We start from the raw sequence: 144,179 nt of genomic DNA on the forward strand, positions 1-144,179 counted from the left end.
TTCCAATTAATCTCTAATTGTAAAAGCTTTATTTGAACATTAAATAAATACTTTTCATTCCACTTAGATCTACAGTCCTGAACTTCTTACAGCAGTGATAGAAGCCCCTTCCCCAAACTGCCTTTTTCTTTATGGACCATTAAGCCCACAGAAAACACTAATTAAATGTTCATTAGCTTGAGGATGAATAATTATACTTAGATTTACATGTTGCCTTTTATGTTCAAATAGCTGCTTAGGCATCAGCTAATTAATCTGTGAATGAAGAATACTTCCAGTATTACTCTATAATTAAGACAATCTCAGGGGGACAAGAGGATTGCCAACTGGGGAGTTGAACAGTCCTGCAAGCCTCTGTAGCATTTGTTTTTTCATTGCTCAGGTAGAATGGCCAGACCCGAGTTCAACTGCCAACTCTTCACTCTCATTTACAAATAAACTTGCTTTTGAAAGCCCAAGGTTTTCTAACTGACAAGGAACTGGAAATAAAAACAAACAAATAACGGAAAGTATTGCCTTTAATCTGAACCTTTTGGGTTACTTTTAAAATTTTTATTCCCCGTGAACAGTGAACTTGAGTCTGTTTCATGACATGTGGTAGACTGTATGTTCACTCTTTTTCTTGACTAGCGTAGTCTTTTGTGGAAGCTATTGCAATGTGTGTGCTTGTGTGTGCCTGTGTGTGTGTGTATATGGTTAGGTGGTACAAAGTAATACTTTTTTCAGGACTTGATTTTCTGAGTGTTAAGGATTTGATCCTAAATATAAATTGAGAAACTGACAAACAATTTTACAAGTGTTTTGGGGAAGCCAGTGTTTGTAATCCAAAAAAATTATTTTGTTCATTTATTGGATGTTGGAAATCTCTTTGGAGTAATGATGGATACAATAAAGTGAAATGTGTCTTTATAAACTCATGGCCAAATTGTAACAGAATGAGGATCATTAGCTGAAACAGAAGATAGTCCTTAGTGTTTTCATCTGTATGTAGGGTTGTAGGTTATGCTGTATTAAAATGTTCAACTCCTGTGACCAAATGGCTATGTACTTTCCCTGAAATACAGTTTTCTCAGCTTCAAGGAATAGATGTAATAATAAGTGAATTCAAGTTTCTGGATTTGGTTGGTTTCAAATGAGCTTGCGTTGAATGCTAACTTTTCTCCAATTCAGTAAGTAGCTTGTATATAAAAATTAAACATTTGGGGAAAACTTTTCTCTGTTAATTTTGGAACTTGTAGCTTAGCACTCATCTGTATTAACTTCTCTTCCCAGCCCTACCCCCCAACCCTTTATCTACTTGCAGTAAATTAAAGTGATGATATGCTTTTAATTATAGTTTTGTAACTGGGTGTCTTTGGGAGTAGTAACTTAATTTTCTCACTATGAACATGCAGTTTCCAACCTGTCAAGACAAGCATAGAAGTACCAAGCCACACAGGCATTCTGATACGAAATTTGGAAAGCTGAGGTTGTTAGAAGAACTAGAAAGCACAGATTGCACTCAGTTTGGACAAAGATAAACAGAAAACATGCTTTTTTTACGAAATCAGAGATTAAATGAGTTGATGGAATCAAGCCTAGACATTCGCATAAGCCAGAGTGGAAAATTATAGACTAAAATACATCTGATATCAAAGAGAGTGACTCTCTCCAAAAGCCTTCACTTTTTATTGGAACCAAGGATTTTTTTTTTTTTTATAAGCTCAGCAGCTCCTAGGATTTTAAAAAGAAAAATAAAATCCTCCAAACAGTGTGGCTTTTATCCAACACTTTTGTGATTTTTTCAAATGACCAGATTTGAAACTTTAATCACCTCACACCTAGGGATTTTTTTATGTGTGTTTTAATTTGCGAGGCATATCCACAGACAAAATGACTCATGAAAAACAGAATCAGCCTAATCTCTCAGTTGGCCCTATTCCTCCATCAAACCAAGAAAGTCAGTTTTGCCTTGGGATTTCAGAGTGTCCCCAAGTAGCCTTTAAATTTATGCAGTGTTCATCTCACAGCCATGATCACTGGTTTCTTTTGAAATGCACTTAAGCTCTCGCTTAAGTAAATTCATTCATGAACAATTATTTGGGAAATTGGAAAATCCTTTTCTATGTGGAACCTTTTTTCCTGGGCTGCCTCCTAACTTGAGATGATGATTCTTGGTTCACACAGCCCTCAGATCCTACTCTTGTTTTATAGAGGCAGGAGAGCTGGTGGTAATGTAACCTTGAAATACACTTGGCAAGTGTATAGGAGCTAAGATAATGCCTTTGGAGGGTTACTCATGGCCACTGAAATGGTAATCCACAGAAAGTCACTGCCGGCTAAGATATCCCTTGGTGGGGAAATAGATGGATTCTAATGCACTTTTTTTTTAGGAAATCAAGTGTAGATTCTCTTGGAGCTGGTAATGCTAATGTCACTTTTCTTTTTCCTCAGAGGTAGAATGAAGTTGGTTGAGAAACAGAAGTCTATTCATTAACAATTCAGATTGTGCCCCAAATACCTTGGAAGTCTAATAATAGAAGAAGAATATCAGCATCAACAGTTGAGAAACACAGTCTAGGAGAATTTTGTGCTGTGCTCAGTCACATCAGACTCTTTGTGACTGCGTGGGCTGTAGCCCACCAAGCTCCTCTGTCCATGGGATTCTCCAGGCAAGAATACTGGAGTGGGTTGCCATTTCCTTCTCCAGGGGATCTTCCTGACCCAGGGATCGAACCCACGTCTCCTTTGGCAGGCAGATTCTTTACCATTGAGGACCAGGGAAGCCCTCTAATAAGGGGAGCAGTAGCTCATTTCACACCTTTGCTGACATGCTATAGCTTCATCCCACATAGGAAGAGGCTCTTTCTAACTACTGTCTTACAATGGTTTAAAAATCCCAGCTAGGCTAGTTAGCTGGTCTAGCAGTGACCTTGGGCATCCTTAGACTTTAGTTCCCTTACCTGCAAAATGGGATGGATAGAGTCCTTGCTTTGTGTCAGGTGTCCAGCTGTCTGTCTTGCCTAGGCCTCTTCCCGTTTTAGTTCTGAAAACCTCAGGGGTTAGATAATGCCTCATTCCTGCGCACACCAGTACAGTTGTCACCCTGTTCATGAGAAACAAATCAGAAAATGTGTGCAACATAAAGGACATGGTACCTGGCACCCAAAGATTTATTTTAGCCAATGGACTGGAAGGGATCAAACTTTTACTGTTTTTCTCCCATATATTTTTGGATGTGTTTTTGTAAAATGAGGGAGATACAACTTTCCTTAACCAACTGTCAGATTTGATCAGTCTCCCTGGGGAGTGTGAGGCAGCCGTGTCCTGTCTGAGGACGCTGCAGGGTGGGATGTGGGGACAGAACCATGATGAAGCCGTGTCCTGTCTGAAGACGCTGCAGGGTGGGATGTGGGCACAGAACCGTGAGGAAGCTGTGTCCTGTCTGAGGATGCTGCAGGGTGGGATGTGGGGACAGAGCCGTGATGAAGCCGTGTCCTCTCTGAGGACGCTGCAGGGTGGGATGTGGGGACAGAGCCGTGATGAAGCCGTGTCCTCTCTGAGGACGCTGCAGGGTGGGATGTGGGCACAGAACCATGATGAAGCCGTGTCCTCTCTGAGGATGCTGCAGGGTGGGATGTGGGCACAGAACCGTGAGGAAGCCGTGTCCTGTCTGAGGACGCTGCAGGGTGGGCTGTGGGGACAGAGCTGTGAGGAAGCTGTGTCCTGTCTGAGGACGCTGCAGGGTGGGATGTGGGGACAGAGCCGTGAGGAAGCCGTGTCCTGTCTGAGGACGCTGCAGGGTGGGATGTGGGCACAGAGCCGTGAGGAAGCCGTGTCCTGTCTGAGGACGCTGCAGGGTGGGATGTGGGCACAGAGCCGTGATATGAGTGAGGGCATCTTGTTGGTTTGTTTCCTCTGTGCTGTAATGATGGAGCTTTCATCTCAGGTCAAGGCTTATCTTCGTGGACATTTTCAGCCCTCAGCCTCTTGTGTCCCCAAATTTTCAACTTTAGACCTCTCCTTATCATCACAGCGGCCAGCACACACTCAGCACTTTACACGTCACGCATGACCATTAAGCTCTTTGACATCTATTGACTCACTGAACCTAACAGCAACTCAAGAAATAGCAACAGGAGCACCAGGACACATGTCTCCTCAAGCAACAAAATACAAAGAAACCGTATGGGAACAAAAATAACTGCGTGCATGCACAAATTCTAGACAAAAGATATAAAGAGATCAAAAAAACACAAGTGCCACTTTGGAGAAACCTGGAGCAAAAACAGGGTACCATGCTTGCCTCCTGCACACAGCACCACCTTAGGGGGTGAGTAAACCACCTAAGCCACCCCTACCCTCACCCCATATAAGGAACCAGTTCTCCCCACTTTGGGGAGCAGCAAGGGAACCTGTTGCTTGTTCTCCCTTTCCTGCTGCCACAGGGACCCCGATAAATAAAGCCTTGCCTGAAAGAAAAAGTAGTGACTGTCTTTTGCCCCCATTTCACATGTGAAGACACACAGAAGTGGAGCAATGGAGAAACTGACCTGGAGTGTGAAAGTTAGTTGGGTGGAGCTGTGATGCCAACCAAAGTGATTGTCCTCCTTCCATCCTCCTCTCCTCACCTAAAAGCGGCTGATAGTAACTGCCCACCTAACTTGCGGGGCTGTGGACAGAATCTGATGAGTTGGGACATGTTGAAAACACACCGGCTTCCAGGACTTCCCTGATGGTCTGGTGGCGAAGTCTCCATGCTCCCAATGCAGTGGTGTAGGTTTGAGCTCTGTTGGGGAACTAAGATCCTCCATGGAGAGTGGCATGGCCAAAAAATAAAAATGTTAAAATAATTTTTAAAAATGCATCTACTTCCAAATATTAGATAAATGTGCCTTCATTGTTCTTTCATCACTTTTATCTGCTCACCTGTACTGCACGCTCTGAAACTGCAAACATTTTGGGAGGTAACAGGACTACCCTGATTAAGTAGGTCCCCTCTGTAATCAAGGACATGAAGCCTTATTTCCCTGGAGTCATCCCCTTGGGGATGAGATATAGAGCAGAGAATTGTCCCGACTCCTCAGGTCAGTGCTGTGTCTGCCTCTACCCCTCTCGCCAATGACATTGTTGCCATGAGTCACAGAACACAAAGTGAGGTCGCGGGCATCACTGTCCCACAGGACAAAAGCAAAGCGAGTCGCTTTGAAGACGGGAAACATGATAAAATTTAGGTGAGGATCAAGTTACCATTTTGCAGCCTCTAACTGCAAGCTAATTCAGGCTTGTTTCTAAGAAGTTGAACAAACAACAGTGTCCTTAAAACAGAAAATAAAAGGAGCACCACACTGGAGCTTGGGTTTGCTTTGGATGAGAAGGCTCAGCAGAGGTGGTGCGGAGCACACTTTGAAAATTATTCATGAGTCCCTGGACCCTGTTTAGCACACACACAGACACACACTCGCTCTGATTAATGGAGGGTATGTATGCACAGTGACATCACCTTTGGAGCTCAGAGCATTAGGAGCCTCACCAGGTGTGGCTAATTTATGTTCAGGTGTGGACAGGATGGTCATTAACCACAGAGCCTGGTTCGGTCTCCTACCTAAACTCAGCACCTCTGCTGCCCCGCCCCTGGCACCCTGCCACGCCTGCAGAGCCTGCCTTTTCCTTGTTGGGCATGCGAGCCTTTCACTTGTCAGAGGCCCAGAGCACTTTGGAAGCTTCAGATGTGTCAGTGTCAGTCAACTAATGGAAGCCATGTGTTTGCAGAATGGGAAAGAAAAAACCTGGCATCTTAAGCATCTAGACAAGTCTCACTGTGAATGGGTCTAAAGCAGAGACTTTTTTGAGGCCTTCTCTTGTTAGATCTTTGGCCACCCTGCTGTTTAACAATTGATAATGCTATTCAAATAACCCTGCTCCAAAACAGGAATGGCCCTTTCTCCAAGGGCCAAGGAAGCAGCCAAGATTTACTAAGTACCTGTTTTGTTGTTCAGTCGCTAAGTTGTGTCTGATTCTTTGCAACCCCATGGATTGCAGCACTCCAGGCTTCCCTGTCCTTCACTATATTGAGTTTGCTCAAACTCATATCCAGTGGGGTTGGTGATGCCATCCAACAGTCTCATCCTCTGTTATCCCCTTCTCCTGCCTTCAGTCTTTGCAGCATCATGGTCTTTTCCATGAGTCAGTTTTTCGCATCAGGTGGCCAACGTATTGGAGCTTCAGCTTCAACCTCAGTCCTTCCAATGAATGAATATTCAGTGATTTCCTTTAGGATTGACTGATTTGATCTCCTTGCTGTTCAAGTAATCTCTGTGATCGTCATTATAGTAAGAAATTGCAGAGGAGTACATATTAGGTTCCATGCAGTTTCTCACTATAATGGTGATCACACAGATTACATCCACTGCTACGAATTCAGTGCATATACCTAATGAGAGCTCTGTCTTCACTGATTTATTTAATCCTGACCCTAGGTGGGGAGGTAGGTGTTACCATCTTCATTTATGGAAAGGAAACACTCTCAGGAGAATTGAGTAGCATTTCTGCTGGTGGAGAGGAAGTGAAGGGGAAGAATCAGTACAATTTGTATACACTCCCTCGTGGGACAGCAGATTGGAAAGATGGAGATCACAATGCTAGATTTCCCTGGTGGTCCAGTGGTGAAGAATCTGCCAGCCACCGCAGGGGACATGGGTTCGATCCCTGGTCTGGGAAGATCCCACATGCCCGGGGCAGCTATGCCTGCGCCCCATAGCTACTGAAGCCCTCTCGCCTTAGAGCCTGTGCTCCACGATAGCCCCCGCAGTGAGACGGCCATGCTCTTGAGGAAGCCCTCTCGCAGCAAGGAAGACCCAGCACAGCCAAAAACAAGTAAATATATACAAAAATAAAATTTTTCAGAGAAATTATGATGCTAATATTATAGCTAAGAGAGCTGAGATTTGGAGAATTGGAGTGAATTTTCCAAGGACATGTGACTGGTTGAATGACAGTGGAGGGATCTTAGCACGGCTTTAAAATAGTCCTGTTAGTCTTCTGTGCTTTCCCAGGATGAGGAGGATTTGATGTCCCTAGAGACATCAGACACTTCAAGTGTGATGAGACTAGCTAGACACTTCATGAACCGCTGTAACAGCGTAGACGTAAAGGGAAGGAAGGGCTTCCCGGGTGGTGTAGAGGGGAAAGAACTGCCTGCCGATTCAGGAGATGTGGATTTGATCCCTGGGTCGGGAAGACCCCCCTGGAGAAGGAAATGGCAACCCACTCCAGTATTCTTGCCTGGAAACTTCCAAGGACAGAGGAGCCTGGCAGGCCATACAGTCTGTGGGGTCACAAAGAGTTGATTGCAAATGAGCACAAACACTCGAAGAAAGGGAAGCAGTTTGGAAAGAATTCAGTTATTTCATGGAAATGTCAAATTATCCAAGCAGTCATTAGGGAAATAATCAGAAATCTTTTGGACTTACTATTATTTTACTTTTTTATTTTTTTTTTTGTATCTTTAGCTGAAAAACAATGTCAAAGTTTCAGTGGCTGAAAATAACAGAGGCGTATGGTTTATTTGTACTACACAGTCATCATGGGTCAGCCAGCAGGAACAGGGGTACCTGGGTGGAGCTGGGGGGGCCTGGACCACTCTCTTCACTCAGGGATACAGGCATGAGGCAGGAAGCAGGGCTACTGTCTGTTGGCTCTTAAAATTTACCTTCCGCTTGAAGGTCTTTCTCCTTTGCTCACATGGTATTGGCCAAAGCAAATCTCATGACTGCAAGGAGGTAAACATTGGCAATTCCACCTTGTGTATGGAAGGAGAAAACCCAGGGTACTGGAAAACAAGTAGCTTGGCAATCACAATTTTATAGACAGGGAGACAGGGATGTGGAAGATAGTAATCTTTTCAGGGACTGGGAACGCAGAAGTCTTAATCCTTCCCAGAAGGGAAGGAGGAAAGGCTGGTAGCTCTTTCCTCAATTTGGATAAATATAATAATAGTAAGATTCCACAATCCCCTTTTCTTTTTCTGGGATTCCTGCCCTTTTTTTTTTTTTTAAAGTAATTTTTTTGTTGTTGTCAAAGTATAGATGATGTACAGTGTTGTGTTAATTTCTTCTGCACAGCAAAGTGATTCATTATACTTTTTTTTTTTTTTGCTTACTCAGTTGTGTCCAACTCTTTGTGACCCCATGGACTGTAGCCCGCCAGGCTCTTCTGTCCATGGGGATTCTCCAGGCAAGAGTACTGGAATGGGTAGCCTTTCCCTTCTCCAGGAGGTCTTCCCAACCCAGGGATCAAACCCGTGTCTCCCGCATTTGCAAACAGGTTCTGCTGAGCCACAAGGGAAGCCCAAGCATCCTCAATTATATAATCAGTTTTACTACAGATATTCTTTTTCATATTGTTTTCTGTTACAGTTTATCAAAATAAACTGTATATTTACAATATATGAATATATAATGCCACAGAATATTGAATGTAGTTCCTGTGCCCTACAGTAGGACCTTGTTGTTTATCCATCCTGTATCTTACACGGGTTGCCGTTTCCTTCTCCAGGGGATCTTCCTGTCCCAGAGATCAAACCCGGGTCTCCCGCATTGTAGGCAGGCTCTTTCCTGTTGAGCCGCCGGGGAAGCCCGGATACTGAAGCCTGCCTCTGCCGCGCCCAGCCTCCCTGCGCCGCTGCTGCTTCTCTGCCTCCACCTCGGTGCCGGCTGCTGAGACTCCGTCTTCTCTCTGGAGAAGCCGGGCTGATGACTTCTTCCAGCGATCTTCTCCAAGCTGCTTTCTTGGGCAGTTTTGTAAGCTGTCTTGACATCTGAACTATCTCCATGTCAAATGGAGCTAAACGGTCTTGCATATGGCTGCAAGCAAGGCCTGCTGCTTTGCAGGGAGACTACGCTGGTGCTTGGCTTCCCTTTATCAAATCTCTTTCCCAGCCCTTCCTGTTGACCATCTCTTTCACATGAGTGTCTGAGTTCTGGACAGGGAGATGAAGGTGACCACCTTTGGGACCAAGGGGTTCGAGCACATCCAGTTAAAAAGGCCGGTGAGCCTTGGGAGTCATCTAGCCTGTGGGACTTCTTTCATATAAATAATTTTAAAAGTAAATGCCACCCCGAGGAGCAGCCCCCAGGCCCCCGTAAATCCACCCAGCGCAGTCACCCCACAGTGCAGTCTGGCTCCCAGGACCTAAGGCCCCTCCGTCCCTTCGCTACACGTCACTGGCTCTTACCACCTTCATCCTTTTTGGAGATGAAAGGCTGTGTCTGAAAGGTCAGTTCTGATGATGCTGGCTGTTTAACTAAAGTCACCTGAATTGCTCACGTCTTTATTGCAGTCATCCGTACGCCTGGTTTAGTTCTTATACACAGGTCCCAAAGGAATGACTTTGACGTTTCTTCAAAAATTGGTTGCAAACTGAGCTGCTTTCAAAAGTAAGGTCTCATTTAAAAAAATACTTCCTTCTTTTTCTTTTGTGGTTCATTAGCATCTTCTAAAAAATTTTTTTTTTCTCCCTCTTTCTACTGGGAACTAAAGGTATTTCACCCTGGCTTGCCAAATGATTTCTATCTCAGTAGAAAAAAGGACTTGCTATTTCCTGAAAATCTACCACCACTACCCTCCCCCTTCCTCTTTTTTTTTTTTTAATATGTTTGTGTTGGGAATCAAAGTCAAGTAACTTGATAACGAGTTAATGGAAACAAATTAATTCTGTCTGCATTTAAGAGAGAGACAGCTTGGCCTCACAAAGTTATCTTACATACTTCTCCGGACTTGACACTCTGGGTGTAACACTGTTAGAAAGTTTAGGTATTTAGGGGACATAAACAAGGGTACACTTCCCACTGGAGTAAGGTGATTATGTACGTGTAAATTATTCAGATAATTTTAGGGGAGTGGGTGGGAGAAATGTCATTCCAACACATCTGGCTAATTGCATCTAAATTATCATTTTGACCCTCCTGTTCTGTGGACAATTTGCATTAAATCCTAGGATACAGAAGAGGAATTTTAAAGAGCGTTTGTGTGACAGCTGCAAAAACAGTATTTTAATCATCCTAGGTCTCTCCTCTGGGATGGGATTGTGTGGCAGTTGGAGAGGCGTCCTGACCTTCACCTCCCCCTCCCCTGTGCTAAGCCCCTGTGCTTCCAAGGACAGAGCACACTCACTCGATAACCTTTCTGGACTTGGAGGAAGACTCCCAGCTTGCGTAAATATGCATCTCAAAACTGGCAGGTTTCTGAACTCTTGTGGAGCTACTGGAAAACGTCGCTCCTAAAGTGGATTGGAAGAAAGTCGTTTAGGACCCAGAGGCCGCGCTTTGTGTTTCCAGGCGTGTCGAGCCTCTGAGATGGGAAGAGTGGTGGTGATGCACTGGGGCTGGTCACTGGCTGGCGGGTGGCGGGGCATGGGGCCGGAGGTCTAGGCCTGCCAGTGTCACGGCTGGAGGGTTTGCCCTTACCCTTGCTTTCCAGAGAAGATCAGCTCAGGACACAGAGTGGACTAGAGGGGAATAAATGGTATCCGCCCTGTAGTCTTGTGTGACTTCCTCTTGTTGACTAGCTTCACAGGAGCCACACAAAATGATGTGAGTCACAGTCACTTTTCTTGTTTCCCAGTGCATATAACAGTGATGTTGACGCTTATGTTTTTTGTTCTTTTGTTGTTTGGTCGCTAAGTCATGTCCAACTCTTTTGTGAACCCACGGACTGTAGCCCGCCAGGCTCCTCTGCCCAGGTAAGGATACTGGAGTGGGCTGCCATTACCTGCTCTGGACAAAAATAAATATCAAGACATCTTTTTTTTTTTTTTCTCCTCCTCCCCCTCCATTATCAGCTCTTCCTTTTTTTTTAAAATCAGTTATAATTGTGATAACCACACAGTTCACTTGCTTTACTTGTACAATTCAGTGATTTGGGGTATATTTACAGAATTGTGTAACTATCACTGCTGACATAGAGTTCTTGTTTTTGTCTTGTCTTTGTTACTTGGTGTATGAGATTTTAGTTCCCTGGCCAGGAGTCGAATCCATGCCCCCTGCATTAGAAGCAGAGTCTGCTGCAGACTGCCAGCAGCTCTTCTAACCAACAGAGTGGATGATGTTCAAAATAACGGTGTAGGGGGAAGTTGGAGATGTATCTGGATCTACTCCTCTTTATCTAAGACTCTTCTTTCTCTTTCCTATAAAAATCTCCAACGGGGCTATACTTTTTTCCTTCATCAGTTTAAGGATTTGTCTTAAGCTTAGCTAGAGATTTAAGACTCTTACAGACCGAGATGCAGTTCTTAAGCTAAAGCTTCATTATTTACAGAAATGCTCAAGTTGGACGTTTCACATCCATTTTATTTGAAGGATGTTTTCCAGATCATTTTGCTGCTTTAGGGATCTCATTCCAAAAAGTGCAGGGAGGGGCATTCCACTTTACAGTCTCAGCCAAGACATTGCATAAACCTTTACGCCCACCTCTTTTTAGGGTTCTCTCCATGCACTTGATTGCTTTTAGCCGGGAGGTTCATAAGCAGCTCCAGCTGAAACCACCCGAGTCTCTGAATCTCCCTCCAGTCTGGAAGTTTTGATGAGGTGACTTGGAAAAGGGATGGGTCTGTGGCTGAGTTCTGAAACCCAGCAGACTACCGGAGTTATTTGCCTCAGGATTCTGGGGTTTGAGGTGTTTGGCTGTTGGTCTAGAAATGACAGAAAGGGAGAAATCTGGTAGACCAAAGTGAGGATGCTAGAATGCCAGAGGCATTCAAATGGGTGGGGAGGGGTGAGGGCCAACCTCCAAATAATGCTCCCTTCAAACTCCTGGGCCTTTGCGTCCTCTGTCTCCAGATTCCACTCAGCATGCATGCCGAGTCATTCTGTTTTCTTCCTAAGGCTTTTCAGTTGGCCTTCCAGGGTAACAAGTGGATATCATCTGCTAGAGGCAAGCTCAGGCTTCTTAGTGCCAGGGCTATTCAGTGTTGAGGGAGTGGCCATGAGATCTTGGGGACATGCAACAGAGAATCATTGGAACATCCATGTAGGTTATTTAAACCAAATCCTCCTCTTGCCGAGTATCTGGATATCTTTGGTTAATTTTTTTTTTTTTTTTTGGTTTAAGTTATCCATGAGTCAGATGAGCAGAATTGCATTTTGATGACGTAACTTGAACTGCAAATGATCCAGGTAAATGCCTATATTCATTCTCTCTACATGTACGAACACAACATACTTTCTCGTGGTCTATTAATATTAAATGTGTTCCTTCTAAATTTCAGCCAGTTTTCATAATAAAGTAGGGAAGCAGGGAAATGATACAGGAAACTTAGGATAAGACATTAGAAACCTTGAACTCAAGTTTCCTATCAGCTATATAATCTTAGGACAGGAAACCCCTACATACAATTGAGTTCCATACTGAGAGCATATTTGTGAGTCCAGTTTGTTCAAAAGTCCAACAAAGTCGGCCTAGCTACCCAACTAACACAATTGGCTACATAGGACTGTACTATAATAGGTTTGTAATACTTCTCACACAAATAGTATATAAAAAAACAAACACAGAAGGTAAACGTTTTTAATCTTATAGTACAGTAGAATAGCTGGCATATGCCAGGGCCGGCATCAAGTGAACAGCCAAAAAGAGGAGGAGGAAGGGAAGCTGGGAGACGGCAGAGCTGACGGAGGGTCAGCAGTAGGCGTCGGCGGGCAAGGTGGGATGTCACTCAGGCAGCTTGTGGCTTGCTGCTGCCGGCACAGGTTCCGGTTCCCAGTTGCAGTCAACAGTCTCCCCTCCTGCTTCCAGACACCCTAGGCTTGAAATAAAGATAAACTGAGTCCCACTGTGCTCTGTATGATACTGTACAGTAAAGCACACACAAGCACAGCAACTAGTAGAGGATGCACACACGTGACAGTGTACACTAGACGTGAGAACCAGCTCATGCAGCTGGGCCTGCAAGCACACGTTGGTGTCTTTGAATGTTTGAAAGTTCACTTGTAGGGGACTTACTGTATAGCTATTGAACTTCTCTGAGCATCAGAGATCTTCAGTTAGAAATGGACTAAGATGCTGTGGCCAGATACGTAGAAACACCAATGAGGGGGGCACCACCGATTTCTTTTACCTCCATGTCACGCTTGCTTACTTCTCTTTTTGGCATTATAGAAGAGTTAACCGTACTCTAGCCAGGATATTGAGGTGAGAAGCAACAGTTTCTTTTTTCTTAAATTGAAGTATAGTTGGTTTACAATACTGTGTTAGCTTCAGTAGAGTTACTTAAAAGCAATTTGAAAAACATGTAAAGTTAGAGATGGGATTTAGGAATGCCCTTCCTATTGTTTTTTGTTCTTTATTTGCTAAGTTGTGTCTGACTCTTGCAGCCCCATGGACTGTAGCCCGCCAGACTTCTGTCTGTGCTATTTCCCAGGTAAGAATACCTGAGTGGGTTGTCATTTCCTTCTCCAACACTTCCTAGAGTTAAATTTTTCTCCTCCAGCACTCATTCCCTTCCCAGGCTTTGCTGAAACTCACTTGAGACTTCTTAATAAAGTTTTTTCTCAAGAATCTTTGGCAGTTACCTGAATTAGTTTCCTAATTCTGCCATAACGGGCTTCCCTGGTGGATCAGACTGTAAAGAATCTGCCTGCAGTGTGGGAAACGTGGGTTCCATTTCTGGGTCCAGAAGATCCCCTGGAGGAGGGCGTGGCAACCCCCTCCAGTATTCTTGGTTGGAGAATTCCATGGACAGAGGAGCCTAGCAGGCTACAGTCCATTGAATCACAAAGAGATGGATACAACTGAGTGATTAATACTTTCAACACACTTTCTGCCATAAAAAAATGACCATAAATTTAGTGGTTTAAGGCAACACAAATTTATTATCTCATAGTTTCTATAGATCAAAATTCAACACGGGTCTCACCAGGCTAAATCCAAGGTATGGGCAGGGCTGCGTTCCTTCCCTGAGGCTGGTGGGGAGGAAGCCCTTTCGGGTTCAAGCGACCAGTCTAATTCAGTCCCTTGGAGTTGAAGGACAGAGACCCCTATCTCTCACTGGTGGTCAGCACAGGGCCATTGGCATTCCTTGGTTCATGGCTCCCGTCTGCCTTCCTCCAAGCCAGCAACGGTGAGACAGGTCAGAGTTCAAGTTCTGACCTCTCCTTTGGTCTCCTTTGTGGGGCTTACTTCTTCCATTCCATCCTTTCTGTTTGACTGGTCTGCTTCATCTTTCAGGGCTCATGTGATTACACTGGGCCCATCTAGATAATGGGCTTCTCAGGTGGTACTGGTGGTACCTAACTGCCAACAGAGCAGACGCAAGGGCTAGGGTTCAATCCCTGGGTGAGGAAGATCCCTGGAGAAGGAAATGGCAGCCCACTCCAGTATTCTTGCCTGGGAAATGCCATGGACAGAGGAGCCTGGCAGGCTAGTCTGCGGGGTCACAAAGAGTTGTACAGGACTGAGCGACTGAACACACAGCATTTTGGGGTAATCCGGCCTCTTTTCCCTATATTAAGTTCAGCTGATTAGCAGCCTTACTTTTCTCTTCAAAGACACTTGGTAGTACCTAATTTAGGGTGTGATTGAATAACTAGGGTATAGAGATCACGCGGGGGGCAAGAAAGCTTCTTTAGAATTTCTGCCTAAGAAACTGTCCTTTGTGTTAGTCACTCAGTCGTGTCTGACTCTCTGCGACCCCATGGACTGTAGCCTGCCAGGCTCCTCTGTCCCTGGGATTCTCCAGGCAAGGATACTGGAGTGGGTTGTAGGGCCCTTCTCCAGGGGATCTTCCCGACCCAGGGATCGAACCTGAGTCTCTTATATCTCCTGCATTGGCAGGCAGATTCTTCACCACAAGCACCACTTGGGAATCCAAGAAACTGTCCCATAAGATGACATAAAGCTATTATCAGCCATAGCACCCACTCCAGTATTCTTGTCTGGAAAATCCCATGGACAGAGGAGCCTGGTGGGCTACAGTCCATAGGGTCGCAAAGAGACAGACATCACAGAAAAAAACTGTCCTATAGGATGATACAAAGCTATTATCAGTCATCAGCAGCTTTGTGGAATTAGTCACAAGGGTGGAGTTCTAGTGTCACTACCAGCTGAAAGGGAGTAGAATACTTTTTAAGTGCTCAATGGATATTATGCAGATTACTTCTGCATTTGAGATCAAGGATTAAAATTTTTTGGCAAAAAGCATATGAGGGTAGCAGAAATCTGAGCTCAGTGGTGTAGACAAAAAAAGGGTCACCTGTTGGAAAAATAAATGAGAGCGATCACCTAGGGGGAAAATAATTTACTTAATGCTGTTCTGATATGTTTGAGGTTGAGAGGTATCTACTGACTTATAAATGCAATGTCATAGAAATTTACACTGCCTTCATTTGAAGCATTGCTTTGAAAGTAAATGAAAAAAAATTTGAATATTTGGAAATATATTTTAAAATATTTGCAGATCTGCATGAGCCAGGTATGGGAGAAATTCTCCTTTTCATTCTCCCTAAATCTTTAAATTGAGTCCAATTACTGCTTAAGTCTAGCACATAAAATACATTCTTTATAGCACTATATACAGTTTCATAGGCTTCCCAGGGGGCTCAGGGGTAAAGAATACCACTGCCAGTGCAGGAGGCCCGGGTTCGATCCCTGGGTCGGGAAGATCTCCTGGAAAAGGAAATGACAGCCCACTCCAGTGTTCTTGCCTGGAAAAATCCCATGGACAGAGGAGCCTGGTGGGCTACAGTCCATGGGGTGGCAGAGTCACATAAGATTTAGTGACTAAACAACAACAACATATAGTTTTATAGACATATAATGTTTAAATAAAATATGTTGTTTCAAAATATCTTCAAAAGATAAGAATTCATTGCCTTCTTTGGTGACATAACACATTCTACATATGTATTTCTGTTTGTTTTTATATGGAGATATGGGTTGATACAGATATGGATAGATAAGTTTAAATGTAGAAATTGATAGAAATATGCTATGTTATCATTAACAAGCCATAAACCCAAGGCTTTGCAGCTTCAAACAAAAGTAAATGCAATATTGCCTAAGACGAAAGGACTATTATAGGTTTTGCATTCACCCAGATTCCATTATTACATGATTCTTTCTTTTTATAATCCTTCTTGGGGTCGATGTAGATCTCATTCAAATATTCAGACTGAGTTGTTCCCCAATTGCAAATCCTTTTCAAGGCAATAGGAAATGTATTCCTTTTACATGTTCATTTTTGTGGTCATCAAGGTTTCCTGTCCACAGTCTTTCTTTGAATTCCCTTTGGGCTACATTTGGCCTGGGTTTGCAGGAGTGACTGGAAGACAGCCTTGCTTTTGATAAAAGGCATATCATTTCATCAGGTCCCACACATTCACAGAGCCTGGCCTACCCACAGTACCTGGGGTTTTCAAATCATACATTAGTCCAGGTCAACTTGACTATTGTCTGGTGTTCTGTCCTTGACTGGAAGTAACAGGACTAAGGAAGAAAAGAAATCACATCCTGTCAATAAGCGCTGCAAATATTTAGTGTGGCAAGCTCCGTGTTTTCCTTCTTATGAAAAGCTGATTAATATTCAGTGGTTGAAGGTTAATACCCCATTCATTTCATTCACTTTACATCCTGCACACAGCAGTGACTGTTCCAGTTTCAGCTCCTAATTCACACAAACCTGGTTCCAATCAGGAGATTAGTAACTTACTGCCTAAGCAGAAACAAATCACACAATTGCTAAGCTTATCTTTCTACCCACGCACAGACACATACGTGTGCTTGAAACAGACTCATTTATGGACAGAGGCAAATGTGTACATACCAGCAAAGTCCTGTCAATGTGGATATACCTAGGAAGTTTTATTTGCTTACACGAGCATATGATAGGCATAGATGAAACTGATACCAAGAAAGCATCATCTAAATATACTTACATGTGCAGAGGTCTTTAACCTGAAGTTTTCTGTATTACAAGTATTTCTATATTGAATCATATTTTAAAGATATTAGAATGCGTGATCATTTAAAAAATCCCTATACTGTGTTCTTTTGTAGAATATGATATTATTTGGGTGTTGTCTACCGTATCTCAGTCTACTTTTCTGCTGATTGATTTTTATGTTTGAGAGGTTGTCTTGAAGTTGAAAATACCATGGTTTAAGAAGGTGAAACTGTAGCAGGATGAACTTGAGAGTAGTGATCATAAAGATTTTTCTGATCATGGGAATAGAGCTTCAAAACAGGTCACCAAAGAGGGAGGGGATTTGCATTTCCTGAAGATCTTTTGAAATTGTATCTCGTTTGTCTGGAAATGATTAAGGACAGTCCTACAGGGGTCTGTTTTAGCCTCCTTGCAGCTTAGTGAGTCTGTGACTTGGGGAGATTCGTCTGTGGTCACTCTATAGGAGAGATAAGTTTATGTGGACATCTGCATTCCGGACAGGAAGGAGGAGAGGGGAAGGACATTGCATTTGCATTTTCCAGATGATGGCATGCAGTGGTAGAACTGAAGAATTAGGCATCACGGGGATTGGCCATCTGATGGTGGGCATAATGGAGGCTCAAGTTTTTTTTTTTAACTTATATTTATTTCTACTCAATATGACATAACAATTAGGCTGCTGAAAGTTGACACATTGGGAGTAAGAAGAACTTTCAATACCATGAGTACTTTATTTGGGAACCTTGATTTTGGTTGTGATTTTTTTTTTTTCTTTTTTGACTAGACGGACATTGACCAGAGCCTTGAAGAGACAGGAGTCAGTGAGTTGATATTTCAGTTTATTTGAAGACTAGAATCCATCTGTCACCCAGAAAGATTTATGAATTTATCTTTCTTTCCTTTCCTCTTTGACACTTACATTAGGGGAAAAAGCAAAGTACAGAATTTGGGGCTAAAAAACAACTGCTCCCACAAGGAGAGGGCTCCCCTGGTGGCTCAGTGGTAAAGAACCCACCTGCCAGTGCAGGAGACTTGTGTTGGATCCCTCTGTCAGGAAGATCCCCTGGAAAAGGGAATGGCAACCCCCTCCAGTATTCTTGCCTGGGAAATCCCATGGACCGAGGAGCCTGGCGGGCTACAATGTGTGGGGTCGCAAAAAAGCCGGCCACAGGTTAGCGACTAAACAGCAACTACAACAACCACAAGCAAGTAAACAATCCTGTCTTAGAAGCACGTCTCTTCCTCTTACTAGGCTTCATGATCTTGATCTCTCTTCATTTAGACTGAAGATGAAATAATAGAATAGATGAAGATGACAGTTGGTACCTTACAGGCCTTCATGGTGGCAATTGGTCATGTGTTTGTTGTGACGACTGTGTGATTTCTGTTTGTGAAAATATTTGGAAATCTGTACATTGATAAACAACACATCATTATTTCTTGGTGCAGTTATATCTCACATGGTCTGATGTTTTTCTTTGCCTGTGTCTGTCTGCTTATCCACCAGACTCCAGCTCCAGTCAGTTACCAGCTGTGTTCTCTGAACTTTTCAGCAAAGTTATGCACTTCTAGTTTGCTGCTGAAGGCCTGTGTTGGCAATATTCTTAGAAGCTGGAGGAATTTCTATCAGTAAGATCCATACTTCTAACAAAAGTTACAACTTCCCTGTCAAGATGCTTAGGATATGAAGGCCTCGATCTCAGATGAATATCCCTGAAAACTACAGTTCATTCATTCACTCAGGCTTATCTGGGGAAGAACTGGAAATCTTCACTGGGACTTTTCTAACCACTTTCTGACCTGCATTGTTTCTTGTAAATCGTGGTGAAATACACTTGACATAGAATTTACCATCTTGGGACTTCCCTGGTAGTCGAGTGGCTAAGACTCCAAGCTCCCAGTCCAGTGAGTGTGGGTTCAAGCCCTGGGTGAGAACTAGATCCCACATGCCACAACTAAGAGTTTGCATGCCCCAACTAGAGATCCTGAGTGTTGCAACTGAGGGAAAAAAAACAGATCCTGAGTTCTACAGTGAAGATTGACGATCCTGCATGCTGCAACTAAGACCTGGTGCAGCCAAATAAATATTTTTAAAAATTTACGATCTTCACCATTTTAAAGTGTATGGTTTAAATGTACAGCCATCACCCCCATACAACTCCAAAACTCTTTTCATCTTGCAAAACTGCAGCCGTTTCCCCAATGAACAGTAATAACCATTCACCCCCACCCACCCCCCCACCAAACCCCTGGCAATCACCATTCTACCGTCCTTCTCTCTGAATTTGACTGTAGTGAGGGACGTCCTATGAGTGGAATCGTACATGTTTGTCCTTTGGTGATTGGCTTATTTCACTAAACGTCATGGCTTCCTGGTGGCTCAGTGGTAAAGAACCTGCCTGCCAGTGCAGGAGACTTAAGAGACGCAGGTTCCATCCCTGGGTCAGGAATTCCCCCTGGAAAAGGAAATAGCAACCCACTCCAGTATCCTTACCTGGGAAATTCCATGGACAGAGGAGCCTGGTGGGCTATAGTGCGTGGGGTCCCAGAGTCAGACAAAACTTAGTGACTAAAGAACAATAACAAGCACATCCTCAAGGCTCATCCATGTGGTATGTGTCCTCCCTTTTTGGGTGAGGCTGGAGTGGTAGTGATGACCCTCACAGGTATTTGGGGGCAGATACCAAGATCCCCCTGTTTGGAATCTCTATGATGTCACTGGGTACTGACAGGGCATGATAGCAACATTAGCCTCAGTCCTAACTGGTGATGATAAACCACGATCAACAGCTGCAGACTTCTGGGGTTTCTGAAGAGAATTCTAGGAGAGAAGGACGGTGGGCAGAGAAGCACACGCCTTCCACGAACTGGAGGTGGAGGAGACAGCCCCCTGTGAACTGGAAGGCTGGATGTGCTGGGGTTTCTCCTCGCAGAGGGGGAGTTCCATTTTCTCGCTTTCTTTTAATTTCACAGATGGCATCAGAAGGGACTCTGGCTGGTGGAAATACTATGTTCTCTTCCTGCCTTCAGTTAACTGTACAAACTTGTGAAAAAAAAAACAAAAAAACTCAAGCTCCAGCACGGCTCCACACAGGGTGTCTAGCCAAAATGCAAAGTGTTACCACAGCGCACAAGCAGACAGTGTTTTTCAAGTGTTCAAGCGGGAACAGAGTGAGTGCCTTTCAGCACCTTTTCCAGCACTTCTTTAAAAATGATTTAAATTGGAGGCAATAGCATCGAATGCTGAGCATCTGACACTCAGACAAGACTTAATGAATCATGCACTTTAACAGCGTCACTCCTCAGTAGCCGCTTCACTTTGCATCCGTGGCGGTGGCTCCCCCTACCCCCCACCCCCCACAAAAGCATTTGTTCTGCAGAGCGTCTGCTTGTTGGAGTCTGCTGGGCAATTCTTGATTCATGGCAGGGAGAACTGGCCTGCGGGAGGCTGCTGAGCCCTGTTCCTCCTGCGTCCAGTCTCTCTGGGTCTGAATTTCAGAGCAGAAAGACAACAGTGTTCCTTAGGAACCAGACTCAGAACCAGCGTTGGTCTTTCCCCAGTTCGAAATCTCTTGCAAAAAATATAAGCTACACAATCCAGTGTTGATCTTAACCCCACAACATACAGCATGGTCGTTTAACTGACTTGAATCAAAACAACAAAAAAGTGATTTTGTGGGTAGGAACATTCCAGTGCTGGGAAAAAGACAGTCGGTCTGCATCTTTGAGTTAGAGCAAGTCATCATCTTCGTTGTCAGAAATGAAACCTCTGCCGGTGGAGTCTGGCATCGAGCTTAGAGCTTGTCCGGCAGTTGTTAAGGACACAGGCCGAGTGGAGAGGGCCTGCTGGGCTTCCCCAAGGACTGCGCCTCAGTGGCTCACCCACCTTCCAGAGGGTCCCCGTCCGCTGCAGCGCCCATGGCAGGCGGAGTGGAGGGGCAGTTCCCTCTGCGGCTGCAATGTATAGAAACAATTTCATCTTTCAGTCCAATCTTTAATGAAATGTTTAATACAAACCTGCTGTTAGCATGATGTACATGAATTTACTGGCAGGCGAAGCTGGGATTTGCATCGTTCTGAAAATCAGACGTTCTTTGTATCAGGAAGAACCTTTAAAGGTGGAAAGGCTTTCCTTCTGAATGGCAGGTGCGTCCTTGCAGTGCGCACACCCGGTGCACCGTTGGGGGTCAGCCTCTCTCAGATGCCAGATTCCAGAGTGTGATCATTTCTTTGCAGGCTGCTCGTGGAACAGGAGTTAGATTCTAAACCAGTGGCCAGCACACCAAAGTCTGTGGGCCAAACTGGGCCCACTGACTTTGTTTCTTTTTAACAGCTTTAGTGCAGGGCTATAACTGATATGGGCTTCCCTGGTAGCTCAGCTGGTAAAGAATCTGCCTGCAATGCAGGAGACCCCGGTTCAATTCCTGGGTGAGAAGATGCCCTGGAGAAGGGCTAGGCTCCCCACTCCAGTATTCTTGGGCTGCCCTGGAGGCTCAGATAGTAAAGAATCTGCCTGCAGTGCAGGAGGCCTGGATTTGATCCCTGGGTTGGGAAGATGGCCTGGAGAAGGGAACATATATCTACTCCAGTGTTCTTGTCTGGAAACTTCCATGGACAGAGGAGCCTGGCAGGCTACAGTCTATAGGGTTGCAAAAGGTTGGACATGACTGAGTGACTTTCACTTATAACTGATATACCAGTTATCAAAAAATACCACAAAAAAAATACCACATTTTTCAGCTCATTTTACTGAGCTTTGCTTTATACTGCTTCACTGATATTTCATTTTTTTTTCCCTCTTACAAATTGTAGAACTATAGCAGACTTCCCTCTTGGTCTAGTGGTTAAGAGTCCATGTTTCCAATGCAGAGGGTGCAGGTTCAATCCCTGGTCAGGAAACTAAGATCATGCATGCCTCATGGTGTGGCCAGGAAAAGTAAAAGCCACCTTATAAAAAAATGAGCTTTTTATATTTAAAAACAAATATTTGTAGCCACCCCAAGTCAAGCAAGTCTATTGGTGCCATTTGTCGAACAGCATTGGCTAACTTCGTGTCTCTGGGTGTCCCATTTTGTTAATTTTTATATTGCAAACACACCACCAGCAAAGACAACTCCCTTGAAGGCTCAGATAATGGTTAGCATATTTTAACAATAAAGTATCTTTTAAGGAAGGCATATGTATTGTTTTTATAAATATAATGTGATTGCACACTTAATATAAGGCTACAGTGTATGCTAAAGAAGCCACCTGCCAGTGCAGGAAGCACAGGTTCGATCCCTCGGTTGGGAAGATCCCCTGGGGAAGGGAATGGCACCCCAGTCCAGTATTCTTGCAGGAGAATCCCATGGACAGAGGAGCCTGGTGAGCTATAGTTGATGGGATTACAAAAGAGTCGGACACAACTTAGCCACTAAACAACAACAAAACAGCAGAAAACGTAGTGTTAACACGTCTCTTATATGCACTGGGAAACAAAAAAATGCCTCTGACTCACATTACTTTGGAATTTTCCTTACTGCAGCGTCCTGGAGCCGAACTTGCAGTGTCTTCAAGATCTGCCTGTGCACAGTAAGAAGGGTTTGGACCTTTGCAAACGGTTTCATGAAATCACCACCACGATCAAGGTAACAGATACATGAATCCCTTCCAAATGCTCCCTTCTGTCCCCCCCTTTTTGTGGGGGGCGGGTGTTGCTGTTTTTAGTGTTTTATTTTTGTGTTTGTATTTTGGCAGTAAGAACAACTAATATGAATTCTGTCCTTTTAATAGATATTTAAACAGAGTGATTCAGTTGATGCAGAATTTTGAATATACAAGATAAATACGTTATAGAGATCTTTTGTACGACAGAGAGTCTTTAGGTAACAATATCCTATTTTCCACAGCCATTTTTTTGTTTTTCTTTTGGTAAGGCCCACAAGCTAAGGATAATTTTTACATTTTACGTGGGTGAAAAGAAAAATGATATTTTATGACATGTGAAAATTATATATAGAATTAAAATTACAGTTGCTGTGAATAAAGTTTTATTGGAACACAGTCACCAATGCTCATTCATTTATGTGCCGTCTGTGGCTGCTTTTGTGATCGAATAGCAGAGCTGAATAGTTATGATTGACATTAAGACTCACAGAGCCTAAAATATTTACTGTTTGGCTCTTTACAGAAAAGTCTTGGCTTACCTTGCCCTAGAAAGTTCATAAACAATGATACTGATGATAATGATGATGATAATAGTGACTAGTGATCATTGATGGCTTCTTTGCAGCAGGTATATATGCATATTGACTGCCTTTTTATTAATAGCATGTGGCATGTAGTATATTAATTTTCACTTAAAATTATATTTGCTAAGCATTTATGGGATTATCACCCATGTGGACTCTGTCTACACCTCTAAATTTGGGCTTTTTACATGTCAATGATTACCTGAAAGGATTTTTTTTTTTAATCTTTCAGATTTTATTATATCCCCAGATGTTCAATGTTTTATAAATTAGGTAAACATTTCACAAAGCTGGTCAGTCATCAGTATTATCAGGGAAACCTAAAAGATGTCTGGGGTTAACGAAGCAGGGTCTGGGAATGGGGATGGAACCCAGAATGTCTGCTTGTTGATTTTCATTTTTAAATTCTACGGGCGAAGGTAAGAATCAGCCTGATTTGGGCCAAGATGAATATTTTTATACTTTTCAAAGAGATTTTGTAGGTACTACCTGACCTGGAACTCTCTGACAATGAAACTGAGTTCCCTATTTTAATCTTTTATCTTCCAGCCCCCCCCACCCCCAATCTCCACTGTTGTCATGGTAACAGGACTTTGTACCTAGGGAAATTCCCAAACCTAGTTGCTTGACTGTCTACAGGGCACAGTTCCCGATAACACGTATTGACTTCCTTCTGCTCCTTAGGAAAGAATTTCCCTATGAAAATAAACTTGCAGCCACGGAGCATTGAATTCTTCTTCTTTTCTTATTTTTTTAATTGGAGTGAAGTTGCCTTCATTCTCATGTTAGTTTCTGCTGTGCGGCAGCGTGAATCAGTCACACTTGTACACATATCCCCTCTTCCCTGGACTTTCTTCCCAGTTAGGTCACCACAGACTACTGACTAGAGTTCCCTGTGCTATACAGTCGGTTCTTATTAGTTATCTATTTTTTATGAACATTGAATTCTTATATGAAACCGTTTAGAGAAGTCTGGGGCTGGCCCCAGTTAAAGCAAGCCTTTTGTTTCTGGCCAAATTTTCACAAAAGAGTTAGATTGACCTTCATTGGAACCAAAAATTTCCACCTGGCCTAAATGTAACCTCCCAGATAGATGAGGAGACATTATCAGCAGATTTAATGTCTGTACTTTTATGTTGGTGTTCTAATTTTTTTTTTCCTTCAAGCTTTTAGGATTAATTTCCCTAGTTTATAGGCTGAATGGAAATGTCCCAAGGTCCCTTCGGCTCCAGTGGATGAAATAATTAGCTGCACATGCTATCCAACAACTTCTGTACCTGGGCCCCTCATTAGTTTCAAATCTCAATTTAATTTCCAGGAGAAATAGTTCAGGGTTTCCTGAGACTTAGCAATTGAATCTGACCAACTGCAGGGGGTCTCATACTCAGACTGCCTTTTTCCTGGCCCCCAGTCCACCTCTCACCCCACGCCCCCCAGTCTGATCTCTGTAAGATTCAATTTTGCTGCCTCTGTGTTTGTAAATGGGACAGACCAGAAATTGTTTCCTGAAAACCAAAGGCTTTCATTTGTTCTCTTCCTAATTTACTCCCAAATTTGATTTGAAACTAGTAAGCCAAATTTGAGGATTGTAACCCTGGAAGAGCATCTCAGAAAGCTCTTGTGTGTGTATGTGTAACCTCTGAAACTAACATTGCATCGTAAGTCAAGTATTGCTGCTGCTCAGTCGCTAAGCTGTCTCTGCCTCTGCTGCTCCATGGACTGCAGCAGGCCAGGTTCCTCTTCTCCTCCCCCGTCTCCTGGAGTTTGCTCAAATTCACGTCCACTGAGTCAGTGATGCTCCTCACCATCTCACCCTCTGTCGCCATCTTCTTCTCCTGTCCTCAGTCTTTCCCAGCATCAGGGTCTTTTCCACTGAGTTGGCTTTTTGCATCAGGGGGCCAAACTGTTGGAGCTTCAGCTTCAGCATCAGTCCTTCCAATGAACATTCAGGGTTGATTTCCTTTAGGAGTGGCTGGTTTGATCTTCTTGCAGTCCAAGGGACCCTCAAGAGTCTTCTCCAACACCACAATTTGAAAATCAACTATACTCCAATGAAGTTAAAGTGATAATTAATTTAAAAAACAAATGTAGTGTATAGATTATACAATAAATTTTTTTTGTACCAACAATAAAAACATGAAAAAAGCTTATTTAGAAGAATACATCTTATTTTATGCCATACATACTAAAATATTATATTGGCATATAGTCTATTAAACATGTGATATTTTACATTAGTTTCTTCATTTAAAGTGTCCAAAATTCACTACACTCTAAATTTTTATCAGACTTGCTGTAGTAGTGTGCATTTATTTATTTATTTGGGGCTTCCCTTGTGCCTCAGTGGTAAGAATCTGCCTGAAAAAAATGATGTCTTTCAAATAGATGGCTAACAAACACATGAAAAGATGCTCAGTATCACTCATTATTAGAGAAATGCAAATCAGAAATACAATGAGATATCATCTCATACCTGTCAGAATGGCCCTCATCAAAAAGTCTACAAACAATAAATTCTGGAGAGGGTGTGGAGAAAAGGGAACCTTCTTGCACTGTTGGTGGGAATGTAAATTGATACAGCCACTATGGAAGATAGTATGGAAGATGGTATGGAGATTCCTTAAAAAACTAGGAATAAAACCACCATATGACCCAGCAATCCCACTCCTAGGCATATACCCCAAGGAAAGCAAAATTGAAAAAGACACATGCATCACATTGTTCATTGCAGCACTATTTACAATAGCTAGAACATGAAAGCAACCTAGACGTCCATTGACAGATGAATGGATAAAGAAGTTGTGGTATATACACACAATGGAATATTACTCAGCCATAAAAAGGAATGCACTTGAGTCAGTTCTAATGAGGTGGATGAATTTAGAGTCTATTATACAGAGTGAAGTAAGTCAGAGAAAGATAAATATCATATACTAACGCATACATATGGACTCTAGAAAATCGTACTGAAGAATTTGTTTTCAGGGCAGCAATGGAGAAATGGACATAGAGAACAGACTTATGGACATGGGGAGAGGGGAGGAGAGGGTGAGATGTGTGAGAGAGTAACATGGAAACTTACATTATCATATAGTAAAATACATAGCCAATGGGAATTAGCTGTACGTCTCAGGGAACTCAAACAGGGTCTTTGTATCAGTGAGAGGGAGGTTCAAGATGGAGGTGATATGTGTATACCTATGGCTGATTTCATATTACAGTTTGACAGAAAACAACAAAATTCGGTAAAGCAACTATCCTTCAATTAAAAAATAAATAAATTTAAAAAAATGATGTCTTTGAGCCCTCATCTCCCACATCTAATCCAGCAGCAACAGGACTGTATAAATTTACTGTTAAAACAGTCCCTATGCTTAAGTCATGGGCTTCCCTCGTGGCTCAGATGGTAAAGAATCCGTCTGCAATGCAGAAGACCTGTGTTCCACCCTTGGGTCAGGAAGATCCCCTGGGGGAGGAAATGGCGACCCACTTCAGTATTCTAGCCTGGGAAGTCCTATGGACAGAGGAGCCTGGCATGCTGCAGTCCATGGGGTCACAAAGAGTTGGACACGGCTTAGCGACAAAATGACGACATAATCACCTGTTGGTCTTGTTCTTCTATTGCTTGTTTCACAACTAACTTTTTGGCTTACTTTAGATTATATTAGCTGAGAATAAATGATTCTGATTTTTAAAATGCCATTGTTTTACATTAAGGTCAGCAAGGTGATTATTTCTCAAGTATCAGGCTTATTTTTGAACTGGAGCTTGGCTTTTTGCATATGAGAGTGACATCTGGATACTCCAGAAGTTTGAACCTACTCCTGGCCCACTGATTTGAAAAAAATAAGATGAAATGGCTTTAGGATTAAAGCCTGTTCTTGCCTAATAACCTGTGGGTTATGATGCAAATTGGGGCATGTTGATCTTGGTGGAATATCCCCAAATAAACAAAATATTTCAAGGGTGATATCACACCTGGATTTTAATTCACATGGCAACACAGATTCTTTTCCCTACACATATTACTCCCCAGTGTCTGTCTTCATCTCCGTCTCCTGCAATCGTGAATCAATGATCACCTTAGAAATGGAAAAAAAAAAAAACTCTCAAAAAACAGAGACTTGTGTTGGGGTCTCTGGGTTCAGGAAAAAGAAAGTTATGACACAACTGTCTTAATAAGAAAGCTTTATAAAGTCATGTAATGAAATGTCCTGTGATAGAGAAATGCAGGTTTGATCATTCTTCTGCCCAGGGATGGTCTTCAAGGGTTTGGGTTCTTTCTGACTGCTTTATCGTCATTAGTTTATTATCTTTGTTGCATCTGAAAGATGGATGTGATAGTGTCAGCGGTCACAGATGGATGTATCACCAAGCTGCAGAAAGGGCCGACCTTTGCAGAATGGTGACAAGTAAACCTCCCCTTGAAACCCTCCCCTCTGTCCACTTCTCCTCCGTCTCGTCAGTAAGAACTGGGCTGTGTGCGCTTTGAGTGCCTGCTCGGGCGCTCAGTCATGTCTGAGTCTCTCTGACCCCGTGGACTGTACTCCACCAGGCTCCTCTGTCCGTGGGATTTCCCAGGCAAGAATACTGGAGTAGGTTGCCTTTTCCTCGTCCAGGGAATTTTCCTGACCCAAGGATCAAACCCAAGTCTCCTGAGGCTCCTGCATTGGCAAGGGGATTCTTTACCACTGGAAGAACTGGGTTACCTGTCCTTTTTCAAAGCAATCACTCTTAAAGAGAAAAAGGATTACCATGACTGAGTAGGAATGATCAGTATTCATCCCCTTTGAGTCACAGGTTGGAGGAATGAATAGTTGAATAACTTAGGGCTGTGGATGGGTAGGTTTGTGGGTAAGAGAATAAGGACAGTACTTGTCCTGCAAATCACTGAACCACGTAAGGGGCTTATAGAATGTTTTCTTTGCGACAAGGCATGAACAGTTCTGCTGAGAGATGACAAAGTCGTCTTGACATTTTGAAGTCAGTTAATTGATCCTTCCTGAAATACTCAAGATTGTGTGTTCAGATGAGTGAAGTTCATTATTATTTGATTGCCTTGGTCTCTCTCTTAGAAGACTATGGCGTTGGCTCCCTGGACCGTGTTACAGGATGTGACGTTGGATTCTTGCTCTTTAGTCACTGCCAGAGCCCATTATGGCAAATCCACTTTCTTTCATGTGTTTTCTGGATGTCTGCGCTAGTGCAAGGGACTTCCCTGGTGCTTCAGTGGAAGAGAATTTGTCTGCCTATATAGGAGACTAGGCTTGATCGCTGGGTCAGGAAGATCCCCTGGAGAAGGAAATGGCAACCTACTCCAGTATTCTTGCCTGGAGAATCCCATGGACAGAGGAACCTGGTGGGGGTCCCAAAGAGGGGGACATAACCTAGGACTCCACAGCAACAGCAGCACTAACATGAACAACAGTAGCAGTAGTATCTAAGGCCTGCTTTAAGACTTGAGTTTGATTTAATGCCAAATACATCAAAAAAGAAAGGAAAAACCTAGAATTAGGGGAAACAAAGATAATCAGAAGTTCAGACCTCATATTGAGTTGTTTTTATTGGCTGGCATAAGACATGGATTATTTTCCTCTTCATGGAACAAAACATGATACCACATTTCTTTACAATTAAATTAAGGCTCAAGAACAACAAAGACATTATAGTTCCTATGATGTATTGGAAAGATATTGTCTGTGCTCCACTTGAACAGAGGATAGAATGCTTTACTTTGTTGCTTTATGAAATGCCGGGTTTTCAGGGCAAATCCTATTAAGGGGTTTTAGTTCCTGCCTGACATTTTGCTTTCTTCTCTGCCAGCTGCCCCTGCAAGGAGATGCCTCAGGATTGTTCAGACTGGGGTCAGACTTGATTTAGAAATTGCAGCTCCCAAATTGGGGAAATGTGTTCATTGATTCATTCTCTCATCTATTTATCCATCTGGTATCCATCAGATCTATAAGAAACTTATTATTATTGTTGTTCAGTCGCTAAGTTGATTTCCTTTAGGACTGACTGGCTTGATCTCCTTGCTCTCCAAGGGGCTCTCAAGAGTCTTCTCCAGCACCACAGTTCAAAAGCATCAATTCCTCAGTGCTCAGCCTTCTTTATGGTCCAACTCTCAGATCCATACATGACTACTGGAAAGACCATAGCTTTGACTGGAGGGACCTTTGTCAGCATAGTGATGTCTCTGTTTCTTTAAATGTGAAAATAATGACAGATTTTATTTTCTCGGGCTCCAAAATCACTCTGCAGCCACGAAATTAAAAAGATGCTTGCTCCTTGGAAGAAAAGCTATGACAAACCTAGACAGCATATTAAAAAAGAAACTTATTATAATAATTGTCTGCTTGCTTGTCATTTCCCTCCACTAGTCTGTAAGCATCTGGTGAAACTGGTTCCTAGGTATATCTTCAATGCCTGATGTATTTACTGAGTGAACAGTAAACATTTATTCAGTGCTTGAACTCTCAGAGAGCTTTTAGTCTAGAAAAGAAGATAAGATGGAAACTTGAAGAGAATATGTTGGGTGGTTATTGGGGGCAAGGGGAGATGTTGCCACAAGAGTTTTTTTTGAATGTCAAATTTCAATCTTCTATTTCTCCATTTTTTTTTAAAATGTAGTTCTTGAATTTTCAATTTGTTCTTTTTCTTTTGCTATAGCTATTTGCTATATTTTCCTGGGACTTCCCTGGTGGTCCAGTGGTTAAGACCTCATACTTCCCCTGCAGGGGCCTGAACTGGCTCCCTGGTCTCAGAGCCAAGATCCCAAAGCCATGTAGCATGGCCAGAAAAAAAAAAAAAAAAAAGACTCTATTTTTCTTTAAATTCTTGAACAGATATTTCATATCTCTTTGAAAGTTCTTGTCTGCTGTTTCCAACATCTGAGTCATCTTGAGATCTTTGCTATTGTTTGCTTTTATTTCTTTTTCCTGATTTTGGGTCATGTTTTTCTATTTTGCATAAAAATTTCATAATCATCTGATGAATATTATAGACAATACATTGTAAGGACCCTAGATTATATTGTCTTTCTCCAAAGCATGTTAGATTATATTCTGGCAGGCAGATAAAATACTAGAGGTTCTCCTTGATCCCGTTGGAGCTTAGATTTAGGCTTTGATGGGGCCGTCTAGTGTAGTCCTTACTCTGCTGCAGGGCTTTGCAGAGTTTTCCTGGAAAGTCAGATGATGCCTATTTTAGGCACATGATTTATAGTACCTCTGTTGAAACTGTTCAACTCTGCCATTGTAGCAAGAAGTTAGCCATAAAAATATGTAACGAATCGGCATGACTGTGTTTCAGTAAAATTTTCTTTACAAAAGTATAGGTTCTGGGGTGGGGAGGTGCTTCCCAGGTGGCAAAGCGGTAAAGAATCCACCTGCCAGTGCAGGAGATGAAAGAGACATGGGTTCGATCCCTGGGTTGGGAAGATCCCCGGGAGGAGGAAATGACAACCCACTCCAGTTTCCATGCCTGGGAAATCCCATGGACAGAGAAGCCTGGTGGGCTATAGTCATGGGGTCACGAAGACTCAGATACGACTGAGCACATACACAGGTGAACACGTATGATCAGGAGACTTCCCTGGGGGAGTCCAGTGGTTAAAATGCTGCTCTTCCACCGCAGTGGGGTGTGGGTTAAAATACCTGGGTGGGGAACTAAGATCTTGCATGCCGCTCCATGCGGCTAAATAAATAAATTAAATTTAAAAAGGGACTTTCCTGGTGGTCCAGTGGCTAAGACTCCATGCTCCCAATGCAGAGGGCCGGGGTTTGATCCCTGGTTGGGAAGCTGGATCCCACATGCCACACCTAAGTCCCAGCACAGCCAAATTAATTTTTTAAAAGTAACTATATATATATATATATATATATAAAATCAGTCCATGGGCCATAGTTTGTTGATCCTTCTCTAGATCATGGGCCTTACTCCTCAGGAACGGACTCAGTGGTGTCTAGTTGCATGCCTGAGATGAGATAAGAATCCAGTGTCTCTGCATACCATGTGACCTCTAGAGTCTCCATTGTCATCCCTAAAGCAGCTTCTCTGTAGAAGCTTCATGGAGTCTTATCACTCATCACACACATTGGCAGCCCAGCCCTTGGCTAAGGTCTTGCAGAGAGCCCTGCACAGACCTCTCCCACTGTAAGGAGCGGGTCCTCATGGGGCCCTGGGGTGGGGACAGGCCTTCCCCCATATCCTCTGCTTTAGCTTCTCTAAAGTACCTAGATAATAGCATTTGATGCACATTTCTTGAGTTTGGCAGATATTAAAAAAACCCTCCTTCTTCAACAAGGAGAAGATGTTAATTACTTGATGGCCATGAACACATGGCCCCAGGCCTCCTGGAGCCTCAGAACTGATGGGCGGAACCCCTGTGACACCCCCTGCTCCCTCATCAGCCAGTCAGAGGACTGTGCACAAGCTAATCGTACACCCTGTGACCACCCCCCACCGCCCACCCTCACATCCTTCACCTGGTTATTAAACGTGCTTTGCCACACTCTTCCGAGGGTTTGAGGCTTTTTAGAGCATGAGCCACCTCATCTCCTTGCATTGCCCTGTTTCTCTGCTTCAGACTCCCATGGTTCCCTTTCTCTGCTCCCAACTCTGACGGTTCAGTTTGCTTGGGCTCACTGTGCATCGAACACATGAACTTCTGTTAACAGTACCACCACTCATTCCCTGCAGACCCTTACTCCCACCTTTTCCGGTTCCCTGCCCTGGGATTGGCCCTTGTGTTAGCTTTGCTGATGTCTGATCCCTGCCTCCTCAGCTCAGCAGGACGGTCATACTCTCTGGATTCTACCTGCTTGTGCTATGCTTGGGAAAGGTACTCTGGCAGAAAGAGCATTGGAGTATCTCCAATACTAGCTACTCCATCAGGGCTTGAGGCAGAAGTTGCCTCTCATTGTTGAAAAGCAAGACGTGCATGAATGGCTATGTTGTGTAAGAAACTAGAAAAAGGCATCCCATTCAAATGTTATTTCATGATAGTTAATGTGAGGAAGGCTCAGATCCAGCGGGCTTGGGTGTGGCCCCGTTTATCACATTCTGCAGTGATTACTGGAGCCCTCTGCACATTCCCAGCCTCAAACAGATGCTCTTCTGGGAGTTGTCATCTTTTCAGCGTTCAGTAATGGCTCCTCATCAGAAGCCATATGTCAACAAGAAATTCCAGAGGATTAGAGTTGATTAAAACTCACCACAAAAATTTATTCCCATGGGGATTCTCCAGGCAAGAGTATTGGAGTGAGTTGCCATTCCCTTTTACCGGGGATCTTCCAAAACCAAGGATCGAACCTGGGTCTCCTGCACTGCAGGTAGATTCTTTACCATTTGAGCCACCAGGGAAGTGAAAACTCTATAATGCAGGTGTTCCCAACCTCTAGAAGCACTGGACAATAAATGTAATGTGCTTGAATCATCTTGAACCACCCCGCTCCCCACCCCATGACACACACCCTGGTCCAAGAAAACATCGTTGTCCAAGAAACTTGTCTCTAGTGCCCAAAGGCTGAGGACTGCTGCAGACGGATGTGAGGTTAAATGCGGTGCACCTTGGTGTGTCCAGACACGTTGGAAAATGCTTGAGCTAGGCTTTTGCTACTTAGGGTCCACTTGTCACACAGGAAGTCCATGCATGTGTTGTGGGCCATTTTAGGCAAATCAGAGCAGCTGTTGACAGCAACCAGGTGTTGGAGGGAGGAGGTGTGCTCTATGCTTCACATTAACAAGCAAGAGATGATAGGAAAAGAGGTTGGCCTGGCCCACAGAACCCAGTGTATGAAGTATCTTCCAGAACATAATAGGGAATTCACATCTTATTCCTAAAAAATGAGAAGTCATTGGAGGATTGAGAAGGGAAGTGATATGATCAAAATTAGGTTCTAGAGCAGTCTGGGGGCTGAATTGACTTCCAGGGTGGCTCAGTGGTAAAGAATCTGTCTGCCAATGCAGGAGATTTAGGTTTGATCCCTGAGTTGGAAAGATCCCCTGGAGAAGGAAATGGCAACCCACTCCAGCCTGGGAAATCCTATGGACAGAGGAGCCTGGTGGGCTACAGTCTATGGGGCTGCAAAGAGTCAGACATGACTTTGTGACTCAACAATAGGACTGACAACAAGGGGTAAACTGGAAAGATTCCCTTGGGGAGGGGGATTCAGTTAGAGGGTAATAGTTGTGAACAAAGAGAAACCCTCTGCTCCATCAGTGACCTGGAGGCAGTGAGGAGGGGCTAGGCCTGAGAAATATTTCAGAAGGTAATTTATTTTGGCAATTTTAAAATGAGATTTAGAAGGAGGGAAGGTTCTAGGATGATCCTGTCTGGTCTGAGTAATTAGGTGAAAGGCAGTGATGTTTGTAAGGAAGAGAAAAAGATGAAAAGAACAGGTCTTGGGGATGATGATTCATGCTGTCAGTTATTCAGCAAGTATTTAGAGAATTCCTACTATGTGTTGGATGCTGTTCCAGGGAGGTCATGACCCAGACAGGCGGAGTTCCTGCTCACGTGGTGAACAGAATAAAAAATGTGAAGAAGGAATAAGAAGTTTCAATATTAAAGACCAAAATGAAGGATCCAGGGGAGTGATAGAGAATGAAAGTGAGAAAAACAGAACCTTTTAGGTCAGAAAAGTCCTCTTGGAGGAAATGCTATTTGAACTGAGATATGCATGGTTATCAGCTCTTCTGTGCCCAGTCGTGTCTGACTCTGTGTGACCCCATGGACTGTAGCCCGCCAGACTCCCCTGCCCATGGGCTATCCCAGGCAAAAATACTGGAGTGGGTTGCCATTTCCCTCTCCAGGGGGTCTACCTGATCAGGGATTGAACCCAAGTCTCCCTCTTGCATCTCCTGCATTGGCAGATGGATTCTTTACCACTAGCGCCACCAGGGAAGCCCTTATCAGATTTTAGATGTGCAGAAATTAGAGAAGTATCTAGAAAGAGTGCACTGCAAGTGAGAAGCCCTTGTTGTTGAAGTCAGCAGCAGAAAGGCCCATGTAGCCCAGAGTGTAAAGAGCAGGGGATGAAAACAGACCTAATGCAGCACGATCGGAGAGGCAGAGATTTGGACGTTTTTCAAACGGCAGACTTTTCCTTAATATATACGTCATGGGACCCTCATTTCTCTTGTTGTGAAGCAGCTTTCATTTTGGCTTTAAAGATAATGATTCAGAGATGCTTGTCAGACACCTAAATGGAGATGTGTACCAGACGGTCAGGTGTGGTCCTGGAACTCTGCAGAGAAACAGACGGGAAAAGTAGACTTGAGAGTTTAAAAAAAGGCGATGAGAGATTGAAGTATCATTCTTAGTTGCAACGTAAGCAACCAGGAGCCTTTTTTTACACCTGGCTTGCTCTACACATTTCAAAACAGTATCATCTGTAGGTTCTCATTTTCTTTTCTAGCACCGTGTGGCATGTGTGCTCAGTTGTGTCTGACTCTTTGCGACCCCATGGACTCTAGCCCGCCAGGCTCCTCTGTCCATGGGATTCTCCAGGCAAGAGTACTCGAGTGGGTTGCCATTTCCTTCTCCAGGGGATCTTCCCCACCCAGGGATCGAACCAGCGTCTCTTACGTCTCCTGATTGGCAGGCAGGTTCTTTACCACTAGTGCCACCTGGGAAGTATCTCTATTGTCTTTTAAGACTTTAGTCAAGTTGATAAAGTTCTGTAAAGCCATCTCTTATTTATCTTCAATGTCTCATCTCTCTGGAGTACTAGTTACTGGCATCATTATATAAATCTCCTTTATTGTGTAAAAATTTATCAGAATACCCCCAGATCAGATATTTTGGATTTTGGAATTATAAAAAAATTGCAGATTATTAAAGAAAAAAAGAATTTCTATTTAGAGTTATCTCTTCATGTCTTTCTGCCAGTGTGGCAATGACTTACTCTGAGCTAAAACAGCAAAGCCAATCTATGAGGCCACTCACTTGGGAGGACCTGGAAGGCTGGCTGGTTCCTTCCTCAACTCTCTGATTTTTTTCTGCAATTCATTCCATGCTTCTTATCCATTAAATTGATGTGACACACCAAATTAAATCAAGCTTTTCCTTGTTTTCAAAGTTGCCTAGAATTTTGCAACACTGATATTTTGGTTTTCATGCACTTGTGTGAAGACTGGATATCAAGAAAAAGTAAATAGAGACAGTAGAATCTCAACAAGTAAACACCGTTAACTGGTTTCCCTGGTGGCTCAGTTGGTAACGAATCTGGCTGCAATGTGGGAGACCTGAGTTCCAGACTGGGGAGATGGGATCCTCAGTCTTACAGTAACAAGGGAGAGAATTAACGGAAGCATCGTGCCGTTGGGGCGGCAGCTTTGGGCTGATGGCAGAAGACTATCTCCAGGGTCCTTTGTGGCGATCCACAGCATCTTTCTTCAAGGAGCAGGCTGAGAGAACAGTCTGTAGGAAACCCTGAGTTTCCCACTGGGAGCTCTGTTATGATTGGTCCAGGCCCTTCGGCAAATTCCAGTGGCCTCTCTGGGTCCCCGTGTTTGAAAACAGCATTCCTGTATGAACTCTTAACTGCCCGAGGCTGTGACACACCCTTTGGCAGAGGTCCTCCGCAGTTTCAGTATGGAAATGTGACGGGTCATCCCCAGAACATTGGCTGGTTGGGGTGGGGTGAGGGAGGGGACTCTGACAAGAGCGTTCCCGGCAACTTGGAAAAGCAAGAGTGGGGGCTTCCTGGTGGCTCAATGGTGAAGAATCCGTCTGCCAATTCAGGAGAAACAGGTTCGATCCCTGGTCTGGGGAGATCCCACAGGCCTCAGGGCAACTAAACTTGTGCTCCACAACCGCTGACCCTGCACTCTGGCGTCCAGGGGCCAAGACCCCCGAGCCCGCGCTCTGGCGCCCTGGCGCCCAGGGGCCGAGACCACTGAACCCATGTGCCCTCGAGCCCGAGCTTTGCAACAAGCCGCTGGGAAGAGAAGCCCGCGCACCGCGACTGGAGAGTAGCCCCTGCTCGCCGCAGCCAGAGAAAAGCCTGTGCAGCGACGAAGACCCAGCACAGCCAAAAGGAAGTGTATTTTTAAAATTATTTTAAAAAACAACAATAAAGACCCAGGGTGGGCTTGGAGAGAGAGGAAGGTTGCCTTAGGTTTTGTGGAGACAGGAGACAGGAATTACTAATGTACTGTGGGGAAAATGTTAGACAGAGTCTGGCTTTGAGCACAATAGGTATTCAGCATGTGTTATTTGTGATATGAAGATTTGAGCATGGGTGGGAATCACTCTGCCAGTCCAAGACCACTTTCCCCTCTAAAACCCGTGCCTTAGCAGATAGATTCAATATGTCTATATAGAAATGCCTTCTCTTAGCACACGATGTTGTCGGTCATGGGGGCTCCACCTGTAAAACCAGCTGGCAGGAAGTACAGGGAGGAAACATGATTGGAGTCCATAGTGACTCCTGGACAATAGAGGTGGGCAGTAGGAAAGCCATGTTGGATCAGTGGAAGCTGGGACATTTAAATGACTTCTGTGAAGGATAGAAATCTGTTTTAGGAGTTCAACCTGAGATGGAATCAACAAGGAAGACTCAAGTAGGCGAGTCAGTGAGAAACGTCAGATGGCTGATCGCTGCCTTGTGACCTACAGGTATAGGTGATCCTAACATCATTTAAAGCCAGGGTTGCCGAGTTCTGGAACAAGAGAAATTAGAGCCCGTCTGTTGTGGGGACAGTGTCGTTCAGTTGCTATGTCGTGTCGACTGTTTGCAACCCCATGGACTGGCACACACCAGTCTCCTCTGCGCTCCACTATTCCCTGGAGTTTGCTGAAATTCATATCCATTGTGTTGGTGATGCTATCTTGTCCTCTGTCATCCTCTTCTCCTCTTGTTCTCAGTCTTTCCCAGCATCAAGGTATTTTCCAGTGTCAGCTCTTCGCATCAGGTGACCAGTGTGTTGGAGCTTCAACTTTAGCATCAGTCCTTCCAATAAATATTCAGGGTTGATTTCCTTTAGGATTGACTGGTTTGATCCCCTTGCTATCTAAGGGACTCTCAAGAGTCTTCTCCAGCACCGCAGTTCTTCAGCACTCAGCCTTCATTATGGTCCATCTCTCATATCTGTACATGACTACTGGAAAAACCACAGCTTTGTGGACCTTTGTCAGCAGAGTGATGTCTCTGCTTTTTGATATGCTATCTAGGTTACAGTAGAGGATGCTAAATATATCCCCATCATTCCCACCACTTCACAGGCCTGCTGATGGGAGTTTGGGCCTATGAGGCTTGGGCAAGAAGACACCTCATGGGTGGAGTGATACTCACCCAGCCACACCTCTGGAATGCTGAGACACCCCAAGGAGAATGTGTGTGGAGAAGGTGCCACACCCTGAGTTGGCTACCCTCCCTGCTGTGAGAAAATCAGAGCCTCTAGACAGCAGTCTTGCTTTCCCAGAGGTTGCCAGGACCGTCCTGGGACATAATGAAGAGGAAGATGAATGACATGTGGGTATATCATCCTGGGGAGTTCAAGCCTTTGTTCTCTTGAGATATTTAGCTTTAAAAAGACCAAGTGGCTCAGACCTCATGGAACCTTGAATACATTGGCGTGTGGAGCTTGGGCAATAAAGTGTTGGTGGTTTGCATGAGGAGCTCCTGAACTGCTCTGAAAATGAAATGTTTGCAGTGTTCTCTCCCTCCCTCCCTCTCTCTGTCCTTCTCTTCTCAAATGTGAAGTTCCTTGCTTTGACAGAAGAACATTCATATTACTTTCTGTCCCACAGAGAATCTAATAAGGCTAAGGACTAACATTTGTGAGCCACTTGTTAATATCTAAGACACATTGGTTAGCACTTTACAAACCGTAAAAGTATCTTAATCTCTTTGCTAAGGCAGATGCTGCAATTTTCTCTACTTGATATCTAAGGAATTTGGTAGACCATCAGAGATTTGGGCTTCCCCAAATGGCTCAGTGGGTAAAGAATCTGCCTGCCAATGCAAGAGACTCAGGAGAGGCGGGTTCGATCCCTTGGCCTGGAAGATTCCCTGGAGGAGGAAAATAGCAACCCACTCCAGTATTTTTGCCTGAAAAATCTCATGGACATTGGAGTCTGGAGAGCTACTGTCCATGGGGTCACAAAGAGCCAGAAATGACTTGAGTGGCTAAGCATGAAAAGAGGTTCAGAGAGTTGCTCATGATCACTCAGTTACCAATAGAACATATTTGTCAAAAAATCAAGTTTGTGTCATGTTTATCAAAAGCTTCAAAGTCCACCAAATAGCTTAAATTTCATGGCTTAAAGCAGGAAATGTTTATTCCTCATGTGTACTCTAGCTGCTTATGATCACTCAAGAGACCTAGACTGGAGGAGGGGTCACCATCTTGAAACATCGTCATCTGGGACATTGCCTCCCAGTTGCCCCGGCAGCCAAGAGGATGCTGAAGGGTCTCTCAACAGCAGTTCTATTCTGGAAAAGATACACATCCCTTCTGCCCTCAGCCCATTGGCCAGCACTAGTCCGGTGACCCTGCCTAGTGAGAAGCTGGTGAGCTGGTCCTCCTCCCGAGTCCTTGAGGAAGAGGTGAACAAAGATGGCTGAATGCTAGAACCTACCGCATGGGAGGCAGACTGAGTTCTCTCCTGCAGCGGGATCCTGCCCTTCAGAGGAGTGATTTAACACAAGAGAAGGGGATCAAGGAGGTCAAACCAGTCCCTCCTAAAGGAAGTCAGTCTTGAATATTCATTGGAAGGACTGATGCTGAAGCTGAAATTCCAATACTTCGGTCACCTGATGTGAAGAACTGACTCCTTGGAAAAGACCCTAATGGTGGGAAGGATTGAAGGCAGGAGGAGAAGGGGACAACAGGATGAGATGGTTCAATAGCATCACTGACTCGATGGACATGAGTTTGAGCAAGCTCCAGTAGACAGTGGAGGACAGAGACGAACAGTGTGCGGCAGTCCATGGGGTCTCAGAGAGTCAGGCACAGTGTAGCAGCTGACCAACGACACAAGAGGATCCCAGTGGTGCTGCTTCATTCATTCTCCCCAGTCCGTCTCAGCCTTCCTGCGCCTGTCACTGGATTCTGAAGAGCCACGTCAAGACCTCCTCTCAGGGGTCCTCTGGCTTCTCCCCAGCACCTGCGCTGTTCAGACCAGTCCAGTGTCCTGTGGCCTGTGCCTAACCTTGAGATTCACGTGATCATCACCCACACAGCTGGGAATCACTGAGTCACAGGCTGAGTCGCTGCTTGCATTGTTTGTGCTTGGAAACAAGATTTGTGGGGCAGAGAGTATCTGCCTCCCACAGTTCTGGCAGGCTCCTGTTGCTGTGAGAGTTCCTGCTGCAAAGCCTTGTGGAACTTCCCTTTGACATCTCAGCGATGTGCTTAACAAACACCACCATCCCCATCTAAGACATGAAGGGCTCAGCTATGAATATCCCGGCGGGACTCACCATCGTGTTTCAGGATATCATGGGGTTTGAGAAATGCATTCATTGGACTTCTCGTTTAGAATTCATTGAATTATGGATTCATTTACTTTTTCAGCTTATCCTCTGGGTAAAATATAGTTTCAATCAGCAGAAAGTAAATAGCAGGAGAGGCTAAGAAGAGTCCAAATGTACAAGCTGTTTACACACATTCCTTTTGGATAAAAGTCTCCTTCCAGGACAAGTAGAGAGAAATCAACCTCTTACCCATGAGAGAGAAAAAAAAATCAACTCAAAGAAAGCAGAACTTTATTCTGAAAGCTAAAAGGAAAGCATGCCTCTGAAAATCACCTTCTGTAGGAAGAGGAATTAAAGAAGCAAAGGAAACCAGCATTTTTTTCTTCTGTCATTTCACCTAACCCCTCTTCTCCTCCTGGCTCTTCCCCCTTTCTGTCTTATTGCATCCAAGGCATTTTGCACCCTTTGAATAAAACAGAGTCAATGAACAGAAAATATAAAGGGTATTGAAGAGAAATAAAATTACGACAAAGAAACAGAACTTGTAATGTTTAAAAAACGTCTATGCTAGAGATGGTAGGAAGCTGACTTGATGCTGTCAGAAATAAGATCAATGATGTGGAACAAAACGTTAGAAACTCTCAGAATGAAGAGAAAGTAAAGAGAGCGAGAAAAGCCAGAAAGGAAGATGACTGATATGGAGGAGAGAAAACAAAGACTTATTAAGGAATTGTACTTTTTATAGAAGAAAATTAACAAATGATTATTGATGTAAAAACCATACATGAAAATGCTAGTAAACTGCTGATAGAACATCAATTCTTTGATGAAAAATATTTTCAAAATTCTCAATTCGAATAAGACATTAAGAATTTTTTTGACCCTAAGTAGGGTAAATACTGAACACTTCCTAACAAGGTACAAAATAATGTTTGAATAGCTATTCCTGGTCAGAAGATCAGATAGTATAAATATACACATTCTTCTGATACTATATTATGATTTAAATGATTTAAATAAAAACCCTAATAATATGGGCTAAAAGACCTCTGAAAAAGTGAATCTCACATTCATCTGGAAGCAGAAATGGTGCAAGTAGCCAAGACATTTTTTTTTAAAGAGCTGTTATAATAGATTGTAATCAAAACAGCATGGTGGTTGTAGAAGAAATGATAGACAGAGAATGCACAGAGAAAGATGTCCCAGATTTATTTCATGATTCTTTTCTCCTATAATTTTGAATGCCAAATTTAATCATAAGCTCACTCTTCTATATATACCAAAGTCTATTTTGGGGTAAGTGGTTAACTATTTGAAATAAAGTTGGCATCATTTCTTAGTGCGCACACCACAATCCAAAGACCAAAAGGATGAAATCGTCACATGAACAAAAAGAAGCCAAAATAAAACAGAGATGGATAGATCTCTGATCTTGAGCTTGGTTTCATTTGTCTGAGTATAATGAGATGGGGAAAATTGTATTCACCACAATTCCACTTAGGAGTGGAACTCGGTTGTTGGAGAAAGTTCAGGAAGCACAAAAGGAGGCAGGAAAGGAGATTGAGTAAGAAACACTGCTCCATGGGAGACAAAAGAATTTCCCTGATTCCCCAGCACGCAGTGGAAAAGGCAGACCCAGAGAGAAGCTAAAGGAAGTAAAACAAAGGAAGACACCCCAGTGCGTGTGGAGAGAAGAGGAAGAGGAATGTCTAGAGCAGCGAGATTTTGAACCACTACCAACTTCCAAAACGGGGTGGGTTTTCAGCAGTCTCCATGGGGCTTCCCTGGTGGCTCATAAGGTAAAGAATCCGCCTGCAATGCAGGAGACCCAGTGATCCCTGGGTTGGGAAGATGCTGTGGAGAAGGGAATGGCTACCCACTCCAGTATTCTTGCTGGGAGAATCCCATGGACTGAGGAGTCTGGGGGGCTACCATCCGTGAGATCACAAAGAGTCAGGCAGGAATGAATGACTAACACTTTAACTTTCATTAAAACAGTATAAAAGGAGCAAAGGTTATACTTTTGACCCAGAATTTCCACTTCTGAGAAGCTATCTTGTGAAACTATTTGCAGATACAAACACACAAAGGTGAGAACATTCTGTGAATAAGTAAGATCCCATGGAAAAATCCAAACAAACATTTTGGCCAACCCAGTAGTATTTCTGGCTGTACTTCTTACTAGCTGGGATATTTTTTGTGCAGGACATCAAACCTCACTAAGCCTCAGTTTCTTCATCTGTGAAACAAAATAAACATAGTGCCCAACTAATTGTTACGGCTTTTGTGAAGATTCAACCTGAGGGTAAGGTGGCAGTGTTTATAAAGACTGTTAACATAATAATAACATGTACCAAAGCTGAGCTACTTTTAAAAAGTGAAATAATAGGGACATAGTTAATTAATACTGGTAGGACCTTACAAAGGAATATTATCAGTCATTAAATTAATAAGTTTAAGGCATATTCATACAGAAGTTCATAGTGAAAAGAATATGCTGTATTAGTCCAATGATGAATGCAAAACACATAAACATATGCATATGCACATAAAAGGACTAGAAATAAATATATTAAGATTAGTCTCCAGCTGGCAGGAGTAAAGCTGGTTTTGTTATTTTTAAAAATTATTCTAGGTATTATTTTTCATAATCAACCAACAAACTAAATATTTTCTAATGTAAATTAGAATCAGTAGGGAATGACTAGAAAATGCATAAGTAGAGGCAAAACAAATATAAACATATATTGACTTTTTAAAAAGTATTTATTTGGCTGCATTGAGTGTTAGTTGTGGCATGTGGTATCTTCCAACTTAGCTGTGGCATGTGGGATGCCACATGGGCTTCTCTAGTTCCCTGACCAGGGATCAAACCTGGGCCCCCTGCATTGAGAGCATGGAGTCTTAGCCACTGAATCAGCAGGGAAATCCCTTGATTCTTTTAACTAGGAAAGAATTGACGAGAAACACAGGGTTTGGGGAAGTCTGTGTCTTGTCTAATTTCGAGCCACTCTCCTATGTGTAAGGTCTGGTTGAGGAGTGAAGAAGATGGGCGGTGGGGTCCGTGTTGACCCTAATTCTCTCCTGTTACAAACTTCCTATTCTCTATTTCAGAACCCAGGGCCCCAGCCTACTCCCTTCTGTTAACCTCCACCAGCGTCCTCTCATCTGCCTGGTGTCCTCCCAGGTGCATTTCCCTGTCTCCTGTGCCCCTTATTCCATTCTTTCTCCTGGGCACACCTTGAGCCTGGTGCGCCCTCCACTCTGGCTCACCAGCCTCCTCGTCTCTCATCAGTGGGACACGTCCTCCAGTCTCAGCCTTCCCAGGCCGATTCACCAAGTCAGTAACTTGGGCTGAGGTTTCTGTCTACTAAGCAGCCAGCACACCCTTCCTCTGGGTCACCACTGAGCTGCGGTGATGGATGATCTCCGTTTAGGCCTGCGTGCACTCTGCTGGAGCCCTGCAGCTCAGCGCCCGTCACTGAGGTCTGCAAAACCCAAATTCGAAGTAATCCCCTAACCCTCACCTACGAGGACTTTGTGATCTCCGGCCCTTGCTAATCCGGACTCCTCCTGGCCTTTCAGAGGCATCAAGCCTCAGTAGTTTTATCCCTTCTGCTTGGAATGCTCCTTCCTTTCCATCTGCTCGTCACACGGCACCTTCTTAAGGGGGCTGTCTGTGTTCTCCCAGCCTAGGCGAGGTGCCCGAACAGTACAGAAACGTGGAGCAGATTAAACTGGCTTTGCCTCCTTAGACAGGTTATTGATTAATCAAACCCTGAGTTATTTTACAGAAACAGCTCTGCGCGTGTTCAGGACAGAAACCCTCTGTCTCCAGGATGAGCTGGCACCAAGAATCTTCAGTTTAAAGATCTTAAAGAGCAGAAATGTCGGCACTGTGTCTTTAACCGAGGGAGAAGCCCTTCAACAAGGGAAAGCTGGCTTCCAGAAGCCCGAGGGGAGCTCAATTATGGATTCACTGCTAGTCCTGGAAGTCTGCCCCAACCCCTTAAGTTTCACTGTGAACCCTGGATTGGGGAGTCGGATTTGCGAGCCTTGCCACTTGTCTCCTTGCTAGGCCCACCTCTCAATAAGCTCTCTTCTCAAAAGCTGGTGCCATGCTATTAGCTTCTTTGCACATTGGGCAGTGAGCCCCTGCTCCACCACAGTACCTCCCCAATCACCCAATTTTCTTTTCCCCAGAGCACTTACTATGTTATTCTCGTGTCCATGTTTAGTCAGTGTCTTTTGTCCTGCACTCAAGGACCCAGCCCAAAGTATTAATAAATGTTCACCGACTGGCTCATCATCATTATTTCTAATAACTTCACTTTGACTGAAGAAGTACTTCCGTGTAAAAGGGGGAACAGTTAGCATTGGAAAATAGAACACATTTAATGATGTACCAAAAATGTTTTTCCAGGTACTGCAGCAGTGCCATTCACAGCCTGGGATAAAGACGTATCACCATAATGTTGAAAATGGGGAAAAGGAAAACAGTCTTGACAGCTTGGCCAGACCATCAAGATCATTGGGTCCTGCCCTGTCAATTCACAGAGGAGAGGCCAAGGCCCCACGGGTGTCTGAGCAGAGCCAGACACGGAACCGAGCTGATGGCAGAGCTTCCCTGAAGAGCCCACACCAGCTCCAGGACCTTCAGGAAGTCCTTCCCACCTGCTCACTTTTTCCTGCCTCTGGTGGGCCTGGGAGAGTTCAGGATAAGGGCAGAAGAAGTCTGTAGAGGCTCTGTTCCTGTTTTGCAGATGTGGGCCCAGTTGGAGTCATCACTTCCCACAGGGAGAAGGTTTATTGGACAAGTCGACATGGTAGAATGGAATGTCTGCCCCCGGCCTGGCCACGAATTTGGCTCGTTGCCCCCTAGAAATTGGTTTCACCTAAGCCAAGACACTATCAGATGGGAGTGGCATTTTGTCATTATAGCCTTGGGTCACCAGAAACCTAGAGGTGAATGTCTTTGGGACATATTTCCTGGATGAGAGCATCAGGGCACCCTTTGGATGTGAACAGGCAGAGGGAGGGAATGTGTTCTGGGGACTCCATGAACTGATCGCTTCCCAGCAGGACGTTGGACGTGAGGATGCGGGTACGTGAACAACGACACTTCAGTCAAGAAATATACTCAGTGAAGAGCCTCCCAAATGCCATCCATGTGACATGGAGGGAACAGTCTGGAGAAACTGCAAACTGCCAGGTCTGCATTATTTGTAAACAAGTGGGAACCGTTTATGTCACTGATGCCAAGGACAGAATCAAAACAAGTGAGCTTGAGAAGATCAGAAGGAGATACCAACCGAGGGGGACTGCTCTATTTCTCACTGTAGACTTTACTTGTTTTTTCATTGCAGATTTTAAAAACATAATAATTTCTGCCATTTTAGGAAGTATTTAGTTACAGTAATATTTGGAAGCAGAAGCTTAGTTCCCAGTTGGGGGATTAGGATCAATACGGATTATATCTCTCAATCTGATGTAGTGAAGAAGAGGTAAAGCTATTGATTATCTATGATGTGCTACTCATTTTTCTTCGTTATTTTTATTGCAGTATAGTTACTGTAAATGTTGTGTCAGCTTCTGCCATACAGCAAAGTGAATCAGCTACATGTATACATGTATCCCCTCTTCTTTAGATTTTCTTCTCATTTAGGTCACCACAGATCCTTGAGTAGAGTTCTTCATGCTAAACAGTATGTTCTCACTAGTTAGCTAGATTATACTAGCAGTGTATATATGTTAGTTCCAGTCATTTTTCACCCATTGGCTCATTTAATCTTCCTATCACCACCCTGTGTGGTTGCTATCATCATCTCTCATTTTCAGCCTTGATTCTGGATGTCCCAGCCTTCGGAACGGTGGGAAGTCACCTAGCGTAAGTAGTCGCCCAGCGTGAGTAGTCACCTAGCGTATGGTGGTTTCTTAGAGAAGCCTGAGCTGAGACCCTCTCCACGATGCTTCAGTCACGTCCAACTCTTAACAACCCCATGGACTCTAGCCCACCAGATGACTCTGTCCATGGGATTCTCCAGGCAAGGACCCTGGAGTGGGTCACCATGCCCTCCTTCAAGGGACCTTCCCAACCCAGGGATTGAACCTGCATCTCCTGCCTTGGCAGGCGGATACTTTACCACTGAGCCACAAGGGAACCTCCAATTAATGAGAAGGAGACAGCAAAAAAAAAAAGAGAAAGGAGGAATAAGAATAAGGAATGTGAGGACTTCTGTGGTGGTCCAGTGGCTGGGACTCTATGCTCCCAACACAGGGGGTCTGTGTTCCATCCCTGGTCAGGGAGCTGGGTCCTGCATGCTGCAGCCAGGAGTCCCATGCCACAGCTGAAGGTCCTACTTGCCGCAACTAAAGCTTTCTCATGCCATGTGAAGATCGAAGATCCTGCGTGTTACATCTGAGACTGAGCACAGCCAAATAAAAAAGTTTGTTTTTGTTTTTTTTTAAAGAATAAATAAGTGGGAGGTGGTAACAAAAGGGGGAGTCGCTCAGTCTTGTCCAACTCTTTGCAATCCCTACAGTCTTTGGACTGTAGCCTGCCAGGCTCCTCTGTCCATGGAATTCTCTAAGCCTGAATACTGGAGTGGGTAGCCTATCCCTTCTCCAGGGGATCTTCCTGATCCAGGAATTAATCTGGGGTCTCCTGTGTTGCAGGCAGATTCCTTACCTGTTGAGCTACCAGGGGAGCCCGGGTGGCAGAGTCCTTCCTAACTGCCTCCAGTAAAAGCAACTTCATTTTCACTCTTGCAGAGATTTCTTTACCCTTAGCCCCACTTGGGGCCCTTCCTAGCAGAGAGGAGGGGCAGTACCAGGAACCTGTGAGTCCTCAGGCATAGTCCACGAGGACCAGGGACCACCCTCATGCCTAGTCCCTCTTGTTACAGAGGAAACCACCTTCCCTCCACTACCCTTGTCCAAAGGGTAGCTTTGTTCAAAGCCCTGGTCTTTGGGGCATCCGGGTGAAGCCAGCTCCCTCTCTGGCTGTCTTCCTGCTGTTCATGCCTTGGTCTCCAGCTCACTGAACATGATGTCTGACACTGGAGCGTGTGGATGGTGCAGGAATAACGTGTGGACCGACAGCGCGGAGGAAGGATGAGGGAGCAGTGGGGCGCCTTTCCATTGCCAGTGGAGGTGGATGGCTTTTGCACCCTGAGCCGCTCGGCAGTGTTCCGGGGGGTTGGCCCTTAGGCGGCCCCGCTGTCTATGCTGCCAGGGCTCGTAGGGAGACTCTGGGCAGCCTCCAGAGGAAAATGCTGAGCACGCAGAGGGCAGGTTCGACTGCTTCGCGCTGGTACCACGACGCTGCTACTGCCACCTTTTGAGAATTGAAAATCTGAAAGCAAGCACTCAGGGCCCCTTGGACTGCCCTCCTTGGCTCCCACCCTCTCTCCCCGCTCCAGCCCCTCTCCGGAGCTGGGCAGAGGCCGATCCTGGCCTGGGAGGAGGAACGTCCTCTGAGTCAGGGCTCAGTGAGTAGCTGTTGCTTCACCCCCAGTCCCCGAGGGCTTGGAGAGCCGACCCGCCTTGTCCACAGGAAACTGTAGAGCTGGGGCCAGTGCAGCGGACTAGTTTGATGTGAATTAGCCAAACAACAACCCATGAGTCCAGATTGGACTTGTTGGAAAACAACCCACACTCCCAACCAACCCTGTCTTGTTTGGGCAGCACTGTGGCCCAGTGTCTGCCTCTTTGTCAGGGGAGGGAGCAGAGGCTGGTCCCCCGAACCTAGACATGGGGGCCTGGCACGATCCTGGAACGATGCATCGGTAGAAAGATGTGGGCCACAGCACCAGCCCTGAAGCGAATCCCCCACTGATAGGAGAGCAGACAGAGAGCTGGGCCAAGGCTGGACGTGGGAGCAAGCCTCCAGGCCCTCCTGCCCCCGTGGACACCCACGCTGGAGTCCAGAAAGGGGAGCGAGTGAGCTTCCCTTCCAAACATGGCAAAGCATCTCTGAGGAGGAAAAGGGCTCTTGCAGACGCGCCAGGAAGGCAGCATTTGAAGCTGCTGCTGGCAGGGCCATGGAGTGGGCTGGGGCTGTCTACTCCCCCACCCTCTGGCTCACTGGGAACCCCGTGCCTCTCTGACATCATGGATGAAAATCAGGCCGGGCTTTCCAATATTGGGGTTGCCCCGCCCGCTCAGCCCTGCCAGCTGGACCCTCCCAAAACGGGATCTCTTTTGTCAGCTGCCTTTTATAGAACTATAAAAACCAAAAGTTCAAGTAAGAAGCCTTAGACCAGTCATCAAAGCAGGCAGGCTCTGCCTCCCATGCTCTTCCTGCCTTTTTTCTCACCTCGAGGCTCCCCATTCGGGGGGACTGCTCAGTTGCTGGCTTCCGTCTCCGGCTCATAAAGATGCTACAACCCCGAAAGTCACGTTAATCTGCTGAGGAGGGGGTTTCGGACATAGGGGAAAGGATATCTTCCCAGGTGGTGCTAGTGGTAAAGAATCCACCTGCCAGTGCAGGAAATGCAAGAGATGCAGGGTTAGATCCCTGAATCAGAAAAATCCCCCAGAGGAGGAAATGGCAACTTGCTCCAGTATTCTTGCCTGGAAAATTCCATGGACAGAGGGGCCTGGTGGGCTACAGTCCATGGGGTTGCAAAGAGTTGGATACAACTGAGTGAGCACGCAATGGAAGAAGGATTAGGCTGCTTGACTTGGGGGGGAAGGAAGGTACCTCTTTCACGCAGAGAAATGGAACACAGAATTGGAAAATGAAAGAGGAAACACAGGACCACATTCAGTGGGTGTGAGACTTTTGCCAAATAACTGTGATCTTTGCTAGTATGGATGACCTCTCTTTAGGTATCTGAATCCTTTGGTCAAAGAATAAGTGAATAGGATGGTGGGACACCGGATGACTTAGTTGAGTTTAGAAAGGAGGGAATATGAAGGCTGAGTGCCAAAGAATTGACACTTTTGAGTTGTGGTGTTAGAGAAGATTCTAGAGAGTCCCTTGGACAGCAAGGAGATCAAGCCAGTCAATCCTAAAGGAAATCAACTCTGAATATTTATTGGAAGGACTGATACTGATACTGAAGCTGAAGCACCAATACTCTGACCACCTGACCCAGAGAGCTGACTCATGGGAAAAGACCCTGATACTGGGGAAGATTGAAGAGGGGAGGAGAAGGAAGCAACAGAGAATGAGATGACTAGATAGTACCACCGACTCAATGGGTGTGAATTGAAGTAAACTCTGGGAGACAGTGAATGACAGGAGCCTTGCATGTGGAGGTTCCTGGGGTCACAGAGAGTCAGACATGACTTAGCAACTGAACAACAACCACAAAGAGCTTGAGAAGGGAGTTGAATTCCTGACTCCTTAGGAGAAGACCTGGGCCATAGTTAGCCCTAACTTAATGGCTGCAAAAAGAAGAAAATGGATAAACTGGGTTCTCATCAACTTCTTAACAAATAATTAGAATTTGACTAAGATCAATCGATAAAGATCTTGGTGTTTTTTATTTTTTTAAAGATCTTGGTGATTCTTGGGGCAGTGAGACTGCTTCTACAGTTTAGGAAGCTCTAGACATATCATCTAAACACATGAGAAGAAAAATCAAAATGCAGTGGAACTCACCCAAAGGTACAAGATGAACAACCGCATCTGTGGACCATGTTGTTCTGGCCTTTGCTTTTAAGCACACGGTCTAGCCGCAACTCAAAGGATTAATGTGAAACGGAAGAAAAGGTGTCAGTAAAACTCTTCTTTGATTTGCCTTGAAAACGAACTGAAATCATTCTGTCGTTTTTGAGACTGCATCCAAGTACGGTGGTTTGGACTCTTGTTGACTGTGAGTGAAAGTTGCTCAGTCGTGTCTGACTCTTTGTGACCCCATGGACTATACAGTCCAAGGAATTCTCCATGCCAGAATCCTGGAGTGCATAGCTGTTCCCTTCTCCATCGGTTCTTCCCAACCCAGGGATCGAACCCAGGTCTTCTGCTTTGTAGGAGGATTCTTTACCACCTGAGCCACCAGGGAAGCCCTGTTGACCCTGAGGGCTACTCCATTTCTTCTAATGGATTGTCACTCACAGTAGTAGATACAATGGTCATGTGAATTAAATTCACCCATTTCCATTCATTTTAGTTCACTGATTCCTAAAATGTCCTCCCTCTTGGAGGAGGTAGCTATTAGCCCCACCATAGAGCCAAGAGCAGACAGCCCACAAATTGCAGAACAATTATACCAAAGATATTATCTCACTGTTAAGAAATTTCTAGGACCCACAACAGATTTCCCAACCTGGGAATCTGGCAAAGGGACTGAACTCCTAGGGAGTTTGATTTTGGAGGCAAGTGGGATTTGATTACAGAACTTCCACAGGACTGAGGAAACAGACTCTTGGAGGGCACAAACAAAGCCTTGTGCACACCAGGACCCTGGAGAAAGGAACAATGTCCCCATAAGAGTCTGAGCCAGACTTGCCTGTGAGTGTCTAGGTGTCTCTGGCAGGGGTGTGGGTTGATAGTGGCCTACTGCAGGGTCACGGGCACTGAATACAACAGTGCATGCCAAAGTCCTTTTGAAGAAGGTTGCCATTACCTTCATTACCACTACAATAGTTTGGCCTCAGGCCAAACAACACAGGGAACACAGCCCCACCTGTCAACAGAAAATTGGATTAAAGATTTACTGAGCATGGCCCCACCCATCAGATACCCAGTTTCCCCCACAGTCAGTCTCTCCCATCAGAAAGATTCCATAAGTCTCTAATCCTTATCCATCCGAGGACAGACAGAATGAAAACCACAATTACAGAAAACTAACCAAACAGATCACATGGACCACGGCCTTGTCTAACTCAATGAAACTATGAGCCATGCCAGGTAGGGCCACCCAAGACGGATGGGTCATGGTGGAGAGGTCTGACAAAACGTGGTCCACTGGAGAAGAGAATGGCAAAGCACTTCAGTATTCTTGCCTTGAGAACCCCATGAACAGCATGAAAAGGCAAAAGGATAGGACACTGAAAGGTGAGCTCCCCAGGTTGGTAGGTGCCTAGTATAACTACTGGAGAAGATGAAGAAATAACTCCAGAAATAATGAAGAGACAGAGCCAAAGTGAAAACAGCATCAAGTTGTGGAGGTGACTGATGATGGAAGTAAGGTCTAATGCTCTAAAGAGCAATATTGCATAGGAACCTGAATGTTAGGTCCATGAATCAAGGTAGATTGGAAGTGGTCAAACAGGAGATGGCAAGAGTGAATATTGACATTTTAGGAATTGACATTTAGGAATATTGACATTTGAACTAAAATGGACTGGAATGGGTGAATTTAACTCAGATGACCATTATGTTTACTACTGTTGGCAAGAATTCCTTAGGAAAAATGGAGTTATCCTCATAGTCGGCAAAAGAGTCTGACTTGTGGCCACAGGACTGGGAAAGGTCAGTTTTCATCCCAATCCCAAAGAAAGGCAATGCCAAAGAATGTTCAAACTACCACACAATTGTACTCATCTCACATGTTAGAAAAGTAATGCTCAAAATTCTCCAAGCCAGGCTTCAGGAATGCGTGAATTGTGAACTTCCAGATGTTCAAGTTGAATTTAGAAAAGGCAGAGGAACCAGAGATCAAATTGCCAACATCCGTTGGATCATCAAAAAAGCAAGAGAGTCCAAGAAAAATATTTGCTTCTGCTTCATTGACTATGCCAAAGCCTTCTCAGTGGATCACAACAAACTGGAAAATTCTTCAAGAGATGGGAATACCAGACCACCTTACCTGCCTCCTGAGAAATCTGTATGCAGGTCAAGAAGCAACAGTTAGAACCTGACTTGGAACAATGGACTGGTTCCAAATCGGGAAAGGAGTACGTCAAGGCTGTATATTGTCACCCTGTTTATTTAACTTATATGTAGAGTACATCATGTGAAATGCTGGGCTGGATGAAGCAGAAGCTGGAATCAAGATTGCCAGGAGAAATATCAATAACCTCAGATATGCAGATGACACCAACCTTATGCACCAGAGGCACTAAAGAGCCTCTTGATGAAAGTGAAAGAGGAGAGTGAAGTTTGGCTTAAAACTCAACATTTAAAAAATGAAGATCTTGGCATCTGTCCCATCACTTCATGGCAAATAGATGGGGAAACAATGGAAACAGTGACAGACTTTATTTTCTTGAGGCTCCAAAATCACTGCAGATGGTGACTGTAGCCATGAAGTTAAAAGACACTTGCTCCTTGGAAGAAAAGCTATGCCTAACCTAAACAGCATGTTAAAAAGCAGAGACATTACTTTGCCAACAAAGGTCCATTTAGTCAAACCTATGGCTTTTCCAGTAGTCATGTGTGGATGTGAGAGTTGGACTATAAAGAAAGCTGAGCACTGAAGGATTGATGCTTTTGAACTGTGGTGTTGGAGAAGACTCTCGAGAGTCCTTGGACTGCAGGGAGATCAAACCAGTTAATCCTAAGGGAAATCAGTCCTTAATGTTCATTGGAAGGACTGATGCTGAAGCTGAAGTTTCAATACTTCAGCCACCTGATGTGAAGAACTGACTCATTGAAAAGACCCTGATGCTGGGAAAGATGGAAGACAGGAGGAGAAGGGGACGACAGAGGATGAGATGGTTGGATGACATCACCGACTCGATGGGCATGAGTTTGTGTAAGCGCCAAGAGTTGGTGATGGACAGGGAGGCTTTGTGTGCTGCAGTACATGGGGTCACAAAGAGTTGGGCACAACTGAGCGACTGAACTGATTCCTGTTCATTTTAGTTCACTCTGGCCAAATCTTGCTTCCTTCTTTGCTCACATGAGACCACTTATCTTGATAAAGAGATTTTTTTTTTTCCCCAAGGAATATCTTCTCTTGGGCTCAAGGATATATGTTGAGTATTAACATTCCTGTGAGTCTCTGAGATTATATCAGGCTGTTATACAACTGGCTTTTAAGTGGAAAGGATCTTAAAGATAACATGTAGGTCAAAGTCTTTAATGTGTGAATGAAGTTGAGGGAGCGTAAATGACTTCTGTTCACCTCTACAGTCACCATTGATGATATTCTATTATTACTGTTGCTCTTCTTGTTTTTTCTGTTGTTATTCTTATTTAGGACTCTCACAGACTGAACTTTGTTCTGCATGCTGGGGACCCATTGGTGCACAGAAGGGGGTGAAAATACTATTGTTTTATGAAGCTTGCAGGCTATTTGGGAAACTTAACATTAAAAGAAGTGATGCATGGGAAGATCATATATTTTTCAGAAAAAGATGAAGAAAACAGTGATGGTACTTAAGATATGTTGGCCAGGGAGGGATTCTTTATGCAGGTGGCCTCTGAGATGAGCTGTCAGTGACCGTACAGTCAGCCATAGAAGCTCTGAGATTAGAGTTTCCAGGTGGGAGTTCCCTAGTGGTCCAGTGCTTAAGATTTCGTCTTCTAGTACAGGGGGTGCGGGTTCAATCCCTGTTTGGGGAGCTAGGATCCCACATGCCCAAAAAGCAAAAGGTAAAACAAACAGTCTTGTAACAGATTCAATAAAGACTTTCAAATTTGCCCACATTGAAAAAAAAAAAAATTCAGTTTTCCAGGTAACAGGATGGCAAGTGCAAAAGCCCTGAGGCTGGAACATTAGTATTTTTTGGAGACAGAGATAGACCACTGAAGCTGAAATACAGTAGGAAGAGTGAATAGGGAGACTGTGTGCATCCTCAGTCATGTACAACTCTGCGACCCATGCAGGAGGCTTCTCTGTCCGTGGGATTTCCCAGGCAAGAATACTGGGGTGGGTTGCCATATCCTCCTCCAGGGCATATTCCCAACTCAGGGGTGAAACCCATGTCTCTTCCATCTCGTGCATTGGCAGGCAGATGTTTTATCCCTGAGCCCCCAGGGGTGTCTAGATGAAATCCACGGCCTCTTCCATCTGACATGGTTCCTTCAGTCTTTCACACCCTTCCATCCCTTCTTCCCATGTGTATCATCACTGCCTCGCAAAAAGGCTCAGCCCCCTCTCTTTCTCCAGCTGGTTGACCTGGAGGAACATCTCTTTCTCTGCTTCCGCCTCACTCTCCACAGACTCTGAGCCTCCACCAGAGTATTTGAATCTAGCAGGAGGGGAATGCAAAGCAGAGCTACCTGATTGTGTATTCGTTTTTGACCACAAACCTCCCCCAGTCCCTGGTCCACCCCCTGGTCAAGTCCCAGCCCCACTCTCCAAGGCCACAGCATCACATCTCCACCCCTATTGCCTTTACCCACTCACTGTCAGGGGTTGAACGCATCTTTTATTCACTGAGAAAACAGAAGCAGGCAGAAGAGAACTTCCTCTTCTGCATATAAGTGAATCGCCTGCCTCATGCTTCAGGACCACATATTATGCTCTCCGTGAGGACCGCAGCCCGCTCCCCTCCGAGACGGACTGCGTTGCTGGGTCACCGGCTTCCGTCTTGAATTATCTACGTGGGGCCTTTGCTCCACAGCAGTCTGGCCATCTCTTAACAGTATCTTTTCTCTCCAGTGTCTCAGTCACACGAGCCTGCAAATGTTCTGGAATCTTCCCCGTTCCAGACAACCTCCACCTTCCTCAGCAGCGCCTTCGGCCTGTCCTGTCACTTTGTCTTCTTCCTGTCGTGTAACATTCTCCTTGAGACAGGCACCTGTAATCTGCCTCTGCTGCTTTGTCGTTCACTCAGTCGTGTCCGACTCTTTGCGACCCGTGGACTGCAGCATGCCAGGCTCCTCTGTCCCTCACTGTCTCCCAGAGTTTGCTCAAACTGGTGTCCATTGTGTCAGCGGTGCCATCCAACCATCGCATCCTCTGTCACCTGATGTGAAAAGCTAACTCATTGGAAAAGACTGTGATGCTAAGAAAGACTGCCCTCAGCTTTTCACATCAGGTGGTCAAAGTATCGTTTAATACAAAATATTCAAAATGGAAATCTTTCCCTCCCCCACCTTCTCCCAAATAGGATCCTCCTGCAGGTTTGTCCTTCTTAGCAGTGTCAGCCTCCTCCAGCGGTTCAGGTTCCAGCTATAGGAGTCATCTTTGAGCCCTTTCTTTTCCTCCTACTCCACAGACAGATCCACTGACACACTTCTATGCAGTTCATTTAAAAAAATGTTTTTAAAAAATCTTTTACCTTTTGGCCTTGCCTTGTAGCATGTGGAATATAAGTTACCTGACCAGGGATTGAACCTGCATCCTCTGCGTTGGCAGGTGGATTTCTAAGCATTGGACCCCCAGGGAAGCTCTCACATTTTTATTGTCTGTGTCCTGGGCAGACATACCCACTGCCCCCTACACTCCCTGATACATCATTGTCTTGCCTGCCTTCAAGGAAACAGTGAGGGCCTGGTGACCAACATCTTTGTATGTAAACAGTGAGACAGAGAAACTTAGTCCTAATTCTAAGTTTTGTGTGTGATGTTGGGAAAAACCTCCCACTTAGGAAAGGGGGAGACCAAGAAAGTGAAGAACTGATGCTTTCGAACTGTGGTGCTAGAGAAAACTCTTGAGAGTCCTTTGGACAGCGAGGAGACCAAACCAGTCGATCCTAAAGGAAATCAACCCTGAATGCGCACTGGAAGGACTGATGCTGAAGCTGAAGCTCTGATACTTTGGCCACCTGATGCGAAGAGCTGACTCATTGAAAAAGACCCTAATGCTGGGAAAGATTGAGGGCAGGAGGAGAAGGGGCCAGGAGAGGATGAGATGGTTGGATGGCATCACCGACTCAATGGATTTGAGTTTGAACAAACTCCAGGAGACAGTTAGTGAAGGACGGAGGAAGCCTGTCATGCTGCAGTCCATGGGGTCGCAGAGTCGGACATGACTGAGTGACTGAACAACCTAGAATAGCCATTTAAGAAATGGTGTAGGTGTCACTAAATACGTGAATATCTAGAATTTGCCCAAGGACAGCAACTGAGGAATACAGAGTATCAAGAAAAGGAACAGGACACTTCACACGCCGCTGGGCATGAGCTGAAGTCGCGGAGGGAGACCCCGTCGCCCAGCAGCTTGCTGCCCCGCCTGCCCCGCCTGAGGGAACGGGGGTGCCGCCCCCTCGCTGGGAACGGCCTGTGCCGGCCGGGCAGCGCAGCGCTCTCTATGCAGCAATAAAGTGCACACTTATGATGCTGGGCTGAGTGACAAGAACAACACGAAACAGCACTCTCCCCACCCACTGAGAAAGCCGAGGGTGTCACACTCCTGTGTGTCATGCCTTTAAAAATATCTCCACGGACGGTCCAAGTCTCAGGTTGGGCTGGAGGGGTGTTTAGTGCCTGACTGTGCCAGGTGGAAAATGTTCTCATCAGAATGCCAGGCCCCGGGTGATGGACGCAGGCTGGCTTCTGCCTGGATGTGTGCGCATGAATGCGTGTTTCAGAAAGATGGGGGTGGGTGGCTAGTCCTTCGCTCTTTTTTTTTTTCTTTCTTTTTAAATTACATGTTCCTGACAAAGAGGTGTGGTCCCTGGCACTGCAGCCCAGACTCTCCTCCACCTCTAACCACACGAGGAGAAGGCTACAGAGGGCTTCTCAGCTCTCAGCGTGATCCTCAGCATCAGTGGAAACATAAGCGTGGGGGCCGGCAGAGAGCAGAGGCTCCTTGAGGATGAGGGGTTCTGAAGCGTAGTGCCTGTCTGGGGAGGCAGACTGGCTCTTCCAAAGGGTCCATCCCCCGGTTCCCTGACTCTGCTTCCTTGATTAGGAAGAGCGAGGCCAAGCACGGTCTACTGGAATTTCTTCTCCGAGTAGGGGGTTTTGGACAGCAGAGTGAGCCTTTTAACCTCCTTGTGGTTTATTCATGTTTACTTTGGAATCTCCCACGCTTACCAGCAGGGCAGTTCTGGCAAGCTGTCTAACCTTTAAGCCTAAGTTTCCTGACTTGTAAAAAGGGATAATAACAGCGCCTGCGTCTTAAGGTCGTAGAGAAGAGTAACCGGTGTGACGGCAGGCAAGCGCTCGGATGGGACCTGCCACACAGCAGGCGCTCAAGAAACATTAGCTGTGTGTGCAGCTCCGGAGTTTTACAGGTGATGGGCATGTGGAAATCAAGGCCTTCCCTTGAACATCACAGAGGAAAAATGTACGTGGTACCTCATGGGCTCTGGTCCCCACTGGACTCTGACCTTGGACACTGGCTCGTTTTGCTCCACTGACCTCCTGGCATTTCTTCCTGCACATCAAGCATCCAAACCTTCATGTTTGGCATCTCTTCTGCCTGGGATAGTCTACTCTTGAATAGCTTCCTGACTTACTCCATCATGATATATTCTGATCCTTGCTGGAATTTCATCTGTTGGAGAGAGGACTTGTTTTTCCATCCATCTGAAGTGATACCCTCACCACTACGCGAGTCACTGTCTATCCCCCTTTCCTATATTACTTGCCTTTTTATCACTATCTGTGTGTTATGTATTAACTTAAATAAATTCATTATCTGGCTCTTCTACAAGAATGTAAGACCCATGAAAGTGAAAGTTTTGTCTTTTCTTGTTGCTGTTCATTGCAACTCTTCTGACGTCTTAATTGGTGCCCCAAATACAAAAGTGAAAGTGTTAAGCAAAAGTGTTAGTCACTCAGTCATGTCCGACTCTTTGCGACCACATGGACTGTAGCCCCCCAGGCTCCTCTGTCCATGGGATTCTCCAGGCAAGAATACTGGAGTAGATAGCCATTCCCTTCTCCAGGGGATTAAATATCAATTAAATGAATGAACAAATGAAACATGTATATGTAATTCCCATTTTATGGAAGAAGACTTGCAGGATCACAGAGTCAATAAGGTGCTGAATCAAAACTCTTGTCTGGGGACTTCCCTTGTGGTCCAGAGGTTAAGACTTCACCTTCAAATGCAGGGGATGTGTTCCATCTGTGGTTGGCTGGTTGGGGATCTAAGCTCTCAAATGCCTCATGAACAGAAAAACCAAAACATAAACAACAGAAGCAATATTGTAACAAATTCAACAAAGACTTTAAAAATGGTCCATGTTTAAAAAAAAAAAAGTTAAAAAACTCAGGGATCTCCATTTGTCTCTGTAGTTTCTTCCAAAAATGAGGACTAGTGAAAGCATTGTGAGGAATATTCTGGGCCTTGACCTTCCCTTTATAACTTTTGACATGAGATAACTTTCAACTTAAATCTGTGAAATTTGTATCTGAATAATTGCCATCTTTCTTATCTGGGAGTTTCTCAGCCCATGTGATATTAATTTGATTGGAGATATTCTATATATATATATATACATATATATATATATATGTATATATATATATATATGGAAGGCATTAGGAATTTTCTCTTTCTTTTTTTTGAATTTATTTAGTTGTGCCTGGTCTGAGCTGTGGCATGCAGGTCTTCAATCTTCACTGCGTCATTCAAACGGTTGGTTGTGGCATATGGGACCTAGTCCCCTGACCAGGGATGGAATCTGAGCCCCTGCGTTGGGAGCTTGGAGTCTTAGCCACTAGATCATCAGGAAAGTCCTTAGGGCTTTTTTTTTTTTTTTTTTGAATTTGTATTGATTCTTCTCGTGATTTATACACTTCCCCAAAGTCTTGTGACTTTCACAAAACTCCTGGTAATAAAGGTTTGTCCCTGTTCCCTCAGTCTTCCTGCAGTTTCCCTCGCCTGAAATAGAAGAAAGTCTCCTGTCTATGACTAGGGGTTTGTACCATTCGCTTCACCCTAGAGGGAGGATGCCTTTCCCATCTAGGCAGTGCGGCATCTCCCAAGTTGTATGCTGAAGTAGTCTTCCTGGTCTTTTAGGATTTCTGTGTAATATAGAAATCCATGTCTGTCGTGGAAACTGCATTTGAGTGAACCCATTAAAGCTGTCGACTAATTGGAAAAGACTGATGATGGGAAAGATTGAAAGCAGGAGAAGAGGGTGACAGAGGATGAGATGGCTGGATGGTGTCACCCATTCAATGGACACGGACTTGGGAAAACTCCAGAAGACAGTGAGGGACAGAGAGGCCTGGTGTGCTGCAGTCCATGGGGGTCACAAAGAGCTGGACATGACTGAATGGCTGAACAACAACAACAAATGAAAGTTGTCAAGCGAGATACTGAGAGAGCAGACAAGTGAATGAAGTGTCTGCCTAACATTCTGAAGACACAGATTATTGTCCTCCTGGGTTTTTGTCTCTACTCTGTTTGAGGAAGCTGAGTTGGCTAAGTGTGACTCTCACTACCAGCACATTCTGAAACATAAAACTCCAGGGCCATCAGTGGAAAAACCCAACAGGAAACTGGCCAAATGCTCACCTGTCCACCGGCCAATACCCACTTTCACTGTGGAGAGCAGAGCATAGCTCCAGTCCTTGCCAACGACTCACCTAGCTTAGAAGGCTCCTGGTGTATCCATCCTCACACGTCCCTGCTGAGGGTCAGGTACACAAGAATATCTTGTTTTCCAGTTCAGAAGAGGAGCTCGCCTCACTCTCAGGGCCCCAGTGTCCTCTGGACTCCTGGGTGTAGTGAATTCAAGACTTGGTTTTGCTGCCTGTTGCGTTCCATTTTGGACACAGTAAGTCATGTTCTCTTTATATCTGGAACAGAAGCCTGATTGTTTTATTTCCAGGCAATGGGTCTTAGGATCCATCAGCAGCTTGGCTCTTGAAAAATGACCTGTGGGCATTTTCCTCTGCCACTTAACTCAGACGTGGAAGGAGACAAGCCTAGTCCGTATCTCTTCCTGCTGCTGAAAGAGTTCAGAGTGTGTGTGTTGTATTTTTAGTAGTTATTTATTTGGCTATGCTGAGTCTTCGCTGTGGCATGCAGGATCTTTAGTTGCAGCCTGTGGGATCTTAGTTCCCTGACCAGGGATTGAACCTGGGCCCCTGTATTGGGAGCATGGGGCCTTAGCCACTGGACCACCAGGGAAGTCCCATCAGAATGTATGGAGTTCAAGAAGACTAAGCAGCTTTCTTGGCTTCAAAACCCAAAGATTCCTGTAGGGAACTCCCCTAAAGGCTCGTTTGTCCCACGGATTCTCTCCACCTTCATCCGTCTCCCAAATTTCCCAGCCAATTTGCACCAAGCCCTCTTAGCCGAGACTGTCTCCAAGGAGACCTCCCTCCAGTGATGATGGTAGTGCAGCGGGCTGCCACTGGTGACGTCAGCCCCATTGGCAGTAACCACAGTGGCGCTTCTGACGATGTGCCAAGAGCCCTAGGAGCCAGGCATGAGGCGGGGAGTCCAAATGACCATTCCTGCCCACGCTGCCCTCTGCTGGGACAACCCACCATTAGAGGCCACTAATTAGAGGCCATCTGTGGAGACCGTACAGGCTGTCCTGCCAGAAACAGCCAGATGTCAGCACATGACTCCAGCCTATGACCTCTCCTACAATATTAATGTGGATTATTTATGGGTGGGCTGAGGTGGTTTCCCTATATGAGCCTCCTTCCTGGTGCATGGCTTAAGAAGTTATTATATATAACTTTATGACGCTACCATTAATTTTGGGTCTTGCCAAGTTCCAGACCTATATGCTCTGTCGTGGGTTTCTGGGCCTGGTTCAACAATAACAGTTTGTAAAAACACGCCAATGTCTCGTTTCTCCATGTTTTCCATGGGTTCTACGTGAGTATAGATATGAATATTCTCTTCATGGGGATTCACTGGGCTGTAGTTCTTGCCAACTGTCTGTGAACTACTCTCTCCTTCCATTTAAGAGGGATACCAAGTGAGTGCCTTTTTAAGACTCGGAAGAGAATTGGATGTCATCATGTTTCACGGTGTTCTCCTTGCTCTTCTAAGTTGCACGTTGTAAGGCTTTCTATCCAAAGCGACTGCTGGGCCAGTTAGTTTACGTCACAAGGGAGAGGAAGTCGGGTGGATGCAGAGGGAAGAACCGTGGACGGCGAGCTCCTGTCCCGGCTCTGCCGTTGCCGAGTCGTGGGGTCATGGGCAGCTGGCTGCTCTTCTGGGTCTCAGGCTGCTCTTTTATACATTTCTACTCCGTGTGTCTCACATATCACAGTGTTGATAATTAACTCTGAAATAAGCATTTATAGGTTTAATAAAAACATGTAAATAGATCAGCTGATAACCAGCCTTCATGCTGAATCTGCATTTTGTGAAATATAAAGTTTATAAAATTTAAAAACACTATTGGGTTGGCCAAAAAGTTCATCTAGGTTTTTCTGTGATCCTGACCTTATTATCTTTTGTCTTATTTACCTTAAAGGAACGTCACAAAGAGAAAGTGAGATATATGAGCAATTCTGATTTGACACATTTAAAAGGATTCTTTATGTAGACAAGGTCATATTTTTCATCTTTGAATTTTTCCTCTTGCCTTTTCACCCTTTCAACCAATACCTAAGGGATAAAAACTCCATTTTTACAATACCTCACCCTTACCACCTCGTATCTAATTATTTTTAGATTCTCCAATGCCTGTCAACTCATTGTAAAGTAATTATACTCCAAGTTTAAAAAAATCATTAGAAGAAAAAACAAAAAGGTTTCAGATTTGACTGAAATTTCTCTGTAAAAGTTAGCCGTGAGGACTCCTCCTAGCCTCTGTCTCCCAGTTGTTCTCTGTCTCATTTCTTATCAGTGTCCTTTGACACGTTCCCAACACTGGCTCTTCAAGGAGCGCTGCCCTGGAGTCTCCACATGGCTCTCTGAATCCCTCCCGTGGTGGCCCTCACATCTGCTTTTACTTAGTTCTCCCTAGTGCTTGAGAAGCACCTTGGTAGCAGAGACTCCAGAATCTTCAATACTGCCTTGTTGTTTAAAAGTGTTCAATAAATATTTACACACTTGGGTTGAATGATGATACTTACTAAGACTGAGATTATTCTTTGGATAAAGCAGCTCATCCTGGGACTTCTCTTCAGAAATCCCTGATGGACATGTGTTGCAGCAGATGCTGGTGTTTTCTGTGTTTAGCATCTGGTTTACCTGCTTTCTTGGTGAAAACGAGAGAGACACGCAGCCCAGTTTTGTTCCTATGTCCTCCCTTTGTTCCTTTGTCCTCCCTTCCTCCCTCTAGAGGATGTTTGGGTCAGTCAGTCAGGGGGGCTTCCCTGGGGGCTCAGTGGTAAAGAATCTGCCTTCCAATGCAAGAGACCCAGGTTCAACCCCTGCTCCCAGAAGATCCCCTGAAGAAGATCATGGCAACCCACTCCAGTATTCATGCCTGGAAAATCCAGTGGACCGTAGGGTCCAAAGGGTCACAAAATCCAAAGTCCATGGGGTCACAAAAAGTTGGACAAGACTTAGCCACTGAAAAACAACAGCAGCGAAGTCTGCCAGGACTACAGTTGCCAGACAAAAATATGAGAAGCTAATTAAACCTGAATTTTAGATCAACAGCAAATAATTCTTTAGAGTGAGTACGTCTCCCGTATGGTAGGGACCTGTCTTAGCTCAGGTAGACCAAGAGGAAGAACTTGTGTTTTGTGTCTTGGAGTGAGCCTTCCCTTTCTAGTGTTGGATCTGAGTAGGGGAGCAGACGGCTGCCTGCAGCCATCTGTGAGCAGCACTCTTAGGCCGTAGCGGACGTTCGGTGCGGGACGCCGTGGCCCCTCTGGAGCTTAGCGCTCCGGGTGGTTTCAGTCCTGACGTCTCCGCGCCGTCCGGTGCTCTTTGTTCTGCTGCCACGGCCGGGGAAGCGGCGGAGGATTTCTTACACTCAGAGTCACACAAGTAACTTCTGCTCGAAGCTTCCTGGGCAGACTTAGCCAAATAGCTTTCCTTAATTCAAGGGGACACCAAGGAAATATCACTCTATATATTCCCCAACGTAGAACAGAAGAAGGTATTGATGAATAATACTGATGTCCGCTATCTGCCAACTTAAAAAACAGCCTAGAAATAACTTATCCCCTTGACTTAAGATCACTGATATGTTTGTTGTCGGTCAGTGGCTCAGTCGTATGTGACTCGTTGTGACCCCATGGCCTGCAGCACACCAGGCTCCCCTGTCCTTCACTGTCTCCCAGAGTTTGCTCAAACTCATGTCTATTGAGTCAGTGATACATTGAGACAGTCCTATTAAGTTTTACAGGGCTGATACAGGAGACTTTAAAGCCTTCCTTAGTAGTAGTCATTTAAACTTTAAAAATTTTTTGAGGTTATTTTTATGTACATTTTTATACACATTCATAGAATGTAAAATCAACATTTGAAAGCAGCCTTGATTATATTAAAATGTGCAGTTACCACCTTTCCTTGGTCTCAAAGGGGTAGGTTGGGCCAGGTACCACAGCATCCGTTAGGTAAGGCTGGTATTACCGTGGTTACCATCTTCAGAGGAGGAGACTAAAACTCAATAGTTTAATTGCCTGTCCAAGGCCCGCAGCAATGAGTGGCAGAGGTGGTACCAAAACACAAGTCTCCTGGCTCCGAGCCAGGTGGCCTTTCAGCTGCTATTGTCCCTCGAAATGTGCAGCAGCACCATTTCATCTCAGAAAATATTCAGAGCCAGCTGAACTTCAGTCAGTTACATTTCACAACTCTTACCTGGGAATCCCCCTTTTTTCTTCCAAAATATAAAATTCAGTTCTCAACTTGCCCAAGTCAAGGAACTCTTCTGAACCTCCAATCCTAACAGCCAGGAGGTTTTCTGTTGCCACAAACACAAGCACTTATGTATACTCTGAAAGCAGCATATAGGATGGAAGCAGAATGTTATTGGAATTATTAAATTAATAGAGTAACACAGCATCCAAGGATCTGTGCTATTTTTAGGCTAATGTCTATCCTGTGCTATTTCCAGGAATAACACAATATCCAGACATCTATGCTATTATTAAATTAAAATAAAAGAGCATCCAGACAACTGTGCTATTTTCAGACTTCAGTACAGGAAAAAAAAAAAAAGAAAAGATTAACAAAGAGAATATGTGTGAAGATTAGGGAAGGGATGTGCCCAAAGTGGCCCAAATGTCTTGAGACAAGAAATAATGAACTTGAAAGCCAGAGGGAGGGACCCTTTCCAGGCCATGCTCCCTTTGTTTCCAGCACGTTGCCCTGAAAACTTAGAAGCTAGGCAAGCCCCTGCATCCAAGTGCCTGCAAGCCAGTTGCTAGCTGCTTGAGTTCCAGCCACACTGGGATTCAGAGACAGACATGTTGTAACTGCCATCAGCATTGAAACTGATGGAAGAAAGTAGGGATGGTGTTTAAGGACTTTTCCTCCACCACTGGGGGTAAAGATTTAATCACTTTAAGAAACTAAATAGATTCCTTGTCTGTATGGTTGTTGTCGCTCGTCTGACTTTTTGTGACCCATGTACAGCAGCATACCAGGCTTTCCTGTCCTTCACTGTCTCCCAGAGTTTGCTCAAAGTCATGTCCATCGGGTCAGTGATCCAACCATTCCTCCTCTGCCATCCCCTTCTTCTCCTGCCCTTCATCTTTCCCAGCATCAGGATGTTTTCCAATGAGTTGGCTCTTTGCATTGGGTGGACAAAGTATTATCTTCATGGTAGAACATGTTAATGATTTCATAGGGATGGCGTGTGATGAAATTAAGTGAGATACTATGTATAAATCTCCTAGTGCTGAACACTTATGAATGCATAATTTCAGATGCTGTTAGCTCTTAGATTATGGATTATTTACTTATGTGTATGTGCTTAGTCACTCAGTGGTGTCTGACTCTCTGTGACCCCATGGACTACAGCCTGCCAGGCTCCTCTCTCCATGGGAATTCTCCAGGCGGGAATACTGGAGTGGATTGCCATGCCCTCCTCCAGGGAATCTTCCCAATCCAGGGATGGAACCCAGGCCTCCTGCACTACAGGCAGATTATTTACCGTCTGAGCCCCCAGGGCAGCCCAAGAATACTGGAGTGGGGAGCCCATCCCTTCTCCAGGGCATCTTCCCACCCAGGAGTTGGATTGGGGTCTCCTGCATTGCAGGTGGATTCCTTACCAGCTGAGCTTCCAGGGTGTGTATGTATGTGTAAATTGAACCTGAAAAGACTGGAAGGTATTATAATAGTATTACAGTGCAGGGCTGTCAACAGGACTTTCTGTGGCATGGGAATGTTCTGTGCCTCTGTTGTCCACTGGGCATATGTGAGTATTGAACACTGTGGCTAGTGCGACTGAGGAATTGTATTTTAATTTAATTAATCTGTAAATTTAGATAGCCACTTGTGGATTGGAGCTGAAATCAAGGAGCTAAAATCAAGATATTTTAGATGTTATCTGATCTAAGCCAATTGTTACAGGGGATAATATACATAATTTGGAGAGATATGAAATGACATGTGCAGGGTTTCACAACCACTAAGGGAGCGAACCAACTTTTGATCAGGCTCCAATTATCCAAATCAAGGCATCATATTGCCACATGGCATAACAAAATTAAGACATAAAGACAAGGGCAGGTTAACCAAAAATGCAGGGCCAGATCTTCCTAAGTCTAAGGTGGTAGTCGCTCAGTCGTGTCTGACTCTTTGCGACCCTATAGACTGTAGCCTGCCAGGTTCCTCTTTCCATGGGATTCTCCAGGCAAGAATACTGGAGTGGGTTGCCATTCCCTTCTCCAGGGGATCTTCCTGACCCAGGGATTGAACGCGGGTCTCTTGAATTGCAGGCAGGTTCTCTACCATATGAGCCACCAGGAAAGTCCTCCAAACTCTAAAAGTTATAATTATTATCAGTACCATAAATCTCATTACCTTCCGATTTCTGAGCACCTACTCTTTGCTTGGCAGAGAATAGCAAAGGACTTTTTTTTTTTTAATGTCAAGCTTTTTTGTTTTTTATTGGAGTTCAGTCTATGAACAATGTTGTGGTAGTTTCAGGTGAACAGTGGAGAGACCCAGCCATACATAAACATGCATCCATTTTCCCCCAAAGCCCACTCCCAACCAGGCTGATACATAACCCTGAGCAGAGTTCCATGTGCTATACGGTGGGTCCTTGTTGGTGATCCATTTTAAATACTCCCTAGCTATCTCTTCCTTCCCCCGGCCATGCCCTCTGGCAACCATAAGGTCGTTCTCTAAGTCTGTGAGTGTCGTTTTGTTCAGTTCAATTTAGTCGTTCAGTCACGTTCAACTCTTTGTGACCCCATGGACAGCAGCATGCCAGGCTTCCCTGTCCATCACCCTTTCCCGGAGCTTGCTCAAATTTGTGTCCGGCGAGTTGGTGATGATATCCGTTACTTCTGTTTTGTAGATAAGTTCATTTGTATCATTTCTTTTTAGACTCCACATATAATGGATGCAAAGGACTGTTCTTTTGACCTCTATGCTAAAGTGCCTCCCTGCCGGACCCTAAAACTTTTACTGAAAACCCCTGTATCTTTTACAAAATGTTTATTTATGAATTTATCTGGCTGCGTCAGGTCTTAGCTGCGGCATCATGTGGGATCTTTCACTGTGGCACATGACTCTCTGGTTGTGGCACGTGGGTTTAGCCGCTCCAAGGCATGTGCAATCTTAGTTCCCCAGCCAGGGATCGAGCCTGCATCCCTTGCATTGAGTGGTGAATTCTTAACCACTGGACCACCAGGGAAGTCCCATAACCCCTGTATCTTTGTAGGATTTATCCTACGTGCTTTGGAGCATACGTATCTTACAAAGGCCTCCGATGTGCTAGTCATCTCATGCTCTTTTGATGGATTGATGGACAGCATGTCATCGATCTAAGCAGACTAATGTACTGTTCTGTGGAACGTCTAGATGGTCCAGATCTCTGCAGACAGTATTTGGACAAAGGGTGAGAGAGTTTCCAGGTGATGCTAGTGGTTAAGAATCCGCTTGCCAGTGAAGTAGACGCAGGTTCAATCCTTGGGTTGGGAAGATCCCGTGGAGGAGGGCATGGCAACCCACTCCAGTATTCTTGCCTGGAGAATCCCATGGGCAGAGGAGCCTGGTGGGCTACACCCCATGGGGTTGCAAAGAGTTGGAAACAAACTTACCAACTAAACAATGACATCAGATAACCATCCAAGCTTAACTATTTAAAAATATAAATCCAAGGGACTTGCCTGGTAGTCCAGTTGTTAAGAGTCCACACTTACATTGCCTGCACAGGGAACTAAGATTCTGCATGCCACATGGCAGCCAAATATATAAATATAAATCCATCCTTAGCTCATGGGCCACTCACAGAAGACCAGAGTGATCTGCAGTTTGCTGATCTCTGATTTAATCCTTTAAATTTTTAAGGGTGGCATTAACATCTGCCATCTTTTCAAAATGAAATATTGATATTGACTTACTGTCTCATCCAGGAGAGGGGATAGTTTCAGAGCTTCCACTTGTCCTGCTTTGATAGCTCTCACCCCACAGACCAAGGACCCATCACGTACGTTCAGTCGCTTGTGTCTGACTCTTTGTGACCCCGTGGACTGCAGTATGCCAGGCTCCCCTGTCCTTCACTCTCTCCCAGAGTTTGCTCAAACTCATGTCCCTTGAGTCAATAATACGATCCAACCATCTCATCTTCTGTCGCTCCCTCCTCCTCCTGTCCTCAATCTTTCCCAGATTCAGGGTCTTTTCCCTTGAGTCAGCTGTTCACGTCAGGTGGACCCATTGTGGGATTGGGCCAAATGCCAGGTGTGTCTATTCCATCAATACATGGAGGGGCAAGGGAAAGGACCACTCAGTGATGCTGAGGAAGGCCTGGATGGCACATCATAGCATTCACCTTCCACGACTGTGAGACTTTACCATATTTCATTTTTTAATAAAGCTATGTACATAGAGCTTTGCTCAATCCATAATTTGAGCTTTGACAAGCACCACTGGAAGCAAACACTGCCTGAAAGAAAAGAAGCATTTTGAGCAAAAAAAAAATAAAAATAAAAAGCCAGTTGACAGAAGTAGGGTAGGATGTGGAAACCCTTTTGTCTACCAGACAAAGAAGGGGCAGCGTGAAGAGGAGGTGGGCCTGTGAGTTTGGGGGGATCTAGTCTAGCAAACCACTAGAAAGAAATCTTTTTTACAGCAGCCCCAGGAATCTTATTGAGACCTCATAAAATAACGAAAACCAGGAAAACAACACTCTATGCTAAGTGTCTCTTTCGCTGTTTTACAGACTGGGGTAAGATTTTATGAGCTATTTGGTTTTCCCTTTGGACGCCTCTTGAGAAGTTCGTGGTTCTTCAGCCAGCTAGTTTAGCTTTGGGCCGGAGAGTGAGAGGACTCCAAAGTGGGATAGTGACCGTTCAGGCTTTCTGATGGCAGTCCCTAGATGCGGGCCCCAGAAGGTGCCCAGCTCACTCATGGATGAGCTTGCAACAGGGCTGTCTACACCTGGGTCCCTTGGTCAGAAAGGCCGAGTCTGTTTCCTGTGGGAGTGTGACACTGAGAGGGGGTCCCCCAAGGTCTTCGGTGCGTTCTGGCAAGGAACAAGCCATCAGGTACCAGTCACACGTTTCCTGGATGCTGAGCCAGCCACAGAAATATGGAGTCTTAAGTTCTAACAGCTTAAAGTATCCTCTCCTTTCAAGATGATTCGACCATCAAAATGGAAAGGAAATGGAAGCCAACCTCCATTCTTTGTCTACATAGGAAAAAAAAAGAAAAAAACAGCAACCTCTTCCTGGATAGTTCTTTGGTCAATTCTAGGGCTGACAGTGATCCACGAAACATTGGTCATTTGTTTAAAAAAGTAAGAACTCATCCTGATCTTCAGCGTGCTTCTCCAGTTATTTAAGGGATTTCAGAGCCCATGAGGGGACTTCCCTGGTGGTGCAGTGGTTAAGAATCTGCCCGCTAATTCAGGGGATTTGGGTTCCATCCCTGATCCGGGAAGGTCCCACAGGCAGCAGGGCAGTTAAGCCCATGTGACACCACTGCTGAGCTCGAGCACCTGGAGCCCTGCTCCTCAACAAGACCAGCCGCCACAGCGAGGAGCCCGCACTCCACACCCGGAGAGCAGCCCCAGCGAGAGAAAGACTGCAGGTGGCATCGGAGAGGCGGTTCCGCCAAATGCACAAATAAGTACAGCGCAGCAACCCTGCAGGAGAAGTAACGAGCCAGCCAGCTCTCAGATGGTGGTTTTCCAAGGGAAGCATCAAGCTGGAAGGTGTATCAGCACTCCGCGTTGCAAATGGATCCCAGACCCATTTGGACCCTCTTGTTAAGTCAGTTCCATTCTTAGGCAGATTTTCTGCTTCAGGCGGTAAATAAAGGCGTCTATTTAATGTTCACCCCTTGTTCACTGAGATACCACATGATCTCCTACGCTGAAGAGACATGAACCTCATAAAAACTGACCTCAGTCCTCTTCTCACTCAGAGACTCTGAGTTGATTTCTGTGTCCAGGAAGGCAATATTTTGGTGACCTTGGGCAAATAGAGCTTGGTGGTAGTAAGAATGGTAGGAAATTTTCAATATTGTCCAAAAGGCTCCTGTGTAACCTGATGAAAGGGCCTATGAGCATACTCTATTCCCATCACTAAACTTTTCTAAGCCTCCCTTTTCTACATGACTTCTTAAGTTGAAACAATACTTTTTTCACGATCAGCATCACAAGACTTTTCTGTGTGTGAGAAGTACTTTTGATGATACTAAGTGAAAGTGTTAGTTGCTCAGTTTTGTCTGACTCTTTGCAACCCTCATGAACTGTAGCCTGCCAGGTTCCTCTGTCCACGGAATTCTCCAGGCAAGAATTCTGGATGGATAGCCATTCCCCTCGCCTTGGGATCTTTTGCACCTGAGATCAAACCAGGGACTCCTGCATGGCAGGCAGATTCTTTACCGTCTGAGCCAGGGAAGTGGCATGTTAATGTAAGATCTAGTTTTTATTATTACAATCATTTAATTCAGTACTGGCTTTCAAGTTGCAAAACATCAATTTATATTCCATATGTATGTATTCATATGTGAAATTTGTTTTTCTGAGTTACTTTATTCTAACAGGCTCTAAGTTCATCCAACTCACTAGAACTGACTCAGTGCATTCCTTCTTATAGCTGAATAATATTCCATTGTATTTATGTACCACACCTTCTTTATCCATTCTTCTGTCGATGGACATCTAGGTTGCTTTCACATGCTAGCTGTTGTAAATAGTGCCTCAGGGCAGGAATTGAGACACAGACTTAGAGAAGAGACTTTGGACACAGTAGGGGCAGGAGGGGGTGGGAAGGGTCGGGAGAGTGGCGCTGACATACATACACTCCTGTGTGTAAGTAGAGAACCAGTGTGATGCTGCGGCACAGGCACAGGCGGCTCAACCCAGTGCCCTTTGCTGACCTTGAGGGGTGGGGAATTGGGGAGCATTTCAAGAGGGAGGGTATACATGACTGATTCATGCTGTTGGATGGCAGGAATCAACACAATGTTGTAAAGCAGTTATCCTCCAAGTAAAAGAAAAGTGTCAAGTTATATGAGGGGGGCAGGGAGAGAAAATGAATGAGTGAGGGAGAAGGGGAGCAGAGAGATGACTTTAATAAAAAGTCAACAAAATGTTTAACGAGGCTCAATGTGATTTTATTACACTCCTTGATGGCTCTATACTCATAAAGCGTGACACCCACTGTGTGCTCGATTGTGTATGTTGCTGTGCTCAGCTCTCTACAGGGCCACGAGCTGCTCGCTCAGGACTGGAATCTGTAAGGAGATGACATCTACATAACCTTCCCTGTATAAGATCATTTACAAACCGACTTTGGAAGAACATCAATAAATGCTTTTGAGCTTTGTTTAAAGTGGAATCAGTTGTGTATGTGATTTTAGTTCAAACCTTGGAGGGAGAAAGTGCTATTCTAAATAGCCCAGGTTTATTAAATTAAAAACACAAAGACATTACTTGCAATAGGATAATAACGTTGGAGAGGAACTTTAATATTATTTAATTTTTTTGAGAAGTAAAGCATCTGAAGGCTGTTAATTAACTGTTTAGTAGCGAAACAGACAGGGGCTCTGCCTGCCTTGCTCACTGCTGTGTCCCTCCCTCCAGGAGCACTGGTTCTCAGCCAGGGGGCATTTTGTCCCCCCATAAGTGCCCCAGGGGACATTTAACAAGGTCTGGAGACATTTTTGGTTGTTACAAGTGGGAATGGGGGATAAAAGTGTTACTGGCATCTAGAGGCCAGAAATAATGCTAACCATGCTACCCTGACCAGGACTGCCCCTGAGGCAAAAAGGGTTCCCAAAGGTCAAGGGTTCAGAGGTTAAGAAGCCCTGCCCTAGAGAGAGAAAAATTCAGTGGGCAGATCCCTGCATTCCCAAGGTCTAAGAAGCAGGTACTGGCTGGCATGTGCAAACTCAACAGGAACAGTGTCAGTACCCACGGGTGAAAATTGGTTCTTTCAGGGCCAGGAAAAAGAAAAAAAAGGAAGGAAGAACACGACAAAGAGAGAGACAGAAAGAAAATTCATTCTTCTTTTAAATATATTGGGCTGGCCAAAAAGTTTGTTCAGGAAAGGAAGGAAAGAAGAAAAGAAAGAGGAAAATTCTTTTAAATATATTGGAGTGTCCATAATGTTCATTTGAGAAAGAAAGAAAACTCATTCTTTTATATATAACAGGTTGGCCAAAACGTTTGTTCAGGAAAGGAAGGAAAGAAGGAAGAAAAGCCAGACAGAAAGACGGAAAGCATATTTTAAAAAATATATTGGGCTGACCAAATATTTCATTTGAGAAAGGAAGGAAAGAAGGAAGAAAGAAAGAAAAAAAGAGAACTCATTGTTCTTTTAAATATATTGGGTTGGGCAAAAAGTTTGGATTTTTTCCATTAGATCTTATGGAAAACCCAAAGGAAATTTTTGGCCAATCCAATAATAAAGCACAGATACATATACAATATATAGATGGATATACAGTATATCTGTGACACTAGAAATTGCATGGAGAAGAAGGGCAATTAGGAAAAGTCAAAAGAAGTTTTCTTGGAAAAGAGTGATAGTGAAAAGAAAAAGGCTGGGAAAGGCTCTTGGAGCATGGCACCGCTCTCTCTCCCCCAGCCTCTGCAGGGCCCCTGGCAGTGGGAGCAAGTGCCCTGCACCCTCCACTGCTGTTCCCGACTGTGCGTTGTAACCGGGATGCAGCTCTCGAGTGTTTCTCGGCCCATTACCTTTCATTCTGGGAAGCAGAGACATGGCGACAGGTCCCTCGGTGATGGCCTGTCCTTTTGTTTTCTGTGAATTAAAGACAAAAAGTTACAGGACTTTGACAAGGAGACCGGGAAGGGTGAGAAAGAGCTTGAAGGAACAGTGTGTTGTGAAAAGTGAAAGCGTTAATCGCTCAGTCGGGCCCGACCCCATGTATGTTGGCCATCCCCCAAATCAGGGACCATCAGCACAGGGGAAGGCTGCCCCAACTTTCCAGCAGCTTGAGTGTTGCTTCCTGAGACACCGGCGGTGGCCAAAGTTGGATGGTCAGTGGGTGCATCGGCTTCATGGAGTGAATCATGAGAACGGTTCTATTGTTTCGTTTCCTCAACCAATCTGTGAGCTCTCAGGCTGTTGTTCAGTCATTAAGTCGTGTCTGACTCTTTGTGACCCCATGGACTGCCGCACACCAGGCTTCCCTATCCTTCACTATCTCCTGGAGTTTGCACAAACTCATGTCCATTGAGTCGGTAATGCTATCTAACCATCTCATCCTCTGTTGCCTGCTACTTCTTTGGCCTTCAATATTTTCCAGCATCAGAATCTTTTCCAATAATTTCACATCAGTGGCCAAAATATTGAAGCTTCAGCTTCAACATCAGTCCTTCCAGAGAACATTCAGGACTGATTTCCTTTAGGATTGACTGATTTGGTCTCCTTGCTGTCTAAAGGACCCTCAAGAGTACATCACCAAAGTTAGAAAGCATCAGTTCTTCAGTTCTCAGTCATCTTTATGGTCCAACTCTCACATCTGTACATGACTACTGGAAAAACCATAGCTTTGACTATACGGACTTTTGTCAGCAAAGTGATGTCTCTGCTTTTAATATGCTGCTTAGGTTTGTCATAGCTTTCCCTCCAAGGAGTGAGAGTCTTTAAATTTCGTGGCTGCAGTCACCCTCCACAGTGATTTTGGAGCCCAAGAAAATAAAATCTGTCTCTGTTTCCACTTTTTCCCCTTCTTTTTGCCATGAAGTGATGGGACCAGATGACTCTTATAATTTATGAAAAAGCTATAGCTTATGAAAACTGTCATAGCTAAATATTCTCCCAGCAGGTTGTTTAAGTCTGAGTTACCTTTTTCTGGGTTTTCGTGCATCTTTTCATGGCCAATAGTGTGATCCTACTGCAAAATGCTACTTGGATGTTTTAATTTTCAGTTGAGATTTAGTATGTTTTGATTCCTTTGGGATTTGTGTGTGACCCCCAACCCATCTTTTGTTTGAACTTATTAACGTCACTTTGTAGCTTCCAGAAGCAAGTTTGGGGCTTCAAATAAGCAAAGCTGAGTTTCTACAGATGAGTGAGTAGTTTGAGGGACATCTCAAATCTAAGTGCATATTCCAACATCTGTGGGATGTGAGAGATTTATCTGTTGGCATGACTGGAGGTGGGCTTCCCTGGTAGCTTGGTGGTAAAGAATTTGCCTGACAGTGCAGGAGATGCGGGTTCGATCCCTGGGTCAGGAAGATGCCCTGGAGAAAGAAATGGCACCCTACTCCAGTATTCTTGCCTGGAAAATCCCATGGATGGAGGAGCCTGGCAGGCTATAGTCCATGAGGTCACAAAGAATCTGACACAACTTAGTAAATGAACAACAACAACAAATGACTGGAAGTATGTCTCACCCCAGAGAGGTTTCTGGAGATGTGTGTAGAGAACGTTCAGCTGGGAGTTTAAGGATGGGGGGTGAATGTTGAAGTGGTATTTTGGTATTCTTTCCCCCATATTCCCTCTCCCAACATGGAACTTATGTTGACTTTATCCATAACACTGCCTATTAAGCCACAAAACCTCGAGAAACAGGGCAGTAAAAAATAATGAAACGCAATATTCAGGATACATGGAAAAGCAATGATTTACTTTAATCCTGAGGACCAGCAATAATACACCTGCCTTGGAACAGGGGATGGCATAATGTTGGCATAACATTGGGGTTTAATCATTTTTGACCACATTTTATAGACCCTTTCCTGTAATTAATGCTAAATAAAGTCAACATCTTCTCCACCTGCTGCCGTGTTCGTGGCTTTCATGGAGTGCGTCCACTCTCCTTCATTAAGCAGGCTGTCACGGTTCTTGTTTAACTCGTCCTCCTTTGATTTTTTTTCCTGTGGTGATCTCCAGGACTATCACGTGTGCGTTTGCGGTGATAGGGCTCTCCATTCTTTTCTTAAGAAGAGTTGAGATAATTGAACTCAGCGCCGCGCGTCCTGTAGCTGTGATCAGTAAGGCCATTTCTGTGGAGCTGAAGCCTGAGTACATGGTCTCCCTTAATGCTTTGGAATAAGTTTTCTCTCATCTTTATTTTTAATTAAAATATTTAGCCAACAAGGACCTACTGTGGAGCACAGGGAACGCTCCTCACTCACTGTTACAACCCAAATGGGGAAGGAGTTTGAGAAAGGACACATACATGAGTGTGAGTCATTGAATCATTGCTGTGTGTGTGCCTGGAACTAACACAACATTGTCAACCACCCACACTCCAATATCAAATAAAAAACTCAGGTTAATCAATATGCATGGCTACTCCTACACACACACATTACTGTTCTTTTATTCTCTGTGTATCTTTCTTAGGTAGAGCCGTGAAGCATTTAGAGTTTTTCTAGAGAGTTAAGTATTCTCCATTTTCATGTAAATTTTAGCTGTTTCTGTCACGTTGGTGTCGGTGTCTTGCTTCAGTGATTATTGGGCAACTGCTTAGTGACCCTGGTCCAGGATGTCACCATGAAATAAACACCAGGCAGGTTATAAAATGTAAGCTTGCAATGTTGGAAAGAGAAGATCATCACTGTAGTCTTTATCTGTTCTGAGCCGTATTGAGAAGAAAAGCAGTGCAAGAGCAACGTGGATATTCATTTTGCAAGATCAGGGTTAACCCACAGAGACCCCACCATAATCCTGAGTTTAGAGATGTGTGTGTGTGTGTGTGTGTGTGTGTGTGTGTGTTTGCTTTTGGGGGAGAGTGGTGAAAGCTATAAAAACCATTAGCAATCCCTAGTTGATTCAAATCAATCTCAACATTTTTCAAAATCTCGCCTAGATTTTTGCACTGTGTTAGACCGCATCGAGGCGATTAATTCACACAGGGGGCTGTTTATGTAATTGTAGTAATGGTATAGAAAGCCAATATGTTCTAATCTCCTATTTTTCAGTTTTTAAATCCCAATTGGTGAATGGTAAGCAAGGCTGCTAGTTTTATAGCTTTGTGAATTAGTTCAGCTGAAAAATATTCTGCCCATTTCCATTTGGGAGACAGCAGGACGGGGGCCTGGGGGTACGGGGAGGGCAGGGCTGGTTCGCCTGCACTAATCGGTTCTTGGCCTCTAGCAATTCTCTGTGGCAGAAGAAAGGGGAGAGATAATTGTTCCCCTTAATCGTGGCATCAATGACTGCTTTTAGAAGCCTCTCCTTCAAGGCTGACCAGATTTCCCGGAGAATATTCTCAACCCTTCGCTGATCTGATTTTGAAGCAAATGAATGTTCTGAGAATATCCGCTAGCAGGGTTCTGTTTGCCTGGGACTCTCAGAGGCCAGGAAGCTCCAGCAGCTTCCGATGGCGACCGCTCTCGTATCTGTCACCAGGCTGTCAATGAGGGTGGGTTTCTGCATCTTCGCAATGGGGTCTCCGGGCAGCAGTGGCCAAGGAGCAGCAGCCCAAGGCCACTTTCATTATTGCCCCTCCTCCCCCAACTCGCCTCCTGCCTTTCCGCTGTGTCATTGTCCTCTGGAATTGCGGATTTGTGACGCTGGGGATGGGTGGGTGAGAAGAAACACAGAGGAGAGAAAGCAGAGGACACAGGCCGTGTGGGTGCTGTCTCCCTGGGGGGAATTTGCGGCCTTTGTGGGCACCTGACAATACTTGCCAAGCAAAGGCTTAGCTTTAAGTGGTTTTTTCCTCTTTGAGCTATCAGTACTGGAAGTTCTGTCTTTGGGTTCACTGGAAATTGAGCTGAATTTTCATGCAACCATAGTTCAGAAACTCAATTTGGCAACAGATTCTGAAAAATACACTAGCCTACCCACAATTCCTATTTTCTGAGATATTTCCCCAATCCTTTGAGATATACCTCTTCCAGGAAGCCTTCCTGACCACCCCTCCTCAGCAGGCGACTCCCTCTCCTGGATATTGTGGGGAGTTTACTGATTGGCCTCTAAGTTTAACTCACCTTGTTTATTTTTGCAAGAATGTTAATTTTCCTGGTGATAAACACATATTTGCATGTTAGTTTCCAGAGAAAGAGGAGCGCTTAAGAAAGTCTAAGAAAACAAAACAAAAACTGCGAATCGCTCCCCTTTGGTTTATAGCCTGGGGTTGGAATGAGAAGGGGTGTCCTTATCTAGTCAAATGGCTTGGGTTGAAAGCTGACTCTAACTAGGACCTCCTAGCACAGTGCGTGCCTGCCTGGTCAGTCGTGCAGTCAGGTCTGACTCCCCTCGACCCCAGGGACTGTAGCCCACCAGGCTCCTCTGTCCATGGGATTTCCCAGGCAAGAGTCCTGGAATGGCTTGCTATGGCCTCCAAGGGATCTTCCTGGCCCAGGGATCAAACCCAAGTCTCTTGAGTCTCCCTTATTGGTTGGCAGATTCTTTACCACCGTGCCACCTGGGAAGCTCCGTCATGAGGTTAACTGAGCTGGCTCTGCTGTGTGGTGCTCAGCCGCTTCAGTCACGTCCGACCCTTTGCAACCTCATGGACTGTAGGCCACCAGGCTCCTCTGTCCTTCGGATTCTCCAGGCCAGAACACTGGGGTGGGTTGCTGTGCCCTCCCCCAGGGGATCTTCCTGACCCAGGGACTGATCTCCTGTCTCCTGCAGCTCCTGCATTGCAGGCAGATTCTTTACCACTGAGCCACCAAGGAAGCCTAAATGAGTTAATCTATATGTAAAAGTTTGAGGATGTTGCCTGCCTGCTGATCACACAGCAAGCCCTATATAAGCCTTAACTGCTATTTTAATGATCTTGATAATATTATAATGTCTATCTCTCCTTGTCTAGCCCTTCCTCTTTACATTGGCTGCCAGAATACTTCATGATGTAGCATATAGCAATTTATTGAATGAATCTAGCTTATCCTTACCTTAATATTGCACCTGTGTTTGTCATTTTGTTCACCTTGTTTTTCTGATTTATTTTAATGCATTTTGAATTTTTTGGTATTATATGCAGTTTTCTAAACTGACATAACCCCTTTTTGAAACAAAACGGGCACCATTCATAGCTCATAAGCTTTCTGTTTCAGAGGTCTTTGTATGGGCGTGGCTTTTCTCTCCCATCACGTGCTAGCAATGCTGAGGCAGAAATCATATCTCAACTTTCTTATTTCCCCCACTATTCTTTGACTTTCTTTTCTGTACGTGGTAAGACTGAGTAATTTGTTTGCTAGATGTTACTAAGCTCTTGTCTACGAGTTTCTCTTGTTGATGTATATCAATTGCCTGGTTTTTTTTTGCATTTGGTTCATCTTATTTTCTTAAAGTTGATGCAAAGCAGTATCATGATTCCCTTTAGGCTTGATCTGGTCTGTTCCTTTAAGACTGAGTTTTTCTCATAATGTCGATGATAACATACCCCCACAAACAAGCCAGACAGAGTATGAATCCTGTACTCCAATGGAAAACAACTTCCAGTTGATTTCATTCAACCACTGCTTTTACTAAACAGTGCTGGAGAGTTAGGTGCTGTTTGAGGTTGATGATAAAATCAAACTCGGTGCTCTTTATTTCAAGTCCGCTCTTCTTGCCAAGGGTACACTGATTTGAAAATGCTGCTTTACTTTGTTTTAGGTCCTGTAGTAGCATTTCTATCATGTTTCCTGGGATTGCAGTAAGTCCCCTACATACGAACAAGTTCTGTTCTGCGAGTGTGTTCATTAGTCCAAATTTTTGCTAAGTCCAACACAGTTAGCCTAGATACCCAACTAATGGGCTTCTCAGGTGGCACTAGTGCTGAAGAGCCTGCCTGCCAGTGCCGGAGACACAAGAGACTCATGTTGATCCCTGGGTATAAAAGACCCCTGGGGAAGGGCACAGCAACTCACTCCAGAATTCTTATCTGGAGAATCCCGTGGACAGAGGAGCCTGGCGGGCTACACTCCAGAGGTTGGCAAAGAGCCGGACACGACTGCAGTGACTTAGCACATGCACCGGTAAAAGAGCACCCTAAAAACTCCACTTTCTGAATTCAACTTGGACTTTCTTTTCTGTTTTTCCAAATAGCCTATGGAAGTAAACATAAGCTTCGGTGACCTTGCAGTCACCCTCCAGCCTCCCCATCAGACATGAGATGAAGAGAGGCAAGGTGGGGGTGGGGGAGCCCTGAGCCCCCATCTGATCACCCAGCTCCCAGGGTCTCCTTATGACCCTGGTTCAAATTGCCTTAATTTTCCACAGGGAAGCTGACAGGCAAATGCCTCTCTTGGAATGGGCTTTTTCACAGTGGACTTCGCTCAAACTTGGCAAATAATTAACTTTTCATCCTCTCAGAAAATCGAGACTGTGGCTGGTTCAAAGCCCAGGACCCCGGGCCTTAATTGAATTAACTCGGTTTTCCACCCCTGTGAAGGATCCTTCCAAACCATAACGTTTGGCGAGGGCTGCCCTTCCTGGCCAGAACATAAGCGTCCATTGAGAGGAAGATCGCAGACTCAGGGCTGTGGCACGCAAATTGGACCTGAGTGGAAAATGGGACGCTCTCCGAGGGGGACAAAACACTTTCTGTTTCCTGCACTTTAAAGTTCAACCCGAATGCATCTCCCCTCCGCGCTGGCCCGCCGAGCAAAGACGGCGGCCAGTCCCCGGCTCCGCGGCCCGGTGCACCTGGCCCTCTCCCCGGCATCTGCGCCTCTGGGACCCTCTTCACCTGGAATGAGAGCTCTTGCCTTTCTTCTCTGCTCGACTGCCTGCCTGTTACCTCCTTTTATTTTTTCAAATTTCTATTTCTTTATTTGTATTTTGCTGGGTGCAGGCATTCTCTAGTTGCGGTTGCTCTCTTGTGGCTCATGGGCTCAGTTGCCCTGAGGTGTATGGAATCTTCCCCAATCAGGGACTGAACTCACATCCCCTGCACTGGCAGGCGGATTCTTAGCCCCTGGACCACGGGTGAGATCCCTGGCCATTGTCTCTTTGCAGACCTCATTGACCCTCCGTAGCTCCTGCACCTTGCTTTTCAGGCTTCGTTCGTATTCCCTCTACATATGCCCTTGTGTGCCTCGAATTCTGAAATCTATGGATTTCACCAACTCCAGACAAAAACTTCTTATGCAAGTAGGAAGTCCAAATGGTTCTTGATGGAAGTCATTCTTCAGAACAGAATGAGTCTAAATGAGACAGCATTCTACTCTCTGATTGTACATCCAACAACTGTACGTACAGAGGAGCTAAAATACAACAACACATAAAACAAAGGGCTTGCAATTAAATGTTAAGTCCCTGAGGGCAGAGAGCTGTCTCCTAGTCTAATTTTTTCTGCACTTGATAAAATATCCTCTGAGAAATGTTAATATGTCTCGCAGTGACTATGTATTTTTTCTTTTCCCTTATATTTCTTCTGATTTTTGCTTTATGTACCTTTGTTTCTTTGTTGTTAAGGTATCTGATGGCTTATGATGTCTATCTTCTTTGTGAATTGTACCTTTTATCATTAAAAATATTCATCTTTGTTTCATTTAAAAAAATAAATAAACAAAAAACAAAAGGCTTGCAATTAAACTGTAAGTCCCTTGAGGGCAGAGAGCTGTCTCCTCTTTACTAAGATCTCTGCTGGCCTGTACACGTTGCTGTGTGTGACTCAAACACGCAGTAAATACTTGGCTGATAACAAGCGGAGGATGGGACGTCTCCCATGCCCGAAACCTGGCACAACTTAGATTTAAAAATATGGCTTTAAGTAAGTTTAAATTCTTGAAAGCTGAATTCTAGAGCAGTTGGAAGTGTTTTTCTTTTCTTTCAAAATCTTTCTGGTCTTGTATTGAGAGGCTTTTGCGTTTGAGGTAATCTCTTAAAGACCACTAAAATCTACCCAACCACAGAACGTTCAGGCATGCTGAACCTTGGAATTAGTGATCCGCCGAAGGAAATGTAGAATTAAATCCTCATATTGAAGTTGACACTTGGGCTTCTTCTCTGGGACTGTGCAGGGAAACGTCTCTCTGTGTGGGATAAGAAACATCACTTGTGAATCAGGTCAGCGGAGGAAAACCCCGGGTTTTATTTTATTTGGATTGCATTTCTGAAAGTTTTATTTGTGCCAGCCTACTTGGTCTCTCTGTGTGAACCCCATTTTGAAAGACAGTGCTTGGATGGATGAAGGCTCTGAGGCGGTTCTACAGTTTGCACACATATGACCAGGAGGCTATCCTTCTGATTTATAAGAGAGTAATGAAGTTCGTGGGCTTCCCTGGTGGTTCAGTGGTAAAGAACCCACCTGCCAATGCAGGAGACTCAGGTTCCATCCCTGGGTCAGGAAGATCCCCTGGAGAAGGACATGGCAACCCACTCGAGTGTTCTTGTCTGGAAAATGCCCTGGACAGAGAAGCCTGATGGGCTACAGTCCCTGGGTCACAGAGAGTTACACATGACTGAGTGGCTAACGATGAAGTGCTCCTGTGGAGCACCTTCCTGGAGTGGGATGGAATGGGAACATCCGTGGGTTCAACCTGGCTTTCATGTCATCAGGGCCCTTTTCCTTGCTCTGTCTGGGAACCTTCTCCTCAGCTAATGCTCCCCTTTGCCTCTGTGTAAGTCCCTCCCTGTTACTCCAAGTCAAACATCTTAGACTCTCAGCTCTGGTTCTTAAAAACTGAATTTTGCCAGACTTCGTTCCCCAATGCCCTCCCACCCCTGCCACAATTTTTTTCGAACAATTTGGTCTATCAGTTTTAAGGAAAAGTACAGGAAACTATTAACAGTAAGAGCATGTTGAAGGTGGCAACATTTATAGAGGGAGAAAAAGCCCTTTCTAAGAGATGGTGTGTCTGCATAAATATCAGACAGCTGGCTGTGGGTGGCTGACAAGCCAACTCAGGAACTGTCTGTGGTTTTTAATTAAGGGAAAAAAAAAAGGAGTTGAGAATAGCTAGTTCTTCAGGATTCCATTCTTTCTGCTTCTGCTTCAAACAAGGAAGTGGTGAAAAACATGTCCACTTGTGATTGGCCATATTCGAAAGCAAAGAGGAAAGTCGATTCTCTTCTATTTGTCCTGTGCCCGGCTGCCATCTATGCGTAAGTAAGAGGGCGTGAGACCGATGTATGGAGCAGGTGAGGATGCAGAGAGTGTCGAAGGTGCTCACAGGGCACAGTGGGGAGCTGGAAGGGAATGCTGACGGCGATGCTGCTGCTGCGGACAACGACAATAGTGTTGATGACGAGGGTGACAGTAACAGCTGTCCTCCACTGAGTCCTTTCTACCTGCCAGGCTCCTTCACGTGCTTTAAGTCATTAGATCCAGCAGCAACCCAGCCCAGTAGGTTCCAGTCTTGACCCACTTTTACAAATGGAAAGTTATTTTGTCTAAATGACAGAGCCTGCATCCACACTTGAAGTCTAGCTGACTCGAGAGCTTACATTCTTAGCCAGGGTGAAACTAGGGAGCCCACTGCGACATTTCTTTTTCTCACTTTTCACTTCAAGTTCTCACCTTTATTTTTGCAAGACATGCCCATCTGAACCTGATTCTTTTCTTCGGGAATGATTTTGTTTAGAGCTGGGTCTTCCCTAGGGGTCCAGTGGTTCAGGCTCTGCACTTCCAATGCATGGGGTGCAGGTTCGATCCCTGGTCAGGGAACTAAGATCCCACATGTCCTGCATCCAATCACTTGATCAGTCAATCAAATTCATATCAATTAGGAAGTGTTGGGAGTGTGTGGTGGTTCTGGCAGTTCCTCCCACAAACAAGGGTACCAAGACGGCTGCGTGCACCCAGCCTGGCCCGAGGCAGAGACGGGCTTGGTGATGTGTCCCTTCCTGGTTCACGACATATAACCGTCTCCGAACTCTCATCCTTGGCACCCTGGATCCTGTGAGAGAAGGATCTTCTTTATGACTTCCTTTCTGGTCAGCTACTGTCCGTCAGTCTGAGATGAGCATCCTTACAGTTGAGGGAGAATCCCAGAAAAATGGGCTGCTTGGGGACAACATCCGGTCTCTCCTGGCTTTCTGTCAGTGTGCTCCCCGTTCAGAGCGGCTGGGTTTGCAGTCGCAGAGCTCAAACATTCTGGTTATGTGCAGATCCATAAACTGGGAGTAATAATAACTTGGCTTCCTTGATGGCTAAGTGGTAAACAGTCCTCCTGCCACTGCAGGAGACACGGGTTTGAGCCCTGGGTCTGGAAGATTTCTTGGAGAAGGAAATGGCAACTGACTCCAGTATTCTTGCCTGGGAAATCCCATGGACAGAGGAGCCTGGCAGGCTACAGTCCATGGGGTTGCAAAAGCTTGGACACAACTTAGCGACTAAACAACAATAAAATAATAACTATGTCAAATGTTCTGGGCTTCCCTGCCTTGTGGCTCAGCTGGTAAAGAATCCGTTTGCAATGTGGGAGACCTGGGTTCGATCCCTGGGTTGGGAAGATCCTCTGGAGAAGGGAAAGGCTACCCACTGCAGGATTCTGCCCTGGAGAATTCCATGGACTATGGTTGCAAAGAGTTGGACACGACTGAGCGCTTTTCACTTTCACTTTCAGAGGGTTCTTAGGAGGACCACATGAGGTTTTTTTTTTAATTTGAAGCATCTTCATAAATATTCCTGGCATATCATAGGCACTCAACAAATGTGCACTATTTCCTTCATGATGGTAGCTGTTAATTAATAATATTTTCATCCAAGGTTAAGGGTCCTGTGGAGGCTGTAGGATGACATGAAATTTCTCTTAGCTGACCAACTGTGAGCATCCCTCTGACCAGAAACTGAAACGATCAGCTAGAGGCAACTCTGCATAACCTGTGTGACTGCTGTGTAGGCAACCCTGGCTTTTACATGACACATGCATTTTTTTTTTTTTTTAGACCAATCCCTTCCCCAGGCACTGATTCCAAGTCAATAAAATAACTGCAGTTCTGCCCTTGAACCCCCTGTTAATCCTTGGTATGTACCCAATTTTAACTTTTCCCAGGACTTTTCTGAGATTGATTATTTTCAGCAGATGGATGGCGTGTCTGTGGCAACCCATGGCTCATTGTACCCAGAGCTCATGTTTCATTAGATAAATATACTGCATGGTGTAACCCAGGTTTCTGCTGGTTACCCCATTCCTGGAAGGAGCTTTGAGGGTAGAATTCAATCAAGAGTAGAGAAGGAGAGCCACAGACAGTGGATTTAGCATTGTGGAGGAATATCCAGCTGGGAGACGTCTTTGTTTATTCATTCAGACAGTAGGTGTGTGGGGAGTCAGGCCGCCCGCTTAGTTATGTGGCTCCTCTACCGTATCACCGAATCTACAGGGAGATCATCTTTGGGGGGAAATAAAGCATGGTGTTTCCTTTTTAAACAGCCAAGGAGAGGTTGTCAGAAAAGGTTGAAATAGAGCTGCAAATATTTTTGTATCTTGAGAATTTTCTTCACGGTTTTTTTCAAGAATTACAGTTATGAAGTCTTTTCAGGTAGGATGAGGTTTTCATAAAGGGAAGGCATGATGCAACTTCCCTGGTAGTCTAGTGGCGAGAAGTCTGCACTCGCAATGCGGGTCCTGGAACTAGACCCCGCATCCTGCAACTGAAGAGTCCACATACAGCAACGCATTTCACAGCTCCTGTGTGCCACAGCTAAGACCTGGTGCAGACAAATAAGTTAATCATTTAATTAAAAAAAAACCTGTGGTGCAGGGAAATCACTCCTGAAGTTGACTTGGCTCACGCAGGGTCCCAAGAATTATGCCATGATAACATTTTGCCAGATTCAGTTGTCTCATATTCTGTGTTATCATTGTGGGGTGAGAAAGGATTAATAGTGTAGGCAAGCAAATATGTATGTGTGTGCACCAAAGCTGTAGGTAGCTGTAAGTAGGATGTATCTGTAGGCGTGTCAATGAATTAAAATGAAGCCATGCATCCATTGGCAACAAGCAAGTGATATCAAACTTAATGTTCTTGAAACATAAAGATCTTAAATCCATGAATAAAACCTCAAATAATGGAAATAATACATTCCCCAGTGTATGATGTTTTGACTTATGATTTTTTGACATTACACTTTTGTGAAAGCGATACGAGTTTATAGGAAACTGTACTTTGAGTTTTGAGTTTTGCTCTTTTGCTGGGTGATGGGTATGTGGGACGACCATCTGTTGTGAGGCTGGGCAACTTCCGGTCAGTCAGGCGATCCCAAGCGTAAACTGCCCAGTCACTCTGCATCCAGACAACCATTCTGTTGTTCAGTCTTAGAGCAGTTTTCAGTTAATTATATGACATATCAACACTTGATTGTAAACTAAGCTGTGTGTTAGATGACTTTCCCCAACTGTTGGCTAATGTAAGCATTCCAAGCACATTTAAGATGGGCTAAACTAAAGGAAGCCAACCCTGAGTGTTCACTGGGAGGGTTGATGCTGAAGCTGAAGCTCCAATACTTTGGCCACCTGATGCAAAGAGCTGACTCATTGGAAAAGATCCTGATGCTGGGAAAGGTTGAGGGCAGGAGGAGAAGGGGATGACAGAGGATGAGATGGTTGGGTGGCATCACTGACTCAATGGATATGAGTTTGAGCCAGCTCCGGGAGATGGTGAAGGACAGCGAAGCCTGCCGTGCTGCGGTCCATGGGGTTGCAATGTGTTGGACACAACTGAGAGACTGAACAATAAAAAAAAAGCTAGGGGCTTCCCAGGTGGCTCAGGGGTAAAGAAACCGCCTGCCAGTGCAGGGGATGTGGGTTCAGTCCCCGGGTCAGGGAGATCCGCGGGAGGACAAAATGGCCACCCACTCCAGTACTCTTGCCCAGGAAATCTTATAGACAGAGGAGCCTTGGCAGGCTACTGTCCATGGGCTCGCAAAGAGTTGGACAGAACTAAGTGACTAAACAACAACAACAAAGTAAGCTATGATGTTTGGTAGGTTAGATATATTAAATGTGTTTTCAACTTAATTTTCAATTTAGGATGGGTTTATCGAGATTTAGCCCCATCCTAAGTCAAGAAAGATCTATATGGGCAAATTTAATGACCAAACCATTCAATTAGAGGCACAGACATAGAAAATGGATGTGTAGACATGTGAGGCAGGGAAGGAGAGGAAGGGGCAAATTGGGAAATCAGGATGGACATATATTCACTCAGTTCAGTTCAGTCACTCAGTTGTGTCCAACTCTTTGTGACCCCATGAACTGCAGCATGCCAGGCCTCCCTGTCCATCACCAACTCCCGGAGTTTACCCAAATCCATGTCCATCGAGTCAGTGATGCCATCCAACCATCTCATCCTCTGTCGTCCTCTTCTCCTCCTGTCCTCAATCTTTGCTGGCATCAGGGTCTTTTCCAATGAGTCAGCTCTTTGCATCAGGTGGCCAAAGTATTGGAGTTTCAGCTTCAACATCAGTCCTTCCAATGAACACCCAGGACTCATCTCCTTTAGGATGGACTGATTGGATCTCCTTGCAGTCCAAGGGACTCTCAAGAGTCTTCTCCAACACCACAGTTCAAAAGCATCAGTTCTTTGGTGCTCAGCTTTCTTTATAGTCCAACTCTCACATCCATACATGACCACTGGAAAAACCATAGCCTTGACTAGATGGACCTTTGTTGGCAAAGTAATATTTCTGCTTTTTAATATGCTGTCTAGGTTGGTCACAACTTTCCTTCCAAGGAGTAAGGGTCTTTTAATTTCATGGCTGCAATCACCATCTGCAGTGATTTCGGAGCCCAGAAAAATAAAGTCAGTCACTGTTTCCACTGTTTCCCCATCTATTTCCCATGAAGTGATGGGACCAGATGCCATGATCTTAGTTTTCTGAATGTTGAGCTTTAAGCCAACTTTTTCACTCTCCTCCTTTGCTTTCATGAAGAGACTTTTTAGTTCCTCTCCACTTTCTGCCATAAGGGTGGTGTCATCTGCATATCTGAGGTTATTGATATTTCTCCCGGCAATCTTGATTCCAGTTTGTGCTTCATCCAGCCCAGCGTTTCTCATGCTGTACTCTGCATATAAGTTAAATAAGCAGGGTGACAATATATATAGCCTTGACGTACTCCTATTCCTATTTGGAAGCAGTCTGTTGTTCCATGTCCAGTTCTAACTGTTGCTTCCTGACCTGCATACAGGTTTCTCAAGAGGCAGGTCAGGTGGCCTAGTATTCCCATCTCTTTCAGAATTTTCCATAGTTTATTGTGATCCACACAGTCAAAGACGTTGGCATAGTCAATAAAGCAGAAAAAGCTGTTTTTCTGGAACTCTCTTGCTTTTTCGATGATCCAGTGGCAATTTGATCTCTGGTTCCTCTGCCTTTTCTAAAACCAGCTTGAAAGTCTGGAGGTGCACGGTTCACACATATTCACTCCCATACGTAAAACAGATAGCTGGTGGGAGCCTGCTGTAAAGCACAGGAAGCTCAGCGCGGTGCTCTGTGGTGGCCTCGAGGGGCTGGCTGGAGGGGTAGGTGGAGGGTGTTTGTGAACACAGAGCGCTGTTTCACTCTGCTGTACAGCAGAAATCAGCATACTCCAATTGAAACATTAAAAGATAAAGTTAACATGGCATTCTGTTTTCATCTATCATTGGAGGTTTTTTTCTGAAAGGCTTTTTATTTTGTATCAGAGCAATGTTGTGATGGTTTCAGGTGAACGCAAAGGGACTCAGTCCTACGGCTGCGTGTATCCATTCTCCCTCAAACTCGCCTCCCGTCCAGGCCATCACACAATAATGAGAAGAGTTCCATATCACTGGAGATTCCGAGTGATCTTTAAACTTTCACTTGAAGTGCAGGCCGACTGTAATGAGATGACCAGGGGTCTCTTCTTGTACCAGCACCACAATGTAAAGTTATTATGGCTTCATGGTGTATTTTATTATCTGGTAGTTCTTTTAATTCAGATTGCTTTTACTTGTGTTCCAGAGAGTTATAAATGATTATTGGCCATTATTCCCCAAAATAAGCTTAGAGTCATCCTTTGAAGTTTCAGGATATACCTTTGCTGTTTTCATTAGACAAATATTAATCATCTGTATTAATTACAGATTAATTTTTTTGATGATATAAGTACTATTCATTTATGTTATAGTGAAGGACAGGGAAGCTGGCATGCTGCAGTCCATGAGGTAGAAAAGAGTTAGACACAACTTAGTGACTGAACAACAACAATTATAGATTAATATATAAAGTATTAGTCATCTGTATTAATTATAGATTAATTAACAATTAATACTAGTCTAATTGATTAGACAAGTATTAGTTATCTATATTAATCACAGATTAATTCATTAGTTATAAATTAATTTGAATTATTAAATTTGGGTTAAATTATAATTATAGATTAATTTATTTAAATTAATTATAGGTTAATTTATTTGCAATATTGCCTTCCATCTTCAAAGCATTTATGTTGCTTAGTTGTGCGTGGCTTGGTCCTGAATCCTGTCACCTCATCTAGAACAAGGAACACCTTCGAGGCAGAGGACTGTGGTTAAGCATCATTGTTAATTAACTCATAAGTGAAGGAGGCATCCAAGTAATTACAGAGTTATTTAAACAAAGAGCTGCTCTCGGTGGTGTCCCCGCGGAGCTGCGGCCTGTCCGTCAGACTCGGTGGGCGGGGTCCTGTTCCGGGCGGGCGGCTTGCTGTTCAGCTCCTCTGCGTCTGGCCACGCGAGGCCCCCTTCGGTGGCGTCATTTCCTTTTACCCCTTCCCCCCCGCAGCAAACTTTATTTATCTCCTATTCAACTCTCAGGCCTCAGATTAGGGTTACTCCCTCCAGGAGGCATTTACAGATTCCCCTTCTAAAACAAAAATTGAGGCTTCCTGGAAGCTCAGCTGGAAAAGAATCCGCCTGCGGTGCAGGAGACCCCGGTTTAATTCCTGGGTCAGGAAGATGCGCTGGAGAAGGGATAAGCTACCCACTCCAGTTTTCTTGGGTTTCCTCTGAAATTAAATTTGGCATCTACCCCATAGCATCAGTATTTCCCTTTTGATTTACCAAACAACCCCAGCCCTCATCCCCAGCACACATACTTTTTTCTAAAAGACAGCCAAGCACAATGGCTTTGAAGCCTAGCTGCCTGGGTGCACTGCTCCACCGTGTGCTTCCAAGTGGCTTTAGAGGGAAGTTCTCAGACTTCTCAAGTGTAGGAATTTAACCGGGGTAATAAAAGTGCCTTCTACATAGGGTCATAATGAGGGTCAAGCACATTAACATACGTAAAACATCGAGAACAAAATCTGACACATCGCACTCCAGGAGTGTTCGCTATCATTATTGCTTGTTATTCTTATATAAACTCTTCTTGTATAAGCTATTCCTGGAGTAAGTTGCCAGAGTATAGTCTCCTTGTTTTATTCATTGCTTTACCTCCAATGCCCAGAGCAGTGCTAGGTACATGATAAGTGCTCAATACCACGCTATACCGTGTATGCTCAGCAGGGTCCGGCTCCTTGCGACCCCGTGGACTGTATCCCACCAGGCTCCTCTGTCCATAGGATTTCTGTATTCGTTTGGCCCGAGTACTCGATAAATATTTGCTAAACTAATACTTTGGCTCAGTACCCTTTTAAGGCAAAGTTTTATTTCTTTATCAGATGATATTTTTATTTGATTCTCCTGGTAAAATGCTGTTCTGTACTCTTGATAGCTTGTTAATTCTTTATTTACATTGAGGGTGGGTTGGAGGCTCCTCCTTTTCTTTCTATCTCTTTCTTTGTGTCTTTCTTTTTCTTCTTTCCTTCCTTCTTTCTTTCTCTCTTCTGTCTTTGTTCTTTCTTTCTTTCCTCCCTTCCTTCTCTCTCTTTCTTTGTACTTTTCTGGATTGAAACGAATTAAATCTGCGTAATGGACTGTTTAAGACGTAGTGCCCTATCAGTGGAGGAACACTTAAGAACCTGATAAGGGGTTAGGTTGGATGATATTTCCAAGTCTGCAATTTCTATATCCTTTGTTCTGAGAGCACTCAATAGGGGCAGTTAAGTGAAACAGTAGTCTTAACTGGTTTTCGGCCTATAACTTACATTAGGCTAAATGCATTTTGCATATGTTTAAGATGACTCTTATAATGGCAAATATAAACTTAGAATTTTCCTTACTCTAATGGGAGATTCTATGACGTCAGGTCCTGGAAATGCATTTAAACCCACCCAGCAATTGTTTGGTGCCATTCCACATAGTCTACCAGTCATTTAATGTGGTCAATTTTAAATAATACAAATATATTGTATAAAGTGACACTGCAATTTAAGCAAGGCACATAATATTTTAAAAACCTTGGATTTGGAAAGGAGAGAGTACATTTGTTTTTCCTATGCTACCCACAGATATAAAAATAAAGACTGGGAAGAATTCTGGGTGAGAAATCAGGAAGGCTGAGTTCTCATGTAAGTTCTGTTGATAAGATGGAGAGAGATTTCCTTTTTTAAATTTTTTTTCCTTTCTCTGTATGTGAACATTCAAACTGCAAAGTAGCCTTTGCCAGTTACTGAGCTTTCAGAGACTTCTGGAGCTGGGCTTCCCTTGCGTAATGTCATTTGCAGCTGAATTACGTTGCATTGAGGGCTGCTGAAAGTCCCAGAGACCCCGGGCTGCCAGGAGCACTCTTACTTGGCCTGGCCGTGCAGATGAGTCCAGAGCCTGGATGAAAACGGGATGTGGGCTCCCGAGAATTGTCCCAAAGCCTGAAAGCATTTGCCTGGGCACGGGTCTCCTGGGTGAGGTTCTGCCCCTGTCACCCAGTGTCCCTTCCCCATGACGCAGAGAGAACTCTTACCCCCATTTGGCAGACAGTCACTGGCACTTCTCTCAGACTTCTGGTTCAGGCAGCCTCTTTCTGCTCTCTGGCTATGGATTCTGTTTCCTCCAAAGAATCCTACATTCCACCTACCTAGAGAAAAAAAAATCTTGCAAAACAATAAAAAAAATTAAAAAAATCTAATGAAACTAGAGACCTCAACTCCCCTGCTCACTCACATTGTGCAATTTTGAATCTAATGGAAAATGAGATTTTTTTTTTTTCTTTAAATGTATTCATTGTTGGCCGTGCTGGGTCTTCGTTGCTGTGCACAGACTTCCTCTCTAGTTGCAGTGCTCGGGCTTCTCCTTGTGGCGGCTTTTTGTTGAAGAACATGGACTCTAGGTCATTGGGCTTCAGTAGGAGCAGGGCCTGGGACTCAGTTGTTGCAGCTCCCAGGCTCTGGAGCGCAGGCGCAATCATTGTGGCACACGGGCCTAGTCGTTCCGAGACTTTCGGGGTCTTCCTGGACCAGGGATCAAACCCGTGTCCCTGTGTTGCAAGACCGACTCTTAACCACTGGACCATGAGTTTCAGACCTTCCCCGAAACTTTCACCCTCTGGTCATGTATAAATTAGAGCCCCAGTCTGCATGTTGGAGTATCTAGTACTTTCCTTCTATAGTATTGATACTTGACACAACTTGAGTGGTTATTTGCTCACTGGCTCTCTTCTAGATGTAAAATCCATAGGAAAACAAGTGCATCGGTTTTCTTCACTAACTTTTTTTCCCGCAGCATCCAACACAATGTAGGAAACAATAGGTATCCAGGAAATAACTGGCTCAGGCTTTTATTCTGCTTTTTCGTTTGTTTGCTTGGTTGGTTGTTTTTGGCCATGCTGCTTGGCTTGCAGTGTCTGAGTTCCCCAACCAGGGATTGAACCCAGGGCCTTGGCAGTGAGAGGGGTGAGTCCTTCTGATTTTGTTTTTGTTCATCATGTAGCACCATTGGGTTAGCCGAGGATGCTGCAGGCCTTTGATCCTGAGACGGCTTTGATACAGACAAGGCTTCATACTTCTCTTACTGGTTTGTGCAGCCAGTCATGTGCCAGTTCTTTGGGAATTTCTGTTTTGCAATTTTTCTGCTAAGGTGGATATAGGTACAGAAATGCTTTTAACTATATATGGTCGAACATACAACTTAACTAATACTTTTGAACTGTGGTGTTGGAGAAGATGCCCGAGAATCCCTTGAACAGCAAGGAGATCAAACCAGTCTATCCTAAAGGAAATCAGTCCTGGTCCTGAGTATTCACTGGAAGGACTGATCCTGAAGCTGAAACTACTTTGGCCACCTGATGCGAAGAGCCAACTCATTGGAAAATACACTGATGCTGGGAAAGATTGAAGGCAGGAAGAGAAGGGAATGACAGAGGATGACTTGGTTGGATGGCATCACCGACTCAACGGACATGAGTTTGAGCAAACTCCAGGAGATGGTGATGGACAGGGAGGCCTGAGGTGCTGCCGTCCATGGGGTTGCAAAGAGTTGGACACGACTGAGTGGCTGAACAACAACCACTGATTGTTTGGTCAAATGCCTTGAGGGAAAAAATATGCAATGCCTGACATTTATATCCTTTGGGGGAGTAGTACATTTCAGTGTGTGATTATCAGATCAGTTCTTCAGGATTTCCTGACAAAATGAAAAGAATAGGAGGTTTAGATTGAAGCAAGTACAAGAGAGAGTAAAGTGAGTTCTGTCTCACTTAAGTTCAACTCATGCTAAATGACTCATGTGCTAAGGTCCATCTAGTCAAGGCTATGGTTTTCCAGGGGTCATGTATGGATGTAAGAGTTGGACTATAAAGAAAGCTGAGCAGCAAAGAATTAATGCTTTTGAACTGTGGTGTTGGAAAAGACTCTTGAGAGTCCCTTGGACTGAAAGGAGACCAAACCATTCAATTCTAAAGGAAATCGGTCCTGAATATTCATTGGAAGGACTGATGCTGAGGCTGAAGCTCCAATACTTTGGCCACCTGATGCGAAGAACTGACTCCTTGGAAAAGACCCTGATGCTGGGAAAGATTGAAGGTGGGAAGAGACTGGGATGACAGAGGATGAGATGGTTGGATGGCATCACTGACTCAATGGACATGTGTTTGAGCAAGCTCTGAGAGTTGGTGATGGGAGGCCTGGTGTGCTGAAGTCCATGGGGTTGCAAAGAGTTGGACACGACTGAGCAACTGAACTGGACTGAACTGATGTGCTGAGTGTAGCAGGGGTGGGGATGGGGTTGAGGTGGGGGGTGTGGGAAGGAGGGGTGAGGGGTGGGGATTGAGGGGTGGGGGATTGAAGGTGAGGGATGGGGGAGGCAGTGGAGTTTGCCCTGGGGTGGAATCATTCATTAGGTAGATGGTGCAGAGGCTGGGTTTAAGCATACTTATCACTCTAAAGGAACTAAAAAGCCTCTTGATGAAAGTGAAAGAGGAGAGTGAAAAAGTTGGCTTAAAGCTTAACATTCAGAAAACTAAGATCATGGCATCTGGTCCCATCACCTCATGGAAAATAGATGGCGAGACAGTGGAAACAGTGTCAGACTTTATTTTTGTGTGCTCCAAAATCACTGCAGATGGTGGTTGCAGCCATGAAATTAAAAGACGCTTACTCCTTGGAAGAAAAGTTATGACCGACCTAGATAGCATATTAAAAAGCAGAGACATTACTTTGCCAACAAAGGTCCATCTAGTCAAGGCTATGGTTTTTCCAGTGGTCACGTATGTATGTGAGAGTTGGACTGTGAAGAAAGCTGAGCACCGAAAAATTGATGCTTTTGAACTGTAGTGTTGGAGAAGACTCTTGAGAGTCCCTTGGACTGCAAGGAGATACAACCAGTCCATCCTAAAGGAGATGAGTCCTGGGTATTCATTGGAAGGACTGATGTTGAAGCTGAAACTCCAGTACTTTGGCCACCTGATGCAAAGCATTAACTCATTGGAAAAGACCCTGATGCTGGGAGGGATTGGGGGCAGGAGGAGAAGAGGACGACAGAGGATGAGATGGCTGGATGGCATCACCGACTCGATGGGCATGAGTTTGAGTAAACTCTGGGAGTTGGTGATGGACAGGGAGGCCTGGCGTGCTGTGATTCATGGGGTCGCAAAGAGTCGGACACAACTGAGCGACTGAACTGAACTGAACCGATCACTCACTCTATGGGGGCTTCATAGGTGGCGCTAGTGGTAAAGTACCTGCCTGCCAGTGCAGAAGACATAGGAGACGTGGGTTTGATCACTGGGTTGGGGAGAACCCCTGGAGGAGGGCATGGCCGCCCACCCCAGCGTTCTCACCTGGAGAACCCCATGGGCAGAGGGCCCTGGGTTGGGGAGAACCCCTGGAGGAGGGCATGGCCGCCCACCCCAGCGTTCTCGCCTGGAGAACCCTGTGGGCAGAGGGGCCTGGGTTGGGGAGACCCCCTGGAGGAGGGCATGGCCGCCCACCCCAGCATTCTCGCCTGGAGAACCCCATGGGCAGAGGGGCGGGGCGGGCTGCCATCCACGGGGTCACAGAGGTGGACAGGACTGAAGCGCACACACTTCATGCTATGGTGGGTCAGGCTGGGGTGGGGATCAGGCTGGGAATCTCTCTCTCTCTCATGTTTAAGCGTGATTTTTTCTGTCTGTGTGTTGGGCTGTGTTGGGTCCCCGCGGCTGCGCCCAGGCTGCCCTCCATCCGAGGCGCCGGGCCTGTCCCTGCGGCGCGCCTCCGGTCGGGGCTCCGGGCTGCGCAGGCTGCAGTGGTGCAGTGCCCGGGCTTAGTTTCCCCGTGGCAGGTGGAATCGTCCTCGGCCAAGGATCGAGCCCAGGTCCCCTGCATGGGCGGTTGTATTCTTAGCCGCTGGGCCGTGAGGGAAGTCCCCGGCTGGGAACTTGTTGACAGTGATCTCTGGAAATACATCACCTCTTTCTTATGTCCTGATGTAACTTTTATTTTTCCTTCCCCTCCCCATTCCCCCCTCTTGAAAATACACACTTTTTCAACTGCTGCTTTGTGACTCCTTTCTCCTCCTTCTCCCTCTGCATTTTCGCTTGTGGGGTTTGTTTTTTTTCCTTTCTCTATAGAACAAATAGTCGAGGATATCCAAAATTTTTTCTGCAGTGCTCTACAATTCAGACACTTGGCCAAATCAATTTTGTTTGCTTTTGATCAGGACGAAGGAAGTTCAATTTTCCTAAGCAGAAAGCATTAATAGGGCAAATCTATACAGTCTTTCAATTCCTTGTGAAATAGCCAGAAGCAGGCAATAGGCAGTGAGAAAGCTTTCTTCCTTTTTTTTTTTGTTAAGTGACTGCAACTACCATGCTAAACTAATTATATCATTTCCTAAATTATTTGGAATGTGTATTTGTAGAACTATACATGTATACATATCTAGCTATACTTTCAGGGAAAATGAAGTCAATGGTTAACCATTTTTTTTTTTTAAGTCACATAATTCCAAATGCAGCAGATATTTTTCAAATGAATAAGAACCTGAGAAGGGTGGATTTGCGTGCTCCAAGGATCTGATTTTATAGCTCACTTACTTCACTCTTTACCTCCATCTCAGGGCTGGGATCATACCTGATAAGATACTTGGGCAATTGGTTCTGGTTTTAACTTAAGTCTTACAGTCCTTACTTATTTATTTAGATTTTTTAAAGTTAAATATTATGTTACAATCTTTGCTCATACTGACTTCTAAGACAAGATTTATATTGTCCAGATTTGTTGTCTTTCTTTTCCTATGGTTTTCAAAGTGACAAGGGAGGCTCATCCTGAAATAGGGACAGTTCTGTCCCGCTGGCAAATGCACAATGCCTTGAATTATTTAATCACAGGAACTTAAGGCGTGTCAGAGGCTTGACAATTGTTTCCGACTGCACTAGGCTCTCAGCATTCTTTTCAAGTTTCAAGACACTGAGCTGTCTGATGGATACAACTGCTCTAGAGCGAATATCCTTAAGCATTTTATACATGAGGACTTATTTTGGGGGTGGGTCTTCCCTGGTAGCTCAGTTGGTCAAAAATCTGCCTGCAATGCAGGAGACCCCAGTTCGATTCCTGGGTGGGGGTGATCCCCTGGAGAAGGATTAGGCTACCCACTCCAGTATTCTTGTGGCTCAGCTGATAAAGAATCTGCCTGTAGTGCGGGAGACCTGGGTTCGATCCCTGTGTTGGGAAGATCCCCTGGAGAAGGGAAAGGCTCCCCACTCCAGTATTCTGGCCTGGAGAATTCCATGGATTGTATAGTCCATGGAGTCGCGAAGAGTCGGACACGACTGAGTGACTTTCACTTTCGGGCTGGGAGCCAAAGTAGTCCTGCTTGTATTGAATTCAACCTCATACAAAAATTTGGACTTTAAAAAAAAAAACTACTCAATATTGGGTTCTTATCTTGGCTCTATTTGAAACCTTGAGTGATCGAGAAACAGTTCAATCCAGGGCTTCCCGGTGTCTGGGTGGTTATGAACCCACCTGCCAAAGCAGGCGACACGGGTTCGACCCCTGGTCCGGGAAGACCCCACATGTCTTGGAGCAACTAAGACAGGGCACCACAGGTCCTGAGCCTGCGCTCTAGGGCCCGGGAGCTGCAGGTACTGAGGCCAGGAGCTCATGCTCCGAAGCAGGCAAAGGCCCTGCAGTGAGAGACCCGCGCACCACAGCTGGAGAACCGTCCTTGCAACGGAGAAGACCCAGCACGACCGAAAATAAAATAAATGTGTGTGTTTTTAGAAAAAGGTACTTTAATCCAAATTCTCATTCTTTGTGCACAGGAAATATCCCACTTTCAAAGGGGGCTGGGCAGAAATCAGTGGAGCCTAAGAGCCCGTGTTCTCGTATCTCTCTCTCTCTTTCTCATTTTCTATCTCCATCTCTCTCTCTCTCTCGCTCCTCTCTTTTCCTTCCTCTCCTACAAAATGTGGAAGAAGGATAAAAAGTTATTTGACTGAAACAGACTGGAACTGAGTAGACTTGAACAAACAGGACTCTTCCACAATGAAATGTAAATTGTCTAAGCCGTGGTGCCAAATATGTTTTTCCCTTTCCTTCTCAATGGCAGCAAGAACAGAGCAGCATGCTGGCCCAGCGATCAGGAGGGCACCTTGCCCAGCTCCTGGTCTTAATGAAATGGAGCCTTAGGAACAACCGCAGCGAGCTTCTCAGGGACTGGCCGAGGCTCAGGGTCTCCATCAGAGCGACTTGGGTTAACTGTGCACCCTCTGTCTTCCCTAGTCTTATTCCTGCTTCTGTTCTCTTTTCTCTTTTTGTTCAGTTGTCGTTTAGTTGCTAAGTTGTGCCCGACTCTTCTGGGACCCCATGGACTGTAGCCCGCCAGGCTCCTCTGTCCGTGGGATTTGCATGGCAAGAACACTGGAGTGGGTGACCATTTCCTCCTCCAGGGGGTCTTCCTGATCCAGGGATCGAACCTGGGTCTCCTGCCTCTCCTGCATTCCAGGCAGATTCTTTACTGCTGAACCACCAGGGGCTAGGCCACTTTTATTTCTAGTTCTGCCATGAATTTATGTCAAAATCTTAATCAAACTGTGTATCTTTGTCAAAACTGAAATATGCCTTTTAGAAAATTAGGTATATTCATATAATTATTACTTTAATACTTTTTCCCTAGAATGTCTTTCATGCCATATGTAGATGATCCAAGGGTTAAAGATACAATTCTGCCTTCAAGGAATTCATATCTGGAGGGAGAAAATAACTAATAAACATAGAATTGCAATATAGTGTAGTGGCACTATAGCAGAACGTGAATAGATTCCTGTGGCTGCACATCTGTAAGATGTCTAACTCATTTCTGGGCATCATGGCAGGCTTCTAAGATAAAGTGGGATCTATGCCGAAATGTTAAGGACAAACAGTAGTGACCTGGAAGAGAACGCCTGAGAGGGGAAAGGCTGTTTCCAGGAGATGCACAAAAAGAGATGTGAGGGACATCACAGGATAGGGAAATGAGCATAGCTCTACAGCGGCTGAAATATTAGTGGGAAGGAGGGGAATGGTAAACTCAAAGCGCTCCATGCTCAGATGGAAGATGTGAAAGTGTGAAGGGCAGAGTAAAAGGAGTGGGGAATAAGGAGACCTCTGGCAGGTGGAGGCTGCAGCCTCCTTCTATTCCTGTTCCTGCTCCTCCTGCTCTCTCCTGTTTTATCCTCCGTCTCTCTCCTGGCATGGCTCCATCATTGTTTTCCGGGTGAAGGTTTCTTGATATGTCTCAATGAGGTGATGATTTTCAACTTGAGAGGACATCAGATCCAACACATAACAGCCAGTGCTCCCAGGTCAAATCTACCTTGATGAGGTTACCAGAGGGTTTCCTTACTCACAGGGGACGGGTAAGGTGCACAGATTCTGCGTTCTTACTGTCTGAGCTTGATCTGTGTGTCCCCCATGTCTCTCTGCAATCTCCACCAGGAGATAACTCAAGAGGTGTTTTTATATATTTTGGTGTTTTGGTCCTGAGGCATGTGCAGGCTTAACTCACTGACCAGGGGTTGAACCTTCGCCCCCTGCAGTGGAAGTCAAAGTCCTAACCACTGGGCTGCCATGAAGTCCCGGACCAACAGTCTTGTTTTCAGCGAAATGAGGTTTTGCGTTCTCATGAGATGCAGTGGCTTCATTCCCCTGGTTCACATGCGGCCGTCTACAGGCCTGGCCTACACAGTCCATTGCAGCCATGTGTTGGGTTTGCTTGTGTCCACCCGGCCTGGATACGAGAGGACTCTGTAGTCTGGGTGATGGTGGTGAAACAGAGCAGATAGTTCTCTTGTTCCTAACAGTAGTTAGAATGTCACGAGTCACATGGGTTTGAAGCTTCTGGTAGTTTAATTTGGGAACAAAGGACCTTGATAGTTAAAGGCAGTGCCAATGGTTTTCCTTTTTCTTAACTTAAATTTATTTATTTTTAATTGGAGCATAATTGCTTTACAACATTGTGTTGGTTTCTGCTATATAGCAACATGAATCAGCCACAGGTAGCCAGTGGTTTTCAGTGTTTCTAAAGTGCTAGATCCCTCACCTGTGGTTCCTAAACCCCAAAACACCAAAGTCTAGTATGGTTCCATGTGGGCAGATGATGGAATAAAAATCAGTACATTCATTGTAGACTGAACTGAAAGCCTTTGATATGAAATTCAAAGGCACTTATTAAAAGCATCATTCTGGTTATCCTTGTTTGCCTAGTGAGAATTTTACTTCATGTATTACACATGGACAGTTATTTAGTTTTCTTTAAAATCAGTTGTGAGAAAGAATATCCTGGGATATAGTTTGAGCAGCCTTCTTTGGAAATGTATCTTGTATTGGTCTTTTGTAGTATTTTTTTTTCTAACTGGGGGTTCTCATGGTTTAGCATCTTATTTTTCCGTTGACACTAGCTTATTATTGCTGATGAATTAGCCTTCCAAATTGTTAATTCAACCTTACCATCTCTTCCTTCCAGCCATCAGTCAAAATGGATTAAATTTTCCCAGTGAAAATTTCCAGTTACAGTTCCATATATCCAGTCTTTTCACCTTGTCATCACCTAAAATATTACTTTAAAATTGGCTAATAAAGATACACTATATCTCTATCAAACAAAGATAAGATAGCATGATGCCTAATATTTTTATAGTCCTTTACATGAAATGACTTTAGGGAACTTTCCAAAATATTCTTTTCATCCCAAATATAGCTGCTGTGAGTCTAGAAATGAGCTGAGCCATCCTTGATAAAGGGAATTATGCCCAGCTTTTTTGGGCTTCCCTTGTGGCTCAGATGGTAAAGAATCCACCTGCGATGCAGGAGACCTGGTTTGATCCCTGGATCAGAAAGATCCCCTGGAGAAGGGAATGGGTATCCAATCCAATATTCTCACCTGGAGAATTCCATGGAGAGAGGAGCCTGGCAGGCTACAGTCCACGAGGTCACAAAGAGTTGGACATGACTGAGTGACTAACACTTTCATTTTTCTGGGTTTATCTATTGGATATGAATCCCTAGTGCGAGAAATCTGTACCCCAACCCCTCCCCTCCCTTCCATAAGTTTCACAAAAGAAGCCTTCTTATGCTGTATTAATTTCTCCTACTTTTTTACCTTGTCCTATATTCTGGAGCAGAGAGTGCGTGAGGAGGAGGGGGAGGATAAACTTGATAAGATCCTAAATTTGGGGCATAATTTCAGTGGGAGATTCTTCTTATAGGTTGTTGCTATTTTGGAAAGCTGTTTGCAGTGTTGACTAAGAGTTACATGGAAGTGGGGAGTTGTAGAAGGAAAAGCCCGCAAGGCCTGTTGGAGAACATGACTGGTGGTAGAGAAAGAGAACTCGGGCATGGACACCAAGAGCTCATCCATTTCCCGAAGCAAAAGCTGTGGGGTCAGCATGTGGTGGTGGTGCCGCTTTAGTCGCTCAGTCATGTCCAACTCTTGTGACACGGCGGACTAGAGCCCTCCAGGCTCCTCTGTCCATGGGATCGCCCAGGCAGGAACACTGGAGCGGGTTGCCATTTCCTTCTCCAGGGGACCTTCCCGATGCAGGGGTTAAACCCAGGGGTTGAGCCGAGTCTCCTGGGTTGAGGTGGATTCTTTCCTGCTGAGCCACCAGCATAGGTGAACACACTGCTCTTGTTTAGTCACTGAATCATGCCGACTTCTTTGTGATTAGCCTGCCAGGCTCCTCTGTCCGTGAAACTTCCTAGGTAGAAATACTGGAGTGGGTGCCATTTCCTTCTCCAAGGGATCTTCCAGACATAGGGATCAAACCTGAGCCTCCTTCTTAGCAGACAGATTCTTTATCACTAAGCCACCTGGGAAGCCCTGTTGAATACATAGAATTTGTTTCATTTGAGCTACTGTGTAGCTGAATAGTTAGGATACCAATATTGGAGCCAGTCTGCCTGAGTTCAAATTCCAATTGTCCTTGAAGACAGCTGTGTGATCTTCTGCAAATTGCTTAACGTCTCTGAGCTTCCCTTTCCTCTTCTGTGAAAGAGGGTTAAACTCTTCCCAGTAGGGCTTTGTGAAAGTTAAGGCTTGTATAAATATTTATTGGATGATACTGAGCATTCAGTAAATGGCAGTTACCCATGGTTGAATGGAACTTCTAGTTTCACCTCCAGGGAGAAATTATTCCCAATTCAAGTACCAACCTACCAGCTGTAGAAATTATCGTATTAAATAGCCTGATCTGAAGTCATGCATCTGAAAGTTCTTATGGACATTTATTTCCTCAATTAACTTTAATTTGACCATTTTATGTTAGGTAGTGGGGTTTGTAAGAATTAATGATTTGGGTTATGTTTGTTATGTGTCTATCCATTGATCCAATAAATATTAGTAGATTCTCCTGTTCCCAGCTGTGGACTATGCCCCATGAGGAAATAGAGATTAGAAAAGCCAGATTGACCATGAAGAAATCAAGACATAAGAATGAGTGGGTGATGAGTACCAATGAGAGGGTTGTCAGACAAGATTTAGGAAGCTCAGTTAAATTTCAGATACACTGAGTAATTTTTTTGTATGAGTAGGTCCCCAACATCACATCTGACTTTGCGTGATCTGATGTGTCCTCCTGCCCTCTCTTCTCACTTTCCTTTCTAAAGCCATGTGGGCACTTGTGGGTCCAGGAACATCAGATGGACTTGCCAACCAGAGCCTCCTGGGAGATGATGAAGAAATCAAACTCACCCTAAGGACGTCCTTCAAATTTTAACCGAAACTCTGCGTGTGACAGATGTTTGTCCTATCTACAAAATCTGCCTGAGATTGCTCCCCTTACACTCACATGATTGTTAACTAGTGGCACTTTCAACTGAAATGAAACATCTTCCTTAAAAAAAAAAGGAGTAAATTTAAAGTCTCCGCAAGTTCTTGGTAGAAATCAATGTAGAAACACATGGAGAGGAATGGGGGGTTGTAAAATGCCTTTAGATCCACCCCTCATATGCTTACATACATATACCTATATATTTATGTATATACACACCTACGTGAAAATATGTCTGTATTTGTATTTATACATACACATACATATTTAAGCATATACATACATACATGTGCATGCATACAAATACATGTGCATATACATATACACACACACAAATATATGTGTACATGTGTGCCATACATTATGCGTGTCATGTATTTACATATATAGTACAAATATGTATGTGTGTGTGCCACATACGTGCATATACATGCATGGATTGTTGTGTGTGTGTGAAGCATAGGTGTGTGTGTGCGCATGTGTGTAAAACAGTGTTAATCCCTTGGAGAACCAACGCCTGTTTGTCCCCTCTTCAGTGGTGCATGGAGATTAACCACAGCATCCCTTGCTGCCTTGAAAGTTTTGTACCTGAGTGTGTGCTCTTTTGGGACCTAACTGAATCCTCCCAGACTGGGTGGTTTCCTGTCTGGGCTGCTCGCAAAACAAGGGAGCTGCTGGAGCTGAAAATAGCCCTTGGCCTGATGGCTTGGGCATTGACCGAACCTGGAAAAGTTCTGGAGTTGACGGGAGGAGAACACACAACCATCAACAACGTGCTGATGGAATGACTCATGACGTCACCGTTCCCAGGGGATGGGAGTGAGAGTCTCTGATCAGCATCTCCCTTTATTTTACAAGATTCTGTGATTTAATTTCTTGTTTATCTTGTGGTTCTTCTACCTCCCACACCCAACTCTGTCATCACCCACTGCTGGCAACTTTAATGCTGTGACACTGCTATAAAGTATATTGGAATTGACAGTTTCAGGAAATACAATAACTGACGTTCAGTTGATGATCAGTGTATGTGTGTTGGATGAACTGCAGACTACCAAGTTTGCCATAATGCTACTCTATGTTGGTCAGAGTTGGGTGTCATGAGTGAGGGGGAAAAGAAAAAGCATGTCTTCAAATGAAGTGGGAAGGGTTTCACTTAATCCATGCCCCAAAGAGAATGGGTTTTTGATAGCATATGGGAAGTTCATCAGATTTATTCTGCTACTTCTGTAAGTAATTTGCAAAATGAAAGGTCTGCATATGTGGCCTTTATACATTGTAAAAATTCTTATGACATTCCCATGTCCCAATACTCTCCTCAAAATGTTTCATCCTAAGAAATAACAAGGTTCAGCAAGGCTTTGCTGTGATAGGGGTTAGAACTGCCTTATGCTTGTGTTGTGGGTCTGAATTAATTGTCACTTGTAAAGCAGTTTGCAGTGTGGACAACAGATTCCATTAGTATATGCTTTTTTCCCTTCAACAAAATTTTCCACTGACTAATGACTAACCTTTTCATTTCAGTAGAAATACTGGGAACTGGTGAAATGAGAAGCCAAAACTCGGTAGCCTGAAATTTTGCTGCTATGGTCTTGAGCTGTTTCCATTTCTTTTTTAGAAACATCAGGCTGCATAATTTTTTTGTGTGTCTGCTGAAAAACTCTGCTTTGTCATTCCTTCTTTCACCACTTCTGGGTTATTTTTTCTTAGCTGCAATTGAAATTTTTTCATACTAGTCTATACTGGAGGTGATCAAATAGTTATAAGACAGGGGAGACCAAAATCTTATTTTCCTTTTTACTTTATTTATTTTTATTTATTTGGCTGTGCCAGGTCTTAGTTGTGGTATGTGGGATCTTGAGTTGCTGCCTGTGGGATCTAGTTCCCTGACTAGGGATTGAACCCGGGTCTCCTGCACTGGGAATGTGGAGTCCTAGCCACTGGACTACCAGAGAAGTCCTAACAGCAGCTTATTTTCAAATAGTATCATAAGGACAGATTGCAATTGGGGACTTTTGATATAACAGAGGGAATGATCATTGAATGTCAACAACTCTTTGTCTTCACATACTTATGATAATTTATCAATAATATCCAGATGTCAGTGGACCCAAAGGTAAGCTAAGTTTCAAATCTCTTACAACTCCATAAAAAGAGGGTATATATGTACAGGTATAGATGATTTATTCTGCCGTACAGTAGAAACTAACATGACATTGTAAAGCAACTATACCTCAATCAAGTTCTTTTTAAAAAGATGATAACAGGTGTTGGTGAGGATGTGAAGCAAATGGAAGACTCCTATATTGCTGGTGGGAACATAAAATGATGCAGCCACTTTGGAATATAATTCAGTGGTTTCTCAAAGATAAGTTATCATAAGTTAATTTCAGTTGCTCAGTCATGTCTGGCTTTTTGCTTCCCCATGGACTGCAGCACTCCAGGCTTTCCTCTTCTTTACCAACAGCTCAAACTCATGTCCATTGAGTCAGTGATGCCATCAAACCATCTCATCCTCTGTCGTCCCCTTCTCTTCCTGCCTTCAATCTTTGCCAGCATCAGGGTCTTTTCCAACACTTTGGCCACCTGATGCAAACTGACTCATTGGAAAAGTCACCATAGGACACAGCTTATACTTTCCAGTGTTTATTTAAGAGAAGTGAAAGCGAGTCTTCAAAACAGCATTACTGTTTCATTATTTATTTATGCCTAAAAATGTCCATCAGTTGATGAATAAAGTTTTGAATATCCCATATAGTGAAATACTATCTGTCATTAAAAAGGAGCAAAAGACTGATATGGTTGTAATGTGGGTGAACCTTAAAAATATTATGCTGAGTGAAAGAAGTCATCTATAAAAGAAAAAGGTAGTATTATGCATATTATCTTACTCTTTTCATATGAAATGTCAAAAAAGGCCAATATACAAAGACAGAGGGTTTCCCTGATGGCTCAGTGGTAAAGAATCTGCCTGCAAATTCAGGAGACCCAGGTTCATTCCCTGGGCTGGGAAGATCCACTGGAGAAGGAAATGGCAACTGCTCCAGTATCCTTGCCTGGGAAATCCCATGAACAGAGGAGCCTGGTGGGCTAGTCCATGGGGTCCCCAAAGAATCAGACACGACTTAGCGACTACACAATAACAATAAAGACAGACAACAGATCATTGGTTGCCAGGTCCTGTGCGTAATTATTACTGTTATAACCCTGGGTGTACTCCCCTGCTGGAGCTCACCAGCCTGCAGGACTCAATTGCGTGCGTGCTCATCACTTCTGGCGTGTCTGACTCTTTGTGACCCCCTGGACGGTAGCCCACCAGGCTCCTCTGTCCATGGGGTTCTCCAGGCAAGAACAACGGAATGGGTTGCCATGCCCTCCTCTAGGGGATCTTCCTGACTCAGAGGTTGAACTCATATCTCTTAAAGTCTCCTGCATTGCAGGGTGGATTCTTTATCACTCGCGCCACCTGGATCTGATTATTTGGTCTGTAACATGCTGAGAATTTCTGGGTTTCCATGTTTTTGACAACTTTGGTGGGGCAACCATTAGTAACCCAATTTAGTTTGCATACCTAGAGTGTAATGAGACTTGCAAAGTTGAAAGAGGAAAATACCGCTTCAGTGTACAGTTCTGTGAATAACCAGATCTTACTAGGATCTGCATCATTTTTGGTCTTTTCCCTGACAGACGGATTCTTTGGGTGATGTGGTGGTCTGTCCACAGCTCAACCTACTAGGGACGGGGACTGGCAGGTTTTCCTGGGACTGGCAGGCAATGCAGCTCCTGGCTTTTGGCCAGAGGAAATTCAGATTTTTTTCCATTGGAATACATTTGTAAAACATTGAGCTTATTAGAACAAATTTGCCTTAACAATGCAAGACACATTATCTAGGAATTTGTGAAAAAAAGGAGTCACGTTCCCTCTTCATTTTTCCTGTGTAAACTTGACCTATGCTTTCAATAGCAACTTCATGGTTAGTGTGTATTTTCACATTACGCCTTATAAGATTGCTAAAGAGTGACATAGTGTGACCCAAGGAGCTATGTTTGCTTTATTGACATGCTTTCATCATCACAGTGTCTTGTGGGTGTTTACTGTTGTTAGCGTGGGACCTCTTGATGAATGTGGTCTGAGTGTCTCGGCTTCAGGAGGTGGGAGCACCAGAGAACCCCGTCCCAGTCTTGGCTCCTCGCAGAAATGGTACAACCTGATTGTTGTACCATGCTGAGTGTTCCTGGTTCTCTGTCCAACACGAGCCCCCCCCCGAAATAGTCAGTGGAACTTCCAGGAACTGAGAGAAGGCTCTGAAATATAAGGCAATTTTACGGAGACGTTTGAGTTCCCCAGAGTTCACAGCTCAGCCTTGTCACTTCATCTGCCCTTTCTTCTCACAGATGAACCTCCTGAAGCCCAAGAATGACCTGTGAGTTATGCCAATTCACACAGCAAGGGTCAGCTAGAAACAGTGAGGTAACTTCAGCTTCCTTGCCTATTTCAGTCCTTTTATCCCCCCTGAAAACACTGCCTCCTGTTCTTAAAAATTATTACAAGGATTATTTCATTTAATTTTGGAGATTCTGAGTATCCTTATCTCTTAGAGATAGCTTTTTGATGACATTATTCTTTAAGCATAAATTTCCAACTGATCTTGTTTTTAACCAATATCTAGTTTTGTGTTCCTCAGTCTCACTGACAGAATGTGTGTTCTTTTCAGTAGCAGGAAGTCAGGGGGTCAGAGTTTTGTCCATAAATGCTTATGGAAGAATTCAGTTAAGGACTGATTTTCTACATACAAGGCCTTTAACCTGTGCTGTGAAGATCAGCCATCTTCCGGAAGATGAAGAATTCCTTGTGTCTCCAGGCTCGCGGCAGTTTTCACTGTCAGTCTCCTAAGACACGTTTCTAGAGTTCCCTCAGCTAATGGTTCCTCTAGTTGGAATCTTGTGTTAGCTAAAAGCATTTTCATGTTTTGACTGATACAGACCATTCTTGTAGTTTGTAGAGTTTTTTTTTTAATTCTTCAGTTGAAGTAGAGGTTGTCAAGGATATCGTGTACTTCCAAATCAACAAGCCCTGAATACAAAATGGGCAGATGCTACCATAGATAGTTAGAACTTTGTTCAGGTAGAAAGTCTCCTCAGGTTTTGATCATACCTTACTTATTACAATGTTAGACTGTTTATGCAGGATTTGTCCTCACTGAAAGTTACAGGGGCTTCCCTGGGGGTCCAGTGGATAGGAATCTGTCTGCCAGTGCAGGGGCACGGGCTTGATTCCTGGTCTGGGAAGATCCCACAGGCCAAAGAGCAAGTAAGCCCATGCACTGCAACTCCTAAAGCCTGTGAGCCCAAGAACGTGAGCCCGAGAACCTGTGCTCTGCACTGAGAGGGGCCCCACAGTGAGACACCCACGCTGCGGTAGAAAGCCGCTCCTGCTCATCACAGCTAGAGAATGCCCACACACAGCGACGGAGACCCAGTTCAGTTCAGTCGCTCAGTCGTGTCTGACTCTTTGTGACCCCATGGACTGCAGCACGCCAGGCCTCCCTGTCCATCACCAACTCCCAGAGCTCGCTCAAACTCATGTCCATCGAGTCGGGGATGCCATCCCACCATCTCATCCTCTGCTGCCCCCTTCTCCTCCTGCCTTCAATCTTTCCCAGCATCAGGGTCTTTTCCAATGAGTCAGTTCTTCACATCAGGTGGCCAAAGTATTGGAGTTTCAGCTTCTTGATCTCCTTGCTGTCCAAGGGACTCTCAAGAGTCTTCTCCAAAGACCCAGTGCAACCAAAATAAATAAACAAACAAAAAGACTGACTTCCAATGTAGGGCATATGGGTTTGATCTCTGGTCCAGGAACTAAGATATCCCACATGCCTCGCTGCCAAAAAACACAAACAGTATTGTAACAAATTCAATAAAGACTTTAAAAATGGTCCAAGATCCAAAAAAAAAAAGAAAAAGAAATTGTTAAAAAAAAAGTTACAAAGATGCTCATAAGCAGAATGAAGACTTAGTTTATTCAAATTAAGTGATGGTTGCTCAGCCATGTCTGACTCTTTGCAGCCCCATGGATATAGCCCACAAGGCTCCTCTGTCCATGGGATTCTCCAGGCAAGAACACTGGAGTGGGTTGCCATCCCCTTCTCCAGGGGATCTTTTCTGACCCAGAGATCAAACCCAGGTCTCCTGCACTGCAGGCAGGTTCTTTACTGTCTGCGCCACCAGGGAAGCCCTTATTTTCATTTGCAAAGAGCAGTTGAAGAAGCAAATCATTCCTCCTCTGGGAAATGAGCTTCAAGAGAGTAAACCTGGGGAGAAAGAAAAGGGATAAGGCAGCAAGCTGAGAAAAATTCCAGGGGATCGTGTTGATTTGACAGTTGATCCAAAGAGCAGGGAAAGACTCAAACCATCTTCCTCAGAGACTCTGGTTTCTGTGAGACTGCTTGGACATGTGCTGTACCCAGCAGTTTGCCAGAGCCAGTTAACAGTCTGAAACCACGCTAGGTTGCTTGGGAGTTACCAAAATGGATGAGACCAAGTGCCTGTCCTGAGGAAATTCACGGTTCATAACCTGGAGCAGGCTGGGGGAGCCTGAGGGTACACAGTTGCTATGGGCTGAATTTGAAATTCATGTGCTGGAGCCTAACCTCCAATATCTCAAAATAGGACAGTGTTTGACAATAGGGTCTTTTTTTAATTCTCAGAAGACAGCTCTTGCTCTGTTTTTATTTGTTTTAAAATTACCTGTTGATTTGGCTGTTCTGGGTCTTAGCTGTGGCACACAGGATCTTTTATGATAGTTGAGGCACTTTTAGTTGTGGCATGCATGTGGCATGTGGGACCTTGTTCCCAACCAGGGATGAAGCCCCCCAATTCCCTGCATTGGGAATGGGAAGTCTTAGCCATCGGACCATGTGGGAAATTCCTGTGATAGGATCTTTAAAGAAGTAACTAAGTTAAAATGAAGTCGTTACAATGAACCCTATTTCCGTATGACTGCTGTCCTTATAATGGAGTTTGGACACAGACATACAGAAGAACATGTGAAGACACAGTGAAAAGACAGTGGTCTGCAAGCCAAGCAGCGAGACCTCCAAGGAAACCAACCTTGACAACACCTGATCTCAGACTTCTAACCTCCAGAATTGTGAGAAAATAAAGTTCTGTTGTTTAAGTCACCTGGTCTGTGGTGGCACCTCTAGCAAATGAGACAGAGCCCCAAACAAACACAGGGCAAGGCCAGTGTAAAGGCCTGACCAGAGGCGTAAGTCACAGGCTGAGCACAGAGAAAAGGGCAGGCTACGTCCTTGCTTGAAAACCAGGAAGGCCCTCATAGAGGGAAGACTTTTGAACTGGAAAGGTAAGGAGGAGTTGAAATGAGAACACTTGCAGAGTGGGCTTTCTAAACAAAAGAAGCAGGATAGAGACGGTTTATACGATTCTGTAGGATGTTAGGAGCAATGAGAGACAATCCGTATTTGCTGAGTGTGTTTATCAAAGGGGAAATCCAAAAAAAGGGAAGAGGAAGATTAAACTGAAAAGGTAGATTAGGTTGTGTTTGATTTTGGACTCTAGGCTAAAGAACAGAGAACAAAGGCAATGGATGGCCACACATTTATTTTCAGTTAATTGCTTCATTGAACAAATATTTTTTTAAATGTTTACTGTGTGCCAAGTGCCATCTTAAATAAGCTTGGGATATTTTAATATGCAAAACAGACAGATATTTCACCTTGTGAAACAGAGAGAGACAATAGATCATAAACATGATAAGTGATGTATTTATGATGTCAGTTTAATGCATTACTTCAGTCAAAATTATATAAAGCATAATGGACTTTATAGTATGTTGGAAGAAATAAACTCTATAGAAAAGTGTGTAGCAGAGGTCATGGAGTATTAGGAATGCTGAGGGTGGAGGGGTGGGTTGTAATTTGAATAGAATAGTCAGAGCACACCTCATTGGAAGATGGCATTTGAACAAAAATTTTTTTTTAAATTTTTTACTTCGTATTGGGGTATAGCTTCCCAGGTGGCCCAGTGGTAAAAGATCCACCTGCCAAGCAGGAGATGCAGGTTCGATCCCTGGGTAGAGAAATCTCACAGACAGAGGAGGCTGGCAGACTACAGTCCCTGGGGTCACAGAAGAGTCAGGAACGACTGAGCCACTCACCCATCACCAGCACCCACATAGCTGATCAGCAAAGAACACTGTGGCAGTTTCAGGTGGGCAGCGAAGGGACTCAGCCATACACATGCAGGTATCTGCTCTCCCCCAAACTGCCCTCCCATCCAGGCTGCCACAGGACGCTGAGCAGAGGTCCACGTGCTGCACAGTAGGTTATTCATTTTAAATATCACAGTGTGTGCCTGTCCATCCCAGACTCACTAACTAGCCCTTCCCGCCATCCTTCCCCCCACAACCATAAGGGCATCTGAACAAACCTTGAAGGAGCAGAGGAAGCCAACTGCGAGGCTCTGGGGCCAAGGAGCTTTCCCGGCAGAGGGAAGAGTCGATGCAAAGGCGGGCTCTTATCTGCTGTCTATGCAGCAGGGTGTGCAAAGGGGGGCTTCATAACGTCCAGTGAGCACGGTGCTATCAGAACGATGGCGGCAGTTACCGTATAAATACCTACACTGCATTAACTTTTTACTTCTAAGTGCTTTCAAGTGGATGACCTTAACATGTTGCTCTTAAAACAGCCCTCTAGGAGGGAGGGGCACATAGGGTTATTGCTATTTTGTAGATGGTGAAATGGAGTCCCAGGACTTTATGCAATTTGCCCAAGGTCAAGATGCAAGGCCTGGGAGTCTCTCCACCCAGCCTAGAACAACAGGTCTCTGTTGGTCTGCACCTCTGTAGCAGGGGGTACAATAAAGTTCTCAGACAAAGAGTGGGAGGGCTCCCATAAAAAAGAGTCCTGGGGCTTCAGGACTTCAGGACATGCCTCTCCACCCCATACCACTGTCTGCATGAGGCTCATGAAACTCATGACTCTGCCCTTAAAAACCCCATGTTCCAGAGCTGGTGTCCTAGTGAGGGCTGTTGATCCTCAAACAGAACAACCTGCTTTCCCAGTGTTGATAGGTGAGTGGTGGGAGGTCTGAGTATGATTCTCTGATCTTCGGACCTTGGTGCGTTCTTCGACTTGGAACAGAAAAGTGTTTTCAGATACGAGAGCTGGAGAGCCCTGTTCTTATTGAGTGAAGGACTTGCTCTTATCTCACAGTCTTCCCACCATCCCTGAGGAGCAAAGGGGGAGCCTGTGAGGCTGTGCACCGACCAGGGAGACCGGCTGCAACACCGAGTGTCGCGCCGCAGACGCATGTCCCCCGGGGCGGGGCCCTGTCGTCGTTGCGGTTTAGTTGCTCAGCTGTGTGCGACTCTGTGTGACCCCATGGACTGTAGCCCGCCAGGCTCCTCTGTCCATGGGGTTCTCCAGACAAGAACACTGACCTGGGTTGCCCTTTCCTTCTGCAGGGGATCTTTCTGATCCAGGGATCGAACCCGCATCTCCTGTCTCCTGCATTGGCAGGCAGATCTTTACCACTTGTGCCAACTGGGAAACCCTATTATTATTGCTTACAAGGGCTCTTTGGAGGGACTTCCCTGGTGGTCCAGTGGTTAGGACTCTGGGCTTCCACTGCAGAGGGTTTGGGTTCAATCTCTGGTTGAGGAACTTTGACCCCACATGCTGTGCCCTGTGGGCTGCCCTTCCCCCCAGAAAGTGCTCTTCGGTTAAGGGCGACAATTGATTTTACTATTTTTGCTAACTCCTTTAAGCAAAGTTGGCTATTGATGAAGACAAGAAAAAAATGCATTGTATACTCACTAGCTGGCTTCCCTGATGGCTCAGTAAGTAGTAAAGAATCCGCTTGCCAACACAGTAGCCACAGGAGATGCGGGTTTGATCCTTGGGTCGGGAAGATCCCCTGGAGGAGGGCGTGGCCACCCACTCCAGTGTTCTTGCCTGGAGAATCCCATGGACAGAGGAGCCTGGTGGGCTTCAGTCCACGGGGTCACAGAGTCAGACCCAACTGAGTGCGCAGGCATACTCGCTAGGAACTTGGTGAGGAAAGGTCTCTTACTGTCTCTTTTCTCTCTCTCTTTTCTCTTGTCTCTTCCATGCCTAGCTTGCCACTGGAGCTCAGGGCGTAACCAGGTGTCTGCAGCACAGTTTTGTTGTGTGGGGTGTGTAACAAGAGAAACGGGGCAAATTCCTCCAACTATTTTTTTATCTTCTTCCCAAAGACAGGTCCAAATCCCTTAGTTCCGCTTTAATCATCTGCCTCATGACAAGTCTGTGGATTCCCCAAATAACTGTGTCAAATCAGATTAAAAGTCTAATTCGGCATTGGAAGGCTGAGCTGGAAGGCCCCCGTGAGCCCAGGACCCCCTCCCTCTTCCTGAAGACAGCTCCAGTGACCCTCGCTCGAGGACCCGCGGCGGGGTTAGGGAAAAGATGGAACACGGCGGCTGTAAAGGTGCCAGCCGTTGGGAACGCTGCCGGCGGCGACACCCGGGAGCTGCTAACCGGCGCTTCAGGCGCTGGTGGGAATGCCCCTCTTGCCCTGGGCTGACACGCTCCCCCGAGCCTCTTGGTCTGGGCTGTAATTGAGCTGCACCCCAGAGAATGGGCTTCCTGGCCAGCTTTCTTCTGGGGGACCCCTTGATAGACGCGAGCAGGGATGGCCTCTGAGAGGTGCAGGACACAGTCCTCCTTTGTGTTAAAGCAACAGGGTCATTGTTGGGCTTCGCCAGCAGGCTGTCGACTTGGCTGACAGCCTCCCCACCTACCCTCTCCCCCTCGGCCCCCAGGTTCCTAGGGCTTCCCTTTGCAGCCACCAGCGTCCCCCTCAGCCTACTCTCAGGGTGTGTGGGAGGGAGCCTCGAGGAGAGCCAGCGGGCTGCAAATAAGGTGAGACATCAGGCCGCACAAGGATCACAGACGCGACAGGAAGTGACGCGTGGGGACAGGAAGTCCCTGTGTGCTCAGCGTGACCCCTCCAGGCTTCCCGAGAGCCCTGGGGGTCTGGGTGCATGCTGCGGGGTGGGGGGCGCTCCGGGGAGCCCCCAGCTGTGCAGGCCGGGCCGCCAGACGGAGCGAGAGACAAGGGGCTCCAGGTAGCTCTGAGCTTCAGACGAGCAGCAACAGCAGTGAGTTGTCTCAGTGTCACTGTGTCCCGGGGGCCTGGGGGATCATATGTATGTGTTTCTCCGAGGATGTGTTCCATGTAGCATGTGGGACAAACTCGTATTTTAAATAATCTGACATTTAACTGGGCAGCTTCTGTTTTACCTGGCAGTCTTGATCCAGACCTTGTACTAAAAAAAAACAAAAAAATTTCCTTGTTTGTGATCTATTACCAATGGACATGGTATATTATTAATTTATATAGTATAATTTATTATATATAATATATAATTTATATATGATTATATACATTATATTATAATTTATTATATACTTATACACAAATATATGTATTTATAAAAATACATAATATATATGAAATATATAGTGTATGTGTTTATACTTATAAATATATGTGAACTGTATATATTATGTATAAATAATATGTTATATAGTACATATAGTTTATATATGTAAATATAAATTATAATATAAACAGTTATAAGTGATATATAATGTACTATATAAATACATTAATGTGAATAATATATAAAATATAACTAAAATATAAGTAATATGCAGGTGTATTGATAAATTATAAAATATATTGATAAATATATATAAATAAGTTGCACATGATATATTATAGAATTGTATATATTATACAATACAATTATATATATTTATATTTATGAAATACACATATAATTAATTTTTATGTTATATAACTAGTTAACTACATATAGATGGAGTTAATTTCAAAAGTCACTCCGAATTTTTAGTCATCCTTTACCATGCCTCCTTTTGACCCTCTGCAGCAATACTGAACTGTGGTTCCTCCGGTCGTGGCTCGTTCTTATGCCTCTGCTCCATCTCAGGGACAGTTTGGTCTCCTGAGGTCCCTTCCCCGGTCGGCACGGCTAACGTATCGTCAGGGTTCAGCCAGCCTGAGAGCCAGTTCTCAGCTCCCTGGTGACCTCAGCCAGTTCCCTCAGAGGTCACCGTCACCAGCAGGGACCACTCAGGTCGATGCTGCGGACTGCATAGGGTGGGGCCTGTGGCAGCCTGCATTCATGCTCTGTGCCTCTCGTTGCCTCAGTCGTGTCTGACTCTTTGTGACCCTGTGGACTGTAGCCCCCCAGGCTCCTCTGTCCATGGCGTTCTCCAGGCAAGAACACTGGTGTGGGTTGGCATTTCCTCCTCCAGGGGGTCTTCTGAACCCAGGGGTCGAACCTGAGCCTCTGTGTCTTCTGCATTGGAAGGCAGGTTCCATCTGGGAAGCCCTAAGTATGTTCAAATTCAAAGACCTCTATTCTTATAAAGTGCTCCAGCTGGGCCTCTGGTTCTAAGAGTCTCAGTCTCCTCCCAGGCATCCTTGCCTTTCCCTTTGTGTCCCCCTACAACCCTATGTTGACTTCTATCTCGGCCCTTAGCTGCACGATCAGAATTCTGACCTGGTCTGTAACATTTCACTGTCACGTCCTGCGTGCGGGAGCCCTGCCGAAGGGTTTGCATCTTAGGAGCGTGGGCTGTGCTTCTTGCTGTCGTTTCCTTGCTCAGTCGTGTCCGACTCTTAGCAACCCCCTGGGCTGTTGCCCGCCAGGCTCCTCTGTCCATGGTATTTCCCAGGCAAGATGCTGGAGTGGGTTGCCATTTCCTTCTCCAGGGGATCTTCCCCACCCAGGGATCAAACTCATGTTTCCTGCATTGGCAGCTGGATTCTTTACCACTGAGCCACCTGGGAAGCCCTGTGGGATGTACTTGGCTGTATCCAGTGGGGGCTCATGGGTGCTTGCTGAATGGTTGATGGCTGGATGTGTAGATCATGGAATGAACTCCACCTTGCCTTGTGCTGATATTCTCATGAGCACCACAACTCTGGGATTGGGGATGGCATCAAGGAACCAAAGGTAGTCTCCACACTTAATATCCCAGCCTCCATGTATGCTTGTTGCCGACTCACACAGAGCCTTCCTTACCCTGAATAAGGAATAAGAAATTCTCTGGTTGTAATATTTCCTCCTCTTGCAGATAAAGGAGTATGAGAGGATGATAACGATCGTGCAAATTTTGGATCCCTCTCCTCCACGCACGTACCTGCAGGTGAGCGTAAATCCAGCCTGTATGAGCTCTGGCTTTCAGTTTAAACGTCTCACATACTTCATTCCACTTTGCATTAACTGGTGCTGCTTAGGCTCCTCCCGAGGGCCCCTGTCAAAAGAAAATGCTCTTCCCCCTGTTTTGTCTAATGCTGATTTTGTTTTCTTCTGAAACTCTTGTAAGTGCTTGGAATCATTATCCGTTAATGTGTTCACACCGTTCTCATGTAGATTCGTGGGAACCGTTCACAGGCAGTTGTGCGATCTGTCACCCAGTTCGGGCTCTCCTCCCCTCTGCACAGTGGGAGCTGTGGCTGCCTTTCGGAGCTCATCAGGGCCGAGGCACGCGTTCAGTGCTTGTTTGGGCCTTTTGGACTTAATGGGGAAATGTTTTGATCTGGAGCCACAGTGCAAAGCCTGAGTCCTGCTCAGTCCTCTTGGACTTGCCTCGGAGGGAGACCGCGAATGAATCAGTGCAGCGGTCTGCTGGCCATCCGGGACCAGGCCCACCGGAAGGAGCGGGCCACTTTCCTGGCCCCGCGGGCTGTGTGCCCTGTGCTCCCCGCCACGCGGGTCGGAAAGGTGTGACCGTCAGGGCCCCGCCCGAGGCCACGCCCGGGCCTGTCCTCAGGCTTGGCCCCCAGTCCCTATGCAGTGTCTGCCTCTGATTAGGAACTGACTGTTTCTTCCTCTTCTTTTTTCTTTCTTCACTGTGCCATGCAGTATATGAGATCTTAGTTCCCTGACGAGGGTTTGAACTCACATACCCTGCTTTGGAGGTTTGAAATCTTAACCACCTGACTGCCAAGATAATCCCTAGGAATTTACTCTTAATTTAATGACTTGCTGCTTTGACTCTTTCCTTGCCCCTTAATATAGGGTAAGGTACACCTGTCATTCATTCATTCAAACAGTAATTTGTCACAACAGTTACTTTAAAAAAAGTTATTGATTTATTTAATTTTTATTTTTGCCTATGCCTGGTCTTCGTTGCAGTTCCCAGGTCTAGAGCACAGGCTCAGAAGTCATGATGCATGCCAGGGCTCCCTCTCCATCTCCAACTCCTGGAGCTTCCTCAAACCCATGTCCATCGAGTTGATGATGCCATCCAACCATCTCATCCTCTGTCGTCCCCTTCTCCTCCCACCTTCAGTCTTTCCCAGCATCAGGGTCTTTTCAAATGAGTCAGTTCTTCACATCAGGTGGCCAAAGTATTGGAGTTTCAGCTTCAGCATCAGTCCTTCCAACGAATATTCAGGACTAATTTCCTTTAGGATTGACTGGATGGATCTCCTTGCTGTCCAAGGTGGCTAATAAGGGTGCTGCTTCGATAGCTACTTGTGAGACTTAATGAGTATAGAGCCAGCTCTGAGTGTTTCTTGCTGTGGTTCCCTTTCTTCTGATCCCATATCTTTGTCTGGTTACAGCTGGAGAGCCCAGCCTGTGTGTGTGTGTGTGTGTGTGCGCATGCGTGCATGTGTGTGCATGCATGTGCATGCGTGTGTATGTATGCGCACATGTGTGCATGTGTGTATGTGTGCGCGTGTGCGTGTGTATGTGTGTGCCGGTGTATGTGCATATGCGCGTGTGCGTGCATGTGTTCGTATGTGTGCATGTGTGTGCGCACATGTGTGCACATGTATGTATGTGCACGCGCGTGTGCATGTGTGTGCACGTGTGTTCATGTGTGCATGTGTGTGTGCACGTATATGTGCGTGTGTGTTAAGGTGGCTAATAAGGGTGCTGCTTCGATAGCTACTTGTGAGACTTAATGAGTATAGAGCCAGCTCTGAGTGTTTCTTGCTGTGGTTCCCTTTCTTCTGATCCCATATCTTTGTCTGGTTACAGCTGGAGAGCCCAGCCTGTGTGTGTGTGTTCATGTGTGCATGTGTGTGTGCTCAGTAGTGTCTGACTGTTTGTACCTCCATGGACTGTAACCAGAGGCTGCTCTGTCCGTGGGATTTCCCAAGCTAGAAGACTGGAGTGGGTAAGCCATTTCCTCCTCAGGGGATCTTCCTGACCCAGGGATCAAACAAACATCTCCTGCATCTCCTGCATTGACTGGCAGATTCTTTACCACTGAGCAGCCTGGGCAGCCCCATCCCAGCCCATGTAATCCAAACATATCCAGAAATGACTACTTCTTTCTTGAAGTGAAAATTATTCTAGATGCTTATGGAAGACTTCCCTGGTAGCTCAGTTGGTAAAGGATCCCCCTGCAATGCAGGAGACCCCAGTTCAATTCCTGGGTTGGGAAGATCCGCTGGAGAAGAGATAGGCTACCCACTAGTGTTCTTGGGCTTCCCTGGTAGCTCAGCTGGTAATGAATCTGCCTGCAATGCAGGAGACCTGGGTTTGAGCCCTGGGTTGGGAAGATCCCCTGGGAAAGGCTACCCACTGCAGTATTCTGACCTGGAGAATTCCATGGACTGTATAGTCCACGGGGTTGCAAAATTGTCAGATTTGACTGAGGGACTTTCACTCACTTCACAGGGAGGGAGAAAATATTTCTAAGACATCATCCCACACCGTGGAAGGGGAAGACAGGATATAACTTTCATGCTTCTCTTTCACAGATAATTTGGGAGGTAAGGGGAGAGATTTAAATTGTTCCATTAAGTAGTTTTGTATGTGTGCATATGATGCTATTAAACTAAGCCATGTAAAACTGCTAACATTTATTGTTGACCTATAAACTCAGCAGTTTCATGGGGTTGAATTTATTAAACAAGCAGATATTAGGTTGGGTTTCTTTTTTGTTTTTTCTTAACAGCTCCCAGCATCAATTTGATTTCTTCATTTTTAGTAAATAAGCACCCACTGAACCTTCTCCATGCTCCAGACCATGGCTCACAAGTGAAGTTAGGTTCAGCTGTGTTTCTGAAACCACTTTTCAAAAATTCTCAAGTTGACATGATGCATTTTTCTCAATATAGTTATTTTTCATCTTTAAATTATACTTAACTTTCATCATACACTTATTAACTTATTTCTAGGCACAGATTGGGCTGCCAGAAATAAAATATGACTAATATCATTGACCATAGGAAGAAATGCTAGCATAGTGTTTTTCTGTCTCATAAGAATACACACACTCACCCACACATATGTATACATGGAGAGAGGGGAGGGGAGAAGGTGGAGAAGAAGAGAGAGAGAGGAATTTTGCTTTGTTACACATCTTTAAGTTCCATTCGCAACCTTATCATCTTAATATCAAGTTAGCCAAAAAGTACATTTCGATTTTTCTGTATCATCTTATGGTGAAACCCAAACAAACTTTTTGGCCAACCTAGTATTTAATTTTTCTCTTATTTATTAATAATGTTTAAAAATTCTTTCTAATAATGGAAAGTAGTTGTGGTAGTCTGGAATCAGTAATTTAAACAAATGACCAAGAAATGGTGAAAGATGGTTTCTACATATACTTATATACATCTTGAAAGATTCTTTCGTATTTCTTTGTTTAGCAGCATTTCACTCTTCGTGTTTATGAGTGAGAGAAGCCCTTCAGTGGAAGTCAAACTGACTCTACATTTGGTCCCTCTGGCTCTGGGTCTCTCTGCTCTCTGTGTTTCTCTGGCTTCCCTGCCTTCCTCCAAATTCCTGAGCAGAAAACCCAAAAGGTTAGATTTTGTGGATAGACGGTTGGTTGTGAGCATCTCTGAGAGGCAGTCAGTGTGACCAAACAGTTTATTAACCATGTGTTTCCCATCCCAGGGGTTAGCTGGGTTACCTGCCAGCCCCTAATTAGCGAGTGTGAAACATCTTTGTTCCCTCTGGCTAGTGAGCTGAAGTTAAGTGGGTCCCCAGGAACAGCATAGCCTGGAAGAGGAGATAGCTGCAGTAGCGTGTCCCTCTGAAGAGCATATGCGTATTTTTTTGTCTCTGGAAGTTGTCAGCGCATCTCACCAACACAGAGCCAGAACTGAGACTGAAAATGCCCCCAAACAGTCTACCATTTCAATGAAGTCTGAAACAATTAAAAAAAAAATCTTTAAATTAGGAAAAGGTGAGAATTTTGTTTCTTTAGGAAAGAATTTTTCTCCTGTTGGGCATTTTAGATCTTTATTAAAAAAGAGTTCCATAAATTCTTAAAAACCTCCTTCAATATTTTATTTTTATTTGTTTAAAAAAAAATTTTTTATTGGAGTAATGTTGATTTACAGTGTTGTATTAGTTTCCAGTGTGTGACACAGTGAGCCAGTTGTACATATACACACGCATTCTTGGGTGCCCAGTCACTCAGTCACGTCCAATTCTCTGTGACCCCCCTGGACTGCAGCCCGCCAGGCTCCTCCATCCACGGGACTCTCCAGGCAAGAACAGTGGAGTGGGTTGCTGTGTCCTCCTCCAGGGGGTCTTTCCGACCCAGGGGTCAAACTCCTGTCTCTTGCGCCTTGCACGAGTGGTGGGTTCTTTACCACTGGGCCACCTGGGAAGCCCCAGTGGTCTGCAGACTGAATAGTTGAAGATCTTCCTTCAGTAGGGTTTATCAACTGTGGCACTCCTGATACTTTGGATTGAATAATTCTTGGCTGGGGGGACTGCACTTTGCATTCTAGAATGTTTAACAGCATCCCAGTCCTCAGTCATCTAGATGCTAGTAGCAACCTCCTGCCCCAGATATGACAATCAAAAATGTCTCCAAACAGTGCAAAATGTTCCCTTCATGGCAAAACCACCCCTTGGGTGAGAACCACAACTATAGAATAAAGTGTATGAATTAAAAAAAAAAGAATTAGGTGGGGAAATATTCCTGTATGGTCTCAATTAGAAAAACAACTCTCAATGAACAGAATAGCTCTTCACTGAATTTAAAAAAGTATGTATACATATTACCTCAATAGCCAACTTTCATGATAATGAAAGTGATCTTTACTATGATTAGACAGCATCACCTTTCAATTTCAAAGATTTTGAGTAGCTGTTCTAACAAATTACAGCAATCAGTCTGGAATGTTTGATCGGCCAACAAAAATAAAAAGTCTCTACATATGTCATCAATTTTATCACTCATGTAGTCACAACCCTCCTCTAAGAAAGAAATAATTTTTTAGTTCTTCACCTTACAATGTTCTGAGCCCCTTGGAAGGCGGATTTACAATGGAATGAGAGCTGGTGGCAAGAACACTGTGCATAATTTTATTCCCTCCCACGCCTTCCAGCGTATGACCTTTCACAACAAGGACTTCCTGGTCCCTCACTCTTAAGAAAATAGAATTCCTTCCTAGAATTTATTGGGAATTCACTTGATGAGTCAGAAAACCCATCAACATACACTTTTATGACTACAGAAAACACAGAAGTAGAAATCTGTACAAGTTAACCAAAACCTAGTAATTGTGTATATTTTAAACAGTATTTAATTGTTGGAGAACTATCACAAAATTGTCTCCTAGATGAATACTGCATTATTATAAGACACCTGGTAATGAAGGTTTTAATATGTTTACTAGAGTCAGTCAACGGTGCAGCTCACTCAGGAGTGCCCAGTCTGACGGAGCTAATGGCAGAAGACCAGTTAATAAAACCCACACATTCCAGTTGTTTGATATAAGAGGTTGTTGGGAGTGTGACTTTTTTTTTAAGGCCATTTAATTACATACCCTGATGTCTTCACTCAGCCATTCTCTAAAATATATTTTCCCAATTTCGGCATATACCCCTTCTCCACTCTCAATTAGCTCTTGCATTGGGCCTTGGCTTCCAAGCCCCATAAGTAATAGTAACTTAATTTTCCAAGCCATAAATCAGGTAGGCTTATGCTCCATAGCTCATGTTCCATTTGTTTTTAATCAAGGGCAGCCTGGTACTCAGAGGTCGGAAGCTTTAATTCAGAGGGCTCCCACAACTTTTGGAGGGAGAAATCTTTTGGTTTTCTAGAATTCCCTTTGTGAATGTTTAAGTATCCTTTTGGAAAACATTGGAATATGTACAGCATCTCATACAGAATCCTTCTTTAATTTACTGACCTATACACTACCGCAGCTCTCAGATTGAGAGGAACATTTAACAACTTTCCTTCACTATGTATTCTAATTTTTAATGTTGTCCTTTCAAAAGAAAAGCAGTTGCAGGGAAAAGGGATGTGAGGAAGGGAGTTAGAAGGTGTTACATTTCTAGAAATCATTTTAATGAAATAGTTCTAATAAGAAGTAGTATCATTGGGATGGTTTAAGTTCAACATTGCCTTGAGAAAGAAGAGTGTTAATTAACCTCTTTTGAAGTTTATAAAGATTCAGACTTCCTAGCACAGTATTTTAGGGCTTCCCTGGTGGCTCACTGGTAAAGAATCTGCCTGCCCGTGAAGGAGATGTGGGTTCAATCCCTGGGTTAGGAAGATCCCCTGGAGAAGGAAATGGCAACCCGCTCCAGTACTTTTCCCTGCAAAATCCTATGGACAGAGGAGCCTGGTGGGCTACAGTCCACGGGGTTGCAAAGAATTGGACACAACTGAGCCACTAAACAGCAACACCAACAACAACAGAACACCTTCCAGCCGGGGAAGACAGCCAAAAAAATGGGATCCGTCTGCTCCATGGCGTTTAGGGCAGCAATTAGAAAAGCAGAATGAAAGCAAAAGTGGACAAGTAAATACAGGAAGACCTGCCTCAGTAAAATCTTCAGGACATCGTTTTCAGTTAAAAAAAATGCACGCTACATGTGACGTGTGTATACTCACAGTGTTGGATTTTATGTGTATTTATATGGATTGTGTCATGCTCCGTATGTATGTACATGTACAGAACTGTGTGTGGATTAGCCACTGTTTTACATTATCTGTGTGACATGTACTCTCCATTAGTGATGCTGAACAAGTCATTCGTTCATTTATTTATTCATTTCTTGGCTTCCCAGGTGGCTTATTTATTCATTTCTTATCAGACATTTATCAAATATTTGTTGAACATCTTCTATGTGTCATGTCTTATACTAAGACCTAAAATTGTGACCTGTGCCTCTCCTGGAGAGTATTTGTATCACAGGAGCCACACTATTGACTTAAGATATCAATAGTGTAGAACAGGACACATGTTATAAAAGAGGTAAGTGTAAAGAAAGGTAAAACCAGCATAGAGGGAGAAGTGGCCCCCTCGGAAAGGCTTTGGAAAGTTCTCCAGAGCAGATGATCGAATGGGTCGGCCTTTGAAGGTTTAGCCAATATAAGAAATGGAATAACATTCCCGAAGGAGTAATGGAACATACAGTGGATTATCACCATGGACGTACACAGAATGGGTGGGGAAATGTAAATATTTCGTGTGTTATGCTATAGAGAAGAGAGTGCCATTGAAGACAAGAAGCATCTTAGATGTTTCCTTTCACAAAGACACCCTGGACAACCATAAGGACCTATTGTAGAGCACAGGGAACTCTGCTCAATACTGTCTAACAATCTAAATCCCAGAGAGTTTGCGAAAGAATAGATACATCTGTATGTTTAACTAAATCACTATGCTATACACCTGAATCTAATACAGAATTGTTAATCATCTTTACTCCAATATAAAATAAATTTTTTAAAAATATTGCTGGATAATTTGGAAGACAAAGATATTAGAGGAAAGTAAAACACAGGCAAAGATTTTACAGGAATCTGAAGGGGGATGATGAAAGGAAGGAAATGGACACTATAGATACTTCAGGATTTTCAGGATGAACTTGAAAAACGTCGCTGTCTAATTTGGGAGCAGTTTTCAAGCTATTTGTCAATTTTTTTTAAAAAATTTCTACTCAGTCGTGCTTTCTTTTTTTTGGTCCCTGTTTCCCTGGAAGCCCTGGTATCCAGTCAATTAAAGAAATGATGGATAGTGGGTGGCCCAGAAGCCTCTTCGTGGTGACTAATGGTTTCAGCCACCTTCGTGTGAAAGAGGCAGTTGTAGATACTGGCAGGAGGGGAGGGTACCACTCCCCGCAGTGAGTGCCAGCTCCAGGACTCTGTTCCAGATGTCCTGGGGAGCCCAGTGGTCTTTATCCCCAGCTCTAACCCCATCCAGGGAATGCACTCCCACAGGCAGATGCCTTCAGCCACAGGATGGGGACTCCTGTAATTGCTTGCATTTGGCATCCAAGGTCTTACCACAAGGTTGGCAGAGACCAGTCACACACAGAGAAGGACGTGTCTGTGGGCATGACCCTCTCCAAAGCCATGGTCTCATGGGTGGAGGTGACTCGGGGGGGAAGGACCACGTGAGACTCTGCAGTCACCAGGAGGGCCTGAGGTTGGGTTTGTGTTAACACCCTCGGCTTTGGCTACTTTGCTAAACCTCAGAAGGGTGGCTTGGAGGCTGGAAATGTTACAGGGAAGGACCTGCTGGGGAGCAGCCTGGACCCGCGGGCCTTGATCTTTGTGCTCGGAATCTCCTCTGAGCAGGCCCTGTGTGCGGTCCGCGTGGCACCAGGGAAGGAAGAGCATAAAAGTGAAGCTCTTCTTTATTAGTGCATAGAGTCCACCTCACCTCTCCCAAAGCCTTCATATACTGGAAACTCATGTCTAAAAGAAAGGTCAGTTATTGGGATGCGCGTTTTTTAAATATTTGCTTTTGGCAGCATCAGGTCCTAGTTGGGGCAGGCGGGATCGTGTTGTACCAGAGACTGAACCTGCGGCCCATGCATTGGAAGGTGGATTTTTCACCACTGGGCCCCCAGGAAAGCCCCACTTTTTTTTTTTTAATCCTAATAAGCTTACTTACCTAAAAGCTTACTTTTGCAGGAGGAAAGTGGAGGGGGTGGCTCCCATCTGATGGGGGCTTCCCTGGTGGATCAGACGGTAAAGAATCTGCCTGCAATGTGGGAGACTAGGATTCAGTCCCTGGATCAGGAAGATCTCTTGGAGAAGGGAAAGGCAACCCACTCCAGTATTCTTGCCTGGAGAACCCCATGGACAGAGGAGCCTGGCTGGCTGTAGTCCATGGGGTCACAAAGAGTCGGACACGACTGCACAACTAACACTTTCACACTTTCCCACCCAAAAGGAAGAGCCATGTGTGTGAGTCTGTGTGATGTCTCTAAACATACAGGTTCACTGTGCGTGTGTGTGTGTGTCAGTATTTTATCCCCATGATCACTGAAGGGCCGGAGACACAGCTCACAGGACAGGAATCCTCCTTGCTTTGATTTCATACATCCTCCACTTCCTTGAGCCTCTGTGACCACACGCGCCAATGACGCATTGCCCACTTCACTTTTCCTTTTCTTTCTCCTCCTGACTGCTTCCGCTTTTTGTCCTCTTGTGTCTTGCTATCTTTGACTTTCCTCTTTTTCCTCTTTCATCTTTTTTTCCCGTGTCTCAGGGAAGAGTAAAGATTAACTGACTACTTCATTTGTTTCATGTTTACTGCTGCATGGATTTAAAAGAGAATATGTGAAGAGTGGTGTGTGTGTGTATGTATATGTGTGTGTGTGAGAGAGAACATAAAAGTGTGAGAACTCGTGAGAGTTTTGGTAGGTGGCGAACAAAATATACTATTAGAAATAAAACATAAAAAGCACAGGAAATTCTACTCAATATTCTGTAATAACCTACATGGGAAAAGAATCTGAAAAAGAACAAATATATGTCTAGGTAGAACTGAATGCTTTACGTACACCTGAAACTAACACAACACTGTAAATCAAATATACGCCAATATAAAATAAATATTAAAAAGAATAAGCGTAGACAAATTTAATCATCCTGAAAGTTGTATTCTGAAAGTCTTAAAAGCATGCTTTGTTAACCAGATCTGGAATACTGCTCTCGGTATGATGAATGAATGTACGGACACAAGAGTATTGCATTGAAATGCCAATTATAAGTAAAATGGAGTAAATTAAAAAAAAAGAAATTAGAACAAAATACCCTAGCTGGGGATAATTCTGCTTCTTGAAGATGCTCATAGAATTATGGGGAGATGACATTCCCTGTCTTCTTTACTTGCAGAGATTCGTGGGGAAGCATGATGTGTCTAAGAGTTAGTTCTTGTTGCTCAGTCACTCAGTCATGTCTGATTCTTTGCTAACCCCAAGGACTGCAGCACACCAGGCTTCCCTGTCCTTCACTATCTCCCGAGTTAATGATGTCATCCAACTATCTCATCCTCTGTCATCCCCTTCTCCTCCTGCCTTCAACCTTTCCCAGTCTCAGGGTCTTTTCCAATGAGTCAGCTGTTCTCATCAGGTGACCAAAGTATTGGAGTTCAGCATCAGTCATTCCAATGAATATTCAGAGTTGATTCCCTTTAGGATGGACTGGTTTTATCTCCTTGCAGTCCAAGGGACTCTTAAGAGTCTTCTCTAGCACCACAATTTGAAACCATCCATTTTTTGGTGCTCAGCCTTCTTTATGGTCCAACTCTCACATCTGTAAATGAGCAAATAAAACCAATTTTATTTCCTAGAACATCCTAGATGAGTTTGGGGCCAGGCTAAGGTGGACCAGAGCCTCTGAAGCAGGGCTGGGGGTTGGAGGGCTGCATTATTTTGCATAAGAAACATATTCATAGGAGGAGGAGGAAATTGAGGCTAGACCCAGAGGAGGAGGAAGTGAGAAACAGGGGAGAGCCTGCAGCACAAAACTGAGACAGCCGGTGCGAGGTGTCCTGACGTGGGTCAGCCTGTGAGAGGTGTCCTGACGTGGGTCAGCCAGTGAGAGGTGTCCTGACGTGGGGTTAGCCAGTGAGAGGTGTCCTGACGTGGGTCAGCCAGTGAGAGGTGTCCTGACGTGGGGTTAGCCAGTGAGAGGTGTCCTGACATGGGTCAGCCAGTGAGAGGTGTCCTGACGTGGGGTCAGCCAGTGAGAGGTGTCCTGACATGGGTCAGCCAGTGAGAGGTGTCCTGACGTGGGTCAGCCAGTGAGAGGTGTCCTGACGTGGGGTCAGCCAGTGAGAGGTGTCCTGACGTGGGTCAGCCAATGAGAGCTGTCCTGAAGTGGGTCAGCCAGTGAGAGGTGTCCTGAAATGGGGTCAGCCTGTGAGAGGTGTCCTGACGTGGGGTCAGCCAGTGAGAGGTGTCCTGACGTGGGTCAGCCAGTGAGAGGTGTCCTGGAGTGGTGTCAGCCAGTGAGAGCTGTCCTGAAGTGGGTCAGCCAGTGAGAGGTGTCCTGACGTGGGGTCAGCCAGTGAGAGGTGTCCTGACGTGGGGTCAGCCTGTGAGAGGTGTCCTGACGTGGGGTCAGCCAGTGAGAGGTGTCCTGAAGTGGGTCAGCCAGTGAGAGGTGTCCTGAAATGGGGTCAGCCTGTGAGAGGTGTCCTGACGTGGGGTCAGCCAGTGCGAGGTGTCCTGACGTGGGTCAGCCAGTGAGAGGTGTCCTGACGTGGGGTCAGCCAGTGAGAGGTGTCCTGAAGTGGGTCAGCCAGTGTGAGGTGTCCTGAAGTGGGTCAGCCAGTGCGAGGTGTCCTGACGTGGGTCAGCCAGTGAGAGGTGTCCTGAAGTGGGTCAGCCAGTGAGAGGTGTCCTGAAATGGGGTCAGCCTGTGAGAGGTGTCCTGACGTGGGGTCAGCCAGTGAGAGGTGTCCTGACGTGGGTCAGCCAGTGAGAGGTGTCCTGGAGTGGTGTCAGCCAGTGAGAGCTGTCCTGAAGTGGGTCAGCCAGTGAGAGGTGTCCTGACGTGGGGTCAGCCAGTGAGAGGTGTCCTGACGTGGGGTCAGCCTGTGAGAGGTGTCCTGACGTGGGGTCAGCCAGTGAGAGGTGTCCTGAAGTGGGTCAGCCAGTGAGAGGTGTCCTGAAATGGGGTCAGCCTGTGAGAGGTGTCCTGACGTGGGGTCAGCCAGTGCGAGGTGTCCTGACGTGGGTCAGCCAGTGAGAGGTGTCCTGACGTGGGGTCAGCCAGTGAGAGGTGTCCTGAAGTGGGTCAGCCAGTGTGAGGTGTCCTGAAGTGGGTCAGCCAGTGCGAGGTGTCCTGACGTGGGTCAGCCAGTGAGAGGTGTCCTGAAGTGGGTCAGCCAGTGAGAGGTGTCCTGAAATGGGGTCAGCCTGTGAGAGGTGTCCTGACGTGGGGTCAGCCAGTGAGAGGTGTCCTGACGTGGGTCAGCCAGTGAGAGCTGTCCTGAAGTGGGTCAGCCAGTGAGAGGTGTCCTGAAATGGGGTCAGCCTGTGAGAGGTGTCCTGACGTGGGGTCAGCCAGTGAGAGGTGTCCTGACGTGGGGTCAGCCAGTGAGAGGTGTCCTGGAGTGGTGTCAGCCAGTGAGAGCTGTCCTGAAGTGGGTCAGCCAGTGAGAGGTGTCCTGACGTGGGGTCAGTCAGTGCGAGGTGTCCTGACGTGGGGTCAGCCAGTGAGAGGTGTCCTGACGTGGGGTCAGCCGGTGAGAGCTGTCCTGAAGTGGGGTCAGCCGGTGGGAGGTGTCCTGAAGTGGGCCGGTGCGAGGTGTCCTGAAGTGGGGTCAGCCGGTGCGAGGTGTCCTGAAGTGGGGTCAGCCGGTGTGAGGTGTCCTGTAGTGGGGTCAGCCAGTGCGAGGTGTCCTGAAGTGGGGTCAGCCAGTGAGAGGTGTCCTGAAGTGGGGTCAGCCAATGCGAGGTGTCCTGAAGTGTGGTCAGCCGGTGAGAGGTGTCCTGAAGTGGGGTCAGCCGGTGAGAGGTGTCCTGAAGTGGGGTCAGCCGGTGCGAGGTGTCCTGAAGTGGGGTCAGCCGGTGCGAGGTGTCCTGGAGTGGGGTCAGCTAGTGCGAGGTGTCCTGGAGTGGGGTCAGCCAGTGCGAGGTGTCCTGACGTGAGGTCAGTCGGTGTGAGGTGTCCTGACGTGGGGTCAGCCGGTGAGAGCTGTCCTGTAGTGGGGTCAGCCGGTGTGAGGTATCCTGGAGTGGGGTCAGCCAGTGCGAGGTGTCCTGACGTGGGTCAGCCAGTGAGAGGTGTCCTGACGTGGGGTCAGCCTGTGAGAGGTGTCCTGACGTGGGGTCAGGCAGTGAGAGGTGTCCTGGAGTGGGTCAGCTGGTGAGAGCTGTCCTGAAGTGGGGTCAGCCAGTGGAATGTTCATGCAGGCACCTGCTCCGTTGATCACTGTGATATCTGGCAATGAAACCATCTTGTTTCATTGTTTAACTTCCAATCTGTTTAACCTCAAACTTCCTTTTGCAATCAATCCATCTTACTGATTCTACAGAAGCGACTTTGGATGACACTGTCTGGGGAAAGGCGAGGCCAGTGGGAGAAGAGAACCCTTATGTGAGACGTAAATAGTTCAGCAAGAGCAGGAACTTCCTTTAGAACATCCATTCCTTTACATTACCCACCGATCTTAGGAGAGAGGTCCGTGTCTCTCACAAGATACAGAATGGAGGCGATTTGTATAGATACCACCGAAATGTCCTCATGAAGTTGAATGACCTTGAAGATCTTAGAGTGTAAGGCTAAGTTACACACACACACACACACACACACACACACGCCAGCCCACCTGATCTGGAGAGTCTTACTAACTATTGTCAAATAAGTTAATTCCCACTGGTACTCAATCGGAAATGCTGTTCTACCTGAGGTCGCAGATTTGAGAGGCAGCTCAATAGAACATTAGGGGCCACTAACAGAGGCTGCCCCCAGTGACTGCAGATTCAGGCTTCTATTTATCTGTACAGAATGCTCTTCGTCCCTGGCATCTTCAGAGGGTGTGTCTCTTTCCATTTGATTCTTGTGGCAGTTGTCACTGCTTTGGACTCCATGTCTTGACTTGCAGCTGGCTGTCCCCTAAGTAATTTAATCACAATATCCCTCAAATGCTCTCCGAACTTGGTCAAGTTACTCTCGTTACTCTCAACAAACAAGAGCCAAGAGGTTAAATTCTTTAGATTTCCTTATATAACTTTCTCCTATTATGGGGAAAGGGTACAGATAAGGCACTCCCAAGGGCTTCCCAGATGATGTCGTGGTAAAGAATCCACCTCCCAATGCAGGAGACACAAGAGACGTAGGTTTGATCCCTGGGCTGGGAAAATCCCCTGGAGGAGGGCCCACTCCAGTATTGTTGCCTGGGAAACCCCATGGACAGAGGAGCCTGGCGGGCTGCAGTCCGTGGGGTCGCAGGGTCGGCCGTGACTGAAGTGACTGCGCACACGCTTAAGCCCCTCTCAGAGCCCTCTGCCAGCAATCTGGTTGCTCAGTGGGCGTGTCCCTGGATCTCACAGGGGAGAGAAATGTGTTCGCTGCATGGGCCTGACACCAGGAGTAACTCATTCGTCATTGCCTTCACTGTGTCCCACACGTTCGCTCACCTCTTCTTCAAGAGTGCTCATGTTTCTACCACCTTTGAAACAGAAAAGTGAAAACAACAAAATTCTCTTGTTCATCATGACCCAATAGGAGATAGGGGTGAGCTGAGCTCTCTGTGAGGTGCTGAATGGATGAAAAGGACCCCAAACATATGGAAAATATGGAGAATGGGGTCTAAGTCATAAAAATAAAAATAAAATAAATAAAATAAATTGGGAATGCCAGTTTCTGGTAATGATTTGTTTTCACAGTAACTGAGAACTCCCTTAAACCTGCGATTAATCACACATTTATGGTGAGGGTAAGCTGGCAGAATTAGGGGGCTTGGGTTATTAGTGCAGCTGCTTTCCATTGATGAGATCCGAGTTCAAATCTCAACCCTGCGTTACAAATGAAAATGTCATTTTGAAAGTTAATTAGCTCCACGCAATAAATACTGGCTACTTGATTGATGTACCTGAAAAATCACTACCCGGAAAAAAAAATTATATATATGGCCCGTTAGGAGAGTCAAGCCAGTCAAAAAGTCAGACATTATTTAAACAATTTGCTTTTCTTAATAGTCCAACCACCTGCAAGTAAATAGAATTTATTAAAAGAAGGTAGGGTTTCTAGGAGTCAGAGTATGTGAAAGAAAGTCTGCAGGTATTGAGAACTGTAGAATTTTAGAACTAGGAAAAAAGTCTTTAAAAGCCATCTAATCTAATCCTTGTTTTTTTTTTTTTTTTTTAAATAGAAGAGGGAATAGAAACTTGGGAGGTTAAGGGCTTGCTTAAGCCAAGCAGTTAGCTGGTGGAGGGGGCGGGACTGGGTTCCAGGTTCCTTGTTCATTACATTTGATCTCTGGATTATTCCCAGGGACTCAGCCCCATTCTCCTTTCACCTAGCTTCTCCCCATGATTTGGGCATGGGTCTTATTTTTAGTGTATTTTCTGCTTCAGAAGTTTCTTCTTCTATGAAGACAACTCAAACCTTATTACAACTTTTTAAAAGAATTTTTCCTGGAGTACAATTGTTTCAGGCTTCCCAGGTGGCTTCTGTAATAAGGAATTCGCTTGCCAATGCAGGAGATGAAAGAGACGTGTGTTCGATCCCTGGGTCAGGAAGAATCTGCTGGAATAGGAAATGGCAACCTGCTCCAGTATTCTTGCCTGGAAAACTCCATGGACAGAGGAGCCTGGTGGGCTACAGTCTGTGGGATCGCCATCAGGTGGACATGACTGAGTGACTGAGCATGCACACACACACACACACAAACACAGTTGCTTTACAATGTTGTATTATCTTCTGCTGCACAGAGAAGGGAATCAGCCGGATGTAGACATATAGCCCTTCTCTTTCGGCTTTTCTTCCTGTTTAGGCCAACACAGGGCACTGAGAGTCGAGTTCCCCATGCTATCCAATAGGTTCTCATACTTTTTTAAAAACTGAAAGTGCTTCTGTCGATGTAGTCATCCCTCTTCTTACAGGTAGAGTAAAACCAGCTGTCCACACAGCTGTGATCCCTTTACCTGAGACACCCTGGAGTTGAATCCAGAGTGAACTGGACCCAAAGTAGAGAAGTGTGAGGTATTATACTCGCTAAGAGAACAGACAGCAGTACTGTCTGAACCAATAAGCCGTAAAAAGTTTGTCTGAGCTGGTGACATGCAAAAAGTCTTAGTACACACTTTGTGTACATGTTTGTAATTTAAACTGCTCCTAATTCTTGAAATAATGACGTTCACGGGGCGTTTCATTCTGTGGCAGTATGACTTTGTTAAGCCTGTTACAGACCACTCTGGTGAGAACTCAGGGAGAAAAGAGGAGAGGCGCAGAGGCAGCCTCTGCCGTCTCGGAGACTGCGAGCAACGCGATGGCAGAGGTGCGGATGCTGACGGCCACTCTGGAGACTCCCTTGGTGGTCCAGCAGCTCAGACTCTGCACTCCCAGGGCAGACTCGATCGCGAGTCGGGAAGCTGGGTCCTGCATGCTTCAACGAAGATCGAGGACCCCATGTGCGTAACTAAGATCCAGCACAGCAAATAATAAGTACATACAGTTTAAAAAAGGCTGTTCTGGGGAGACCTGAAATTTAAATGAGGAACGTGTCTTTGAAACTGGAGGAGAGACGTGTTGGCAGGGACCCGGTGCTGACCCCAGAAGCTCAGCAGTAGTCACGCTCAGTGATGTCTGTCATGTGAATGAGTCCACAATTAAACAAACGAATGGCCTCTAAACTCAACAGGAGCGTCTTTGATATATTGATTCAGAAGAGAGAAAACTAGGTGACGAAAATGCAGATTACCAGTGATGTTACCTTTCTCCCAATTGTTATTGTCAGTGTATCTAGAACAATTAACACTGTGTATTTATTTATTTAAAACTATTTTCTTTGAATCTGTTATTTATTTATTTTTTTCTTTTTTTGGTTGTGACTCATTTTTATGTAGATCGTCATGTTAATTATCATGTTATCCAGGAAAAAACCATACTTTTCTTTCTTTTTAACCAATACATTCTCACCTGTCCTCCTTTACCCTAATTTATTTCCCTGTAGGCCAGATTCTACTGAGTTACTTAAAAAAGTTCCTTCAGGTTTTTCCATAACATCTTATGGGAAAACTCAAATGAACTTTTTAGCCAACTCAAGATTATAGAGAACTTTAGGAGATTTGGTATTCATCAGTTCTTTCAATTGGTCATTTCTAAGATTCTTCTTAAAATGTGATTTCAGTTCCATCGAATACTGACTGAGGACCATATTCCAGGTTGTATGCTGGACATTTTCACTCACAATGTATAATTTAAGTTATTGGGTTGTTAACTTTCTGTGTGAAGTGTTTGTTTAAACTGGGAAGAAGCTTTTTCTTAAAGGGAAAAAAAAAAATCACCTCCCCCAGTTTCTGCCTGCCGGAAACTAGACATGACAGGGAGGTGTATTTTTATACCTTGAGGGGTTGCTAGCAACAGCAGCAACTTTGAAAAATGCACCAAAAAAGTCATTTCAAGCGCAGTGAAGAGATTTGGGCAACACCAGACGTTTGTCTTTTGAAAGAAATAAGGCTCTGCTTAAAAGAAACCGGGCAGATGGTTCCAATGGAAATTCAAAGTAAACTCACAGTACTTGGAACTGTCTATTCTACACCGGCATTGCTTTCTCGTATCAGACAAATTGTCTCCATAACTTGTTTCCCTGATTCAAATTCAAGACATGTTTTCTGAGCAATTTCTTCCTGCCCAGTTTGGTCCCAGAGTGTTAAGCATCGTTAGGCCCACGAGCTTGGAAATTATTCTGCCCAGCCCTAAGTACATCTCAAAACTATCCAGTCCTCGCCATTCTGGTGCCACTGTGTTTCTTGAGACCTTAGTTATGTTTTTTCCCCGTGGATTATTATAATTGCCTCTATTGTTCCTTAACTGCCTGAAGTCCCACCTCTTTTCCTGTACCCCTTTCAATTTGTTTTCTGTGTTGCCTGAGTAATCTTTCTTAAATGCATGCCTGAGCATGTCATTCCCTGCTTAAAATCCTTCAATTACACTCAATTGCGTTGATAATGTAACCCAAAGTTTTGAGCAACAGCCGCTTTAAATCCTTTCTGGAGTAAGGTGGGGGATATACATACAAGTACTTCCCAGGTGGCTTAGTGGTAAAGAACCTGCCTGCAATGCAGGAGACCAGAGTTCAGTGCCTGGGTCAGGAAGGTCCCCTGGGGGAGGAGATGGCAACCCAGTCCAGTCTTCTTGTTTGGAGAACCCCATGGACAGAGGAGCCTGTGGGGCTACAGTCACGGGGTCTCGAGGAGTCCGACATGACTGAACGACTTAGCAGCACACACATGGGCATGGATGTCTGTCTCCGAGAATTCCTCAGTGTGGCCTGTAAGGGGACCCTGGAGCCGCCGCCTCTCTGGCCTTCGGCCCGGCTCACCCTCTACGCACTCCAGGCGCTCTGCTCAGCCACCCACGCCTTGCCTGCCCTTTACTGTCGCCCCCTCTGTACAGAATCCCCTCTCCCCGGGACCTACCCATCCCTCCTTTTCCAAGCATTTGCTCAGATGTAACCTGCCTGGGAAGCCTCTCCTGGGGTAGGTGTGGGACCCTCTTCCAGATGCATCTGGCATCCTGTCCTTGTTGTTATCCAGTCGTGTCTGACTCTGCGACCCCATGGACTGCAGCACACCAGGCCTCCCTGTCCACGATCTTCCGAAACTTGCTCTGCTCATGTCCATTGAGTCAGTGATGCCATCCAACCATCTCATCCTCTGTCACCCACTTCTCTTGCCCTCAATCGTTCCCATCATCAGGGTCTTTTCCAATGAGTTGGCGCTTCACATCAGGTGTCCAGAGTATTGGAGTTTCAGCTTCAGCATCAGTCCTTCCAATGAATATTCAGGATCTCCTTTAGGATGGACTGGATGGATCTCCTTGCAGTCCAAGGGACTCTCAAGAGTCTTCTCCAACACCATAATTTGAAAGCATCAGTTTATCAGTGCTGATCCTTCTTCATGAGCATTTCTCAATTTTTACATGTTATTCTTGCCAGGCTGGGAATTCATTGAGAGTAAAACTGAGCGTCTGTAGTCATCCCAGTTCAGGTGTAGAGCTGTCTCATTTATTGGTTTTGAAATGACACATCGCTTTTTCCACCCTGTGGCTCTTCTGCCATAGATCATGCATTGTTTATCATAGACTCTTAGATGAAGCCAGGGAGATCCATCGAGCCCAATCCAGACTTCCCGGATGGGAACCCTTTCTCTAACCACTGGGCTGGTAATCATCCAGTATCTGCCTGACACCATGGGCTGAAGCCATGTGTTTTTCTGTTTTATGGGGACTATGACTTTTCACCGACTTTACTCAGTCATTTCCTGAAAGTATCGATAGTTGAGGGAAGGGTCATTTTGGGCTCTTGTTCCTCTAGAACAGGGATCCCCAACCCCCCAGATCTAATGCCTGAGGATCTGAGCTGGAGTTGATATAATAGAAATAAAGTGTACAATAAATTTAATGTGCTTGAATCATTCTGAAACCATCCCCACCACCCAGTCTGTGGAAGAATTATCTTCCACAAAACTGGTCCCTGGTGCCAAACAGTTTGGGGACCACTGCTCTAGAAGTACTGGTGATGGGACTGTCCCGTGTGTTAGGGTAATTTACATCACTGTAAAATAGGTAAGCTAGGCCTTGTGCGTGTGTGCCTGCTAAGTCACTTCAGTCATGTTCGACTCTTTGCAACCGTATGGACTGTAGCCCATCAGGCTCCTCTATCCGTGGGATTCTCCAGGCAAGAAGACTGGAGTGGGTTGCCATGCCCTCCTCCAGGGCGTCTTCCTGACCCAGAGAAATAACCCCAGTCTCTATGTCTGCTGCATTCCACTAGCGCCACCTGGGAAGCCCAGGCTGGGCCTTGGACAGTTGCTTGGTCCCCATTTGGTTTTCTTTATGAGCTTCTCTTCCCAAGATCGTCAGTGCCTGGCCTCCCCGTTTCCTTACTCCCACTTGTCTTCCTTCCGCTTGGTTGGTACATTGGTTTATATTTTCACCTTCTCACGTACAAAGCCTTAGGACCTCTGTTGCCTTGGAAACATTTAGAATGGGAAAGTTCACTGTAAGTGGTTGATGACTAATGATGATTTAAGTATCTGTCGACATACCCTTTGCATGGTAGTGTATTCTTCTGCTTTGACCCATGGAAGTAAATCTGCACTGATGGAATTTCTGAATCAGAAATAGACTTGTGGGGATTTTTCTGGGTGTTGAGGCTGAAGTTGTTCTTCTCAGCATCCTTCTAAAAACATCCACTATTTTTTTTAATCTGTTCTCCATAACATTGATTTTGTTACACAGTAGAAACAATTCAAATTAGAGCATCGGATAAGCAAGTCAGGCCTGATTTGAACTGGTGGCCACAGGCAGGGATCTAATCTGGTGGAGGAAATGGGACAGAAGCGTTTGGGGCCCAGGCAGTTGAGAAAGTGTTCCAGGAGGACCCTCCCAGGATCCAGTGTCGCCATCAGTGGTCATGACTTACAGAGGGAAAAGGAGCTGCAAACAATCAAGAAGCCAGTGAAGATCTCCAAGGAGGTTCTGCATTTCAGAGACCTGTTGATTCAGACGATAAAACGCATCCTTAGGACAATTTAAAATTTTTGCTTTTATCAGATGTTTTGCTGTCTGCTCCTTCCATTCTCAAGAATTCCTCGCTGCAGCTAGCTGCGGTGTGATTTTCCACACTGATACGAGCTCTGGCAGAGCCTCCCCTCTGCTTCTTTCTTGGCTGCCAAGACCCTGGAGGCTCAGCTCCATCCATTGTCTTTCTTCCCTGCAATGCTTGAGGGAGAGGCTTCGTAGAACTTTTATGACGGAGGTTGGGACAGCAAGACTCATTCCTGGGCCTTTGTTTCAGCTTGAAATATACCACAAATTAATTGGCCTGATGCAGCTAATTAAGATAGTCCCTTGGGTTGTGTGCCTTCCTTCTGAAAAACTTCTTGCAGTTGCCAGATCTAGGCTTGGTATATTGAAATGTTAATGATCCATGGCCTTAAGAAAAAAACCTTTCCTTTAAATGGAATTCATAGCTAAAGAAAATGTTTGGACTGATTAGCACTCGGGCTGCAGCCTCACATACTATTTTCAAAAATAGCACATCATTTCCTATAACAGATGTCTCAAGTAATTTGATACCAAACTTTCTGCAGACTCCTACTGTTATAATGACAATGATTTTTGGTCTCCATTTTTAAGTGATCTTGCAGCCTAGAGAGATATATTCTGGGGTATTTTCTCCATCTGCAATCAGAGAAGAGTCAACTTTGAGTAGAAACAAATGGTTTCAGCAAACAGCAGTAACTTGCAATCAGAGTCTGTTAGAAAAGAAGATGCCGATAACACAATAGAGTAATCAGAGGCCCCTGGTGCTCTGTGCTGGTGGTTAGGATAGCATGCCCATGTTTGTGCTTTGCTGTTCAGCGGCTCAGTCGCGACCACATGGACCACAGCACGTCAGGCTTCCCTGTCCTTCACTGTCTCCTGGAGCTTGCTCAAACTCACGTCCAGTGAGTCAGTGATGCCATCCAACCATCTCATCCTCTGTCACCCCCTTCTACTATCAATCTTTTTCCTAGCATCAGGGTCTTTTCCAATGAGTTGGCTCTTCACATCAGATGGCCCAAGTATTGGAGCCTTCAGCATCAGTCCTTCCAATGAATACTGAAAGTTGATTTCCTTTAGGATTGACTGGTATGATCTCCTTGCTCCAACGGACTCCACAGGACCCTCAAGAGTCTTCTCCAGAACTAGAATTCAAAAGCAACAATTCTTTAGCAGTCAACCTTCTTTATGATCCAACTCTCACATCCATATACAGCTACTGGAAAGCCATAGCTTTGATTATACGGACCTTTGTCATCAAAGTGACGTCTCTCCTTTTTAATACACTGTCTAGGTTTGTCATAGCTTTTCTTCCAAGGAGCAAGCCTGTTTTAATTTCAAGGCTGCAGTCACCATCCATAGTGATTTTGGAGCCCAAGAAAATAGTCTCTGAACCCTGACCTCTGTCTTTTCAGATCAAGGAGACCACTGTATTCCTGTGTTTCCCCCTCCCCAAACCATAATTCAGAAACTGCATCCAGGCAGAAAGCCAGAAGGAGCCCAAGTATCACCTTATTTGTTTCTCTTCCTGTAGGGATGACAGTTCTGTAACGTGTTTCCCAGTGTCTGAAGACTGTCATTTCACACATTTTGCCCCGTTTTCTAGTTGTTTATTGTAGAAGGGCTAGTCTGGTACTAGTGAATCTTCCCTTGATGACCTCGGGCAGAAACTTTACCAGTTACTTGGAAACAAACAAGAACACCACCACCAAAAAAATTTAGAAAAACAAAATATTAAGGGATTTATGAAAATATAGTAAAATACAGCATTGTTACTGTGTTGTTGTTTAGTCACTAAGTCATGTCTGATTCTTTGAGATCCTGTGGACTGCGGGACACCAGGCTCCCCTGTCCATGGGATTGTCCAGGCATGAATACTGCAGTGGGTTGCCATTTCCTTCTCCAGGGGATTTTCCCAACCCAGGGATTGAACTTGTGTCTCCTGTTCGGCAGACAGACTCTTTATCACCCAGCTACCTGGAAAGCCCAAATGCAGCATTAGGATACTCAAAAGATATTCTGAAGATATCTGGCCAAAAAATGACTGAATGTTTTATACTTATTTTTCTCACGTTAAAAGAAATTATTCCTACTCTACTGAAACAATGACTGGTTCATCATTGATCTCCCAATGTATTTTGGTTTCATGGCTACTTACAAATATTTAAAAAAAAACCACAGAAATCAAACAGATGTCATCATTCCCTGGTTGAGCATGGTGTATCTTCTTCCTTCACGTGTCTTTTCGTCTCTCCCACTTTCCCTGCAGACTTACCTGTACTGAATGCAGAAGGTGCAGAATCAATAAGTGCCAGGTGCTCCATCATGAGAACACTTCTTTTAAAAACTCGATCATAAGATAACAACTATGATAAGTGATTTATCTTATTTACTACGCATAAAACCGCTGAGATAGAAGTATAATCTTGTGACCTTGAAAAACTTAATAATTTTAAGTCTTAGCTTCCAGATCAGTAGAATGAGATAATAAAGAGATAGCCCAGGCCAGCAAATTTCAGAGTGCAGTTAGTTTGCAGTTTAGGAAGAATTCACTAAACTTCTGGCTAAACACTGTTTGAACGTGGTTTGAATAGTGTAATACAACATAGATGTATTTCTTTTAAAATACCTCATGTGGCAGTAAAATAATATCAATGAAAGTCTGAGGTTAAAGAGGTAGGAAAGAGAACACAATGGACTGGAAATGATTAGGGATTGTTAGAGGTTAGATAATGAGACTTGAATGACTAGTTTGGTGAATGACTTGAGTTGGTAGGGATTTGAAAATCACATGCCTGTGGATGAAGATATTAATTAAAACTAAGTGAATTTAGAGACTTCCTTGGTGGTCCAGTGGCTAAGACTCTGGGCTCATAGTGTAGGGGTCCTTGGTTCCATCCCTTGGTCAGGGAACTAGATCCTGCAGGCTGAAACTAAAAGATCAAAGATCCCATGTGATACAAGTATGAACTACGACCCAACTGAGCCAACTAAATAATAATAAAAAATTTCATTTATACTAATGAAACATAGCAAGTTTCAGGTACTCGGCCCTAAGGAAGGCCTCAGGGACCACAGGAATGAAGGATAAGGTGCGAAAAATAAAAATGTGCTCCCGACCTTCTATCGCCTTATTCCTACCTCTCCCCTAACCAGAGGCAGGGGGTTACTTTCTGGAGAAGACCAAGCAGAACTGGGTGCCACGGGTAATGGTTAAGCTCTACATGGGAAACGTGGGACTAAGGAAGTTCCAGGGCCTCTGTTGTGGTGACTAGTTCTCAACAGGTACATCCTGGCAGTAGACTTAGTCTCAGAAAACTGTTGATGGTCCCGAGATATTCTGAAGAAGAGAAATTATCCAATACCATGTGATATCACTTATACCCGGAATCTAAAACATGATACAAATGAGCCTATCTATAAAACAGAAACAGACTCAAGGACATAGGGAAGACACTTGTCGTGGCCAAGCTGGCTGGGGTGGGGAGGGATGGGATGAGCGTTTGGGGCTAGCAGACACAGGCTGTTGTGTGGGATGTATAAAGAGCAAGGTCCTACTGTACCGCAGGGAACTGTATCCTGTGAGAAGCCAGAATGGGAAAGAAGGGGTAAACGAATGTGTATTTATGCATAACTGACTCACTTTGCTCTACAGCGGAAACTAATGTAACATAAGAAGAAGAAATTACCCAAGAGATGATGCAAGAAAATTTTTCTCAGACACAGGTTTTTGGAGATAGTTTGATCCTTTGGGGTCATGCTTAGGCAAGACCAGAGTAGCATTCAGTTCAGTGTTGACTTCACCCTTTCTACTCAACCTGATGACTTGTGAGCTCCGAGGTTTCCCTTCTGGCTGGCGGGACCCGGGTGAGCTCCGGAGTATGTTCCCTTGCAGGTGTTTTTTCCCTCAACCTCAGGTAGTGTTCTCAAATGAACGCACTGCACATGTTCCACCTCTGGAGCTCTCAGCTCTGTGCATCTCTGTTCCCACTAAGACTCTGTCCTGCAAGCTCCAGTTGCCTTGACCTTTTCAGACAACCATTTCTATCTCCTCCACTCAAGGAGATGTCTGAGCTCCACCTGGTTTCCCTAAGTTCCCTTCCAGCAGTCATCGAGGTAAGTGGTAGGACTCATCTTGTGGATTCTCTCCTCTCAGGGTTCATTGTCCCTCACTGGCTGATGTCCAATGTCTCCAGAACCACCCTCTCTGGGATTTATGTCCCAATTTAAAAAAATATGTTTCTGGTGAGAGGATCAATAGGGCTCTTTTTTCTTCCATCTTGGCCAGGGCGCTTCTATAAAAACTGATGGCATGTATTTGTTCTATCATTGTGAGAATTAACTCAGATGTTTATAAGAAAACTACTAAAAGCACAGAGCCTGATGCACAATTATGCTAAGAAAATACTAGTTCACATATTCTTTTTTTTTAAAGACTTTTTTTTAATGTAGACCATTTTTAAAGTCTTTGTTGAATTTGTTACAATATTGCTTCTGTCTTATGTTTCAGTTTTTTGTCCAGCAAGGTATCTGGGGTCTTAGCTCCCCAACCAAGGATCAAACCTGCACCCACTGCATTGGAAGGTGAAGTCTCAACTGCAGGACTGCCAGGGAAGTCTCTAATTAATTCATTCTTAAGTACACCAATCAAGTAATTCTAGTGGTCGGAGTGGTCGGTCTATTATTGTCTTTTTCCTGGTCTTGTCAAAACCTACTGGCTGTTTGCCTGGCTGACCTGTCTTATAATTTCTTGGTGATTTTAGCTGCATCCTGAATCGTAGGATACTGCAGAGCTCCGTTGTCTGCTAGCAACCGAGGCACATAGCTTGGCACATGGGCGGGCAGGCCTGCAGCGAGTCTCAGATCCAGGCCAGGGGTGAGGAAGTGGACAGCTTCTTGCCTCTCTCCAGCCGAGGGCCAGCAGCTGGAGACACACATCCGCGGCAGAAGATTGGCTGCTTTAGCAGCTAATTAACGAGGGGGGCCGAGCATGATATTTGGAAAGTTCCTAAGTGTGCACCTCTGTCGTGCGAAGCTGAATAACATCCTGACGCTCTCTGTCACATCGTTTATGTGCACTTCTCTTGGCTCAGCCTCAGCACACTGCATAAATCTACAGCTGCAGAGGCCGAAATCTCATATAAAATTGAAGGATTTATTTTGAGGTACTGAAAGGTTTACAGCCGAAAAAGTTAAAATTCGCCGATCGGCATTTGGAGGACTCCTGGGAGCCCTCAACCCTCTTGGCTGTCCAGGTTTGTTCTCCAAATTCCCGTCTGTGCAGGGAGACGAGGAAGCCAGGGGAAACGGTGACGTGGACGGAGCTGTCCAGGTTTTACCTATTCTTGGCCTTTGTGGCTTCATATTTCAACCTAAGTAGCCCCTGAAAGCTGTTATTACGATGCTGGGACCCACATGCAAGAAAAATAAGACAGTAGCTTCATTCTGCTCTGCACATAACTTCAGTCTGCAGCAGTGACCTGGGGCCCGATTGCACTTTGGACTCCAGAAACTTCTGTCAGTTTTCATGACACGTTTTTCGAGTTCAGTGTTAAGGTTTCAGTGCCGGCTTCCCTGCATCTGTGCAGCCTGGATGGGCATCATTTGGAAGTGGCCTTAGAGCTTTTCCCATACAACAAATACCTACGTTATCTCTCCTGTATTTAACCCAGTGTTCAACACTTCCTCATGTGGAGGCCCTAGATCGTCTCTAGGGCCTTCCTAGATTTCCGGCTTATGGTCTGGTTCATTTATTGAGCTGTGTGCTGTGCTTAGTCGCTCAGTTGTGTCCGACTCTTTGCGGCCCCATGGACTGTAGCCTGCCAGGCTGTTCTGTCCATGGGATTCTCCAGGCAAGAGTACTGGAGTGGGTTGCCATTCTGTCCTCCAGGGAATCTTCCTGACCCTGGGATCACACCCAGGCCTCTTGCATTGCAGGTGGATTCTTTACCAACTGAGCCACCGGGGAAGCTCACTGAGCCGAGAAGGATGAGTCTTCAAATCCTAAAATGCTTGCTGTTAGACTTACCTTTCAAGGCTTCCCTGGTGGTCCAGTGGTCAAGACTTTGCCTTCCAACGCACGGGGTGTGCATTTGATCCCTGGTCGGGGAAATAAGATCCTGCATGCTGTGTGGCATGACCAAAACAACAAACAAGCAAACCTGGAGGCTGGCGGATAGACCGTCTCAACTAAAAATACTAATAATGGAAATGATGCTTCCCAGGTGGCACAGTGGTGAAGAATCCGCCTGCCAGTGCAGGAGATGAACAAGATGTGGCTTCAGTCCCTGGGCTGGGAAGAGCCTCTGGGGGAGGAAGTGGCAACCCATTCCAGTATTCTTGCCTGGAGCCTGGCAGGCTATAATCTATGGGGTTGCAAAGAGTCAGACACGACTGAGCATGAATAGACAGAATAATGATAATAAATGTGTATGTGAAATGCCATTAAGAGAGAAGGCTGAGAGGCAGTGTGGCATGTTGGTAAGACTAATAAAGAGAAACCAGAAGTTTTCAGATCTGGTACTGGTCCATTGAGTTTTCCTACCATCTGAAGCAGGGTGTGGTGGGCAGGAAGGGAAATACAATACTTGTTTTAATCATTTCAACTGTGATGGGAGAAATATCCACTATGTTTATGGATGACACATTCTTTATCTTCCAAGGGTTTTGTGGGAAATGAGTGAGGTGCTACACATAGCTGTGAAAGCTGTAATGACTTAAAAAGATATCCAGAATAATGACTAATTGGAACGTCAGTTCAATTAATTGGCCGTGGCTGCTCTTTTGAGTTTCTAAGTGCCTCCCCCACCCCTCCCCCTACCCCCTATCACCCCCTTTTCCTTTTCTCCAGCCCTCTCCCAAACCGGAAGGCAGGATGGTGTCCTTCCATGAAGGCCCTTAGAGTTCCATTAGCCAGAACAGTCAGGTATCTCTGTCTGCAGATTCGGGACCTGAGGTAGGGGCGCCAGCAGTGCTAACACATCTTATGTGATGGACTGAGCATCCCTGGACTTTGCTATCTACGGCTGAGAGGTGGCAAGGTGTTCCCAGAGCAATCCCCGCCCACCCCAAGGGACGAAGGTGCCGTCTTTCTTATGGGTTTCTGCAGCCGTTACAGCGCTGTTGAGCTCAGAATCAGCTCTGTGTTTCTGAGCACAGAAGCGGCAGCAGCACTTAGCAAGTGGGAACAGTCTTCAATCTAGAATAAGAGGCAAACTGGGCCCTGACTTCCCCCTCTTCTGGCGGCCTCTTCTGGGAAGTGTGTTTGTCGCTCTGTCGTATTCCACTCTCTGTGACCCCATGGACAGTAGCCCGCCAGGCTCCTCTGTCCGTGGGATTTCCCAGGCAAGAATACTGGAGTGGGTTGCCATGCCCTCCTCCAGGGGATCTTTCTGACCCAGGGATTGAACCTGTGTCTCCTGCATTGCAGGCGGATTTCTCTACTCTCTGAGCCACCCGAATTGGCTCCCTTTTTAGCTGAAATGGAATTCTTCGCGCTCCTCTGCAGAGCAGGCGGTCCTTTAGATGTCTCATCGTGAATAAGTCAGTGGATCCCTCGCAACATTTTGTAAGCACACCTGTGTCTGAACTCTACAAGGGCCTGGTGTTTTGTGAAATCGCCTTTATCCTGTGAGCAGAGAAATCTTTTTTACCTCTCTGCCCAATGCCAGTTCCAACAGCTGTAACTATTTCATTTTTAATTTGCTCCTTGCAGCCTTGTCTCTGCTTAATCCATTAAGACAACTTTGAATGTTCCCGGCTCATATATTTATAAAGGAGAGGGGGAAAAAAATGAAGGGAAAAGACTTTGAATAATGGTATCTAAATTGTAGCCAAATGTACTCAGAACTCTCCTAGGTTAAATTGCAAATAATTTTCTTTCAAACATCACAAACACTCTCTCTAACTTAACTCAACAAATTGGACCGAGAGGTTTCCCTGCGATCGGAAACATGATTCATTCTCTCTTACTCTCCCTGGTTTCTTTCTGTCTCCCCTCCCTCTCGCTTTCCTTCTGTAAAGGTTCCTCTGGTTCTGTTTTAGCTGCATTTCATTATCTCTAAGTTTCCTCCCTGGAGCTCCCATGAATAATTCGCCTGTCTGTGCAGAGAGCCGGGTTGGAGACCAAGCCCATCCTGGTGGTGCAGGGAGATGGGAGGAAGGCTGCTTTAAATCAATCAGTTGACACTAATCTAAGGTCTAATTAGCTCTGGGTGGGCGTGTGCTTTGATTATAGGAAGTGCCTCCGGCAGTGGCTGGCATCTCGAGGGCCGCTCTGCACCTATCAATCATCCTTTGACAAGGGGATCTAGAAGGAAAAAAATGAGGGAGGGGGGTGGGGTGGGGACACTCTTCTCTCCCATCATCTGCTGATTATCTGTTTCCAACGATCCAAGCCAATGCGCTTTGAAGCCCATCCATTTGCCCTTAGCAGTGAGCACCCTCACCACAGAGACAAGCTTTCTAAAATCATCTAAAACTGCCAGTATACCAAATAATGACTTCCTGTGTCACAAAGGAACTAATTACACCTAATAGCCGTTGTGTGCTTTTTTTTTTTTTTTAAATCTAACCTAAATGCTGAAGTTCTACTTCTCAGTATTCCCCGAACCCTCCAAAAGGAACAATTCGTTATAATGGAATTCTTCCTGTTTACAGTTTACATGAAATGATGGATGGCTGGACAGAAAGCGGCAACATCTTTAATTAAAATGAGAAATTGTTTCTATTGAAAATGGCACGCCTGTATGACTTTCTTATGGTCCTATTCCTTCCTGTGCCTTAGTTCACTCTTTTGGGAGGTGGGGTGGGGGGCGGTTTGGAAATGTCCCCAAAGTGGCTCCGGCATGCTTAACTGCTGCCGCCACTGTGCCTGCTTCTGGTCGAAGGGTCGGTGGCTGGTCTCGTTCTTTTCCTCTTCTGTGTGACCTAAAGATCCTTGGGATGGTGATTAGATCAGAAGTCACAAGGCAATTTTAGTGCCTTCCAGTTTTTAAACAAAGAAAAACAAATCTCACCAAGCGGGTTAATTTCACTCTCATTCTTGTGGATCATGAGACAGAGGTGTTTAGAAACACCGTTTTTTTTCCAGATCCATCTGATTTGCCTTCCCATGTGCTTCACATGTCTAATGATTCCAAGCTGCCGACTTGGCTGGACACAGGAACGTGAAGTGATAGTAAACGTGACCTCACAGCGATGCCTGTGCAAAACCTGGTGCCACGCACAGTCTGGGGTTTAAATCCTGGCCATGCTCCTTCCCAGCTGTGTGACCCTGGGCAGCGTACTTAACCTTGGTGAACCTCACCTGCAAAATGGAAATCACGACAGTGCCTACTTCACAGGGTGATTATGAAAATCAAATCATATGATACCTGTGGCGTGTTTAGCACATGGTAAGCACTCAATAAAACGCTAACTGGTGGTGATGGTGCAGGTAAGTGAATGTTTTCTCAACAACCCTAGCTGAGTTCAGAAATCCACGGAAGGCCTGTCTTTCTTTGGGGGCAGAGACTTGAAGTTCTTCTCCCAAAATTTTACACGTGGCTCAAGCAGCATCCTAATAGTAGTCTCACACACAGGACTATAGGCTCACAGGGGCCTTGTGTCATGGACGTAGCATAAAATGCTTGTAAGATTTCAGACCTACTTTGAGTTAAGGCATCTCTATCTTAAGAATTTTCAGAAGGCTGAACTTTCTTATCATGATATGTGATAACTTTATTAGAAACAACTTGACAACTTTATTAGAAAATTTACATTGGAATGCTCATTGGAAAACTCCTGTCCTTCTGAACCTGAAGAAAACACCGCTCCCCACCAACACAGTACAGAATAAGGGTGACAAGGATATCCGCATTGTAAAAGGTACTAGCTCACATTTTTACCCTTTAGAATGTAATACTTTCCAGATGGCGCAGTGGCAAAGGATCTGCCAGCTAATGCATGAGATGTGAGACCTGGGTTCGATCCCTGGGTCGGGAAAATTCCCTGGAGGAGGAAATGGCAACCCACTCCAGTTTTCTTGTCTGGAGAAGCCCACAGACAGAGGAACCTGGTGGGCCATGGTGGTTGGAAAAGAGTCAGAGATGACTGAGCACACACAGAATTTAATGCTTTCAAATTTAGTCTCAAATGTGAAATAAACAAGCGACTCTATCACAAAACTTATTTTATGTTGTTTCATTTTTATCAATGTGATACCTTTTAGAAATTTTTCTAAATGTTAATATGATAACATACATTTTAGCATAAATTTATTCTGGTAAACTTTGTTTTTCAAAAGTGGAGAAAATAACAATATTATGAAAGTAATCAATTCTGATTTCTTTCCTCAAAGCATGTTGTTGGTAAGGCTA

At 45.0% G+C, this 144,179-nt stretch overlaps 1 long non-coding RNA gene across 2 annotated transcripts; it reads left to right on the plus strand.

Annotated features, from left to right (window-relative positions):
* The first annotated feature begins 12,084 nt into the window (after positions 1–12,084).
* Positions 12,085–114,310, plus strand: LOC139038980 (uncharacterized). Of its 2 annotated transcripts, none has more exons than XR_011492074.1 (4): positions 12,085–12,152; positions 22,440–22,542; positions 113,440–113,511; positions 114,231–114,310. It is a non-coding gene; the product is annotated as an uncharacterized lncRNA (long non-coding RNA). The 2 variants fall into 2 exon arrangements; XR_011492076.1 differs by lacking the exon at positions 12,085–12,152 and adding an exon at positions 19,830–20,086.
* The last annotated feature ends 29,869 nt before the right edge of the window (positions 114,311–144,179 follow it).

This window comes from Odocoileus virginianus, chromosome 17 (assembly GCF_023699985.2).
Source record: "Odocoileus virginianus isolate 20LAN1187 ecotype Illinois chromosome 17, Ovbor_1.2, whole genome shotgun sequence".
Classification (NCBI taxonomy): Eukaryota; Metazoa; Chordata; class Mammalia; order Artiodactyla; family Cervidae; genus Odocoileus; species Odocoileus virginianus.